This window comes from Aythya fuligula, chromosome 1, assembly GCF_009819795.1.
Source record: "Aythya fuligula isolate bAytFul2 chromosome 1, bAytFul2.pri, whole genome shotgun sequence".
Taxonomy (NCBI): Eukaryota; Metazoa; Chordata; class Aves; order Anseriformes; family Anatidae; genus Aythya; species Aythya fuligula.
In genome coordinates, this window is record NC_045559.1 from 54,173,080 (window position 1) to 54,310,100 (window position 137,021).

The 137,021-nt window shown below is 54.5% G+C and overlaps 6 protein-coding genes and 1 non-coding gene across 13 annotated transcripts; 3 read left to right on the forward strand and 4 right to left on the reverse strand.

The window, feature by feature from the left end:
* Positions 1–5,752: 5,752 nt before the first annotated feature.
* Positions 5,753–11,903, reverse strand: MIEF1 (mitochondrial elongation factor 1). Its single transcript, XM_032198789.1, has 5 exons — positions 11,498–11,903; positions 10,328–10,476; positions 10,033–10,213; positions 7,918–8,180; positions 5,753–6,857 (listed from the first exon to the last, which is right to left on the reverse strand). The coding sequence occupies exons 2-5, from the start codon at positions 10,469–10,471 to the stop codon at positions 6,051–6,053; spliced, it is 1,395 nt and encodes a 464-aa protein (XP_032054680.1). The 5' UTR covers positions 10,472–10,476; positions 11,498–11,903; the 3' UTR covers positions 5,753–6,050.
* An 11,670-nt stretch (positions 11,904–23,573) lies between these two features.
* On the reverse strand, positions 23,574–44,963 carry MGAT3 (beta-1,4-mannosyl-glycoprotein 4-beta-N-acetylglucosaminyltransferase). 4 transcript variants are annotated; one of them, XM_032202984.1, is made up of 2 exons: positions 44,922–44,963; positions 23,574–25,139 (listed from the first exon to the last, which is right to left on the reverse strand). In XM_032202984.1, exon 2 carries the CDS (start codon positions 25,136–25,138, stop codon positions 23,633–23,635), a length of 1,506 nt encoding a protein of 501 aa, XP_032058875.1. In that variant the 5' UTR covers position 25,139; positions 44,922–44,963; the 3' UTR covers positions 23,574–23,632. The 4 variants fall into 4 exon arrangements, with proteins under 4 accessions (XP_032058875.1, XP_032058859.1, XP_032058866.1 ...); XM_032202968.1 differs by lacking the exon at positions 44,922–44,963 and adding an exon at positions 41,377–41,454; XM_032202975.1 differs by lacking the exon at positions 44,922–44,963 and adding an exon at positions 36,286–36,471.
* A 10,960-nt stretch (positions 44,964–55,923) lies between these two features.
* On the reverse strand, positions 55,924–65,316 carry TAB1 (TGF-beta activated kinase 1 (MAP3K7) binding protein 1). The gene is made up of 11 exons (XM_032183374.1): positions 65,268–65,316; positions 64,682–64,818; positions 64,358–64,511; positions 63,638–63,724; positions 63,009–63,147; positions 62,396–62,509; positions 59,878–59,989; positions 59,635–59,779; positions 59,017–59,239; positions 58,547–58,703; positions 55,924–56,625 (listed from the first exon to the last, which is right to left on the reverse strand). The coding sequence occupies exons 1-11, from the start codon at positions 65,298–65,300 to the stop codon at positions 56,418–56,420; spliced, it is 1,509 nt and encodes a 502-aa protein (XP_032039265.1). The 5' UTR covers positions 65,301–65,316; the 3' UTR covers positions 55,924–56,417.
* A 4,748-nt stretch (positions 65,317–70,064) lies between these two features.
* SYNGR1 (synaptogyrin 1) lies at positions 70,065–84,380 on the reverse strand. Of its 2 annotated transcripts, none has more exons than XM_032183389.1 (4): positions 84,246–84,380; positions 76,980–77,217; positions 76,216–76,361; positions 70,065–73,828 (listed from the first exon to the last, which is right to left on the reverse strand). In XM_032183389.1, the coding sequence occupies exons 1-4, from the start codon at positions 84,342–84,344 to the stop codon at positions 73,610–73,612; spliced, it is 702 nt and encodes a 233-aa protein (XP_032039280.1). In that variant the 5' UTR covers positions 84,345–84,380; the 3' UTR covers positions 70,065–73,609. The 2 variants fall into 2 exon arrangements, with proteins under 2 accessions (XP_032039280.1, XP_032039289.1); XM_032183398.1 differs by lacking the exon at positions 70,065–73,828 and adding an exon at positions 73,855–74,517.
* Positions 84,381–87,644: 3,264 nt separating this feature from the next.
* Positions 87,645–93,530, forward strand: RPL3 (ribosomal protein L3). Its single transcript, XM_032205010.1, has 10 exons — positions 87,645–87,676; positions 88,402–88,594; positions 89,222–89,390; positions 90,244–90,379; positions 90,852–91,038; positions 91,441–91,601; positions 91,886–91,987; positions 92,467–92,562; positions 92,818–92,937; positions 93,414–93,530. Exons 1-10 carry the CDS (start codon positions 87,674–87,676, stop codon positions 93,456–93,458), a joined length of 1,212 nt encoding a protein of 403 aa, XP_032060901.1. The 5' UTR covers positions 87,645–87,673; the 3' UTR covers positions 93,459–93,530.
* LOC116485249 lies at positions 91,144–91,236 on the forward strand. The gene has a single exon (XR_004252847.1). It is a non-coding gene; the product is annotated as a small nucleolar RNA U83B (small nucleolar RNA).
* Positions 93,531–113,020: 19,490 nt separating the features above from the next.
* Positions 113,021–129,725, forward strand: PDGFB (platelet derived growth factor subunit B). Of its 3 annotated transcripts, none has more exons than XM_032208092.1 (8): positions 113,021–113,195; positions 117,702–118,600; positions 123,522–123,618; positions 125,693–125,776; positions 126,148–126,353; positions 127,738–127,879; positions 128,207–128,376; positions 129,541–129,725. In XM_032208092.1, exons 2-7 carry the CDS (start codon positions 118,511–118,513, stop codon positions 128,341–128,343), a joined length of 756 nt encoding a protein of 251 aa, XP_032063983.1. In that variant the 5' UTR covers positions 113,021–113,195; positions 117,702–118,510; the 3' UTR covers positions 128,344–128,376; positions 129,541–129,725. The 3 variants fall into 3 exon arrangements, with proteins under 3 accessions (XP_032063983.1, XP_032063984.1, XP_032063982.1); XM_032208093.1 differs by lacking the exon at positions 113,021–113,195 and adding an exon at positions 113,304–113,340; XM_032208091.1 differs by lacking the exon at positions 113,021–113,195 and having other exon boundaries at positions 117,535–118,600.
* Positions 129,726–137,021: the final 7,296 nt, after the last annotated feature.

Sequence of the window (137,021 nt, forward strand, 5' to 3'; positions counted from 1 at the left end):
CACCGGCAGCCTGAGCGTAACTCAGATGATGTTATCTAGGTAAGCGAAGGTAGTTATTACATCCAAGGCCCTAACTGCCCTCTGTGCCAAATAAATTCAAGAATTTGAAGGCAAAAATGTCTCTCTGCCATACTCCTTCTAGGAATGATTGCTTCTTGCCTTTCAAAGGAGGGAAGGAGCCTGCTAGAGCACTACGAGTTTTGAAGCAATGTCTGTCATGGGACAGGTAAAGAGCCAGCACACTCCATCATTTGCCATCTATGCCCTTCTGTCTGTCGCCTGTTACACCTCTGTCCTTTGCAACGCCGAGCAGAATGAGACAAGAAAGTCTTATAGGACCAGGATCATTAGAGTGGGACGTTTAATGGGGCAGTATATCACCGCTGCCTTGGCTTCCGTGCAACAGCAGCGATTCTACAATGAAGGATGTTGAAGCTGAGGGAACCATTGCCTTAAAAAAAAAAAGAAAAGAAAAGCAAAAACAAACCCCAGAGAACTCGAGCAAATGACTTTTTCCCATTATTTGTAGAGAGAAGGCTTTTCGTGAAGAATATGGATAGATTTTATACATACATATATATATATATTCTTCCCCCGAGAAGCTTAGCACTGAGTGTTAATAGACAGATCAAAGAGCTACTTAGCCACTGGAGCCAGGGAAATTGAACCAGGGCAGCAAACTAAAAATCAATCGTGGCTTTTAGTGTGCTCAAAGTGATTTTGTTCAGGACTGACTTCTGCGTGAGTACTTTGTAAAGCTTAAGATGATGAAAAGTTTGAGCTCCACACGCCAAACTCCGTCTCCTGCTCTCTGTAACATAACAAGAATGCTTTCTACAGACGGAATGATTTCAGATCTTCCCGTCCCTACCCTTTGGTCCGACTACCCTCTTTAGTCTTACCACTTGCAAGGTTATTCCCCAGGATCACATACTGTAAGGATATTATTAGCCTGCTCCCCGCCACATTTCTGGCTCAGTGACTTGTGAATAATGCTGTCCTTCTCGGAGCACGCTAATAAAACCTCCACACCATGCAATCCCTGATGGTGTAGAGGGCACACTCGTTAGATGAGAGCTATTTTAAGGTGGTTTTGAATCTTTAAAAATAAAAAATATATAAGGGAAAAAAAAAAAAGAAAAAGGGAGGGGGAACATTTCTCGAATCCCTCGGATCACAAAACTTGGCCTGACAAGGGCGAAGAAGAAAAAATCCAGATACCTCAAACAGTTCCCCAAGCGTCTAGACTGCAGCAGTCCTGTGAGGGCTGGAAGCCAAAGCCAGATTTCACTGGTGGGAGGGAGACTCTCCCTTCTCTTGCTTGCTCTGCATCTGTGCGTAAAGCTCCCACATCTCTAGATCCAGCCCCAGATGGAGCGAGCCATGCTGGAGCCATTCAGTCATACCTAGCGTGGGTAGTGGGCCAAGAGATCTCATCTGACTTGGAAGAGAGACTCCTCGTTTGGAAGAGGCTCCCCCCCTTTTTTTTTTTTTTCCATGAAGCTAATTCAAAAAAGCAGCAGCTGTTTGAAACTTTTTGGGAGTTTGGAATATTAAAATAAACCCTAAAAATAAAAAACACAGAAGTGATTAGGGGGGGAGATGGGCTATGAGGAGGACAGCATTCATCACGCAGTTCAACACTTGAGGTACAGTCGCCCTTTCTACCCCCACCTTAAGATTTGTTACAGAACAGGCAGGCTGGAATTTATTTTTTTTTAAATGAAGAGATTAAAAAAAAAGGTGAAATGTAAATTTGGCTACATGCATTTCCAGGACAGGACTGTGGTTATATAATGAAGCGCCCAAAACATCGTGCTTTTTCCGAAATTCCCTCTCCTGCACTGTTTGTTCCTCAGGCTAAGAACAAAAGGGAAACGGAGTCTTTGCAGCCTGGAGAACCGTTTCTGCTGCTCCTCGCAGCAGCAGCCATTTGCATACGTGAAATAATGATCATGACTCCTCTCAATTATTTCTTCTCTCCGTGAAACAACCCCCTACCTTTTGATCTTTTCTGGCTCTTCATGCCAGGACAGCTTTTATGCAAAGGTGCAAACTGCTACATCCCTTAAGCATGTGTTGCAAGCTCCAAGCTTTCCAGGGGCATTAGTGCGAGCGGTGTCATGCCTGGCACAGTTTCCACAGGGCTGCTTGTTTTAACTGTTCCCATAAGCGTCCTTACAATGTGAAATATGCTCCACCTCACCTGTGTTTCTAGAACAGAATTGATTAAAGGTAAAGAAAATACGAGGAGGCATCAGGAAAAATAATGCTAGAGATGGAGAGACTCCCTTTCTAACATAATATACCCTCCAAGCTAGTTAAATGTTAATTGCTGAGTCCTCGTTAAAACGAGTCTCACGGGATGCCGTGACTTTAGCAAGTCTTCTGAGAATTCAGGAGCTGGGATCCACCGCTTGGCGCTTTTCTTCGTGTCGAACGCTTCCCCAGAAGCAGGCACACACAACTGGGTTTTGCTGCGAGCACGCCAGACCGCGGCACAGCAGCTTCCTCAGCGCCTCGAGGCTGATGCCAGGATGAGACAAGAACTCATCTGGCGTGTAGGAACAGAGGTGCCAGGGAGCAAGGGCGGGGGCAGCCTGCGCAGGAAAGTCGGTATCAAAAGAGGTGTGGAAGCCTGTGAAGTCTGGGGAGCCGCACCAAGCGCGGGTGCCTGCCCGGGCGTGTGAGGGAAAGCTGTCAGGGAAAGGAGGGGAGGCAGAGCACCGTAATTACGCCTCGTCTTGTGACCGGTGCGAACGCTGCCGAGCGCCCCGAGCCACAGAGGGGAAGCAGCGAATCAGCGAGGGGCCCCCGAGCACCCGTGTGGTGCAGGACTGTGTCAGCAGCAAGGTGCTGCCCCTCCTCTGTGCCCAGAGCAAAGCAGAGAGGCACCGCGCTGCTCATAAACACCAGGGACAAGCGGGTTACCGTGGAAAGTCATTTTATTTCCGAATTTCACGCACTCGTGTCACAGACCATGCACTTGAGACTTTCCCCTTTGACAGATCCACAGCCTGCTGGCCTGGGAGAGACGGGGCGTCATCTCTTCACTTCACACTGCGGGTACCCACACGCTCGGAGCGAGGGCGGCGTGCCAGGAGGCAGAGAGCAGCCTCTTGGTGCCATCATTGAACACTTGAAAAGAAATCAGTCCGAGTCAAAAGGATTAGTGGTGGAGCTCGGCAGCGGCGAAAACCCACTGCCGAGCGAGTTGGTCCTCGCCCTGTGGTTACAGGGAACAAGAGGATGGTCTCGTGGAAAGCTCGTGTGAGTCAAGTTACACCAGAACACACCACAGCATTCCCAGAGCCCGGGCAGCGAGCAGGCAACGCGCGCCCTGGGCCTCTTACAATCAATTTGTCTCCGAGCTGCTCGGCCAGGAAGGTGGCCGGGAGCTGCCCTTCTCACATTCATCTTCAGGTCCTCCTGCTCCGTGCTGCAGCTGCGACAAGGCAGGAAGCCACCTCTAAGCCAGCCCTCGTGGCTCCGTGCCGACCTCCGTACTGCATTTAATACTGAAAGGTGCCAGTTCCAAAGGCTCCACAACGTCCCTGCACAAGCTGGGTGCAGCACGAGTGTGAATTTCTTGCATAGCCACCCTGCTCCTTCCCCCCTGCCTCTGCCGCCCCTCGTGCCTGCCCCTGCTCTGGCAACGCTCCTGGTTGCAGTGTCCCCGTGACCCCAGACGTCTTTGGCCTTTGCTGAGGCTGTCACAGCAGCTGTTGCCCCCTGCGGCGGCTGCCTGCAGGAAGGGAGCGTTCCCCTCCCCAGAACAACGGGCTTGTGGCTAGCTCAGAGCGGGGGAAAAACCCAAAAGGGAAGAAGTGATTCAAGTGAAATGGAGCAAAGTCTACAGAAAAGGCAAAAAGGCAGCTTCAGTCTCCATTTGATACACAAATTGAGCTCGATAGCAGCAAGAAATGGCCATAAAATATTAATTCATTAGGTTGCCAGGAAGAAGTAAAAGCGTTCGTGTAAAAAAATTGATCAACAGATATGTTTGTGGCAACTGTGCTTAAGCCAGCTCAAGACAGTGGCTTCCTCCTGCTTATTTCTCTCTTTTTTATCTACAGTTTTGATCATTCCGAACCTTGCTGCTACTCAACCCTGCATGAAGACCACAGCACTGGAGTCAGCACCAAGTGAGGGGTGAGATCACACCGAGGAAGTGAACCTAAGGGGAACTCCTGACAACCCCGAGATTTTAATATTTTCGTTGACCTTCAAGTAATTAGGAGAAAGGGGAATTTCCCCAAGTAGCCCGCGGGCCCCAAGTCTCATCTGTCTGCTTTTAGGGTAGGAAGGCTGACATCAGAAAGGCAGCGGAGTGCAGGGAAAGGAGGAGGGGGGAAAAATAGGGGAACCAGAGTGAAGAGCAATCAACAACTGACCAACAGTGACTGCTGCCAAACTTACAGAACACAAAATCATACAAACGGAATTCCTGTTAACCTTTTGTACACTACGGACTGTATATACACACACACACACGCTTTGAAGTACGCACCTGGCAGGCCAGAAGGTACCGGTACGCTGAGGATTAAATAATTTAAAACGTAACCACCTGACACGTTGGCTAAAATGGACGGATTGTCCGGGAAAGATGCTCCCCCCCTCACCTCACCAGCACTGCCTCTGGAAAGAAAATGATGGCTGAAGATTCCCCTCCGTGCTTCCACTCCTGAAACTCACCTTGAAACCTCCCTGGCAAAGGGGAGTGAGTCCTGAGAGGAATGGAAGAGGAAAGGGTACTTGCTCCCTCCAAACTTGGCCTCTCTTGGCTAGGGAGGCTGGACAGCGAGAGGAAAAAGCTGCTGAAGCAGGGGAAAAGCAGGTAAAAGCAGCTGTGTTTCTGTACCCAAGGCTGAGAGCGCCATTTGGGATGCCCACAGGGAATGAGGAAGGCGGCCTCATGCCAGCACACGGAGCAGAGCCTTTCTGGTGACAGCAGGTCGGTCCTGTCAGCTTGACTGACCCACGGAACCTGGCTGACGCGTGCTCGTTACAAAACCGTGTGAGGCACGCTGCTTCCACCTCCTAGAAACCAGAACAACCTCGGGGAAAAGAGGAGAAGAAAGCCCCTGCTCCCACCTGCCTCCCCCAGCCCTCCCCCTGAGCAGCCTCTCTTCCTTTAAGACACCTGAGGAGCAGTTTTCCCTTCCCAGCAGCAGCGCCCAGCAGGTCTGGCTGAGCAGGAACAGCAAGCCCTGCTCCTTCGGCTTCCTCGCACAGCCAGACCACAAAAGCTTCTCCCTCCCCTGCGACAGCATCAGTGAGAAGTGCCCCCACTGGTGGTTGTAGCAGCAGACTGGACAAGCCCTGGGCCTTACTCCTGCACCCAGATCACAAGGGATGAGAAGGTTTTGTAGGGCAGGAGCCACGGGCATTGCCCTCTTCCAAGGGCTCCAGCACTAAATCCTGTCAGTGTTAATCGTTATTTCAGTCAGAAACACAACACGCAGCCCTATCCGGAACATCTCATTCAGTCTGCCCTGCGTGACTGGGTCAAAGTGACCAAAAAACAAAAGAAAAGAAAAAAAAAGAGGAGGAAAGTGAGACAGCTTGGTACAGCAGAGAGAAAGAAATGTGAGGACAAAAATCAGGCTGGAGGGAAGGAAAGGACCTCAGTGCAAGTCTGCTGAAGTTGTCACTGGATTCACCAGCCCACTTCCACCTTCTTCAGACCAGAAAGGACTCGCTGCAGTAAGAACACTACAGGAGAAAGAGGTGCATAGTTAATGTGTTTGGGTTTTTTTGTTTTTGTAGATACTTGAGCATCAGAATTTATGCAGAGATCTTAGGGCTGCAGTTTCAGCCTCTTTTCCCTAGCCAATGGGTACCTGTCGGGGCAGAGACGGTGGAAATGGACCGGTAGCACCAAGAAATCCAGCGGGAGCACCAACTCCACAGCAGGAAATCATAACGAACCAAAAGGAGACAGAGAGAGAGAAAGAGAGAGAGAGAGAAGTGGAGGAGACACATTTCGCAGTCATCCAAGTCCACCTCGGCTAAACCCCTAGCAGCGTTTCCCCGGGTGAGGCCCCCCGTTACGTCTGCAGCAAGACCTCCGGCTCGGAGAGCGAGCTGTAGAGGGTGTAGCCCAATTCATCCACTTCTTCCGGGGTGAGCTCGGAAAACAAGTTCACCTTGGGGTTCAGGGCGCTGGGGAGGACGCCCGCCTCCAGGTAGCGGATCAGCCCCTTCAGCGCCTGCAGGAAGCGGTCGGCCAGCACGTCCTGCGACCAGTCGGGCTCCTCCTGGGCCAGGTGCAGGATGACGTTGGTGAGCTGGCTGGCGGTGAGGTGAGCCAGGGCCGGGTTCGACTTGCAGACCGCTTTGAAGATCTTCAGGCACAAGCAGCGGCAGCCGGAATCGCGCTGGTCCAAGGCCCGCAGGCGAGCCGTTTCGGCCGGCCGCAGGCTCAGTCGCCACAGGTTGTCGTTGCGGGCCAGCCGATGGGGTTTGGCCACCAGGGTGATGTCCCCCAGCGTCAGGGAGGGAAGGAAGTCGATAAAAAGGTGCCGCTCGGGGTCGTACTGCACTTCCAGCGTCAAATCCGCCGGGGGAGCCGCCGGACGGATGACGTAGTCCAAGAGCGTGCCGATGGCCGGCCAGTTGATGGAGCCGGCTACGACTTTCTCAAAAGTCTCCGCCACAGCTTTGGGGGAGAGGTAACCTCCCACCACGCAGCGGTCCCAGTAGCTGCTCCCACGGGGAAAGTACTCCGGGTTTTCCCGACGCACCAGGTAGAAGCCAGGAATGTTCATGATCGTGTCCTCCCCGGGGATGCACGACCACAGGTTCTGCTCCAGCATGAGAGGGACGATGAGCTGGATGTGGTCAGCTGTCACTACCTTTCACAAAAGAGAAAAGTCGGTAAGAACAAGCCTGCCCTCGCCGCACTCAGCTCCACTCACCACCTTTTAGACAGCCTTCTGCTCAAAGGAACTTGGAATAGGGATTCAGCTGCCTCTCTCTCCTCTCCGCACGGGATTCACAGCCTCCTGTTGCCAAAAGGTGTTTCTGAAGGACTGCTTCCCATCAGCAGTGCGATGAGGCCAAGGCACAACACAAGCTAACGCTTACATTGCTATTTTGAGATCTTTGAACACTTCAGGACATGCCACGGACTGCATACAGAATCATTTTGCTTCTTATCACTCAAAGGTGTGAGATGGAGCTGGCCCAGGACACAGCAACACCGTGTGATAGTTTAAAACTGGAGGCAGAGCACGAGGTTTCCAGACAAGCCTAAATTGCCACGGTTTAATTATCCCATTCTACAACCAGGTACTGCCCTCACCTGGTCTGCCACGCTGCTCAGAAAAAGGTCGTTAAAGATCCCTTTTCACTAAGGTGATTAAGACCCCAGATCTCAGTTTCACTCGGCGCTCCATGCTCCATTCCAGAGCTGTGACTCAAAGCAAAAAAGCGTGTCTCTGAATCACTCCCTGCAGCCACCGGCATCTTTCCCTCAGGGAGATATGCAGCAGGCACTGCTGCCCAATCTGGTCTGTCATGTGTTAAAAAAAGAGTAGGGGAAGACCTACGTGAATAGGCAGGAGTTCTAAGGGAGCAGCACGTCTTTGGAAGGAGACAGAAGGGACAGAGAGAAAACAGGTGGAAAAGAGCTACGAGAAACACAGGTAAAGGAAGAGAAGATGGGGAAGGAAAGGAGGAAGATAACTCGGAGAAACAAGCCAGCAAAAAGCAAATGCTTGGCAGACAAATCCAGACATCCTGGTCAGGTCTGCTCGAACAGCACTGCAGAAATCAACGCCCGGTTCTGCACCACCGAGAGCCTCATTCCAGAGGAATGCCGTGCTGAGGCAGCACCGCCAGCAGGGACGCCCAAAATGCCCCCGCCTCGCCAGCCGGCTGAATAACGCCCCGTCACGAGGCCCCAGGAATTACCTGCAGGTCGTCATACAGGCTGCCGCTGAGGTACATGTCACGCAGGGGCATGTCCGGCAGCTTGGCGCGGAGGAAGCTGCGCAGCTCGGCGCAGATGTCCACGGCTGCTTGCTTGGCCCGGGCCTGCTCCTCTGCCGGGATCGCCACCTTCCTCCGGTAATAGGCGAAGAGTTTTTCTTGCAGAGACAGGCGAAGGCGGGATTTTTTCAGCTCCGCTTGGCTCCTCTTGGCAGATGGCTTGGGCTTGGCGGGTCGGAAAAAGTCTGCAAGGCAGAAGGGAAACGTGGATTGTTTCACCGCGGTGTTTCAGCGTGACACGCAAAAAAAAAAAAGTCTTACAGTGCAGAAGCGCGGCCTCTGAGGTCTCAAAAAGCTTCCAGCAGGCATTTTGCAAGCTTTACGCGGTTATCAGTCAAAAGGGGGACGTTGAAAATCATTGAAAAAAGCTACCAGGAGAATCAGGTGGGATGAAAACAAGTTATTAGGTTTGAAATTTAGCCAGAATGAGACTAACGCTCGCATCGTGTACAACGAAGTAACGTTAATGGCTACGTGGGCAGTTCCTCAGCTCCATTTCATCAAAAATTCAGCTGCTTTTAACATGATGCCAAACCAGCAGACCAGTAGAACACCCTTGGACAGCCATCCCTACCTCATTAAGTTCTGCACATTATGATGGATTTGTACAAATTATCAACGGAACACAGTTCTAAGCAGGGTAAGAGATCTGAGACAATCACGCCATCTGGAAATAAAATAGTTGTCAGGACCTCAATCACCACGTGTCAGGATGGCAGGATGATGGATCTTGGGGCCAGCAGAGCTCCGGCAATCACAGCCCTAATGAAAACCTGCCTCAAACTTCAACTGAGCAAACAGCAGAGAGCACATTTATGCGTAGAACAGCAACACAGTGCTTTATGCTGCTGTGTGCATTATCAAGCTAACCTGCAGCATCTCCAACGCCCTCTTTTCCAGGCTGGTTTCCTACAGAAATGAGCCAGGGCTTCCTATCAAGCTTCTCTTAACATGGACCTAGAAATTCAGAAGTTATTAACAAGAATTAAGGAAGAATTACAGATCTACAAGACCCTAAGTCCTCGGAAGGCCTGTGGAACTTGGCGGCTGTGGGAGACACCCCCGGGCCAGTGGTGTTGAGGCAGCTGCCGTGCATTTGTTCAGCAACAGGCACGCGGCCACCACGCAGCACGTGCAGGATGCCTGAGCGAGCAGCGCACGGATCCGTCTCACCCAGGTTCTGCAGCTGCTGCTTCTCGTCCCACTGGGGTCTTTTGGTCCGGTTTCAGGGTTTGTGTGAAAAGCAAACAGCCAACAAACTACAAGGAACCAGATTTTATTGGCTGTTCACGAAACAACGTATTTTTCTGTCTTGAATTTTAGTTTATTTTCAAGCCAAGAACACGAAACAGTATTATCAAACATTTTATGCCTCAATCCTTTAATTCTCCAAGTGTAAATCTCCCCAAATGACCAGGGGTTGGAAAATGAAACCATCAAGCAAAAAAACAAACACCACAAACTTATATAAAAAACGCTGATTGACTCTAAATTACTTATTATCACACTCTGAAAGACAACTGCAAGTCCCTCTCTTTAGCCAGAGGAATGCTTGGTGAGCAGTACTGCTTCGTAAGCAGTCCTAAAAAGGCAAAGTGTTACAAGAATTATTAGGAAAATGATAGAAATAACATAGGGAATACGGTTATAAATTGCTAGTTATTCACCATCTGAATACTCCCCTCTTTAAAAAGAAGCAAACACACTGGAATGGTCCAAAGAAAAGCAACAAAGAGCTTCAAGGAATGGGTTTTTGTGAGGAAAGATGGCACAGGTAAGTATTCAGCTTGAAAGAGAAGATCTGAGGGACGGTAAAACTTAAATCCATGAAATCATGAGAGAAACGAGGAGTGCCAACAGATGGCTGTGGTTCCCCAGTTCCCAGACTGACTCTAATAGTTGAAGCTACCGATAGACTGTCTTAAAACATCAAAATACTGAGCTAGACATTAAATTCTCTTCTCCTGTGCTGTTTTGAATGAATAATGGGGATTTAGGGATGACTCTGCAAGGCGGGAGTGCCGCACTGCTCCGTACCTGTGTCCACGGCCGAATGGTCGGTGGGAAGGGTCTGCAGGGAGCGGCTGAGGTTGGTCTTCATGTCCTGGGTCAGCAGGCGCGAGGAGGACCCCAGCCAGTTGGGCTCTTCCCAGCTCCTCTTCCCCGACTGGCTCAAGCGCGTGGGGCTGCTGGGAGCGCTGATTGCCCGGTCGTACATCTGAAGCGACACCACCAGGCACAATTTCAGCCACTAAGGTCTGCGTTTCACCCCTTCCTAGTGCCAACACCCTGCGTGTTTTGGTTTCCCACTCCTCCTTTCCAGCACACTCACCCGTTTGACGGCCAGCGTGGCGATGCCCAGCATCGCTGCTCCCCCCACGCCCAGCACGAGGCGGGCATTGGACAGCACGAAGTCGATGGCCGTGCCGATGCCATTGTCGTCCTTCTTGCCTTTGCGCTGCCCAGCGCCTGCCATCTCACCTGGAAGACGTCAAAAAAAACGGGTCAGAACAGGAAAACCCAAAAAAACACCCACATCTGCTGGTCTTAGGGTCTTTGTAGGGAGCCAGAGGATGCGATCCCCTAACCCTGCAGCCCCTCCAGCCCTTATCTTCCCCCCAGACACACCACAACAGCAGCGTTTCATGGCTTTCAGCGCTGCTTACGACCCCAAGAGAAACAACCCAAATTTGATGTGGCCTCTCATCCTTTCAGCAGATTTAATTATGCCTTCACCTAATGCTTTTTTAAGAAAGCAACATTTACTTCAGCTTTGCAACGAAATCCTGTATATTTTGTCGAGCTCTACGACCACTTACGTATTTTCCTTTCAATTGGTGCATCCCAGCCAAACCACGGCCTTTTCACACCTGTTTATTTTCTCATTCTCTACCCAACGCTTTAACTTTGCACTCAAACGTGTTGATGTCGGGACCAGGATCTTCCCAAGAGATCGTTTTTGGACAAAGGCTGCTCCCAGATACTCCAAAGCCACCCGAGAATCAGCATCAGAAACCACAGCGCACCGCGACGGGAACAACTTCCTCACTTCCCTGACGTTTATTCCTGCCCTCAAGCCTGGCGGGGTTGATTTCCATGCAAGCTATGCATAACACGAACATTAACGCCTCCCTACGTATGCACGATGGTTTCCTTTGGTTCCTATTTAACCTCTGACCTTGATTTTTAAATCTGGAGTTTCCGCGGCTGTCTACACGTGTAAAACACGCTATGCTAGGCGGATATTCGCTGAAATTGAAGGAAGATGACAGAAAACTCTTCCAGTGTTGACTCAAGGTGGGTTTCTAAGCCAACGCTTCAGAGCCTGGGTGGTTTAAAGCCACCTTTGTGTTAGTCTAGGAGCAAGTTACAGTGGGAGAGAGGCTGTTCCTGCCTCAACGGGCGAGGAATACGATCAGTCTTCATCCCAGGGCACAAAACCAGAGGCTGGCACAAAGCTAGGTGTATTATTAATACAAAACCTAGGGCTGGAGCGGCCTACCTGTGACCTACAGCATTTGCACAGGGCACAGGAGTCCTGGCGGGACCTTCGGGGCTCCGTGAGGGCGGCGGCGGGCAGGACGCATTAACCAGCGGGGCCCAATTTGGCAATTAAAGGCCGTGAGGGGAGCAGGAGGAGCCTCGGGAGGGCCCAGGAGGCCTAGCGCAGCCCCCCCAGCCCGCTCCGCAGGAAAGCCTGCCCCTTCTCCAGCTGCCGCTCCCTGTCCTCCGGCCGCTGCAGCCCGCGGTGGCGGCGGAACTCGGCGCGGACGGCGGCCCGGTACAGATCGCGGTCGGTGTAGCGCAGCGCCCGGCCCCGCCGCAGCAGGGCCCGGTAGAGGCTGAGGACGGCCTCCCGCGACCACGCGGCCATGGGGAGGGCCTGAGGGGAGCCGCGGGGCCGGGGCGGGGGGCTCGGGGCCGGCTCCTCCCGGCGGGGGCCTCAGCGCGGCCGCGCCGCCTCCCTCCTGCCTCAGCACCGGGGGGGCGCCGGCAACATGGCGGCGGCGCCGCTTCCGGTACCATAGAGAGGGGAGGGAGCGGCCCCCCCCCGGAGATGGCGCCCCCTGGCGGCCCGGAGGCGGGAGGGGGTGGTGAGAGGGAAGGGAGCGGAGGCGCCCCCACAGCGCCGCCTGCTGGCCGGGAGGAGGAAGCGCACGCACCGCCACCCGCCGGGGCTCACAGTTTGGGCTGGGAATCTGTTTGGCAGAAGATTTATAGAATAAATCATCAAATTCAGGCTCTGTGGTTTTGTTGTTATTAAACGCCGCGGAGCGCTCTGGGTGTTTTAATTACGCAGGGCGGCAGCACCTGCCAGGCTCCTGGGGAGCTGGAGGGAGAGTCCCCAGAGCAGCACCCCTGTCTGGGTGCAAATCCCCCTTTTCCAGAGACAAATCCCCCTTTTTTGGGTGCAAATCCCCCTTTCCTGGGTGCTAATCCCACCTTTTCCATGTGCAATCCCCCCTTTTCCAGGGCAAATCCCTCTTTTCTGGGTGCAAACCCATCTTTTCTGGGTGCAAGTCCCCCTTTTCCATTTGCAAATCCCCCTTTTCCAGGGGTCAATCCCCATTTTGCGGGACTATTCCCTCTTTTTAAGGCACAAATCCCACTTTCCAGGGGCACAACCCCCCTCTTCTGGTTGCTAACCCCCATTTTCCAGGCGCAAATCCCCCTTTTCTGAGTGCAAATCTCCCTTTTCCGGGGGCAAATTCCCCTTTCCTGGGTGCAAATCCCCCTTTTCTGGGTGCAAATCCCTCTGTTCCAGACACAAATCCCCCTTTTCTGGGTGCAAATCCCCCCTTTTCAGGGGCAAATCCCCCTGTTCTGGGTGCTAATCCCCCTTTCCCATCCTTCCTTTCTCCACTCCAAACCTACTCTGGGGATTAATTCTGCCTCCTCGGCCACCTTCTCCCTGCAGCCTAGTGAAACAGAAACACGAGATGTAGCTCCATAACGCCTTGCCTCCCCTGGGGCAGAGGGGGAGAGAAAGATCAAGCTGTGTGTGACAGAGGAGAGCCGCATCACCCCGCACCATCCCGGTGACACCAGATATGACAGTGATCGAATTCGACAGGAAGAAAAGCAGAAGCCCCAGACCGCCTCGCTTCGTGCCAATCTCCCCTTGTTCATTTCCTTCCCGAGATAAACAGCCCCAAATCGCATTCGAGCTCTCTTTGCGAGCGAGTTTGCCATGCCCCTGATCAGCCCTTTCCGAGAAAGGCTTGCTTGAACTGCAGACAGTATTCCCAGAGAGGCCACACTGCTGATTTACATAACAGCATTATCATATTTTGAATGCTATTCTCCCTTCTTCTTTCTCTGCCTGCTAATATTTGATTTTTATTTTTTTTTTTCACGTTTTTATTTTATTATTATCATTTTTTTTAATCTGCATGCACTCACAGAGCCAGGGTTTGTAGGATATTCAGACCCTCTCCCCAGTTGCTAGAGACAAGCTGGAGCTTTATAAATTTTGTGTTGCAGCCTTTTCGGTCTTTTCTTCCTTGGCATGCACCAAGGCAAACCTTGGCAAATGCATGTTGTTGCCCGTTTACCACATTTGCATTTTATTTACAGTCCTTTCTGATCTCCTCAAGAGTCTATAGCTTTGAGTCATCTCTTAAAAATTTTTAGCATATTGCTCATCTTTCTTTCCAGATTAGCCGTTCCTACGCCGAGCTATCCGGGACCTCGGAGGCAGCGTCCATATTCCCTACCCTTAACCTTTTGCCAGAATGAAAACCAATCTTTGAACCCTTCCCGTCTCCTCCTTGGGTTGTTGATCCACAGAAAAGCTCTGCTTCTCGCAGCAGGGCTCGGTAGCCCCTGCACAGGTGTGCTGATAAGCCCGGTCCTTGAAACTCCAAAGTCTGGATGGAAACATCCACAGCTGCGTGCAGCAGCCCCCAGATAGGTTACAGATGGGATTGGGCTGTGTGAGGGTGAGCAGAGGGGTGAGCTTTGGTGCTCCTGATGCTCTGAGTGTCACCACACGGCCGATCCGAGCCCTGCTCCCCGATCCTTCACCCCCCTGGGCCCCATGCACCTCACGCTCCCTCAGGGCATCCTGACCCATGCCAGGGCTGTGCGTGGGACTGGCTGTGCTCAGGCCTTGTGCCAGCACACGGGGAGGATTCCCCAGGGAAGATTTCAAGCTGTGCTTCCTCTGAGAGCCACCTGCATCTGCCGTGAAGGATAAATGTGAAAGCAAAAGGGTGACCGTGGCACACGGGAGTAAGACCTCCTCCCCCCAAGGTGCCAGCTCCTTGCTTTGAGTTGCTTGGGGTATACAAAACGCTCTGGGTAAGGCCGATTTTGGGGGCTCCCCGTGCCTTCCCAACACAGGAGCTGAGGACTTGGGGCCTCCATAAGCGCCCCTCCCCATCCTGGCCCCCTTCGGTTGCGCCTGTTTTAGTGTTTTGTTCATTTTTTTTCCCCCCAGGCTGCTCGCCAGCTCCCGGGCTCCTCGCCAACAGCTGCGTGCGTGCATTGCGGACTCCTCCGGCCGCGCTGCTCAGCCTGCCTCCGGCCTCCCCAGCACTCCGGGGCTCGCCGTGCCCTCCGGCACCTCGCTGCAAGCAGCACCCACATCCCACTGAATGCTCCCCGTAACCCCATTGCATTCACCGTGCCCCTCCGGCCTGGCGAAGGGGAGAGGCAGAGCGACCCCCGGCCATCACTTTCCCTTCACCCACGCGAGCGCCTGCCCGCTGGCGAGGTGCCGGGGTTGTGAACTTGAACTCTGCCTGCAGACGGTGAAGCAACATCCCCCGCGGTGCTTCCCAACCCGGACGGCTCCTCCACTGACCCCACCGCTCACTCCCCCCTTGGCCCCATGATGTGGGTGGATTTGTGCTGCCCTGACGGGACGTGCAGGCCCCTGAATCCTCCCTCTGCCTGCAAACCCACACAGGGACTGCCCAATGTGCCCTTTCTGCCCTTCTTCTCCCCTCACGGAGCTGCGGGGAATGTGGGGTGCCCCACAGCGGGCTGGGGGCCCCTTCACCTCTGAGTCTGCATCCCTGCAATGAGGATTTACTCCCTGTGCTGCGGGCGGAGAGCAGGGAGCACACCTTCGCCGTACGCCCGGAGAACAATAATGACCTTTGTTTTCCCAGATGACTAAGTGAGCTTGTGATATATCAAAGGCAGCATGGGCTATGGGGCACAATAACCCGTGTTGTTACCTAGGTGTAAAACACAGATATCGCCCCCCAGCCTCCCCCGGGAGCCTCTTCTCATGCTTGCAACAGGTCCTGCTGCTCATGCCATGACAGTGGCACCCGTGGAGCGGCAAATAATGTCCTGGAGCGGGGCTGCAGCGTGGGTTTTTCTCCCCAGAAAGACTGCACGTGGCAACAGAAGGCTGGCCTCTTGCACGAGCCAGAAAGCAATCCCTAAATACAAGCAGGAAGATGGGTAGCAACTTGCCAAGGCCATCTGAGCTTGGGCGTAATATCCTTCATATCGGCTCGTAAAGAGGCCTTGGAACAGTTCAACGGTTCTCTCTTTTATTGTACCCCTAGTTCGTTACTTGAGCAATTGCACGCAATAACAGCATTTGTGCCAGATCAGGCCCTAAAAAAAAAAGGCAGAAAAATGGGAACCTGTTGATAAGAGAGCAGAAATAATATCTCACTCCCGCTCCTGTGGTATGCCAGGAGCGGAGGATGGCTGGGGCTGTCGCTGATAGCTTCTTTCCTCTGAACCCAGCAGCTTTGATGTTGAACAAACACACCAAGAAGGAACCAGGTGCTGAGGGAGGAGAGGCGGCCAGGACGCCGCAGTCACTTCCCAAGGGACGTTCCTGATGCGCAGCCCAGACCCAGGCTTTAGCCACAGCTTGGCAGGGCAACCGGCTGCTCCGGGGAGGAACCCCGGGGGTATGTTTTTGCCAGGAGGATGGCAGGAAAAGTTCACAGCCCAGCTGCTTCCGAAGTGGAGCTTTTCAGGTTCTCAACCTCCAGCCCCAGAGCCTGGGGAGGGGACACGCAAGCAGCCACCGAGCTGCCACTGCTCCGAGGTCTGTGCCAATGGCTCGGCTTTAACCCCCATTTTTAACAACTTAAAAATGCTGCTGGAGTATTTTTACAATTGGTCCGTGCATACCTTTGTTCTAAGCTCAGCACGACTTGTGTTCCTTCAGCCGCGTTTCCCCGCAGCTGGCTTTGCTGGGGCCTTTTTTTTTATTATTATTAATTCCCTGGCTAGTAGGATTTTTCTCCCAATTATTTTGCCATGCACCAGCTGTGTGCCGCAGCAGGTTTCCGGAGCTGTTCGGAGATCCTGCTTTTGTGAGCGCTGTAAGCTGTACAATTTTGCATTAATCTGATGGCCTTGTGGGCTTTCTGCACCAGCAGCGTCCGTGGCGATCTTGCAGCCACTGGCATTGGCCCCTAAGTGGGGTTGCACACACTGACCCCAGCCTTTCTGCACCCTTCGACCCGATGCATGCTGTGGTGAGGTCCTCCCAGCACAATTCTGGGGTTTGGGCTCGTCCAAGGGGAGCCTGGGCTGCCCTGGACTGCCACATGCGAGCACAGCCTGAGAAGGGCAATGCTGCTGTTCCACGCTGCTTCTCTCTTTCCTTTCATTTCAGGCACCTACCATATATTTTTTCCCATTAACTCCCAGGTTCTTAGATTTACTTCTGTCCCTTTTAGGGACATTTATCTGGTTTGGGTTTTGCAGTAGTTTGACGTCCAGTTCTGGGCAAGGGTTTGAGCCAAATGCTTTAAAAACACTGACAATCAAACAGAAGTGGGTGGATGTTTTCTACATTCCTTTATTTTTGCATGTGTGCCTGGTTCTTAGTAAGTGTCTGGGGAAAAAAAGATATGACTGATGATTTGTTGCTCTCTCTTTGGAAAAGGTCCAGACTGTAGAAGAGGGCTAAAGTGCCAGGAAAGAGCTTGCTGCATCGAGGCAGGCTCATAATGTTTGATTTTATGCATTCTCCGAGCAACGTAGTTTCTTTAAATTGAGATCCTGGAGAATATTATTTTATCTCTTTATTCGTCACAGCTTAGTTGCTCTTCTCAGTTTTCCTTATTTTTAGAAAGGTGAAGCGTGGCTCCCAAATTAAATTGTAACTGGAATGGATTTCAGCCAAGGGATTCATGGTTCAAGCCATAAGGCACAGGAAACATAAGCAGAAGTAAAACAATGGGTTTTTATTTTTTATTTCATTTGGCAGGGCGAGGAGTGATATGGCCTTGAAAAATTTGCGTTTTTTTTTTTACGTAACTACGATGCGTTTCAAACAACACTAAGGACAAATTTCTCTCTCTTCACTTTGCTTAAAAAAAAAAAATGTTAAAAATGTCAAGATACCCAATTTTCCTCAATTCCAAGTAAACGGCTGTGTTTGGACTTCTCAGAGATGCTTACAGTAATGGCCCAAACATTTGCTGGAAGGGGCTGATCCTTTTCCCCTTTCACTGCTGTGCTTCTCCCTGCAGATGCCTCAAAGGCGAAGCCCGTGGCAGCCTGGCCTGCAGCCCAGCTCTTCTCTTCTCCTCTCCTCTCCCCAGCACCAGCGCCTTACAGCCTTCATGTCAGCCTCTTGCTTCAGGGACCCGGAGCCCTTTCCCTGGACGGGACAGTTTTGCTCAGCTCCTTGGAGGCTGTTTTGCAGGGAGAGAGCAAAGCCCTGCAAAGCTTGCTCCCGGCTGAGGGCTGGCTGATGAGACCCGGCTGTGGCCCCAGCTCAGCTGCTAAAGCAGCGTGGCTTAGAGAAAAAAAAAAAAAAAAAAAGGGCAGACCAATAATTAAAAATTAACTGTCCCTGTTAAACAGCATATTAAGCTTTGCCCTTACACAGGGAACAAATGTATCCAAGCAACAAAAACAAACAGCCAGCAAGCCAGGCATTGGTATCCCCTTTCCAGCTCTTTCAATGATGCTGTAAGTTTATATTGAAGTCATTTTGTTTCCAAGCACCCTGGTGTTTAGAAACAGCTTGTGTGTCCCCCCGATCAGCAAACCTCTGCTGCAGGCATCGATCGGGAGCCAGCCAGACGGAGGGGCTGCCGCAGCACGCCTCCCCGCCGAGCAGCTCTGCAGGGCGCCCGCCGTAGGCGCTGGGCATCCCTGAGAATTTGGGGAGCAGCTCATTTCCAGGCAGGGTACACCAGAGCCCCTCCACGGTGCATCTTTCTCCCCGTATAACATCTGTCAGGGCACTGAAATCCTGCAGGACACACAGGGCTTGCTCGGCGTCACGTGCGCTGCACGTTCCTGGTTCGATACGGCACTTCAGGCTGCGTGTCCATAACCTGACCCCGTTTCCACGTGTCCTGAGCGATGCAGGGGGATGATTCTGTAGGAGGGTGTACAAGGCTTGCGGGGGAGCCACGTGCCCCCGTGCCCAGCCGATTGTCAGCACTGCTCCTGCAAAATGAGGGTTGTTCATGGAAGAGTTAATGCCTCGCTCACGGAGGCTCTTCCAGCTCACGCGGCAGAAACCGGTGCTTTCTGGGGAGAAAGGTCTTGATTTCTGTCAATGCCTTCCTTTAAAACCTTGTAGGAAACTGGAGGAATGTCATTTACATCGCTTCTTAAAATAATATAAATGTCAGTAGGAGATTTGGTACTGGAGGCAAGAAGAGGACAAGCGCGAACCTTTGACCAAGTCAGCCCTCATTTCTTAAACTGCCTCGCTACACAGCCGCTGGCCCAGGCTCGCAGACTTATCTTTTGAAAAACTGCAAGTTCACCGACATTTCAGGGATCGTCTATTTTTAGATTGTGCCCTATTCGAGTGCACAAATAAGGCAATCAGTAAGAACGCTATAAATTCTTCATAGGAAATTTTAATTGTCAATTTTGAGTGCCACGCTCATTTCAGGCTCTTTGCCGCAGGGAGGGGGGCAGAAGCAGCAGAAAGGCAGTGCCTGTGGACAACAAAACTCTACTTTGATGGAAAGCCTCCCAGAAAAGGGAGAAATTGAAAGCATCACACTGCCGTGGAAGAGAAAAAGATGAGGGAATGGGCTCAGTCTAAGGATTGTAAGGAAACTAACCTATAATGCTTATAACCTGTAATGTTTATTGGTGCTATTTCTGAATGGGACCAGGAATGAACCCGAAGCACAAGGCACTTAAAAACACACAAAAATGACATACTGTAGGCTGCACGTGAGCTGGTGAATGGCCCTCACCAGAGATACCGCTGAGACCAGGTGCTCAGGAGGATTCAGGGCAGGACCGGGCTTTGATAGGGAGTAATGGGAACAGCCAAAATTACATTAGGTGGGTTTAAAAATAAGCTAAAACAAGGAGGTCATGTTCTTTCACACACCGTGCAGAAAGCCAGCTGCCAGAGAAACATCTCTGCAGTGGGGAAGGTTTGGTTGGGGCGCCAGGATTTCCACAGCTGGATTTGGAAGAGAGGATGCAACAGACGGTGGTGAGGGACCATTTGTGAGCGATGCTGGCTCCCACAGCCACCAGCTCTCCCAAAAAGCACCGGGCAGACGCTGCTCCCCCCCCTCGCATCCCTGTGTGTGCTCATACTCACCCAGCCTGCAGAAGAATAGGTCTGATTTGGGCACACAAGTTGAGGAGCAAACTCTCTCGCTCCATTTTCCAGCATCCGCCCCCCCCTCCTCTGCCAGGCAATCAGAAATAAAAGCTGCCACACGCACACGCCTTGGTTTCCTTTCATACTTTGCCCTTTTTTTTTTTTTTTTTTTTTAATTTTTATTTTGTCCTCCTTTTAAGCATCCCTTTAAGGGTGAAATGAAATCCAACCATTTACAGAGAAAATGATTTCAGAATGTACATTTGATTTATCCTTACAAAAAAGTTCATTATTACTTGCTGTTTATAAATTACAGAGTGGAAAGGAGCTTTGCAGATGCTCTTTCTTTTTTAATTTTATTTTTATCTTTTTTTTTTTTTTTGGCAAGTCCATGCGTCCTTTTGCCAAAACAGGGTGTTCTGGGGCCACCACCCCAGTGGCAACACCACCAGTAGGTCCAGGTGGACCCCAGCCTCGGGGGTGCTGCTGGGCCACCTCCGGGATGACACGGCATCATCCTCCTCACAGGAAGGAAAAAAAAAAGCAACAGTGGTTTGAATTCTCGGTTTCAGAGTATTTCAGTTCCCTTTTTAAACTATTATCCGTAGTCCCCGAAGCCTTCAATGTCAGTGTATTGCATCAGAAACAGCTCTCCTTCCTTGGTGCTGGATTCGAGCCCCTCCTGAATCCCCCTTACCTCCAGCTCCCCCTCTCTTTCTGTAAAAAGAGCGAGTTTGTCCCATGCCTCAGAAATCAGAAGGGATATAAATGTGGTGGTTTTTTTGGTAGGTGGGGTAAACACAACAACGGAGGGATTCGGGATCCATTCTACCCCTCACTTCCCTCTTTTTTTTTCCACCAAGGCTTGAGGTCAGCCAGGACGAGCTTTTTCTCTCCTCTTCACCTCCAGTGACCGCTACCAGGAGCAGGAGTGACTCCAGACACGGGGCTTCACAGTGCAGAGGCGCAGCAGCCACGGAGGTTGCTGGCAGGAGCAGGGGGACAGGGACAGAGCCCTGGGGACACCAAAAAGAGGCGCTGGGGGAACCGATACCCGTTCTGCACCGACACTGCCCCCAGCCTGACTCGTGCATTACCTGGAGGCCACGAGGTCCCCTTCGTTTATCCGCCACAGAGGCGCAAAAGAACAGGCCACAGAACAGCAAACACCTCAGCAGGACACAGGGAGCAGAGAAAGCAACAGCGAGACTGGACTTGAGCACGTCTATCCTTCCTCCAGGCACAAAACCACCTGGTTTCTCCTGCCCGTCCCTCGCTGGGTACTAGATACAAGCAGCAGCTCCGAGGCAGGGATTTTTTTAGTCCTTCCCTTCTCCAACTTCAGTGCCTGGGTCAGGCGAAGCTGTGCAGAGGGCAAGCCACCACCTCGGGAAATCGCTGTGCAAAAGTCAGCTCGCCAGTCCCCATCCCTCAAGGGAAGCGACGGAGAGGACTTTTAATCCCAAGCACTTTAACTCCCCACGGGGAATAAACATGGAGTTTGCAGGAACAACAGGAACAGTAACTGGGCTGGCCTTCGATCAAGAAATGTTTAAACAATTCTTGAGAAAGAGGAAAAAAAAAAAAAAAAAAAGAATGCATCTCAGCTGTAAAGTCCCTTCCTCCCTCCACAACAGAAGCCTGTTTTAAATTTAATTTCCTAAGAATAAGGAAGTGAAGAAAGACCAGGGGGTGGACAGGGCCAGAGTCACACAGAGGAGCCTCAGCGCCGCTCTCACCCCGCTCCAGCAGGACCTTCTCCTCCCCCAGAAGGGGAACGATGGAACAAATAGTGGAGGAGAGGGGAAGGAGGGGAACAGGCAGTACTTTGGGAATAGAAGATCCAGATATCGCAGCTGTGGCCTCATCTGATGCTGCTAAGAGACAAGGGCCTTACCCCAGCGATGGAAACGAGCCTTGCGATGCACTAAAAAGTCCCCAGGGAAGTCCATATACAAAGGAAGGGCTGGTCCCGAGGGAGAGGCTGCTCCTGCTGCAGAAGATTGGGAGGTGCAGAAGATTAGACACTCGCCAGAAGTGAGAGCAGTGACATTAAACGCCAAGCAAAGGGAAAGAGGGGCCCTCGGCTCTTCTAAAGAGGCATCGTGGCACGTGAGATGGGGAAGGAACTAAGATGAACTCAGTTTGATCAGGAAAAGATGCTCATCATCTCGCTGTTCCAACCTCAGTCTTCTTAGGGAATCAAGATATTTCTGTACACGCTTTTCCCCTCTCTAGAGAAGGGAATAGGAGGGAAGATAGAGATGCAACGACAGGATTTAAGCACAAGGGATGGAACAGGCTGGCCAACAAGAAAACAGAGCCCTGATGGAGTGAATTAATGGCAATGGAAACCCTCCTGCTTCTGCACAGCTGTCCTGATGTCAGGGTCACTCGTCCTTATGACAACATTCTCCTCCTCCACACCATCCTCACTTCTTTGCTTGGAAGATGAGCCAATATTTCCACTGTACGGCTAACAGAGCACGTTCGTGTTTTTCACCCTCTTCGTACCACAGAGCAGGCTCTGGGCACCACGTCAAGCCATCTGCTAAGGAAGGGTGGTAAGGGTGGAAACGCCAGCCTGCCTGCTCAACGGGCTGAATAAATCCAACACAGCGACAGGCCAGAGCCCTCGGTGGCAAGCTCCGTGTGGACAGCGGCCCACCAGCTGCAAGTAACATCATCCTACATCCCCAGCCTGCAAGCGTGGGCTGCACATGCTCTCTGGATTACGTGATCATCCCAGAAGAGGTTTTTGGCCCCAAGGGGAGTTTTCCCATGGCCCCTTTCTCTGTGAGTTCCCTCACACCTTAAGAGCAGGCAGGTGGGTCCCATGCTTTGTGCTTCCCCACGACACCCATCGCAGACTCAGCTTTGCCCTTCCCCTCTCCTTTCCCCCATGGCAAGAAGGGATGGCCAGCACGTGTAAACAGCAGCCCTGCAACAGGCTACGGAGGCAGCTGAAGAGGCACACAGGTCTGCGTGTCGCTCTCTGCTATGCGGAGACGATGCTTTCCCTGAACCTCTCCTATGCATTCCCCAAAACGTCATCCATGCCAAGACAGATCACAGCTTATGGATCTCACCGTTTCCTGAAAACATACACACCCAAGCCCAGCCTATGCCCCCTTCCCTCCCAATACTGGTAACAAACACCCACGTGCATACCAAAACCATGCATGTTAGCACTCATGCACATAGGAAACCATGCACTTGTAAACATACACTCCCACCATCTGATTTAATCCCCCTGCAGCTTATCCCCACCCTGAAAGAAGCACACACAGCAGGGAAGATGCTTCAGCTCCTGTGGGCCAAGCCAGTGCAGCACTGAGTGGGCAGGGGTGAAAAAGGAGTTAAAAAAAAAAAAAAAAAAAAAAAAAAAGGTCAGCTTTCTCCTCTGCTTCCCATCTGCTTGCTCCAGGACTGGTAAAGCATCAGGCCAAAACACAGCCCAGGACAGATGCATTAAGTTTGTGTGAGGAGGCTGTGTACTGGGGAGAACACCTTGGAAGCGAAGCCTTTACCTCCCCCCAAGTACTTTGAATAGAGAGGTATATAAAAAAAATAAATGCATATTGAGATGCTTTTGCACATTCACTCATCCAGAAAAATGCCTGTGACACACATCTACACACGTGACCACTCACATCAGTCTGTGCCTGCTGACTCACACGCTCACTGAGTAGCCCAAACTCACATCTGTGCTTGCTCCGATCCACAACGAACGAGGATGGATGGGAACAGCTGCCCTCTCTCCCCAGCAGACCTTCCCAGCCTTCCCCATAGGAAAACCCACCAGCTGGCTGCAGAGAGATTATCCCCAGCCAGCAGGAAGGGTCCAGAAGACGCAGGGAAGTCTTTATGCTACCGCCAGGCTAGGTCCTGCACCTCTCCCCTCCTCCTGCCCAGGCCTCCCTTCAGCTGACCGAGGAATGTGTGTCCCCAGGCATTACCCCGGGAAGAAGAGAAGGGAGGGAGAGCAGAGACCATGGAGAAATGGCACACCCCACCTGGAATTGAAAAAAAAAAAAAAGAAACAGACAAAACACACCCGACTCTTTCCCTTTGTTGCAAAAGTTCTGATTTCCCACATGAGTCCCAGTGGTCTCACCCAGCCCCCTCCGCTTTTCGGTACGGGTTCTCCAACAAGTAGTGGAATCGCTGGTAGTTCTTGAGCAGATACTTGGGAGCATACATGTGCTCCTTGGGGTCAGCAGGGGGATACTCCTGCGTAGTACCATCAAACCACCCACCAGTCCGGATCAGCTCCCGGATATAATTGAGGTCTCTTTTATCCTCGTAGTCCCCCCAGCGGGGGAAGTCCCCATTCTGGGCTGACACCAGTTTGAAGTAGATCCCCTCTGGGGTGAAACACCAGGAGCAGTGCCAGCCAGCAAAGTGGAGGGGGCTGCCCAGCGACCACTGCACCAGGATGTGTCCTGTACTGTTCTCATACTGCCGAAAGCCAGGCATGGTGTAGTACTCGCGGCGCCGCAGACGGATGCCGTCAGTAGCGTAGACAGCCTGCAGCATCCCCATAGTGCAGCCTGAGACCACCTCCAAGGTGCCTGGTTGCTTCCAGAAGAAGCCGTAGAGCGACTTGCGCATGTGAAAGGCAAAGGGCTCCGTCCAGCCATCGTAGAGCTTGAGGAAGAGGACGCCGTCGCGGGCCGGGATCTCATCGGCATCGTCGATGATGAAGACATCGTCCGGGCGCAGGTTGCGGAGGCGAGAGACGCCGTCCCGGGTGAGAAAGGTGCGCAGGTAATCGTCAGCGATCCAGCCGTCCTGGCGGCCGCCGGCGGGGAAGTGGTCCAGGAAGACGTAGAGGACCTTGTGGCGGATGTAGTCGTAGGAGCCGTTGAGGAGCATCTCGCGGAACTTGAGGGGCCGCGGCTCTCCGTAGGCCGTGAAGTTCGACTCGCACACCACGAAGACGTCCACCACGTCTCCCAGCTCGTGGAAGCGGACGTCCAGCAGGTCAAACTCATGGTTGATGTTGATGGCGTTGATGACCCGCCGGGGGGTCTCCCGCGGCACCAGGCGGTCCTTGGTGGGCAGGTTGGAGTACTGGACTACGGTGGGAACGCCGCAGCTGGGGCCGTGCCAGCCCGGCAAGCACATACACTCAACCCACTTGCGCCGCTTGGTCTGGGAGCTTAGCGGCTTGCGAGCGGGTCGCCCCGAGGCCGCGCCATCCGCTCGCTCCTCCGGCCGCCCTCCCGTGGGTGGCTTCTCCAACACCTTGGTGCCTGGTTTAAAGCAGACGCCGCCGGCTTTGGTGCGGACGAAATACTCCGTCGTGTCTTCCGGCAGCACAAAGTTGGCTTTGTGCAGCTCTTCGCTGGCTCTGCTGGGAGGCAGGGGCTGCAGCAAGGGCGAGTGGGAGTACAGGGGTGTGCGGAGCAGCTCTGCACCCCCCGGCTCAGGGCTAACCTGCGGCGTGACGGGGGCATTGTTCCAGAAGAAGCTGGAGACAAGGTTGGGACTAAGTGAAGCCAGGTCCCGGGGGAAGGTGACATAGGAAAGGGCCTTCAGGAAGTGCAAGAAGGAGATGAGGCAGAGACCAGCCATGCAGAGAGTCAGAAAGAGCTTATGGCGTCTCATCTTCATCCTGTGGAAAAGCCACGAACAGGAAAGTCATGGTCAGTAGTTACCGGGGTGCAAAAAGTTTATCGTTGGTAGGAAGACAGGTTGGGGATGCCAGAAAGTCCAAATTCCGCATGCATTTTTCAAGACTTGAATCCAAAACATCTCCCCCCACCCTCTGCCAACTTCAGCGGGCCTGTTGCCTTGGCTAGGTTATGCCAAGCCAAGCCTCTTCTAGATCAGCTACAGTCTTATAATCTCATAAAGACAGGAAAGGTGCTGCTGGTGGGGTAGAGAGACAGGAAATCCAGAAAAACAAGAATTCACAATCTAGCGAACTCACCACACTTGGCTGATTTGTCCCCATCCATTGACAGAAACAAACACAGGCCTCCTCAGGCCTTGGATCACCAGGAGGTCAGGGGAAGATAAAGAGAGAGCAGAGAGCAGGGGGGATGAGAGGGAGTAGAGGGCAACGCAGTTGAAACTCAACCAGCATAGGAGAGGCAGTCTTAAGGGACTAAGATCATTAGCCAGGCTGCCAAGACCAGGAAAACACCTACGCTCCCCAGATCTCTCCAGTGTTTGCTCACAACACACACCCTAAAAAATCCTTGTTCCTAGGAAATGCTAGCTGAGTCCATATAGGGAACAGAGAGTGGAAGAAAAAAAAAAAAAAAAAGAAAAAAGATTATTGCTTTTACTCTCCTCCCCTCTTTCTCAAGTCCACTACGTCTCCAGATGTCTCCCTTTGCTTTTAATTTTCTTTGGACCAGATGGTGAGGTTTTCTGCATCTGGATCAAGGAGGCTATAAAAAAACCACCTCGCTGTCTCTGCTGGTAATGCAGTGCCATCATGATTGATCCATGTCAAGCCAGCAAGAAGCCAGTGGTGCTCAGCCCTTTGAACAACAAGAAATACAACCTTCATCCTCTCCCTCCACCACCTCCCTTCCTCCAGCCCATGCCAGGAGCATGGAGCTGCTGTCAGGCAGAAAAATGACTGAATACCACAATCCAGAAAAATGACGAAAGAAAGAAAAAAACACAACCTCAGTCAATACTTCACCACGGAGATCAAGGAAAGGCATTTGCATTCTGCTGTTTAGGGAAGGCTGGGACGAAGACAGGCAGGGGAACAAGGTGACCTAAATGCCCTACGTGAAGCAGAGGCTGCCTCTCCCCTCAAAAACACAAAACTCCCCACGTAGAGGCAGGCAGAGCTCCCTCCACACCCAAGAAACCCACCAGTTCTTCCTCAATGTGACGTGATCCTCTACAGCAGATCCCCACCACAGTCCTGCGCCCACACGTATGCCTCAGCACCTCCTTTCCCAGGCCAAAGGTCTGCACGACGTGCATGCCACTCTCCGTGCCATCGCCTATCAACCCCACGTGGCACCCAGAGGCAGACCAAGCACCTGGCCCTAAGCCAGGGCGCTCCCCTTGTCCCCTCTGGGACTCCCCACAGCCCACGTGCGTCCTGGGTGGGAATGGTGGGGAGCAGTGCCTGGCCTGCTCCTGCTGCACGCGAGGGGAGCGAGTGAAATACGGCAAGGCGCGTTTACTGATTAACCTGGGGAGAATTTAATGCTGAAGTGAAAAGCCATAAATTAGGCAGATGGCAACTGCCCAAAGGAAAACGTATCTGGGCTCCCAACCGAGGGCTCCAGCATGGACTTTGATAGAGGGGTTGTCCATATTGATGCCTTTCAGCTCAGCAGCAAGCATTTCTAGATACTTCACAGTTGCTTTTTTTTTTTTTTTGTGAGGAAAGGCCATTCACTGGCGCTGCCCCCTGTGCTTCGGCAGCGGCACGAGGACACCCATGTTAACGGGGTTGTTTCAGCGTGAAAAGGGGGACTGCAAGCCTGAAGCCAGCACAAAACTTACAGCTTCACTATTTCTTAATGTTTGTCATGGCTTCTGATAGATTTCGACACAGCACAGGGTGTGTCAAGGGTAGGATCCTGGCTTGGTGCCCCCCAGGAAGCCATCTTGTCAGGCCTGGGGCAGGAGGAGGAAATGGTGCCTCTCCTCACGGGGTCCCACTGGGCAAACCCTCACCACCTCCCGCACCCACCACAGCCCAGCTCTTGGGCGGCCACCTCTGTGGTGGCCCTGCCATGGAGGGCCTGGCTGTTCCCTTGTTCAAAGCTGTAAAGGATAGTCTTGTGCTCACTGCAGGGAATGGGGGTGAAATGAGGCTGTAGACACCCCCGAGAGAATCTAATTGTGCCCAGGGTACTTTTATTTTTAAGGCTCAGTTAATGTCTTTCTGGAGCAGTGAGATCACTCACAGAGTCAAGGTGTATCCAGCACCTCTTCCTTGCACGTCACCAGTTTTGCTGTCCTGAGGTGTGGGGAAGAAGCTGAAAAGACTAAGGGAGCAGAGGCTGCTAGGAGAAGACACCCCTTGCTGGTACACTAGTGCAGTTCTGTCCGATGGGGTGTCCTGTGCTTGCTCTGAGGCATTACCTCAAGACATCAGGTTGCTGAGGCTCAGGCAAGAAGAGCTGGCCTGCTCCCTTAAGGCAATCCCAGTGGCTGCCAGCTAGTGCTGGCTTCACTCCAGCTCCTAAGGGACACACAAATGCACGGCAGCCAGCATCCTCTGGGCTGGACCAGCACAGAGGATGAATACTGAAGGAATCACACACGGCAGGTCTCCATCTTCTTCCCAGATGGCTGCGATGCTCCGCATGCCACAGGAAATCCCAGACAGAGGTTCTAACTCCTGGCATTTAACAAACTGCTTCACTTTCTGGGATCCCGTGTGCCATGTCAACATAGCAGGATGCACGTTTTTAGGAAGTAAAGCATGTTTTCCTCACTTGACATTTGCATACATCACTATCTGTCAGGCTCAGCTCACGGCTCTGCAGCTCTTCACCCACGAGCAAAACTCAGCCCGTGCTCGGCTGCGTTGCCTCCCTGCTACTGCAGCCTGCGTCTGGGAGAGCCAGGCTGGTGTGCACAGCCCTCCCCTGCAGCTCTGCCAAAGCAAGCTGGCCCTGCAGTACCCTCTGCTGTTTTGCTGCCGACATTTCCCAGGAGGCAATTTGCACTGCTCAGTTGCCTTTGTTAGGGAGGGGGAACATGAACCCGCTTCCTATCCCCCTCCTAAAAGGAGGGAAGCAAGGAAGCTGCGTCCTCTTCAAGACCCCTTCCCTTCCCTGGGACCCACTCCATTCTCACATGCCAGGGATTCCTCTAACAGGGAGTGGAGAGAGAGCTCATCCACCCTTGGGTGGGCTGAGATGCTAAAAATCAGTCACGTATCCCTTCCCATGTCCTCTGATCAGCACTGCAGTGAAAGATGTGTCTTTGAGTGGTGGCTAATTGGAGACAAAGGCCAGCAGGGGAGGAAAATGTTATTACCCACCTTCCCCATCCAGAACATTTATATGTGGCTGAAATGAGAAAGGAGGTACCAGTCAGGGAGACATCTCAGCTTGTCATAAGAAACCCCAGCTGCTCTGTCACAAAGCAGCCATCAGTTACCAGGAACACAGAAAACAGCAAGAAGAGATTTCCCCTATGACAATTTTGAATGAGGAGAGAAAAAGAGTAAAGTTGATCTCAGGGAGAGAGATCAAGTTGCTGTCAGGTTTAAAGCTTTTTTTTTCCCCCCTGCTGGTTTTATGTTTAAGTAGAAGAAAAAGTCAGGAGGAGCATGGACAGTCAGCTCCTTTAAGACAAAGCTCTTTAGGGAACATACAATTATAAACAACTTCAGCAATGTTCAGCCTCAGCAAGAGAAGCCAAAAGCTTCTTTTTGTAAGGGACCACCCTTGATATTTCCTTGCTTGAAGAAGATATGTCTCTGCCATGCAGGGGAACGGCTTTCAAAGAAGATAGCTCAGAGTAGTGCATGAGTTATTCCCAGGCACCTGTTACAGTTTTACTTTGCCATTATATCAAGCGACCTGTTAATTTATACCATCCTGAAATCATATCCTGATTTCAAGGAGCAGGAGAGAAAGATATGCACAGCTAAGAGCTGGCAAGCCACCCATCTTAATGTTCTCTTCTGGAGGACACTGGCAAGAGGCCATGCAACAGGCCGCTGGATGCACAACACCCCAGCCTCTGGCATGCTAGGGCACAGGACTCAAGACTCTCTGGACCTCTCCTGTAGTGACAGGGGAAAAAGATGCTTATGAGGACAAGCCACAACAGAAGCTTTTAGTTCCCACTCCCCAGTACAGAAATGCCCATCTCCTCTGCCTGGAGTTATCCCTTAAGACCCAACTCAGTGTCATATTTGCCCATCACTCAGACACTTCAGCACAATGCAATGATTCAAATCAGGATCACTACCACACGGCAGAATAAAATCCAGCATGATCTCCATCCTCCGCCTCACACTGAGGGCCAAACTGTCTCTCTGCTCTAGCTACAGACAAACATAAACAGATACTTCACTTTTTTTTTTATGACAGGTCTACCTTCCATTCATGGGGTGCAGGGATCAAATCATACATCAAGGTCACAGTATCTCAAAACACACCAGAATCTCTAATTACTTTTGATCTGCAAACACCCACAAAAGTAAGAAAAATATTTAAACTACTATTTGTTTACAAATTAAATGTAATTAGCTCAAGGACAGCAGAACTTGACTGTGCTTAAGGATAAGAAGAGAAAGTTATCCTACAAAGCTGAACAGCAGGGAAAGTGGAGAGAAGCAGGATGTACCAGAACATCGGTAGTGCTCAGCATTTCTCTCACGTGAAGGATTTTCAGAGACTGTGGGCTATGAGGATGTTACCAAGAAGTTCTGGGAGGGTCACAGTACAAGGTGGTTAGAACACAGGCAGGTCCGCATCCACTTCCATCCAAATTTCAGGAAGGTTCAGGAAGGGAACGTATTATTTTTTCTACCACCTTCATTAAGAGTTACTGCCTGCAGCACCAATGCAAAACAGCAATACTTCATGCTATGCATTTCCTTTGCAGCTTTGAGGCAATCGACCACAAGGTGCCACTGACTCACTGCCAGCACAATCAGCTGGAGCAAGACATCCAGTACAATTACCCTTCAAGTAAGGTCAGGCAAAGGGAGAACCAGGCTCTGTCTTAAGCATCTTCTCTCCCTTTCAACAAGGAGGCAAGGGGAGACATAAGGTGACTGCTCTCAACCAGGTATGGCCATAGCATCTAGTTGGCTTCCAGAGATGCCATCTGCTCACCAACAGGTGTCATCAAGCCAGGAAGAAAGCTGGATGAAGAAATAAACAACTAAAGGGTGAATCTACACAAGGCCATGCACAACTGGCCAGAGCACAACTGAGAAACCAAAGCATTGCCTTCCCCTTCCCACTGAAGGGGGACACATGGCATACATCATGTCAACTCCAAGCACCAGGTTTGTGTCCAAAGCCTAGCAATGCCTCAGCTGACCAGCATCATCTGTGCTCAAAGAGGAAAAAAAGGTGTCTCCTTTCCTATGCACTTCTGTAGGAAACTGAAAGGCTACAAGCCAAAAGCTATGGTCTGCTAAATACTGAAACTAAGACGGATGCAGTGGAGATGCCTCAGCTTTTTTGCCTTTTATTTACTTATTTAAAGTACCATGGCCGCCCACCTCTTCACCTCCTAGAGGCATGATACCTTTGGATTCCACACCTTCCAGGAGCTTTCAGTGTTTTGACCGTTCTCAAAAAGTCCGCTGAAGAGCTGGCCAAGACACTACGACTTTGTTATCTTAGATGCCACATCCCCAACCACAGCAAGATAGGTACACGGCTCTTAACCTTCAGTATAGAGATGGGACCTGGCAATGAAGTGATCTTTGTTGATGGTGTTCTGTCTCAAGACTGATCTTCCAGAAGTCACCAGAATAAACCAACATCTGAACACCTTCAGAGTCCATTATAAATCCCTCCACTTGAACAGATTGTTCTTACTGTAACTACCATAATACTAATAGCAGCATAATTATAGAATTCTCCAGCCCCCGGTTTAAAAGAAGATCTGCTCAGAGAAGACTAGAAAACTCTACTGAAATCCAAGAAGGGCCTATGAGACACAATTTAATTTTATCCAAGTACTTGGACATCACAAGGGTATAGCACTGCATGCTAAAGGAAACTTCAAGCTGGATTTCTAACTCCACTGGAATCTAACAAATATTCTTCTTAGTGTCCTTCAGCTGTACCAGGCTCCCTTGTAACTAATCTTCTCTCCCCATCCAAGGCCAGTCCCACCATAGTAATTCCCATGGTTCGAGATGCCTTGGTACATCCAGATCCTTCAGATGCTCTCAGAAGCCACAATCTTAATTCCTTAGCACCACTAGGCTAAGGACTATCCACTAAAGGAAAAATAGCGCTTCTACCCTCTTCTCTCCTTCACTTACACCTGATATCCTGGAAGGACTCTTCCTCAGCCCTGCTTACTGCCTCCTCAAAATACCCAGTTCCCTGAAGAGCACTGCAATGGCTCTGGAGATTGCATCACCTCTGGGTCCCAAGACTGATGTCCTGAGACCCAAAGGGTGATCTGAGGGGTTGCTCACTGCACTCTGTATGTACACACAAACCCTCCAAAGGTGGGAAACCCAGCCAGACACAGCACTGCTGCTTCAAGTGTGCAGTGGTTATAGCAATGCAAAGCAGAGCTTGCTGGTTCTGTTGCTTTTTGACTTGTCTTAGAAGGAAGGAATGCTCCATCATGAGACAAGGAATCCAAAAGGAAACTGGGATGAGACTACACAAATGCAGCTTATGTCCTCAAACAGGCCACAGGATTAATCAAAGAACTATACAAGAACTCCCAGCTAGTTTCAGTGTCTTGCAGAGCGGGGCAGGACACAAACATTTCATCAGAGGATAAAGGAAAATCATGCTTTCACAGACCAAGTGATGCATGTGGAAACACAGGCCGTGGCTTCATAGGTTCTCTTCCCTCACTCACCACCATCACAGCTCACTACCATTCCGATGTCAGTACAATCATGTCAAAGTTTGCACTGTAAGCCCAAATCAGCAGCCAATCTCAGTTAAAAGTAAATAAATTTCGAGAAGTGCCTAGGGATGGGAACAAGCAGTTGACCAGCAGAAACTTCCTAAATGCTTTCAGCAGTTCACTTCTCACCAAAACTCTCATAGTCACATCCTCATATACTTACATCCTCAGATGCTTAGAGAATTGGGACAATTTTTAAGCATGGTTCATCTAACCAAGCCTCCACTGAGGCTCCCATTCAACTGCCGTGAGCTTGATAACTTCTCCTGGCAGCATCAGGAAAGAAGAACATCTCAAAGAGGGATCTGGAAGAAGCAGCAGACAACTGCTTTCAAAGCAGACCCTGGCAGGCAGTCCACATATGTCAAGCAAGTGGGATACAAGTCAAGAATCCTGAGAACAGCACCAAAATGAGCAGCCAAGATTAAACTCGGAGCTGAGGATGAGGGCACACAGCAGACGGGCACCAGACCATGCAAGCGAGCAAAGAAAAGCAGGAGAGCTCCCGGGGACTGGGTGACAGCCCGAGGAACTGGGAGGTGCAGGTTGAGCAGACAAAAGCAGGGCGATTTTGATCTCCTGCAGGCTGGAGAGAGGCAGCTAAGGAAGGAATGAAGCAAGAAGCACTTGATGCCACAGCGACGGGCAAAGCACACAGACCCAGACAGAAACCACGTTGCCTCCAGCTATTTTGGAATGGGTGGCAGTTGTTTGTGCATCCCCGGGATAAAAGCTCTCCAAGTTCGGTCGAGGAGGGGAATAATTAAACCCCAGAAAGACAATAAATAAAGAGAGGCCATGAAGCAGCAGCGAGATCCTGGCGGCCACAGCGAAGAGCTGGCCCTCCATCCCCGCCCTCTTTCCTCCCCCATCCATCACCAACCACTTGGGGTTTGGCAGTGCGCTCATTTTCCCACAGTAGCCCATCTATTACTGTTTGGAAGAGCATTCCCAGACTCCTCCTTCCCCTCCTCCCCTTCTTTCAGGCCACAGGGGTCCTGCTTGGCAGCCCCCGGGTCCCCCTCTTCTCTGAATGCCTGGTGACCAGCCAACCCCATGCAAAAAGCATTAACCCCTCTTCACCGGGAACAGCCAGAGAAACCTGGCTCCATGCTGAGAGGTTTCCCTAAGGTGTCTCTCTCTCCCCTTCCCACCCCTGATCCCCCCCCTTTCTTTCCCCTTTCATTTTATTTCACAAAACCCAGCCCCAGCCCTGGGAGCATTGCATCTTCCCGAGAACGTTACACCCACCCCTGGGAATTTTTCTTGGACCAAGAACAGACCCTTATTTATTTGTCTCTTCTGCCTTTGTTCTTCATTTCCTCTTTCAAGACTTAGGCAAGACCTCGACACAGTGCCGCCTGGATCCCCCGCTGCCGCTTCACTTGGTTATTATTTTCGGAAGGAAAGCGCCGATAGGCGGGGAGCTCTTCAACGCCTTCCCCCAAGGCAGAAGCGAACCAACCCAGGCACCCACCTCTGGAGCAGGCAGAGGGCACGGGGCTCCACAGAGCACCCCGGGCTCCGGTTGTGCAGACACAGCCCCCTGCTCGTGTAATCCTCCTGATTGCAGCATCGCAGCCCCTCGGATTAAACCCACGCGAATCAAATCTCCGGTAGCGGCTCTGTGTCGGTAGCAGGCATATGGCACCACGAAAAGGGGCAGTTTCCCAGAATGAAATCAAAAGCCTCCTAATGCACTTAGCTCGGGGTCACATAAATCTCTCTTCTGCCTCCCGCAGATGGCTGGATCTCGTTTACAGGCACTGCAGCAGGCCTGGGTCTCAACAATATGTTTACTTCTTCTGTGCAAACATCCCCTTTCACTAGGCAAAGCACTACCCTGATCTCCAGATTAAGCTGAGCGTCCAGGACTGAGCACAGGTCACCCTGGGCATCACACAGACCTCGATACCGCTTCTCTTCCCACTCTTCCCTAACATCACCTTACTTCTCGGGGAAAGACTAGGAGGAATTTTTGCATTTAGCCAGCTGCCAGCTTCCCCGACAGGAGGCAAAGCCATGTAACGAAAGAAAGGGGTTTGTTGCAGGCCACGGTCAGGTAGGAGAGCACAGCTTGGCTGAGGGACCTCTGGTGATTACATGTCCAGCTTCTCCCAAATGTAGAAGCCACAAACCGACAGCATGTGGACAAAAACAGGGAAGCCAAGCATTTCTGCTCAACGGAAGGACAGAGCGTGCGGTTTACTGCCACCACCTCTTGATTACAGGCCAAGTTCCTTTCCCTTTCCCTCCCCTTTCAGGTCTTCAATAACACAAACATTTATCTTGAACTCTGCTTCTGACAAAATCAGCTGCCCGGCCAGGCCAGAAGTGAAGGAGAAGAGGAAGGCACTAAAAGCTAGCGTATAAACCCCCGTGAGAGTCAGTGGTGAAGAAAGGACACGCAATGCAGAGCAGCCCACAGCCGTGTCCCAGGCACCAGGACCACCTAAGCAGGAGCAGGATTATCCCATCTGCACAGCACAGCAACCTGCCACCACAAGGCAGAGGGCCAACGGGGATGAAGCGCATGCAGTACGTGTAGCAATTCATCTTCGTGATGCTCCTCCACTGCAAGAGCCTGTAAAAAAAAGAAAAAAGGCCACCCCAATCCCCCTCTGCCCTCAACTGGTTGCTCTTTGGGGTTTAGTAACTGAGAAATGATGGGAATTTCAGCTGGGCTGTTTGTACAGGCTGCTGCTCGATCACCTTGTCTTTCAAGTCCACGGGTCCTGATGTTCTCTTGTAAAATCCGATGTGCCGTGTCATGCCAAAGCTTAAAAAAAAAAAAAAAAAACACTTTGGCAGGACAACACGGGCCTTCAAAAACTAAAAGCTCTCGAGCCTCTGAATATTTCAGAGAGCAGTGCTGATGATCCCTGCCCTAGATCCATGGCACAGCCCTGTTATTGAGTCAGGGACCAAATCAAGGACCAAATCCACTAGATTCGCCGTCTCCAGCTTGACATCACCTCCTTGCTGCAGAGGCAGCACTCTGAACTCAGGAAGCCCAAGCCACAGAGATGCTCAGCAGAACCCCACACCTGAAGGGCACAGAAACCAAAACTGCATTTTTTTTTTTCTGTTGTTTTCAGCAGAAACATCTACAAGGCGGTTCAGCTGCACAAAGGCAGGCAAACACGGGCAGAAAGGAAACCCACAGCACTTCCTCATCGCAAAGTGTGCGAACCTGGATGCCTGACAAACTCCCCTTCCCTGCCCCCCCCCAGCGCTCACGGGAAGCAAGAAGGCTCTGTTCCAGAGCCCAACTGCACTATAAATAATTCAAGAGACTACTAAATTATGCAGAAGCAATCCCGTCGTCCCCCCTGGCCAGGCTGAACGCAGGTGTGGTCAACCCTTGCTCCAAAAGTTGCTGCTGCACAGGGATTTCAAGGCCACCGAGGCTCCGTGCCAGCAGCACATCTACCAGAACGCGACGGCCGCTCGCTTAAGGCCAGGCCTGCGCCAAACAGCACGACAGGAGGTATCTGGGGACACTGCACCGAGGGGGAAAACAGCAATTCCTTTGAGCCACCTCTTCTCCAGAGACCTCGCACGGCGCCGGGGGAAAAGCAGCAGCTCGTGGCCCCTCCAGGGCAGGCTGCGCGGTGCCACTTGCTTGCACGTAAGGCAGAGAGGAGAGAGGGGCTGCCGTGGCAGGTGAAAAGGGAACCGAACATGCTCCGGAGGCAGCAAGGAGGAAACAGTTTTGCTAGCACAAATAACGCACGGGGAAGGCTGAGCTGAAAGATGGAATCCCCTCCCCGCTCATCTGCCCCGCTCTTTTTGCCTGAGGGAGACGCTGCCTCCCTAAAAAAAAAAAAAAAAAATTGGGGCTGCTGAGGTTTCCCCTCAGCAGTGGGGTCATTGATAACCGCGTGCTGGTCACCGCTCTCCTGATTTACCCCACGCAGCCAGCCCCATGAGCTCAGGACCCCTTGGTACGCAGCACCATCCACCTCCAGCCCCTCCGCGGGCGAGCCCTTCCAAAGCCCCTACCTCTTCCAGCTCCCGCAGGCTCCGAGATGCATCCGTGCCCAACACGCTCGGTCTGCACGGGCCTCTGTCCTCCTCCTTCTCCCTGGCGCCCAGCTAGAAGCCTTCCTTCTGGCAGAGGAGGAACTGAAAGCGCTGCCATAGCCCTCTCTTCAGCCTCAGCACAACCCGCTTAAAATCTCAGGGCTCCGGCTTACCTTCCCCTTCTCTCTTAAAGGGCTCAGCATCTAGGAGACAGAGACTCCCTTCCCTGCCTGTTTGCCACGCTGTCGCGCTTGCTCTCAGCGCGGTTCCAGTATCTGAATGTCGAAACAGGGGATCCTAACGCAGATAAAGTCAGCGCGGCAGATACCTGCGCTTAGATCACAGGTTTCACAGTTGCCCAAGACGTTATGCGGTGGGTTTCATTTGCATCAGGTCTCTCAACGTGCTTCCAACCCGCTTGCTGAGGCTTTGCTAGCATGCAAAACACACACAAGGCAACACCCCAGGACAAATACGAGCCCAAATCCTCACAGGGATGACAAAGTCTGATTACGCTCACTGACCCTGGCCCAATCCGCAAGGATTTGCACACCAAGGAAAAATGGCAGGGTGCTGGGATTGTAGATTAGGCAGCAGATCAAGGAGGCGATAGCTGTGATGAGGACAGCAGGGTGCAAACAGCGACTACAAGCTAGCAATAACCCCTCAGGACCCGCACCCAGCCCACGGGTATCTCTCAGGATTTCTGAGATGGCCGGCAGCAAAGCGAGGACAAGAAGTGCCACACTTGGGTCATCACTGTCATGCTCAGCCCCTGCCTGTGCTGCTCTGGGCACGTCCCAGCCTTGCTCCTTGCCTCAGTTTCCCTGGTTGGGAAACGGGAGCGATGCTTTTCTACCTCCAGCTAACGGGCTTGCTTAATTAAGAGAAGCTTAACAGGTTGCTTCGAGGCTCTTGGAAGGAAACCTTTTTAAATAAAAGGCAATGCACCGGCTCATCAGCAAGAGGAGCTGCCCCCACTGCCTCTCCCCCTCTCTGCAGGGTCACATCCACCTCTCCCACTGCTTGCAGATGTTGCTTTAGAGACTTCTGGCAGAGCTCAGTTTGCTCAGACACCACAGCCAGGGAGGATTTTTTGCAAAAAGCCTATTTAGACAGTGGCCCGGGCACTCCCTTAGCTGGGGAAACAGGAAATGTTAACCGAGCTCATCAAGCTGCCTATTCAACTGCAGGGGGGTGTTATCTTGGTATGAAAGGCTGAGGCCCCCACAGCAAGCAGCTCAGGTGACTGTTGCTATCCTCAAGCCGAGAATAATCACTTCCTAAATCACGGCTCAAGAACAAGCCCTTGTTTTTTTGTAAGGCAGCCAGATCCCTTCGTGCTTTTTCTTCCTGCAGCCCGCCTGGTGAGAGCTCAGAGCTGCACTCCCTTTCACCGGTCAGCTCTACACCAGGCAAGTTTCTGAGCACAAAAATATATCCACCCCGATCCAGGCATTTGGAGGTACCTGTTGTGCTCAGGGGCAGCTTGGGGAAAGTAAAGGGCTTGCACTGCAGGGAGGACAAAGATCAGAAAAGGAAGGTGAAGAAATTGCGCTTCTGTCTTCCTGAGGGCTGCAGCCAGAGTCCATTTCAGAGGGATACAGGCATGGGGTGCTCTTGCTGCATGTCAGAGCGGCAGTGTAGGCTGCTACTAGCACTGCTCCTGCAGCACGCTTCCCAAACTGTCCAAGCACCCCAAAACCTGACCCAGAACCGCCCACAACCCAGGCTCAGGCTCCTCACGGCCAGCCTGCAGCACTGACCTGACAGCACGGCCCACACGTGCGCTGCAGATGTGCCACCATCTCCCCAGGAGCATCCAGGGTGGAAACACTCGGCATTTCTAGGATGCACCCCGCGTCCCCCTGCACTGCACTGTGCACACCTTCCCCTTTCATTCCCCGCTGTTAAGGTTTGGTGGAGTACCACAAGATGCCATCCTGTCATCAGGATAAATGCAGCATGGCCTGGCTTTGTCGCATGACTGACGGGTGACAGTGGGGAAAAGCAGGTGGTGCCAACCAGCCACACACTCTTACCTCTCCAGTCAGGGCTGAGAACTCAAACCAGCCCTTCCGAGCACCTCACATTGACCTAACGATGTGAAGAGGCCTCTTGTGCCAGCCAGTGCCCCCCCGCCGCCCCCTCTGCCGGAGTTATTGTCAGCTGTACCAGCCTTCGTTAGCACCACCTCCTCCGGCTACGTCCCACTGATTGGGTCACGGATTCCAACAATGTACAAAGGGCTCATTTTAGAGCAAGTAACCCCACCTAAAACCTAAGCAGCCTTTAGAAATGAAGGCTGGCCCGGCTCGCCCCATCCATCCATCACCAAATTCCCGTGCTTCCTTCCTCCACATTTACAATCCAGTGCACGAGGGGGGAAAAAAAATAATAAATAAAATCAATTTTTTGATAGCAGGTGCACCTTAAAGATGCTGCTCTTTAAACAGGAGGAGGCTCAGACACAACACACTGAAAACTCAGCTATCAACCCCGCCAGGAGAGAGAGCTTATCTCTGATCGCTGACAGGACAAAGCAAGGGAGGGAACTTGTCTGAGCTAAGGTGTCCTTCATGCACTGAACATGCACAATAACACCCAAACCTGCTGTCCCGACCAACTCCCAACTCCTGCACCCAGTGGCTGCTTATACATGCCAAATTTATTGCAGCCATAAACCCTATGAAAGGGCGAGCGCTCTCCTGTAAGCGCACCCGGCAGGGCTCGTGTGCGTTCCCGCATGCACCTAGCGAACACCCACCCAAGCCCGTCACGCAAGCGGCCCTCGAAGACATGCAATAGGCATGTGACAGCCATCTGGCAGGCCACGAAGTCCCTGCCGTATGTAACCACTTGTGCGTGGGAACGGGAGGGGAAGGATAAACACCAGGAGCACGGGAAGCGCGCACGCACACAAACTTCACACGGACGCTCCCCAAGAGAGCTCGCCAGCGACAGCGGCCGCTGCAACAGCGCAGCAGCCCCCAGACCAGCTATTCCCATCCCCTGTTGGGCACGAGTGCTCTCGATAGATGATCGCAGTCGTGGCCATCTCCTGAAGTGCAAATACACCCACTATTTTCCACCTTCTCTCCTTCACCACCTCACTGAGACGATCCTTGCGTGCCACACAGCCAGCTCATTCTTTCCCCAACCTTACCGACATTTGAGGGGAAGGACAGAGGGACACCGTGGCTCAGCCCCCAAACCCCATCTGGTTCAAGCTCCTCACGCTCTGGGCACCTCAGAGCCAAGGTGTGCAGGCAGGTGAGGCAGCAGCTGGGCAACTGCACTTGGAGCGAGGCAAGAAAGCGCACCTGCAGCAAATCCAAACCCCTCCCCTCTCCTAAGGATATAATTGCTGTATCCAAAGCATTAATAAACAAGCCATGCAGGTACAACTGAGAGTCCTCACGGGGAGGGAATGTTATACCTCGCAGTGGATTGCTTACCACTGCTGCAAAATCACCTGAGGGCGTAGAAGGGCCATAAATCTAGGAGGGACTTTGATGACAACACGGTGGCGGACTCCCAGCTTCGCTCCTGTTGGGCAGCTCGCGATGGCTTTCGTTCAAAGCCTGCTTTATATCGCTATAGGCTCCCCAGGAATAGCTCACGGGACTGCTTCTCACTCGGATGATGTTCCCAGCACTACTACTGAGGCTGAAAATACAGCGCAGGTGCTATGGCTGTGCTCAGGGAGCTTTGGAAACCAGAGGTGTGCTGGAGGGTGGGAAGCCCCTTGGTTTTCCATCCCCTCCAGGACAGCTCTTTGCAGTCCAAGGGTCAAGCAACGGTAGGTCCTGTGTGATTTCAGCTCTTCTTGGAGGAGCTGGCAGCAACCAGGACTTGGAAGTGGCTAACGAGTCACGGGCTCCAGCTGGACTTGAACACCACTTCTGAGGGTGGGACCTACAGGTCAGGGTAGCTGCTCTTTCAGCAGGGGGCCCCGAAAAGTGCCCGCTGACTCACATCCTGCTGGGATGGGACAAGCAGGAACAAGAGTAGGTGGGAATTTGAAATTCAGTTTGCACAGGGCTGGGGGGGGTTCCTGGTGACTCAAGTCGTACTTGTTAGCAGCCGTGCCACGGAGTGTTTTCACGGGCTTGAACTTCCCACTCACGGGGAGGGATTTGGCGTTAACTGGAGGGCCATTCTCTGGGAGGGGAGGTGCTCGGCACCCACACCGAGCTGCCTGTGCGGGCTTCTCTCGTGGCCCGAGCACTGTCCTGGTGTGGAGCAGAAGCGCAAGACCCCAGCTTCGATGCTGCGAAGGAGCAGGGCTCCCCGGCGAAGCTCATGGAAACACAGCCTGTGGAAACCCCCGGAGGAAAACCCCAGGATGAGGCACGGAGAGGTGCCTCTCTCCATCCCGCTCCCTCCCTCACGGAGCTGTCTGAGCAAGTCCCGAGCCGCAGCAGCTGCCGTGTTTCCCATCACCCTTGTCACGCTCGCCCAGGGAGCGAAACTCTCGCAAGGACGGAGCTGCGCCAGCCCGTGCCACTCCAGCGGGGACACGCAGCTCTTCCCAGCCCACAAATAATCCAACCCGAGGAATTGGGTGCCTGCATCCTTTCGCAGCCAGCTCTCATCCTGGGGGGCTCGCAGTGGGTCTGGGGCAGAGACGGAGCGGGGGGGGGAGATGTGGAGATGGAGCAGGGCCGCTGGATGCTGCCCGCACGCTGCATTTGTCTGGGTGTTTTCCCTCCCACGCACGCACTCCTGTTACTCCTCGCTTGCTGCAGGCTTGGCACAAAGCCCCAGCCTGTGTGTGTGACCCCCCCCAAGCCAAGCAGGCCGGGCCTGGGCTGCGGGTGCCCCGGCCGGAGGCTGCCTCCATCCCCGGCAGCTGCGGGCAGGGCAGGGGGGGGGGGGGGCCCGGCGGCATCGCCTCCCTCCTCCCCACCGCCGCCGCTGCTCCCTAGCGGGGGATGCTGGGATTATGGGGAGGGAGGGGATAAAAAAAAAAAAAAAAAAAAAAGCAAAAATAAATAAATAAAAAACACGCGATCGTATAAATAAATAAGGAGAAGGAAAAGCGGCGCGGGGGGGGGGGGGGGGGGGGGAAGCTCGGCGCTGCCCGCAGGGGATGACGCCGCAGCCCCAACTCGCAGGTGGCGGCTGCGGGGAAAGCTGGGGGGGGGGTCCCGCAGCCCCGGGGGCAACTTCAGCGGGGAGGGTGCTCGCCCCCCGACCCCCTTCTCTCCTTTTTTTCCCCTTCCCTCCCTCCCTCATCCCCCAGCCCCTCGCTCACTCACCCCCGGCCGGCGCAGCGGCGGTGCCCGCCGGGCCCCCGGCGGGGCGAGGCTGCCGCTCGCCCCCGGCCCCTCCGCCGCCCCCCGGCATGGCTCGGAGCCCCCCGCCGCCGCCTTCCTCCTCCTCCTCCTCGGAGGGAACGGAGCGGAGCGGCCCGGCACCACCTCCTCCTCCTTCTCCTCCTCCCCTCCGACCGTGGGGAACGGCTGGGGCCGGGGATGCCGAGCCGAGCCGGGCTGCAGCAGCCCCTTTTGTGCCGCCCTCCCCGCCTGTCTCCTCCCCCGGCGCGCCCGACCGCCCCCCCCGGGCTGCCACCGCCCCCCGCTCCCCTCCCCCGGGGCAGCGGCCACGCCGCCCCCCACCTCCTTCCCCGCACAAAGGAGACCCCCAGGGGGGGCTTTCACCCCCGGGGGGGCTTCCCCGACCCGCACCGAGATGTGGGGCAGCCCCTCAGGCCGGTCCCCCCCCCCCCCGTGCCCAAGCCGGCGGTGCGGCAGCATCCCTCCCGGTGCGAGCGGAGGGCAGGAGCGCTCCTCGTTGTTGTTGTTTTTATTATTTTTCTCATTCTTATTTATTCTTTTCATTTTTAATGCAGGAGGCAAGGAGAAGTGGGGATGTGCGAGCTGCTGCTTTGCCCGGCGACGTGCAGGAAGTTTGCAGCGGTGCCAGAAATAGAGCCTGCGCCTGCACCCGAACCGCAAAAAAAAAAAAAGGCAAAAAAAAATAAAAGAAAAAAAAGCTGCCTTGTCTTAATTCAACTTTTTTTTTTTTTTTTCTCTGCCTTCTTCCTCGTCGGGCCGATCCGTGGTGGAAAGGGAAACAAAGGCAAGGAGAACCAAAACAAACCCGGCCGGGCGAGACGGCTGCGAAGCCGCCGAAAGGCGAGCGTGGGACCTCGCCCCTTGCGACCGGGAGCTAACGAAAGGGCAAAAGGAAGCAGCGCCAGAGAACACCCTTCCTCGCGAGTTGCTGGAAATTTAGAAAAACAGAGCCTCAAAAACAAAGCGGCGGTGCCAACGCCTCTCCAACCTGCCGGTTATCAGATGGGCGAGCTGGGCTGCCTGGTGGCTGGAAGCGGCTCCCGGTGGATCCCGATGGGGATCTGCAAGAGATTTCTGAGGAAGAAGAGGCCCCACGGCCCCATCTTCTGCCTGTCCTCACCATCTTCCCCAGCCAGCACCGAGAAGTGGCCATCCTAATTTTAAGGCCAAGGTTGAGATGGTCTCGGAGCTGGCACAAAGAGATTGCAGAAGCGAAGGGGATTTTCCCCTCCCCAATCTCAGCTGGAAGGAGGGCTGCAGGCACCCGGAGGTGACCTGGCTTCAAAAGTGCCTCAGGAGCATTGCAGAAGTACTGGGGGACAGGAGTGAGGACAGAGGGGGAAGACAATGGTACAACAAGTGAAGTTCTCGCCATATGAGAGCGATAATTTGGGGGCAGAACACCAATGCCAGTCCTTGAGGACCCTGAAAGGCTCCACCTCCATGATGTTGATGGGAAGACACCTCTAAGACAACAACATCCCCATCTCTGGGACTGGGATGAGGTCTCTCATCATTGGGAGGATGCTCTCCAGGACAGCAGAAAGCTGGGCTTGGAGGGAGCCCTCAGCTCCCGCAGCCCCAGGGGAATTTGGCAGCCACGATTCCATTTGCATCGGGTCCATGACAGCATTTTTGGGGGGGAGGGCTGGCAAGTGATGGTGTTAGCCTTGCTTGCGTGGGTGATTTCAGCTCGGGGAGCACAAATCCCGTTAGGGATGGGCAGCAATCTCCGATTCCTCTCCCCCAGCCAGCAAACGCCCATCACAGAGGGGGAGGTTGACACTGATGGGAAGAAAGCATTGCAATTTCGGACCTCCTTTGTTATCCCTTGCTTCAGGTATTATTCCCTGAGCAGTTTGAAGACAGCCACTACTTTTTCCATGTTAAACAGAAAGAAAGCTAAAGGGTTAACCCAGCCACTGCAAATATTCAGGAACATCAGACCACAAATGGGAGCCAGAATAGCATCCCTGCGCAGAGAGGCAGCTGCAATACCACAGCTCCCCTGTCCTGTGACAAACAGTGTTTGCCACACCGAGCACTCCTCACTGCACAGCCAGGTCCCTCCGCCTCCCCGGGGCATCTGCACCTCCCTTACATGGATTTGTGGCAGTGGGGATTTTATCCACGCCTTTCAACCTTGGTGTGGGGAAAGACAAGGGTTTGCTACTCTTACCCTGGACCAGAGTGAGGCAGAAGTGGTGCAGCGTGGGCTGAAACACCACCACCAGCGGCATCTTTCCAAACCCACGTGGGTCTGGGGTTGTGGACCCAGACTGCAGAAGTCATATTTTTTATTTTATTTATTTATTTTTTTATTTTAATGATCTTAGGTGCTTTGATGGCAGCAGCAGACCGAGGCTGTAGCTTAGATGTAGCATCCAAGTGCCTCAACATTTTTAATTTATGTAGCCATCGTACCATCTCCAAAAGGTAAAAACCCCAAACCTTTGGCTCTGTTTTACATAAAAGGAACTGAGGATTAGAAAAATTATATGATTTGCTGGAGGCCAATCGGAGAGTCTGTGGTAGGGGAGAAATTTGACTGTGGGTCTTGAATTAGCAACCTAACCATTGCTGCCTCTGTAGTGTTTTCTCTCTGCTTTGCATACTTCAGACTGAGACATGCTGGACAAGCTCCCTCGGGATGAGGAGTCATTTTTAGCCCGATTTCGTACAGAAACGAAGCTCTCACGATCACGTTGTCTATCTGCCTGTCTATCAGCCGCCCACAATACGGTTTGAATCCACCGGCCAAGTCCAACCAAACCTGGCAGCGAGGAGGATCTCTCAGCAGAGCGACTCGGATGAGCTCTCCAGCAAGCGGGAAGAGGGCGAGAACGCAGAGCGTGCCCTGTGCGCTCGCCTCCTGCCCCTCCCCTGCTAGGGAGAGAGGGATCGAGCTCTGGGCACAATGTTTGGGGCCGGGAAGGGAGCTGAGCTCTCTGCAGGGACATCCCGGGGGTGCAGCGAGCCCAACCACGAAGGTGGCAGAAACCTCTCGCCCCACACTCGCAGAGCAACTTCTGCTCTTCGCGCTCCCTAAGCCCCGGCGGCTGCTCCTTGGGGAAGAAGCCGATTACCATACTGCAATGAGTTAACCTTAAATGGTCTAAAATCCAAACCTCTGCATGCAAATGAATTCCGATGGGTTAAGCGAGATAAAACACCGCCCAGCCACAGCTGAGCCCCAGCCCAGCTCGTTCGCTACCCGAGAAACTCGTGTGCTCGCGACTGAAGGCAGCGCACGCTCCTCGGCGATGCAGTCAGCCCCGCAAATATTTGTGCCTCCCCCAGCCCCATGCTCCAGCCTGGCCAGGTGCAAGGCTTTGAAGGCAAAGCCTTTTCATCTGTGTTTTCAGATTTCCGTGGGCCTGTTTTCTTTCAATGCTAAAGGTGGGAGGCGTGGGCGAGCCCCTCCGGGCAGGGTGTCGGGTGGGCGCTGGGCTTTAATCCCACAACCCCGCTGCTAAAACCCCGCAGGGTCTACCCCTAGGACGTACCAGCTAGAGGCAGGAGGACAGGCACTTCTCCATCACTTCTCGGGACGCCTGGTGCCCATCCGAGGGGCTGCTCCTTGCTGGTACAGGCGTGGGTGACTCCGCGTGTCCCTTTGCGAAGGGGAACTAACCATAAATGTTTCCGTCTCCGCCGCCGTTATGCGATCTTTTTCCACCATGTGGCCATTGCTGATAAGTGGTTCGTGGGCTCCCTGCGTGCAAGGACTTTGACATTTGGTTAACTCCCTCACACTGAGCTACAGAGCCCGGGTAATGGCCGCAGAGCCCAACTTTCGCTGATGCCCTTTCCGCAGAAAATCACCCGAAGGTCATCTCGGTTTCTCCCTTCGGGATGCCAGCCCTTTTAATGCCCTTTCGAGCCCGCCTCCACAAACAAAGTCCCCCTTTGAGCCAAGCACTCCTGAAATCTGATGCCCTTGTTCGTTTTGCGCTGCTGGTGGCAGGGAGGAAAACAAGAAAGTGACATTTCTGGCGTTGGTCACCAAGCCAGCAGGGTAAGACAAGGATATTTATCTCTTCCTTGAGTGCTCGGAGGCCTCAGATCTAAAGAAATTACAGTTGCTGGCAATCACCATTCCTAGCAATCAGGCTACAGCAGAGGCGAGGGGAAGATGAGCAAACACCCTGATAGAAATAGTTGGGGACCAACGCTAATAACAGGATCCGCCCAGAAATGATGCCTTGTGTGCAGCAGAAACAACAACAACAAAAATGCCATTAAACTTGCGCTGCTGTTAAGTAACATAAAACTTTACCAGATAAGGACTGTTTGCTCTCTCTTAGGGGTTTCTGGCAGCCCTGCTCCCTGGATTACTTCCTGAAATGCATTTGGCTTTGTTTGTTTGTTTGTTTCGTTTTTCTTTTTCAGCTGACAATCTTAACGGCAAGGCGATTTCCAGCATGGGCCCGCACCACTGGGTCACATCGGGCAGCACAAATAACCCCATCCGTGGCGAGAGCCCCTTATCACAACATAAAAGGGGAAAACCCAAGTGCGTGTGCGTGTCCTCTGCTTCCACGTTGTCTTCTCGCTGGGATTTGCCCCATCTCCTTCTGTCTGAGCTGGGCGAGAAGCACCTCCTTCCCCATCCAGCCTGGTGGCAGCTGCATGCTTGGGGACACCGAGATGCAGCTCAGAGCCCCCGTGCTGGCGTGGGAGGGAAGGAGAAGGACAACTGGGCTCTTCTGGGGCCATCCAAGAGCTGCTGATGCCGGCCAGATCCACCACCCATAGAGGAGGAGAAGCCCCAGGGTCTGGTGCCCACCTTGGAGCTGCAGCACGGCCTCCCCGGGAAGGTGTGAGGCACAGGTTCCCGGGGCAGATCTCAGACGTGGGCCCACCACGGGGCAGATCTCACACATGGGCCCACCACGGGGCCGTTCAGCTGCAAACCCAACGCCAGCAGCATGCTCGGGCGGCTCTCGGAGGGTTGCAGCAAGAGGGTGAGAAACCGCTGAAGGGAGAAATGTCAGGAAGCTCGCGGTGGCCTCGGCGAGGCACCAGGAGGTTTAACTCTTTGGTGGGCTTCAAATGCTCACCAGCACCGCCAAAGCTCAGCTGTCGAGGCCAGCCCTGTGTGGGCAGCGGGGCAGGAGGGGGGATTTTCAGCCCGATGAGTTAAAATGCTGCCGAGCGGATGCACTTCCACTGGGATAGGATCAATTTCCTCAGCCCCTGTGACTGATACAAGCATGTCCAGCTGAGGAATTGCAAAGAAAACAGGCTTGAAATGAATTTCATTGCAGCCGGCACCAGCTGCGTGCGTTGATAAGGCCTCTGATAACACTGCAGAGGGGAGTTATCGATGTCGGGCAGGGTTTTCTCATAGCTACGGTACCAGAGAGTGCTTCCAGTGCCCAAAAACCATTCCTTGAAACAGCAACCAGCCGTGGCAGCCTGGGACTGGGACAGTGTGCTGGCGAGCTGCTTGCCATCTTATTTTATTGCTCTTTTCTGAAGTGCCCGTGAGATGCGGAGGCTTATCAGAGCACCCCAGAGATAACACTTCAGACAGTGACAGGCACTTGTGGGATCACCGCCAGCAGCACAGCCACGGGTTGGGTTTCCTGGGGATGTGTCTGGGGCAGGCAGGAGAGCCATCGGCATTCAGCCTCTTCTTTGGCAAAATTTGGCTACCTTAGCTTAACCGTGGTGCTCGCTCCAGCTGCACTGGCTGGACTGCCCAGGCTCGGTTCATCCAGGCTCATTAATCTAATGAAGCTATTAAACCCTGCTCAGAGTGACAGCTTATTGCAGGGCCAATGCAGCTACGCTGCGGTGAGCTGCTCGCCCTGCCCAGCGCCTGGGCACGCTCCTGGGGGGCTGCAGCTTGCCGGGGAGCTGCGCTGTGCACAGAGCCCTCGCCAAGATTTACCCATCTTTGGAGCTGGGAAGGATTCCCAGAAACATGAAATTAGGAAAACACCCTGCAAGCAAACAGAGAGGTGGAAAGGAAATGACACCTAAAGGTCTGATCGCATCTTATCCGCCTGCAGCTGAGCAGATTTAAAAGGTAACCCGGCCCAGCTACCTGTCGCCACCACGCTCCCCGCCAGCAGCTTCAGCCTCCTCCTGAGCACTTCCAAAATACCTGGCTCAGCGCCGTGCACATCCTCTCCATCCATCACCTGTTCTGCTCATGGGAGCTGGCTTAACTTTGGCTGTTTCCTTTGCCCAGCTCGTGCTGCCTGCAAGAGTCCTGCGGGTCAGGGGAGCGGGAGGATGCGCTGATGTTGTGCTGGCAGCAGATCGCATCCTGTGGGGTCAATTAGCCTTGCAAAAAAGGCTTCAGCGGGTATGTGTGCCCCAAAATGCAAGGCAAAGGAGCAAAAAGGAGATGAGGCCTTCCTGGAGGTGCACGAGGAGGGCATGGAGGGAACATTGTCCCGATCGGTGCCAGAGCAGAAGAGGGGTCGGTGTTGTCTCCGGATGCGGCACAGCAAAACTTTAGCTCCAAGCCATTCCTATTTGTCTTTGCTCCTTGCATGTTGTGAATAGCTATTAGCTCAGGCTCAATGGGCTCCACGCAGGTCTTGGAGCCAGATGATTCAAGCTGGGATTTGTTCCACATCTTGGTTTTCGCGTGTTTTCTTTAGCTGCATTTTAATGGTGGGGTTTTCCTTTTTGTTTGGTGAGCTGTACAACGTGGGTACCGTTCCTTGCAGCCATAAATATCCCAAATAAATGCTGCTCTCTGCTTAGGCGAGGGCAAAGAGGAAGTGCCCTACAACATAACAGGTTAGGTTTTTGTCACAGCTCTTCGCCTGGAAAGTCATTGGGAATGTGTCCATGCAAAATGCCGGGTGCTAGTCTGGAAAACAGCATACAATGTCAGCAGAGCCCCAGAGAGAGGAGCGTAACACAGTTAAACAAAGCTGGGCTTGGGTTTAGATCACCTTCATTTCCACCTCGAGCCAACAAACCTCTACTCTGAACGCAGCTAAGCTCAAGCCCAGCTTGGGAAGGGAAACAAAATTATTGCTTCCATAGCTGCCTGAATTTCTGCAGGTTGGTCCCAACAGGCTGCAGTAACCCCCGGGCTGCTCTCTACATCCTGAGCCGCAGGAGGCCAGGAAGAGGCTGGCGGCTGAAAACGAGGTGGTCTGGTTGTATGCAGACCCACCAAACCTCGTGCAATCGATCGCTGCTTCCTGCTGCTCCGTGCCCCATGTGCTCGACAGCTTTGTGCTGCAGTGCTCGCGTTTGGTCGTGGAGCAGGAGTGGGGCTGGGGGGGACCTCCAAGGGGGTAATTGGAGGAGAACCTTAAAAACAGCCCCGTAGGGCTTTCAGGAGGGACAGCTTTGACCCACCACTCCTGGCTGCTGCTACCTCTCCCCCCCCAGATTTATTTGGGGCAGGTGGCTGCGGGCAGCCCCATAGCACGGGCACCCCGAGGAGGGGCTGTGCGCCCGCAGCCTGCAATGCCCACGTCATCCCGCTGGATCTGGTGGATAGCTGCAGGCTGCAAATTTGAGCAGTGTCCCCATGCCAATTTAAATAAATAAGTGGCTCTGCATGCTTTGCCTGGCATCTCATTCAGCCGCTCAAGCATCAAATACCTCCGGGATTCTTTGGGTCTTAATTTGCAGAGCTATTTCCCTTCTGAGCGCTCCTTTATTTTCCTTTTTTGCTTATTTAAACCTGTTTTTCCTGTGGTGAACGAGCTTTGTGGGTGAAAGGAGGCAGGGATAGTGGCAGGGCTTCCCTCCAGGTTTAAGAGGGACCGGCGGACTGTAGGAAAAAAATGTCTTTGCTGGCTGCTGCTTCCACAGCCGTGGCTGCTGGAGACAAATGCGGGTTCGAAATACCACAGATGCCTCAAGGACAGAACAAGCTCAGGCCTGATGGAGTTGCCTTTAACGCCAACGAGAGCAGGGAAGGAGGGCGAGTGGGGGACATGCAGCCCCCCTGCCCTGCCCTTCCTGCTTCTCAGGGTGCTTCAGGCCATGGGGTCTGCAAAGAAACCCCTGGAGTGGCCACCAAGGTGCCTCAGAGGCCGCAAGACTCAAACACAAATGGAAACGGAGCTGGTGTTATTTTCTTTTTGTTTAAAGCCAAAGATGAGAATACTGAGGGATCTGATTCATGGTATTTGAACACCTGGGAGTGATACACAGCAGAGCCTTCTCAGAGGCACGAGATCTTTGCTGCACATAATCTAAAACAAATGTTGCCCCAGCCAATCTCTAATCAAGGCCTTACCAAGCGCTGAATAAATATAGAGGCTTAACTAAATTAGCCAGATCCGTGGTGGTGGTGGATTTATGGCCCCTCATTCCACCCACATACCCCTTACGCAGACCTTCCTCGCTTCCCTCCAGGTGCCTGCTTAACGCGGTTGCCCGGCGCGGTGTTTCGCAGGTATTTGATAATAAGCCCCGATGCTTTGGGGCAGGACATGTGCACGGGCTCAGGCTCCTGCAAGCTTGTCGCAGTCAACCTGCAAAATAGCCGAGAGCATTTCTTCAAGCATGGTTCCCTTTTTCTCATGCTAGCGCCCGTTGTGGTTTTGCACTGCGCTTTTGTGTGCAGCAGCTCCGCTCCTGCAAGGCTGCAGCCGCCTTTGTGCGGGTGCAGGAGGGACGAGGCGAGCAGAGGCGCCGCGCCAGCCTCCCTCCCGAGGGTGCTTCACCGTGGTCAATGTTTTGCACGTCAGCCAGACCGTAAATAAACGCTTTGGCCTCGTGCTTTAGATGTGCCTGGTAAATGCAGCGTGAGCTTTGCTGCGTCCCTTCAGCTCCTCCGTATTCCTGCCAGCCCTGCCTACAGGCAGCAGCAGCGGTGGGAAGAGAGCACGGCCACCTCAGTGAAGAGATGGACTTGGGCATGGCGAGATCAGGGGCCAGGCTGTTTGGACAGCCCAGCTCAGCAGGGATTTCTCAACAGAGGCTGTTAAATGTGGGGTGTCATAGCAAACCCTCTGTTTTTCATGCCCATTACATTTTCCTAACGTTTTTTGGGTTGTCCCCACCACATCCACATGGTATATCTGGCTTTTGTGCTAAATCCTGCCCACATCCATGTCCTTTTTGATGGGGTTTAATGACCAAATCTTCTAAGGAGGCTGTGGTGACCACGGTGTGGCTCAGAGCAGCACAGGGACTTCACCAGCCCCAGCAGCGAGGCAGCCCACAGCGGCTCCCTTTGCCATCCCCCTTTGAACTCATCAGTGAGGATGCCAAGGCTCAACTAGATATTTAGTTCCCTGACACTTACTTAGGCCCCCGTGCCCTAAATAGCACTCAGCAGTCATTTATCATTGCAGGCTGGGTTCTCCAGGCAGCGTGCTTTTGCGTGCTAGTATTTATAGCCGAGCCAATTTTAATTATTTTTTTTTCAGAAATACCAAAATAGTAATGCTCTCTGCTGAAATACCCTATCCAAGCTGCCACGCTCTGTGGTTCAATAAACACGGGCCACCTCACGAACGAAATTTGTCACAACATCTTCTCTTCTCATCCCCTGGATCTGCTCTATCTGCGGCTGCTCTTCTGGAAGGCCTTTGCGGAGCCAGGCACCGTCCCCTCCTGACGGAGAAATTGCTCTAATTAGAGGCAAGCAAAGCAGTGACCCCCAGCGAAGGGCGCCTGGGGATGCTAAAAATTCAGCTAAATCCCTGATATTGCATCTTGCCCGGTCAGGGTGCCGTGTCTGCCCAGCTTTCTCCATGCCCACCTCAGGCTGTGGCTCACGGGGGCGAGCTGCAGCAGGGGCGCCGCCACCTCCCTCGCATGCCGAGCGGGTGCAGCGGCAGCCAAAAGCTGCCTTATTAGGTCCTAATTACCTCCCTGCGATCTGAAATTCTTAAATTTGCCACTAAAGTCAGATAGGAGTAAAAAACGTCACACTTTTGCAGCTCGGATATTTGCAGCCATGAATAATACACTCGCACACTCATTTACTAATGGATACACTTCTCTTCTAATTTCTTTTCCCCTCCAGACATTTGCAGAAGCTCTTTTCATTCCCATCACACCTTTAGCTAGCAGTAAGCCATTCTGTTTTGTTGCTCTTATCTCTTCCCTGAAAGCTTTTATTGACTGCCTGTTGTTTTTTTCTCTTCACCTTTTCCATTTCCCATACAGTCTATTTTTTTATTTTTTTCTTTCAAGTCTTCAGATCTGCAAGAAGTCCCTTGTGAAGTTATTTTGGAGATTTCTCTCTGCAGCAGCTGAGAGCTAATGACGGGAGCAAGGAGGAAAAGCAGAGCTGGCTCCAGAATCTGGTGGGACTGGGAGGGGGTGCCAATAAATTCGCCTTGGCGGTGACAAATGTGCCAGTTTTCTGCCATTTCTCTGAGCACACCCTGAGCCAGAACAGGACTCGGGCACTGAGGAGGACAGGAGAAGGCCACAGGTGAGAGCAGCACCGACCTGCTTTGCTTCCACTGCCAGTTGGCTGGAGCAAGGGACTTTCCGAAGCGCTGATGCACAAAACCACCAACAGCTCAGCTTTGATCCCTCTGCTTTGAAAGAAGCCCTGAACTTGCCAAAGCGACCAGCTCCCACCAGAGGTCGGAGGCAGCTGCCTTTCCCTGATTTCTCTCCTGTGCTGCATGTTAGGAAGTGCTCGGCCACCTCTAGGAACCTGGCTTTGGATGGCTGGGCTGGTGGTGGCTTTTGGGAGCCAACCACAGCGCCCATCCGAGATGTTTGGGTGCCTGTTTGCCACCCGAACACCACAATAACCCCACAATAACCAGCAGGGCTTCTTGCAGCAGTGCTTTCCCGGCTCCCAAATGGAGATGTGTGGGGGTGGCAGCCCCACTCCCAACTCACACCAGTCAAACCCAGCACGTCCCAAAGGTGTTTGGTGACCCGTGTCAAATCGTGGCAATCAAAGCAGCTGCTTCTTGCTCCTCAGAAAGGAGCTGGTGTCACTCCCCACCACCCCTTGGCTTTTGCAAGGCTCAAAAAAACCTCTTTGCCCAGCTCAAGCAAAACCAGCAGAAGAAACATAGGGTTTCTAGGTCATGCTGTTCTTGGGAGATGAGGCAGAAAGCAGGTTAGGAGGCTCTCCAAACACCTCGCAGAGAGGAGGACAGGCCCGAGCATCATGGCCCAGAAGTCCAAGCCCTCTCCTACGCCTCTCAGAAGCACCTTGCCCAAGCTGCCTCCTGCTGTGGCCAGGTCCCCTCACGCAGGGCTCCTGCTGCTGGCAGCCCAGCCAGCCTGCGGTTAAACTGATGCTCGATTTGGGGGAAGCAGAGAGGGAGAAATTCGCCTCCGAGCAAGAAGCCGCAGTGCTGCATCTGCCCTCCCCACCCTGGCTCTCCGAAGCCTTCCCAGCCTTTTGCTTTCCATGCTCCGCTGGCGTCTAATCCTGCGTGCAGGAGCCCTCGCGCTTCCTGTGCTCGTTCCTCCCGGGCATCTGTTTTCTCTTCCATCCTGCCTGCCCGTTCGGCAGCCTGCACTCGGTTCCTCTAATCCCTCCATCTTCACTCGTTGTTCTCAGCTCCACATAATAAATATTAACAGCTTACACGTACCTTGGGGTTCTTATGCAAGGACTCCAAATAGCTTTACGGTTCGGGTGCACATGGGGATCACTTTATTCACGAGCAACATACAGCCACCGATGAGACAGCAGTTGTTTAGCAACCTACAGCAACAACACACAATAGTTAAGACGGGAAGTGAAGATAAATATCGCATCCATTTGAAACTCCAGGAGGGGATTGGAGTTGGCAGAATATAAGTGCTCGCGTTGAGTTTTAGCCAGAATACTCCGAATAGCATTCCTACGCTTACAGAGTGAACTAGAGGATTTAAAATACCTAACCCATCCCCGGTGGTTTATTTACAACTCTCGTTAACAGCGCTGACATTTCAGAGATGCTCTTAACTGGAGCGAGGTGAGTTCCTCAAGTAATGAACTGCACGGAATTACTCCAAAGCCCTTCCTCAGAATTTCTATGGAAGGAGCAATCAGATTATTATGTACAATCAATAGCTATCTATTAGCTCGGGAATTAAATTTATATATTTCAGGCAGTTTCTCCCTTCAGCTACAACTATCTCTATCCCACAACAACAGAAAGCCAATGACTACATGGTTTCTTTTCAGCTGTGCCACAAGCTTTTCTACTCTTTCCTGACACTCAAACATTGAATGGGGTGAAAGGAAAAAGGGGAGGGGGCAGCGAACCACTTTCCTTCCTCCCCAGAGCATGGCAGTCAAGGGGCAGGGGCTCTGAGCAAGGACCCTGCATCCTCACGTGGAAGCAAGGAGGGATGGAAAATTGCGGATGGGAAAGGTGCAGGTGGGAGCTACCCCATCACCTATGCCAGTGCATCCACCTGGAAAGGTGGTGACAGAATTTTGGGGATGAGCAAGCTAAAAGGAGGCTTTTGGGGATGGCTTTCGTGATGGAGGCATTGCTTTGGCTCCAGAGCAGCACGAGCCCCAGCCCCCTACCAAAACCATGACCTCCTCTTTCTGGAGGTCTGCAGAAAGCTCCTTGTGCCACGTAGCTGCTCTGGCTTTGTCCCTTTCTGCCCAGGATTTGATATTTCTAGGGGTTTTGAATTTCACCACCCTGCAGAAAGGCCCCTGCTCTTGTTTCTCCAGATCGCTCTGGTCCTGTCCCCTTCCACCCACCGCTTCACTTTACAGGCACAGGGGAGAGTGGGTTTTTCCACTGCTGTTCCAGCCTGCGTCTTCTCAAAGCTCCCTAGGGACAATATTAAACACTGACATGTGCTTATGAGCCTCTTTCCCCCATACACATTAATTCTTTGACCTGGACTCCTAAGCACACGTAGCATGCACAGAAAAGTGATTTTTCTCCTCTTTTTTTAATTTTTTTTCCAGTGGCTGTACAGACCCAGCTTAGTGTGATCCACCCGCTCCTACCCACTTCATTTTTTCGTACTTAGTAAACTAGCAATTATGTCAAAGGAAAAGTTTGTTTTGTGTGATCTGCTTTATATAAGCGTGTTTGGCAATTCTTGAACTTTGTCTGCAGCATCCGCGTGCTGGAATATTTCCCACTCGAAGTGTTCTTGGTATAAGTTAGCAAATAGCATAGATAAATGGGATGGGGGAATAAGCAAGAAAGACTTGTTTATACAGCTATCGAAATCCGTGCCAGGTCAGAGCACACAGAGGAGGATGAAACCTCTTCAACTCCATTTTAGTGCACGGCAGGATTGCACCATCCTCCTAAACAGACGTGCAACAGTCTGGAGGAAAGGACAAGGAGCCCAGGTCAAACAACATTTTGGAGAGGTCCTTAAAAAAGAGCAGGATTTCGCTGTTCCTGGCTGGGTAAGAGATGCCTTCCCCTGCAGGGAGGATGCAGGGACAAGGCACCAAACCTCGCACAGCTCTGCTGCCTCGTGCCCCGCACACTCAGCCTTCCTGGGAATCGAGCAGGGCAGAGAAACGAGGGCATTGCAGGCAGCCAAGAGCCCGGCCCTGTTCACGGGAAGCCCCGCGGGGCAAAGCAATGTCAGCAGGGCCTGGGAGGGCGAGGGGAGAGCCACCCACGGGCACGCGAGGGATTCCTTCCCAAGAAGCGAGCGCTGCTCCCCGCTCTGATCCTGCCCACATATTTCTCAGCAAACTCAGGTCTTGCCTCGGGGCGCTCGGTATTATTTGATTTATCGGAAGGGATAAATCTCCCTCCGCCCCTTTCAATGCTGGCCTCTGCTGCTGCATGCCCTGCTCCCTCCCCACTCCCCTCCTTCCTTAGGTGACCAGCCTGACACAACAATAAATCGGGGCAGGAACCCAAGTTTTGTCCTTTCACCCCTAACCCCTGGCCGTCGTCTCGCTTTGCCCAGAGCCTTATCGCAGCTCCCCGGGGAGCCACCAGGCACCGCGGTCACCCTGGAGGCCTCCCCGTGCTGCTTGCGAGCTGCAGGGTTTGGGGAAGGCTGCAGCAGGAGGCTGCAGCAGGCAGGGAAGAGGCACGCTTGCCGCCTGCTGTCAGAAGCCTGAACTGAAAGGGGAAGAGCACTGCGATGCCGAAACCTCTGCCAGCTCCTCCAGGCCTCCCCTGACTTGATGCGGAGCAAGCAGCTCAGCAGAAGACCTCCTCTCCTCGCTGCCCACCTCTGCTGCGACACGAGGATGAACTCATCTGCAAGGCAGCCACATCGTGACGTAGCTACAGCTTTCGGGTCACTCAGCACGAAGCTTGCTTTGGGACAGGAGCAGAAGCTGCTGAAGAAAAACACATCAAACTCTCCTCCTGCCCGCTCCAACCTCGTGGAAGTCCATTAAGGGCAGAGATGTGCATTTTGTCTACCCAAACCACTAATTTATATTTTAACTCCAGCACCGACGCTCTGCAAGGATGCATGGGACGAAGTCCTTACGCTTCAAAGTCATCTGCACGGGCTCAGGCCACTTTCATGGCAGAAGCTCGCTCGCTGCAAGCTGCAACCCCGTGGGCTGGAGGAATAGAGGGTTTCACCGGGAAGAGCTGTCACACCCACACGCGGGTGATGTAAGGAAGAGAGCAAGCCACACGGGTGCCGAGGAGTGTAGCTATAAGTTATTTATTCTGCAAAATAGAGGTATCTTCTATGGAGTTGAACACTGGAATCACAGCATTATGAATCGAGTTGTGGAAACATTATGACAGCACGCACACACGCAGGCACACGCCCGTACACCTACACACGCGCACACGCAGCCTTCGTACAGGCCCCTACTCTTGCATTATCCAGAAGGGAGCCCTCTCTGCAACTTTATTTGTAAAAAAAAAAAAAAACCTGCAGCGAGGGTTGCATTCAAGACCCTATCTCTTATTCACAGGGCTTCCAAGGGACAGAGGTCGGCTGGGACGAGGTGCAGGGCGCAGGCAAGTCGTGTGTCGAGAGTGCAGCACATGCTGCCCGGCGTGTCCCGGGCAGGAGTTAACTCTGGGCAGCACCCAGCTCTCAGCTGCAGCGCTCTCATCCCTGCCTCAGCCTCTGCTCACGCAGCCGAGCGCCGGGTGGTGGGAGGGAGGAGGCACGTTTTCCCGTTAGGACACCGTCAGCGCTCCCTGCTCGCCATGGTCCATGTTCCAAAGGCGGTAAAACTCTGCAAAGTCCACGTAGGGCTCCACGCGCCCGTCCTCATCGGGCTGGAGCGAGTGCGTGGGGCGGGAGCGGAAGAGCCCCCCATCCGAGCTGGAGCTGCTGCTCTGCGTGTGGGTGTTGGTAGACTGGAGAGTCACAGTGGGGCTTTGGCTGTGGGGAGAGAGAACACAGGCATCCTTATTTTGCCCCACATCTGCAATTTTGCACACAAAAGGCACCAGAACAAGTGTTGGTTCTCCACAGATTAAGCTGTCCTGTGCAAACAGGTGAAAGAAGTTGCAGTCCTCCTACTCTGTCACAGTACTGGGTATGCTGAGAAGTGTGTGGAACTGGTGAATGCCACAGAAACCTGCCTCACCTCTAGCTGGACAACCTTAAGTACAACCGGAAAAGGGAGAAGGAAAAGGGAGAAGGAAAAGGGAGAAGGAAAAGGGAGAAGGAAAAGGGAGAAGGAAAAGGGAGAAGGAAAAGGGAGAAGGAAAAAGGGAGAAGGAAAAGGGAGAAGGAAAAGGGAGAAGGAAAAGGGAGAAGGAAAAGGGAGAAGGAAAAGGGAGAAGGAAAAGGGAGAAGGAAAAGGGAGAAGGAAAAGGGAGAAGGAAAAGGGAGAAGGAAAAGGGAGAAGGAAAAGGGAGAAGGAAAAGGGAGAAGGAAAAGGGAGAAGGAAAAGGGAGAAGGAAAAGGGAGAAGGAAAAGGAGAAGGAAAGGGAGAAGAAAAGGGAGAAGGAAAAGGGAGAAGGAAAAGGGAGAAGGAAAAGGAGAAGGAAAGGGAGAAGAAAGGGAGAAGAAAAGGGAGAAGGAAAAGGGAGAAGGAAAGGGAGAAGGAAAAGGGAGAAGGAAAAGGGAGAAGGAAAAGGGAGAAGGAAAAGGGAGAAGGAAAAGGGAGAGGAAAAGGAGAAGGAAAAGGGAGAAGGAAAAGGGAGAAGGAAAAGGGAGAGAAGGAGAAAAGGGAGAAGGAAAAGGGAGAAGGAAAAGGGAGAAGGAAAAGGGAGAAGGAAAAGGGAGAAGGAAAAGGGAGAAGGAAAAGGGAGAAGGAAAGGGAGAAGGAAAGGGAGAAGGAAAAGGGAGAAGGAAAAGGGAGAAGGAAAGGAGAAGGAAAAGGGAGAAGGAAAAGGGAGAAGGAAAAGGGAGAAGGAAAAGGGAGAAGGAAAAGGGAGAAGGAAAAGGGAGAAGGAAAAGGGAGAAGGAAAAGGGAGAAGGAAAAGGGAGAAGGAAAAGGGAGAAGGAAAAGGGAGAAGGAAAAGGGAGAAGGAAAAGGGAGAAGGAAAAGGGAGAAGGAAAAGGGAGAAGGAAAAGGGAGAAGGAAAAGGGAGAAGGAAAAGGGAGAAGGAAAAGGGAGAAGGAAAAGGGAGAAGGAAAAGGGAGAAGGAAAAGGGAGAAGGAAAAGGGAGAAGGAAAAGGGAGAAGGAAAAGGGAGAAGGAAAAGGGAGAAGGAAAAGGGAGAAGGAAAGGGAGAAGGAAAAGGGAGAAGGAAAAGGGAGAAGGAAAAGGGAGAAGGAAAAGGGAGAAGGAAAAGGGAGAAGGAAAAGGGAGAAGGAAAAGGGAGAAGGAAAAGGGAGAAGGAAAAGGGAGAAGGAAAAGGGAGAAGGAAAAGGGAGAAGGAAAAGGGAGAAGGAAAAGGGAGAAGGAAAAGGGAGAAGGAAAAGGGAGAAGGAAAAGGGAAGCATGCACTCTGCTGGCCTCCTCATACCCATACAAATCAAGCTTTACAGGAGGAGTCTGGCAGCAGCAAAGCTATTCTTGCACGACCTGTGTTACAGCAGAGCAGCCCTGGTGTGTCAGCCTCATTGTTTTTGGAGCTACCCGAACACAATAAGCATTGAGCTTCTTCACTTTTCTGTTTGTACACACTCCACCCTGTGCCAAAAGGCTGAACTCAAACTGGAGCCACGAGTACGATCCTGCAAAGCAGATCCAAACAGAATCCAGGTCTAACCTTTATCCTTTTTTCTACCCTGGCCTCCACCTGCAAGGAAGCCAGCTTGTGCAGCACCACCTCTCCTGCACCCCTGCCCTTCCTTATTAAAAACGAAGGGCACCCATTCTCCCTCCACGCACAGCGCAGGATATTTACTTGGTGAGGGTGGGGGTGGCTTCATCCAGAGTGGAGCTGCTGTGGGCACCGTTGACCATCTGGCCTTGGGAAGGCATGACAAGGGACAGCGTGACGCTTGTCTTGCTTGTGCTTTGGGAGCTGGAATACGGCACGGAGACTGGGTAGACACGGCCTCCTGAGAAGGGAGAAAAGAGAATTATAAACGCAGGTGAGACATCAGTGACTAAGGGTGCACAGAGTTAAAAAAAAAAAAAAAAAAAAAAAAAAAGAAAGGTCAAAGGAAAGGCCAAAAATCCAAGGGAAGAATTTATATCAAACCGCCTTTCTGAGATGCTAAGATGCAGATTGTTACAGACTCCAGGCCTCAGAAGCCAATAATCCCTTTAACAGACAAATCCTTCTACACTGAGCACCTCCTCTCCCAACGCCAGATCAATCAAGAGGACTGATCTTCCACCCTCTATTGTTCCCTTCCCTCCGCAGCATACCTTGTGTTGGTGTTAGCGTGGGCTGGCTCATCTCACCCAAGGGGTACCCGAAGTTCCTGACGAGCAGGGTCATGTCCTCGTGCCGGGGACAGAACTTGGACCGCTCCCCGCCGCTGGCAAAGGTGTCGCAGTGGATCCTCTTGACGCGGTCCACCACTGCTTGGGCCACAGCATCCAGCGACGTCTGCTTGGCAAACTCTGTGGCTATCATGGCTGCAATTTCCTGAGCAGAGAAAGGTGAAAAAAAAAAAAAAAAAAAAAAAAAAAAGCAGAAGGATGTTTAGGAGATGCTGGAGGAAACCTTATCCAGCCAAGTGATTGAAGAGTTTTCATGGCAACTTATCCAGCTATGGTCCTTGCCAGTCTCACTTGCTGATGTGTGCCTAGAATCATCCCACTCCCTCTAAAGGGCTCCTCCTAAAGGGGCAGGAAGCTGCCTGGAAGAACTGGCTCGGCAAAGCAGCTCTCCCATCATTACGGGCTGGAATGGGGATGCACAGGCACCCAGCCCGGGCAGCACTCACCGCACAGATGCGGAGGATGGCCTGTGTGAAAGCAGTTGACCCCCCTGCAGTAAATCAACAGCTGAGGGAACGTTTCCTGTGAGGGCACACTCACCTGGTTGGCCTGCCCAGGCCCGTGAGCTGCCTCCAGAGCTTTGTAGAGCCCCTCAGACATAAGCACCAAGAAGCCAGTCACCCCATCCAGCGAGTGCCCTCCGTGGATTTCAGGCTCTGCTATGATGGGCTTAGATTTAGCAGCACTGCAAAGAGACAGTGTCTTTAACAATCGCTCTTGCCACAGTAGGTAAAAATGGAGGGTCATGAAGGGACTAAAACCACAAAGGGAGTTTTTTCTGACCTGAGCAGTTCAATATCAGTGTAGCCATATTTGACTTTGTAATCTCCAATGCGCCGAGTGCTTTCCTGCCCGCGAATCGTTCCCACTTGTTTTATTTTCCCTGCATCCAAACCTGCCAGATTAAAAAAAAAAATAAAAAATACAAAGTTTGGGAAACTTGCAGGACTCCCCGTGGTCACACTGTCAGGAAGGAGAAAAGGAAGATCCACAGCTAAAGAGAATGGTAAGATGAAGCAAGGTGCCAAATGATACTTCTTCCCTACAGGAAGGAGAGGAAGAGCAGGTTGCTCTGTTCCACAGGACACCTTCTCATTAGCTGTAATCTGGGAACGAGAGAGGAGAGAAATGCACACAGCCCAGCCCTCACACTAAAAGCAGTGGCTGGCAGTGAGACAAAGCCCACGGCCTGGTCCGAAGCCACCAGCAGCAGCTGGCCTGAGCGCACAGGCATTTGCTGAAACGGCCGTGGAACATCTGCGCCTGTCAGCTCTGGCCTGCACGAGGGGAGGAGGAAAGCAGGAAGGGGGAAAACATATGCAAAGGATTCTTTTTTTTTCTTCCACCCTGTTATTGCTCCCTGTTCCTAAATTCCGTCTGACAAATTCACTAATACGCTAACGTGGAGGAGAAACGGAGAACTGTCTGCAAAAAGGACTCAGTTTGGTCAAGTGCTCAGATTGGCGGTAGCTACTCCTAAAACAAGGATAATCTGTAAATATGTACTTAATTTAAATAAGTTTAAGGGGATCTACCTCTGCTTTGTTGTGTAACTCATGTCTGTTGGGGACTATGAAGGAATCGTATCTCAAAGAAAGTCCTAACAGGCACCGTCTGGGGACAGCTGCTATGTGAGGCAGGACTCAGAGCAGACGAGCCACTTACCTGGTCTGTCCTGGCAATTCCCCCTTCCTGGTTATACCTGGAGCTAACAGGCAGAAAATGTTATTTTGAGATTTATATCTAGGGATGACTGTCCTCAGTACAAGGTGAAGGCAAGGGTCCAACTGAAACCCTCCCTCTGAGTCAAACCGAGCCTCACCGCGCAGATGGCTCCACACCTACCCCAGCAGTAAGACACAACTCTGCCATCTGCTGCAGACCCAAGCTGACTCATCAGCATGGCCTGGCTCATTTGCCAGCTCCTGGCAGGGGGATACGAGCTATCGACAGACACAAACACGGGGAAGCTCCAAGCACGCCGGAGGGGTTGTGTCCAAATCACAGCGACTCTCCCGGAGCACTGAGCGAGCTGCAGTGTGCTGGGTGAAGAGCCACACAGGCATAAGGCCTCTCTCTTTCCCCAGGACAGGTGCAACACAGGCACCATCACGATAAAAAGTTTGGGGGACAGAATTTATCCCTGTGCTTCAGCTTAGCCCCACAACAGTCACCACTGGGCCCCCAAAAGCCTGTGTACATTGACTTTTTCTACAAGCTCTCCCTTCTGTTGGGATTGCCAGTTGGAGAGCCACTGCTGCGCCAGATTAAGGTCAGTGTACCCAGCAGATTCCTGTTCCACTGTGGACTGCAGCTAAACTCCCTAGAGCATTTCTGGCAGTAGAAAGGCAGCCGAAGGCTCTCTTTCCCTAGATTCCTGTATTCAGTCCTTTGTTTCACAGCACATGCCACTACTGCAGGAGTATGAGTAAGGCAAAAAAAAAATAAAGAGAAATGGAGTGAAACAAGAGCTATCAGCAAAAACCTACCGCACTGACAGCCTCACCAGATAAGAATATAGCTACCAGGTGAGCCTAATGAAGAATGCCAAGTTAGATCTACCTAAGCAAAGGCACAGAGCAAAAGTAGCTCAACAAGAAGAGTCTGGTGCTAACAGTCACACAAGTGGTCTGGGCTAGTTCTAGACAAAGAAAGAAAACACGCCAAAGATTGTAAAGGAAAAGGGAAATTGCCCGAAGCAAGATGTCAGTATTAGACAGAGTTCAATAGTTAGCTGATGTGAGAGCAGTAAATGTCAGTGTTTGGTCTGACTCTGTCTGAAGTCTATCTGCTTTTTTTTGCAGTAGCAGCTTGTACAAAGGCAGATTGGAACACACCATCCTGAGGGTGTGGCATCGCGCAGAACCTAACCAGCAGAACTGTGGTTTGCCTCCAGAGGGTCAGTCACCTCGTGTCCATCCTGCTTCTGCCCTCTGGCTGTGTGCTTCTGCTCCTGCCTTCCTTATCGACTCTAGTAATCGCACAGCTGGAGGGCAAATCAATGTCAGTTTGGCAGCCAGACATGAAACTAAGTCTCAAAATGAACAAAGAGGGGGAAAAAAAAAAAAAGAAAAAAGATAGTTTTCTGTAGGTTCAGCAAGCTGAACTTACTCACACTGTAGCCTCACTGTGGCTAGACATGCAGAAAAAGGCACTGAACTGGTAATTTGAAACCACAGCCCACAGGGAGCTTCTTTTTGTGGTCTGTTATTGTTTCCAGTGGCTTGAGTCATTCCCGGTGCCCCAGATAAACTGAGGCACGAGATGTTCTCAGATAAGGAGATGAAAATCAAGCACTCACCCAGCTGGGAGAAGCGAAAGAGCTCATCCTCGTTCTCTGTCGTATGGTCCACGTTGAGCTGAGTCACCTGCAGCCCATCCACCGTGGACTTACACAACAGTGCCCGGTTGGTACCTGCAGCGGGAGTAGCGAGATGAGGCACCAGATAGCTCTGCGTTAAGAGGGAGAACATATCCAAACGGGAAAGGAAAAGGAGAGGGGAATAAGGACAGAAAAGAAGAGAAAAGCTCATGTACTCTCTCTTCATGATCTTCTAAAAGTAGCCTTGCCCGCAGCATGCTAGGCCTGTTGGGCAGCTCTTCTTTTAGGCCCGAGCCAGCACCTCACGATCAAGCTCTCCACTCCTCAGTGAACCTGCACTACTGCCTCTCAACCCATTTTTCCCCATTTTTCTTTGGATACACGCATTGCATCTGTCATTATCTGCAGAGATGATCACCCAGACTGATTTCAATCGGGCCTACAAGTAGCAAGCATATTGCTCGTTGGCCACAGACCAAAGAAACTGCCCCCCACGTTCTGATTTCTTTCGCTTCCTAGAGCTGCAGCCATCCTCAGAAACGCCTCGACTGAGATGCTAAGCACAAATGCTGAAACACAAAGAACAACTCACCAACGTTGGCGATATAGAGCTTATTGTTGAGAACAACAGCCACGATCGCCATGGCTCCTCCAGAGATCTCCTGCTCTACAACCTTCAATCTCTCCACAATCTTCTGGTACTGAGGAGGCAGCTGGTGGTGAGGAACACCCTGGAACCCAAGATTATGGGGGAGGCTTAAACACACAGTCCACAACACTGGAACTATGTAAGACACACAATTATTTGCTCAATCCTAACATCCTGTGGGTCTGATAAGGTTCTGGAAACGACAATCCAGTTCACCTGAAGACCAGAATTCATGTCTGCCCAGGTGCCATGCAAATTGGAGGCCTTGCCTCTCACCCACATCATGTCTGTGTCCCTGGAAGAGCCACACCTTGTGGGCTGAACACCTTCCCACAATATGTTTAGTTCTTTACTAAGAAACCCAATGATGAGTTTACGTAGTACCAGTAAGAACATTGGGAACTGTGGGATGCGGACCAAGACACTTGTTGCACTTCCCACAAGCTCCCAGAAGAGAACTACAGGGATGCAATTTTCAATTACAGCTGCCCTCGGACCAGACTGACTAATGTCCCATCCAACAGTCTGGAAAGTAGAACCTCCAGAAATTTTCATTCTTAAGGCCACGTTACCTCTGGTAGCTGGGACTGCAGGCTGGCCTTCTCTGCCAAAGCATCATCGATGGACTCCAGGAAGCTTCTTTCTACCACATCAAAAGCCTGAAAAAGGCCATAAGAGAAACTGAGCACTTGTCCAGCACCTGCAGACCTCTGAGCCTACCCATCCTCACCTCTCTAAGGCCAGTTCATAAAAGTGGCTGATCGCTGTACGTACAGACATTCAAGATCACAGCATCATAATAAAATGCAATTATTTTAGTGCAGCTACTTAACAGCTTGTAAAAACAATCTGTTACTACTCAAAACAGGAGACAAAAACACGCAAATTACAATCGCAGCAATGTCAGAGACCTATCTGATTTTGTATGTTGATTGTAAAAACTTATCTATCACTCAAGAAAGTGCGCTCACAAATCCATCTCCCCATGCATTAACTTCTCCTTTTCACTCGTTGTCATCTCTTTCACAGGCTGACTTGTTCCTACATGTCCAGTGAAGACTGGCTGCAGCTTCCTGGAGAGCTGTCAGCAGTGTGCTGACAGCACTGGGGGACAGATGGGTATGAGGTGGGAGTGAAACAAAGCACTACAGCTGCTCACAGGATGAGTACAATCACAAGCATTGGCAGATGTTTCCAAGCCCCTCAGAAACCAGATGCTGCTCCCCTGGTGGCAAAAAGAGGAGGTGGGTAGTGTGAGGAGCAGGAGCTGTTCCCAGCCAAAGCTGCTTTACCTGCAGCAGAACTCGACGCACGTCAGCATCGCTGTGATCTGCGTGAAGCTGGCCCAGCAGCAGCTCGGCAGAGAGCCTCTGACCCACAAAGTTGGTGACTCGGTTGCCATCGTAGCCATTGAAGACACCGTAGAGGTAGCAGTTGTTCTCACTCCTATCAGAGACAAGAGCAAAAAGGTTAGAGATGGCTGTGGTACAAAGACACACGTGAGGAGTATCTACAGGAACCTCCTGTGTTCTCCACGTTCTCTGTGAGGAGCTGAACACCACGTTTACCTGCCCTTGCGTCTGCAGGGCTCTGTGACCGAGGCACAACCCACTCACCTGAATTTTAACCAGTTATCCTCCAAGGGGTGACCCTCCGTCCCTTTGCCGTCTGCGCTGTAGGAGCGGTTTGGGGCTGAGCCCACCCCGGAGAGATGGCAGGACGGCAAGTCGTCTGTCCAGCTGGGCTGCTGCTCCTGGGGGGGCAGGAAGACGAAAAAAGAGACCCCGTAAACCCCAAGCAGGCTGAAGGTGGGTTACGAGACCACCCCCACCCCCTTGCTACACAGAAACCCGAACCGAGAGCCGCAGCCGGGTCCTGCCCTGCACGGGGACCCCCGCGGCTGGCAGCGCTCCCCCGGGACAGGGGGACCCCTCAGGCAGGGCTACCAACACCAGCCGCCCCCCGAGCCCCCCGGGCTGGTCAGGAAGCCGAGCTGCCAGCCCAGCAGGGCCTCCCCCAGCCGGCACCGGGGGCAGCGCGGCGGGCGGGGGGCTCGCACCTCCCCGCCGCCACCGCCACCCTCCCGGCCCTCCGGGCTTCCCCCCTGAGGAGCTGAGGGGCCGGGAGGGCAGGAGGAGCGGGTCTGCCCTCGCACACACCTGGGGGAGTGCGGGAGCAGGGAGGGGGGAAGGCGCCACTCACACTCTGCAGCAGGCTCCTCCTCTGCGCCGCCATCTTGCAGCAGCGGCCTCCTCCTTCCCCCCCGCCCTTCCCCTCGCCGGGCCTCCGCCTAGTGGCGGGGGGAGGGCGCTGAGGGGAGGCCGCCGTGCGCGGGTCTCCGGGCAGGGGGAGGTGGTTGGGCAGGCTGTGGTGGAGTTTTGTCACCCCACGCGGTAAATAATGGTTCCTGGTGGTGGAAGGGAGCCTGCTGTGCTCCGGGTTGTGCCCGCTGCTTCGTGTTCTGGTAGTTGGCAGTGCTGAACAGAGCCCGCTCTGTCATCTCTGCGCCTTCTGGTCGTCAAAAAGCTGGCCCCAAAGTGCCAGGAGCAGGCAGCACATCGCTCTGTTGGCGTGGAGTGACTGCTGGGGTCTGATCTTCAGAAAAACACCTGGGGAGCCATTGGTAGGGGCAACTGCCATGGGACTGGCTGCCCTCAGCTCTCATGCTCAGCCCTGCCAGCCTGCGTGCCCACAAGACGTGCAAAAACAACTTCTTTTATTCACCCTTTAGAACCTATCTTTGTGTTTTTGAGGCTGAGGTGAACTCTGCCAGGAGGGGCAGTTCCCACTTAACCAGCTCTCCTGGAGTGGGAGGAGGTCACAGGAATCAAAGGACGATGCGTATGGGGTGTTTGTCTTCCAAGTGGTTGATGAGTGAAATTCCCATTGCTAGAACTCTACAGCCTGTAAGAGCTACCATCCTGGCAGAGGCATTTGTATGGTTTATACGATTTTATAAGGAAGAGACGTTTGTATTATTTTTGCCCAGGGAAGTGGTGGAGTCATAGTCCCTTGCGGTGTCCAAGAAGGGCCTGGACAAGGTGCTATGAGATACGATTTAGTAGGGTAGTGGGTAGTGTTAGTAATAGGACGGTTGGACTAGATGACCTTGTAGGTCCTTTCCAACCTTATGATTCTATGATTACAAGTCAGTGGAAGAGCCCTCCAGGTGTGTGACTGGCGTGACCTGAAGTGTGTGATGACAGGTAGACAGGCTACAGCGCCAGGGTGCTGGGCACAGAGCACATTTCTCTGGGTGAACCCAGGCTGAAGGGGCTCCAGCACGAGAGACTTGCAGTTGCAGTCATGTACAGCACAGTTGTGGTGAGGGCATGAGTGTTAAGTAGTCTTGACTTCCAGCAGTCACTTGATACTCTTTTAATGACATCTTTGTGGCAAATATATTAGATTCAGATGCACTTCAGAAATAATTGCCAGTTAATTAACCTCATTCTATGGAATGATGGGTTTTGCTGCAGGGGATCCTGCCAGAGGATTCCAGCTCCCTTTCCTGTAAATCCTTTGTCTATTGTTTTGTTACATCTCTTTCTTCCAAATATACAAAGATTTCAGATCCTTTCTCTTCCCTTCAGGCTGAAAAGACTCACAGATATTCAGCCATTCAAGCAGACTTAGGTACGGAGGCAGAATTACTTTTTAAAGGCTATATTCGTGAAAGATAGAAGAAAATGCTAAATTTAGAGTCTCAGTCTACACACAAATTTTCACATGTTTAGCTTTATGCATAAGCTTGGTTTCACCAATGTCATTTGAAGTATTCCTGTGAGTAAAGCTGTGAGTGGGTACAAATAATTTTAGTAATGGAGCTCGAGTCTGCATTAAAATTAAAAGTAGGATGGATGGATTTAGTACTAATGAAGATCTGTTTTCTTACCAGGACCAAGAATTCCCGGTGCTGCAGAAATCTGCCTAGAACAGCATTGTGTGTGCTGCTGAAAAGCAACAGGCAAGTTTATCTGCTTTAAAACACGATGTCACTTTTTCAGCATTGCAGCAAAAGCTTATGCTTATTTAATGACATTCAAGGTTGCAGTCCTGCACCTTGATGAGCACAGGCAGACCCTGTCCTTGCACAGAACACCACTGAAATCAGCAAGGCTTTGGACGTGCTCGGAGACTGCCAGCGTGTATTGCATTGCAGGACTGGGGGTTTTAGGAGTCATTTGTATCTTATGTCTGCGAGTCTTTCTGAGACTAGCAAGAGTGGAGTCTGCGTGTGTCTGTGATAGGGCAGAATATGATTTCAATGAGTAAAACAACTCTCCTAAAGGTGTGAGATAGAAAAGCTGCCGTTTTCCGTGTTTGTACAATGACTAGTCACCTCTTTGTAGTTGTATGCCCTGTTCCTAGTTTAAATGTATGACTTCAGCTCTCATAGTCACTGATCCCTGTCATTCCATTTTTTTATTCTTTTTTTTTTTTTTTTTTCCTCATTTGGGCTGGAAAACTGACCTGGTGCAAAACATTTTCTGTTGGTGAAAGTACTTGTGCCAGCTTCAGGATATTCCTGTGGCTCTGTCACTGAGCTTCTGCCCTAAGATTGAGCAAGGCACTTAACTACTTAGTCTGCAAAAAGTGAATAGTTTGATTTGCCAAGCAAGGCTGCTTACAATGCTAAATGCATGTTTGTCCATCCTTTTGCAATCTTCCAAAAGGAAAGTGCTACTGAAGCTCATTTCCTGCTTTATGAATACCTGCTTGCAGAGACCAGCATCTTTAAGCAGTACGTGCTAGATGGAATACTGCACCAACAGAGCTTCTGTTGCTGTATTGATAGAGCTTATTTGTTCTTTGTTTTATTTATGCTCCCTACCTTCAGTAAATCCTCCCAGAATTTCAGCTATATACCATGCTGTATTCTCATACAGCAAAAATCTCCACAGGAATGCAGGATATCAGTCACTGAACTCATCCATGCACCAGTAAATGAATTGTCTGATTCAATGACTACCAAATCTTCAGCTCCCTCTCCATGTTAAACTCCTGTATTCCTCATTCCTCTCTCCCTCTCTCTTTTTGTATTTATTGCTTCTCGTTATTCTCTGGTCCCAGTGCCAGGTTTTATATACACGGTATTTCTGGTGCCAAGCGGTACTACTGCCTTCCTGTTTTTGCAAATGTTTTCTCTGCAGAAAAAGGAGAAGCACGGTCACTCTGCTGGGCTGGAGGATAAAAGATGAAGAATGTTATTGAACACCCTGCCCCGAGGAGCAGGGAGCACAGGGCAGCCCCAGCATGGTGCTGCAGTAGACATTCAGACATCCTACACAATGGGAGGCAATTACAGGATCGCCAGCAGAAACCCTCACATCAGTTATTTTTTCTCTACTGATCGCAAGCGAGATACATTTAGGGAGATTTTTTTTTTTTTTCTGCCTTGTTTTGCTAATAATGGAGGCTGGGGCTGGAGAGGAAAGTCATGATTTTTGGCAAGGCTTGCAGCAGGTGATGTGGAAGAAAAGAAGGGTCTGTGACAGAGCCAGATTGCTACACTTGCTCAGCACCTACCATGGGCAGAAAAGGATGGTGGAGGGGGGTGGCATTGCAAGCTCCACCCTGAGCTCACCCCACCTACCTCTACCAACTGCAGCCCGATGCTTCCCACGGGCACAGATGCCCTAATGCTCCTGCCTCATTTGTAGGCTGCTATTTCCAGGCAGGCTGAAAAGGCCAAGAAATAGAGATAGAGCAACAGAGAGAACGAGCATGATGAAAGGAAGGAGAGCTGGAGACAGAGAGGAGGTAGCAATTCCTTCCCCTAGCACCTGCCAGAGAGCTGGAAAGCTACTGCGAGGAGAAAGGGAGATGGAGAGGGAATGTTTATCCCCCCCAAGAGAATGAGACAAATATCACTGCAAGAGAGATTTTGTACAGAGCTGTAGACCAGCTGGAGTTTTGAGGGAGGGAAATGAGGTTGTTTCATTTGTGCTGAGGCATATGATTTTTCTGACTTCTATGATGTGCTAAATAAAGCCTCATCTCCCAGAGTTCTGGGATTATGTGAACTTTTAAAAAAAAACTTTATAGTAGAATTGTGTTTGTAGATGTCATGCCTGCAGGGAGAAGCTTCAAAACGTGACTCATAAGAGCTTGAAATACCAGAAAGCAATTAAACAGATTTCAGATGATTAGAAGAAACAAACAAACTCATAATGCTGAAGTCTTACTCATTGTAAATGCTTGTTTTTGACAATTTGGTCTCAGCAGTTCTTAACTCCTCCCGTTGCTAAGACATCTCTAAAACACTTCCACCCCAAAAGCTAGGGCTGTAGGAAGATCTTTTTCCAAAGAAAGGTTAATCAAGGGACAGGTGGGTACATCAACGCTTTTGGGTGTACTCTTATGTGAAGCTACAGTGTGTGTGTGCTCAGCTGTACCCAAGAAGGGAGCCAGTCTGGAGGACAGGGTACAGCCAGTTTACCATCGTGTGTCTCTGCGTGCTGTCCTCAAGCTGCACAATAGCAGGCACGTTACATACTGTGGTACTCGAGTGATGAGAAGGAAGCTTTATCTAAATATTATCACAGGGTAGCATTTTGAATTTTATTTTTATCACAGAGCGAGTTGAAATGAGATCCTTTTTTTAAGGCTGGGCTATCTCTTACTGAAACCCAGTCTTGAGAGCTCTTGTTTCCCAGTATTTATGTTTTGAAAATGTGTACTATGCTGGGCACCCAAGCAATGGTCACACACAGATGAATACAAGTAAAGACACATCAAAATAATAAAAAGATCTGCTTCCCTTGGTGTGAAAACATTGGTGTTCATACTATATTTTTGCATGTCCTCCATACACACCTTCTACCCCTTTCAGAATAAGTCTCCTGTTCTAATGTGGTACTTCAAGCTCCTGCTCGTCTTTTCCTGCTGAGTAGGTAAGAGACACTTGATGGGTGTGATTTGAAACAGGCCAAGCAAAACAAGCAACTGTTGGAAAAGCCCTCCCTCCACAAAGAAAACGCAGACCAATTTTTCACATAGTTTGGTTATTTTGAATGTCGTAACTTTATTGAGACACCAGTAGTTACCACCTTCACTTTGTTAACCACAAATATATAGGACATTGTAAACACAGGTGCCGAGGTGGCGGGGGTCGCTGTAGTGGGGTTTGAGGACGGACGGGGGAGCGGGGAGGAGGGGTGAAGGGACACTTGGGCTTAGACAAGACCACTCAGGGGATCCTGTATGCAGCAGGCCATCCGCGAGTCATCGTATATACGTATATATGTATAGCTTTATATTATACATCCTTTGAAATATATATATATAATATATATACTATACACAGGCAGTAATGTGTCAGGGGAAGGGGCAGGGCAGCCCAGGTGGTGTTACGGGTGCCACGGGGAGTTGTTTGGATGGATGGTTTGGACTCACTGCGCGAGGTGGCCTCGCTGGGCTCCTTGCCTTGCACCCGCTCTGGGGACCAGAGCCGAGCTTCCTGTGGAGGCCATCCCACTATGCTGCCTTCCTGGGGCCTCCCAAGTGCTCGCGAGGCTGTGGGGACACAAATGCCCTCCTCCCCTGAGGGAACTGCCAGGAATAACGCGGAGGGGAAGGGGGTGCAATGAGGTGATGAACTGGGTGCTGGGGACAGGGGAAAACGGGGCATGGGGACGTGTCCAGAGGTTGAAGCCACAGGTAGAGGTGGGGCAAAGGTTCCTCATTCCTTTGCCCTTCACAGCCCCTGCTTTCATGGAAGTCCCTTACTTGGAGGCTTTGTAAGATAAGAAGACATCAATGGGCCGTTGCGCCCAGCAGGGGATCCATAATCCTCTGTAATCCAGACAAATGGCATGGCGGGAAGAAAGCCTTCTTATCATTTTGCTTATGTAGCCTTCCCTCTGATCTCCTAATCCCCAGAGTGGGACTGATCTCACCAAAGTTGAGGAGCTAAAAGGGACATGTTCCAGCCAGCTGCCCGGGCCTTGCCTATGATCACCAGAAACAGGAAGCACCTTATCAGGAGCGCCTGAGATAAGATAAACAACCCCTTGGGTAGGGCCATCTCCAGGGATGGCCATATGCCACTGGAAGTTGCATTTTGAGGGGGAGGCTTGTCCCACCTCAAACCCACTGGAGGCCATCAGATGGTTACGAGGGAGGCGAGCCAAAGACGATAAAGGAAAGCTTTCTCGTGAGTCACCCCCGCATGATGTTTAGCCATCTATGTAGCTCTGATGAGGGTAGAGCCATGCTACACCCTAAAACAGGTCCCCAGGTAGACCGCCCCGATGTATGGCCTGTACCTCATGCACCTGGTCCCTCGCCCCCTCCCCGACGAGATGGGGCAGGTAATGGGCAATTCCTCCCAGAACGGACAACGTATTTTTATGCCAAGGGTTGATTATTTATAGCCGCCGCCTCCTCTCCCCTTTGGCTTCCCCCAAACACCCAAAATGAAAGCATGAAGGGTGACACGGATGAGTCTGGGTGAGTACAACGAGTTTTTCTCCTCCTCCACCTCGTTATTCTCTCATTCCACTCCCCCCTTAGGAGAGATGGACTGGAGGGAGCTCCCCCCCCACAGCCACAGTCATAACGAATCTCTCTCAATAAAGTAACCCCCTCCCAAGCCTAAATATTAGGCTGATCCCACAGAAAATAAAAGAAGCCCGAGGGGCTTCCCTCTGAAAAATACCCCTCCTATGTACAGTATTGCTTTCGCTCGCAGCCACGGAGCACAGGACGTTTGCCCAGGCCCTCCTTGCATGTCTACAGGGTTCGTTGGTTCCCCTTTCATCAGCAACCACCAGCAAGGGAGGGCAAGCCATGGGGATAGCAGCCAGCAGCACAGGTCTGCAAGTGACAGGCTTGCCTCTCACCCCTGCGGAGGTCTAGCAGCTCCTGAAAGCTGCTAGGAGCAGGTAGAAACCGTGCCCCCTTCCCTCTTGGGGTCTGCAACTCAACATTGTCTCCCCCTTCTCTACCGCTGTGGGGCAGCCGGAGAGTAGTGCTAGGAGGACTGGTGATGTGGGTGAAGGAAGGCTCAGCGTCCTCCAGATGAGATGTTTGCACAACCACAGGCCGTACCCGCGTCCCATCCTCTTGGCTCCAAGGGATGCTACAGGGAATGGGCCAAACGCTCAGGTGAAGCACCTGCGGATGCTAGAGCTGCTCCTGATCTCTGCTACGTGGGTCAACGTTGCATGGACCACGGTGGCTGCTCAGGGGATAGAGCTCCTCAGGACATACCCCACTGCTTGTGCTCTGAGAGGGCTGTGCAGAAAATTGCCCGTCTGGCTATTGCTCGGTTATTTCCCTTTAGGCACAGACATTAATTTTATCCCGGAATTAGCAGCCTGCTTCCGGAGCTGTGTCTTGACTTGAAGCAAAATCATGAGGAGTGTGGAGTACTGTCCTTACGAGCTCTATCCGAGAGGCACTACTGCCACCTAGGTGAGGCTTTAAAGACTTACCAGATGCTGCAGAAGGAGCACGAAGGTATAATAAATGCAAAATACAGCAGGACCAGCCTTCAGAGAGCCCGGTCTGGCACAAACCAACTTTGCAAGGACGGAGGAAGTTCTCCCCTTGCTGTGCTGACCGCCCCATCCGAATGGGAGACGAAGCCCACCTACGGACCCTCACTGCTCGGCGGCCCCCCAGTGTGACAGCAGCCACGTTTCTTTCTAGGGGTCCTGCTCCATTCCCATGTGCTCGAGGTGGTGCCATGCTACCAGAGGAAGGGAGGAGGCTGCAGCAGCACCCGAGGAGTGAAACTGGCTTCCTTCTCCTCCTCCTGCCCAGGTGAAACAGCAAACAGATGAGGGGAAACACACCTCCACCTTAACCCAAAGGGAAGGAGCAGCTCTCACGGCACTGCCCCTCTGCTCTGCTCTCTCAACCCTTGCTTTCATCTACAGCAAAATCTACAAAAAGCTGCATTTTTTTTTTTTGATTGTACCTGCAAATATTCCTCTTGCCCTTCCCGTTTTCTCTCTTTGCGCTCCCTCCCCTCTCCCGCTCCCCCCCAAAACCCTCTGAAAATAAAGCATTTCCCCACTCATGTGGAAGGGCACCCTCGCCCCTCCATGCAGCCCCCCCCTCCACCCTCGCACGCCTGCATGCCAGCTCTCAGCCTGCCCCCCTTCCACCCTCCCCTCCCTGAGCCAACAGGCCCTCGGGCCCAATTCGGACGCTCCCGCATCTCCTGCAGCATGGAGCAGCATCGCCTCGCCTAGGAACACCTCCTCCCTTCCACCCCCAGCATCCTTCCCCCCTGCCCCACTGAAGGAGGGAGAGGAGCGAAGGGGGGGGACCTCCCTCGGTGACAGATTTTGGGACATGTTGGTGCTGGCCGGTAGTTCCGGGGGGAGGAGAGGGAAGAGGCGATGGGGAACCCTTTTTCTTTGTTAAAAAAAAAAATACAATAAATAAAAACAGATGACCCAGAAGGCTGGAGCATAGCTGAGAGCCACCTCTTGTGCCGCTACGCACGTGTCTGGTTTGTGCCTCGGCTTGCTGCCGGCAGTGGGAAAGGGGGCAGAAGGGAAAGGGGCCGGGGAAGGGGCATCGGCGGCTCAGTAGTTCTGCGTTTGGTACCCCTGTGTCTCGGTGTCGAAAGCATCTGCCGGAGGAGGCTGCTGGTACGTCCCCACCGCGTCCGTAGCATCCTCCTCGTTCGTGTAGGGAGCGTAAGGCATGCCGGAGTCCTGGCTGGGGTCCATGTAGTCCTGGGAGAAGAGGGCCGAGTCGGCGCCCAGCCGGAAGCGCTGATACGCCAGGAACGCCTGGCCCACCTTCAAGGGGGGACGGGGAGAGACGGGAAGCAGAGAGGGGACGGGAGAAAGAGAGAGGGGAACGTACCGAGAGAGAGAAACAAACAAAAGGAGGGTTAGTAGTGGTTACGGGTTAGTGCGCGACGCCTGTCCAGGTTCAGGCTGCCCTGCGTAAGGCACCAGCTCCGTGGCAAGGAGAAGAGGGACAAGCTGCAACGGGGTGGCCAGCAGGGAGCCTGGGCACGGGGTTCAGCATCGCAGACCCCAACAGGCACGTCTCGTCTTCCCAGAGCATCCCCGACAGCGTTGAGCGGTTTGGCAGGTCACAAACTGCCCCACGGGGAAGAGTTTGGGGAATGAGGGCTGGGAGGAATGGAGAAGATACAGTGGTGGGGGCAGAAGGCATCTCCTGGCTGAAATATTAGGTCTGAGCAGTCATCAAAAGAAAGGCACAAGTGTTACACAGCATTAGTTCGGGTGAGGGAGAGAAGGGGCAGAGGAGGAACACGCGAACAAACGCCCGTGGTCAGAGCGTTGGAGCCGACTGCTTGACAGCCTCCTTCATCTGCACCCCTTGTCCCTGCCCCCAGGCTCGCCACCAGCGAGGGGCACTATGGCAGCAAGGACGGGGAGTTGGGGAACAGCGTGTTGTATTCCTCCTGAAAAGTAATGTCCCTGAGTCGCCGGAAACCCAGAAAGGTGAGGAAGCCCTGTGAGGAGAGAGAGAGGTGTGGGGAGGAGAATCAGTAAGAAAGAACAAACCAGAGCATTTGACTGAAATTAAGAAAAAAAAAATAAAAAACAAAAAACACATTGTGCTGGAGCTCAAGGGACACCGCTGCTTGCCCTTGGCAGCACTCGAGCAAGGGGCTTGGCTTGTGGGGGGGTCACGGTGCTGCCCCTGGTCCCCGCTGCCATTTTGGCTGGTGCTCAGCGTTTGGCAGCCCCCCTCCCTCTGACAGCTTCGTTGCCTTTCGGCACCCTTCCTACCTGCCCTTGCCCAACACAGGAGATAAAGCTACAAGGACTCGGTGCTTTCAGAGATGGGATGAGAATTGCAGGGGGGATTTATACTGAACAGGGAACAAGGGATTGCTGGGAAAGGGAAGTCTAAAAAGCCTGCAGTCATCTTCTGAAAAAGCCATTCCTGAGTGGAGCTGCAGTCATGGGTGCAGCCTGCTTCCCCAGAGCTGGGAGCGATGTGGCCGCAGCCTCTTGTGGCCACCAAGCATTTTCATGTGATGGGATAAAGAAGGGAGAGCACTGAACCCCTGTTCTGGAGCTCCCTTCTCTGCTTAGCATCGATGACCTGAAAGGGCTGTTAAAATCCTTTCATGTGCGGGGAAATGATGCCCAGGGAGGCTGGCTTGCACAAGGTCATCCTGGAGGTTTGTCAAGGACACTCTTGACTGGAGTCTATGTGAGGTCTCCTTCCACATATGTTCTGGTGTCCTTGCTTCCCAGGTGTATTGGGTTTACGTGGCAAGGGTTTGGTAGCGGGGGGCTTCAGGGGTGGCTTCTGTGAGCAGAGCCCAGCAGCTGCCCCATGTCAGGGCAGAGACAGCTTTAGGCGGCTCCAGAAAGTACCCACTGCTGGACAGAGCCAAACTAGAGAGAGACGCTGGTTGGGCCTCTGGGAGAGCAGATTTAAGGAAGGGGGAAACAAATCTGCTGTGAGACAGCAGCTGGGAGAGAGGAGTGAGAAATGTGGGAGACCCATCCCTGCAGCCCCCAAGGTCATGCAGCAGGAGGGCAGGAGGTGCTCCAGGCAGGCAGCAGCAGTTCCCCTGCGGCCTGTGGAGAGGCCCCTGGTGGAGCAGGCTGTCCCCCTGCAGCCCATGGGTCCCCCATGGAGCAGATCTCCACGCTGCAGCCCCCCCATGGGTGGAGGAGCCCCCGGTGGAGCAGGTGGATGTGGCCTGGAGGAGGCTGCGGCCCATGGAGAGCCCCCACAGGAGCAGGGGTCTGGGGGGAGCTGCTGCCTGTGGGGGACCCGTGCTGGAGCAGTTTGCTCCTGGGGGATGGATGGATGGACCCCGTGGTACTAGTTCTCTCTGCTCTAACCTACTAGCAATAGGTAATAAATTATATTAATTTTCCCATGCTGAGTCTGTCTTGCCCACGACAGCTCTTGGTGAGTGATCTCCCTGTCCTTATCTCAACCCACGAGGCGTTTACTGTCATATTTTCTGCCCCTGTTCTTTTTGGGACGGGGAGTGATAGAGCAGCATGGCAGAGCCATCAGAGTGGAACCACCACACCAGGTTTCCCTTTCAGCAACCTCTCCTCCTGCTCTTCCTTCTCCAAAGCCATGTTTACTGGGATCCCAGAGCCACCCACCTCCCATTCCCCACAGCCTAACACGCTGCAGAGGACGCCTGATCCGATGTCACGGCTTCTCTACTCACCCAGGTGAAGATGGAGAAGAAGGAGAACGTGATGGCTGCTCGGGCTGCATCCCCTCCCTCGTTCATCGGGTTGTCCTCTTCTTTGGAAGCTTGCCACTGGTTGGTCAGAAAGCAGAAGCCAACGAACCACAGGAATGCCCAAAAGGCTGGGATGGGCCACCAGCAGCACGCCAAAGGGGAAGGGGAGAGAGATCAAGAAGGCACGTAAGGGCAAATCACAAACACATCGCGTTTCTCTGGAAACTGCAACCCGACGAGACCCGCCAGTGCACTGCAGGCTGGGCCAAATTCTGCCTGTGCAGGCTTTCTAAGCTCAGTGAGTAGGTTCACGGACAGCTAAACCATCAAGGTGACGATAGGTGCCTGCAGAAGGTACCTCAGGAGAGTCAGCGGGAGGAGGTTTTGTTTGCTTGTGCTTGGATTGATCACGGGACCTGCATTTGGCTCTCAGTACAAGAGCAATCACCACAGCTTCACGCCCCTGTCCTGCAAGGACGAGTGAAGAGCAGCTCCTTCCAAGGGAGCCGCAGCAGGAGCAGCCAGCCCGCAGGCGCACAACTGGCCTCTGCTTAGCTCAGCAGCGATAAAAGCCCTTATCCTGAGGAAAGCTGCTGAGATATCCTCAATATCCTACATCCCCTGGGGACAGGGGATGGGAAAGGGGCTCGGTAGCAGGGAGCTGGGCGTCCAGGTTGGCACCCGGTGGGGAGAAGAGCAGAGGCAGCGGCCAGCACTGAAGAGCAGCGCTGTGCCAGGAAGCTCACCCGAGACACCGATGTCGGAGAGCACTGCCTTCTTGCGGTCCTTGACGCTGCTGATCTGCGGGAAGTAGGCATCCAGAGCCAGGTAGAGAAGGCAGCTGAGGAAGGCGAGGACGCCCACGGTGATGCCATAGTTGCAGGCGTTGCGGTTGCGGTTGAAAATGCAGTGCTCCTGCGAGTCGTCCACGCGGTTCACGTAGCCTTCATTGACGATGGAGCCAAACACCACGATGGAGAACACCTAGAGGGGGAAAGAGGTGGGAGGCACATCAGGGCAAGCCCCCTCTGGACCTGCTCCTGCAAGCGTGGCCGCTCTCCACCAGCATCACTCCTGTCCCACAGCCTCGCCTGGACTGTGGCCCCGGGGAGTTGTATTTTATTTCAGAGGATTAGCTTAAAATAGGGCACTTCTGGATGCTTTTTTTTTTTTTTTATCCATTTGATCCAAACAGATGTAAAGCAGCCTCAGCCCGGAGGAAGGGCGGCTTCCCGTGGACACATGGGGAGGTGACGTGGAGTGTGAATTCGGATAAGGCTTTGGCGCGGGCGCCTGCATGCAAGAGCTACCAGCAGCAGCAATCTGCTTACTTTGCACTTTTCCTCCTACCCACTCCTTTCCCTTCTAGGAAGTCATTGTTTCCACCACGCATTTGTTCTCCAGTTTTATCCATGAAGGTACCAAGCTCTTTTCCCCATTCGCCCTCCCACAGCCCCAGCTCCTCCTGCTGACCTGCTGGGCTCCCACTCTCCCCACCCCTTTGCACATCTTCTGCCCCTCTGCTTGGGCTTTTTTTACTTCTTTTTAAGAGCATTTTATCACCTCTTACAGCCATTTAGAAGATCTAACAGGATGGGTAGCTTCCCTCCTTCTCCTCTCTTCCCAGCTCACCACATCTCTTGCTCCCCTGCCCATTTACTGCCGGGATCAGCTTTTGCAAGATTTCTGCCTCTTGCACTCGCCGTCACCGCGGCTAACGCCAAAATCTGATCACAGCTGCAGGAGAAGGGCACCCATCAGCACTCCCTACCTGCCGTGTGTTATTTTAAACCAGGCAGAATTAAGGATGAGGCCAGGTAGGAAGGCCCTAATCCGCAGCTGCCAGTTTAATCTTCGCTCACCGACTTAGCTTTTGTCACCTGCCGCAGGGCCAGCCCTCTCTGACACGGCAGGCTCACCGCGGCAGAGAGGTATTTACGGCAGCCCCACTCCTTCATCTCAACCAAACAGCAGCCGCAGGAGGAGGAGAGGAAGATGAAGGTGGCACTTGCAGGTTTTTCTTTGCAGGGCATCTCAAGACCCTTAGAGGATGCCCCAGTCCCACAGTCCAGAGCTCTGCTGTTTGACCAAGAGCATCAAGAGCAACCCTGACAGCCCTCAACGGTGTCCACGTTTCAGCTGCCAAGCTCTAACACGTATCTACTAACACCAGTATAATTTTTTCACTCAAAAGCTCATAATTTGGTCCCGCGTGTGTGGCTGATGTCGAGCGTGTTTTTGACACACCGCTGCAACCCAACAAAGCTGGGAGGTAGTGCCCCTAAGCATCGGGGCTGTATGGGTTCTCTGAAAGTCAGAAAGAGATTTCCAAGACAGGAGATTAAACAGCTGGTTTCTCCTCTTCTTCCTCCTCCTTGAAAATCAAAATTGATCACACTTTGCTCAAATTGACCATGAAAAACACAAGCCAATAAAAACCTCTTAAGCCCAAAGCAAAGGTCTGGTCCTCGAGATTTCAGCCTGAGTGGTTTAGAAAGGCAGCAAGTCGCAGAGAGTTACACATGGGGTCTTTCAGCAGGAGGTCTCCCGCAGTTAATGGCAGGCTGGGCTGTTCGTGCTGTATTCCTCCGACCTACCAGAGGGCCAAGAGACTGCTCGAAGTGAAGTCCAGGTGCTGCCAGGGCTGACACTGCCACCTGAAACACCCTCCTGATACTGAGGTTACAAAGCGAGTGCAGAGCTTCACTTGGAAGACGAGAAATAGCCTCAAAAGAGGCTTAGCCTGCTGTTCATTTTTGTTTCAGGGCTCAATAATGGTAAAGTGTCGACTCCCTGAGTCAGGTCAAGCCTTGCAACACCCTGTATTGAGTCTCTCCTTGCTCATTTTGGGATGAGTGAACTTCTGCAACAGCCTCTCCCCAGAGACGCCTCTGGTTACTCTGTTCCTACCATGATACACGTCCTCTCTGGGCTCTTATCTCCTGGTTTGCCGCTGACCTAGAAGGGCTCTCACCGAGCACAAGCAGCAGAATAATTCCTTTTCGCCTCTGTCCCTTCAGACCTGCCTGCATCAGCACTTCCTAAAGGAACAGTTGAGTGCACAACACCAGAGGGATATCCCCACCCCCCGAAATTTCCCAGCAGGAGGCTGAATTGCTGAATATTTAACCCACAGCAGCTACGTCTTGGCATAGGTGGTGGGCAGAAGCCTGCTGACCTAGCGCGGCACCTGGGAACGCCGCGGCCCCATTTCGCACAACGAGTCCCCAGTGCACAAAGCTTTGTGTACAGAGAGTAAGAAAATGCCCCAAAATACACCTACAGCTGGGAAGTGACGTGCAGGAGGCCGGTGCAAAGCCCTGCACCCCGATATCCCCCACAGCAGCACAGCGCTCTTGTTGGGGACCTCTCCCCTGCTCCTTCCCTGCGCGTGGTCGTGACAACCAGGCAGGCGTTTTGCTTTTGGAGTGGCCTCATTTCTTCGGCGAGGCTGTTGAAGAAACTCGACGGGGCTTAAAGTAACCGGATTTTTAGGTTGGGCAGGTTTCCTTAGGCCTCCGGGAGCAACACCAGCCGGGCAGGTGTAACATCTCTTTGGAGGTGCCCGTTCGTGGCACACAAGCAGTAATGTATTCAGCTGCTGACTAGAAAAAGGGACAGAAAAAAAGCACTTAGAGGGGATCTGGGCAAGCTGCCTGCTGCTGGGACCCTGTTTTCACTGCTCCTTTGACAGCACATCATCACGGGCTGCTGCAGGCATTTCCCTAGGCTTGTTTTAACCGAGGCACCTGGAGAAGCCCAGAGCAGGGCCCTTTGCAGAGCTGACACAGCCAGAGGAACTCGCTGAAAGACACCGAAAAAAAATAATGAACTTAATGCTAGGGCACTGCGGGACGAGGCGGGGGGAGGCTGAGAGTTTTCCTGCCCCGCTTTCCCAGGGGCTGTTACAGGGGTGTGAAGGCTTACAATGTGCCGAGTGGACAGAAAGCCACATCCCCCCCATGAAAGACCTCTTTTTTCTGGCCCCAGAAATCTGCTCCGGCCAGGCACAAACTCCTGAGCATCATGTGAGGTCCCCAGCGCGCTGCCCATCCCCAGCCCCGGGCATCATGTGATGGGCCTCCGGGTGCTGTGCTAGGATTTTCCTGCACCTCCTCCCAGGAATTTGCCATAACTCCTTCCCTAAAATCCCCACCAGGGCCTTTTATCAGGGATGAGGCTGCTTTGGCTTGCGGCAGTGCCCTCCGGCCACGGGCTCTGCTGCCCTGCCTGCTTCCTCTCCCCCTCCCCAGCCCCCCGGTTTATTCCATTAGGGAAAGGAAACGGTTTGGGGATGTAATATGGCTTGCAGGACTTCAAATCAAATCCATCTCGGGCAGAAGGAGGCAATAACCTCTCCTGTGCCTGATCTGGCAGCAACCAGGAATAAATCTATTTAAAAATGCGAGGACGAGGGAGATATCAAATGCCGGCCTGGCAGAGATGAGGGGGTTTTCATTTGCGTTCAGCCGCGGTTTCTGGAAAGCTTTGGAGAGCCCTGCACAGCCACGGATTGTTATTATCATCATCATCATCGTTAAATCTCCGTGTGTTTAGCTCATTTTGAAGAAAACACACAGCTTTTGGTACGCGTGGGACCAGCAGCTTGGAAGCAGAAGGCCTCTGTTTGTCCCCCGCTGCTGGCACTGCACGCACAGCAGTGTCCTGACGAGCCCTGACCCTGGGGCTTCCCCCCTGTGTTGGCAGGGGGGACACAGCCCTAAATTCCCCCAAAATGGGTGACATTAACCCCCAGCCCCTTTCCCTGGCCGCCAGCCACATGGCACCAGCTTCCCCGGGGCTGAGCTGGAGCAGGTGATGCGGGGAGGGGGAGAGGCTCCACATCCCTAATTCCTGCATCCTTAATTCCTGCCCTGGGATCCCCAGCAGGCTCTCCTCCCCAGCCAGCTCTTTTTCACGCCCGGCTTGGCAGCAATTAACCCTTCTGCTGCACACGTTTGGGAGCCCTTGGGCCATACCCTGCCTTCTCCACGCTGCCACCCAGGTCCTCCCGTGCTTTCCAGACTGCCCCCACATCACCAAGTGGCTGCTGAGCGAAGTGCCCCCAAATCGCGCCTTTGTCCACCAGGAAGAGTTCCCTTTTATTCAGAGCAATTTATTTTTTTTTTTTTGCTCGTATTTCAGCATTGCCTTCTGTCCCTCTGTGCCGCTTCTCAGATTTTTATCTGCAGATGCCATTTACGGGTGATTTGTCCCTGCTCCAAGGTCTTTCCTGGAAATGTCAGGCTGGGCACAGCACAACCTGCTGCGCCCAGCCCCAAAGCACACCAGGGCTGTGCGCATCCACTGCCTGTCCTCTCCCACCAGCACCGACCCCAAAAAGCCCCAGTGGAGCTTAAAAAGGGGTCCCACGCGAAGGGGACCTCGTGAGGAGCCATGCCTGGAGCTTGGCTCAGAGCAGAGGCCGCTTTCCTTTTATCGCTTGCCAACACCACGCAGCCACTGACCAAAAAGCACATGAAGGAGAGGAGGCAGAGGGCACGAGCTGCTGCGGACCCTCAAAGCCGGGAATTTCAGTGGCAGGGACAGCCCCAGGCCCTCCGAAGCACCAAAGCACTGCCTGGATCAGGCTGCAAGCCCCGTGGGCACGAGCCAGCTTTGCTGCCCGCTGGTAAAATGCCATACACACTTGGGTGTCGGGACTGTCTTCTAAAACACGGCGTGGCCCCAGCACAAGGTCATTGCCTCGGGAAGAAACCGTAAAGATATTCTGCTCTTAATGAAACCTCGTCACGTGCAGCCGGCCAAAAGGAGTCTCCGGCTAGCCACGGCGAGGCGAAAGGCACGTGAGATGTGAGGAGGCATCAAAGTGTTTCCATCAGGTCCTGGGGTGGGAAGGGAAGGCTCCTGGGACAGCACAGCGAGGACGAGCCCTTCGTCGACAGAAGGGTTCAGCTCGCAGGGCCCGGCAATACGCGGGCTAAGTGCGGATGCGCTCGCCGCCTGTAAATGCACCCGGGGGAGAGGAGCAGGGAGGGAGCAGCACCATTTAAACCGAAGGGCATAAGAGCATGGAAAGAAATGGGTAAAAAAAACAAACAGCCGTGAATAGATTTGCCCTGATGGCCCTGAGCATCTCAGCATCTGAAATCTCTCCCAGAGGGAGTGAGAAGGGCGAAACAACCACGAACCATTATTTTTTTTGAGCAAAGTTCAGCTGATTTATGGAAGGGGCCAAAAGGGCCCCTTGTGACAGCCTGAGACGGGACTTCAACACCCATCAGGATCTTTCTGGGACTCAAGTTTTGGGGAAAAAAAAATAATCATGACTAAATATTTGAGGGCAGCCTCCCCTGGCTGTGGGGAGGGAGAGGTGCTCAGCAGGAGAGACCAGATAAAACCAGTGAAAAAGCACAGGGAGGAACCTGTTGTTGGGGAGAAAAAAGGTGAATGCCGGGTCCCTTGCTGACCTGCAGCAGTTCCAGCTCCTACATCAGGACACGAGTTCCCACAGGTCCATCCCACAGCACCTGGGGTAAAGCCCAGCCTGTCCTCTGTCAAGGTCAGACCCTCAGAGATGGGGAAACACCGTGGGGTGGCAGGGACAGGCTGGTCCCCGGGACGTGCTCCTTGCTGGGGGGACCTGGGGAGCACGGGGCTGAGCTCAGAGGGTGACCCGACAGCACCTGAGACACTCTGGAGCAGAGCAGATGCCCCCCCCCAAAAAAAATAAAAAATCCTTATTTCCTGCTCTCTCTCTGCCTCACCTTTGGGAAGCCAGAACCCTGCAGTGCTCGAATGAAGTCACAGAGGAGGGGAATAAAAAAAAAAAAAAAAAAGAAGAAAGGAAAAAGAAGAAGGCAGAGAGGGAGAAAGAGGAAATTCTGTCCCAGAGATTAGAGGCAGGCGAGCCTTTGTAGGTCACCCCGCGTCCATCACCCTCGCTCTGCCCGCTCGGGGAAGGGGGTCACGCGTCCCCCTGTAAACAAGCCCGGACAGACAGACGGACGGATGGACAGATGGACAGGCCACCCCCGAAACGTTAATCCCATCCCCAGCCATCTAGCAGCTCTCCAGCCACCCTCGAGTCACGACCCCCGCGGACGGACGGACGGACGGACGGACGGCACCCCCCGCGGCCACCTTCCCTTCAATCCCCCGTTCCCCCCGCGCCGCTCGCTGCATTTTATTTTATTTTATTTTATTTTCCCATTTCAGGCGGCTCGCGCCTCCCCCTCCGGTGCGCATGTGTCCCCCGGCTCCCTCTCCCTGCCCTCTCCCTCCTCTGCTCCCAGCCCAGACCTCAATCTCTCCCGCGCCGGCTGCCCGCCGCAGCTCGCTCCCTTAATCCCAATGACCTTCTTGCGGGGACGCGCTGGCGTAGGGCGGGATGGGGGGCAAACATTGCAGGGAAAAGAGTCTGGGGTGGGTTGAAAGCAAGACAGGGAAGCGCAGAGCCCCCCCAGCAGCTCGCCCAGGCACCGCCAAGCCCCGCACACCCTGCGGCATCACCCCAGGGGTGAAACCCCAAAGCTCTCCCCGCTATATCTGGGATGTACGGAGGGCTGCATGCACGCACCTATGCGATATATGCGCGTGGATGTGTTATATAGGGAAATACGGCCACGGGAGATAGCCAAGCACGCATAGCCCTGGATGTGTGCGCACGGGGAGGTGTGCGGGGAGGCGCAGCGGTGCGTACCCCCATAGGTGCACGCAGCGGATAGCTAATGGGTATATTACAGCACTACATATAGAACCGTCCTAGTGGGAATAATGGTATATATTACGCAATGTACAGCACAGGCAGCGATTTAGGAGATCTAGCATATGGGAAGGGTATGGTATATAGAGAGAATAAGGGTGTATGTATATATATAACCTATATATATGTATATATATAGGTGTGCATGTGCAGGGGGGGGCGAGGACCGTGCCGCCTGCCAGCCCTGCAGCCGGGGGGGGGGGGGGGGGTCTCCCCCGAGCCCGTCCCGTTCCCAACCCGTTCCTCCCAGCCCCGTCCCCATCCCCGGTCCCCATCCCGGGCTCACCCAGGAGAGGAGCCGCAGCAGGGTGTGCGGCTGCCGGAGGAAGGCCTGCGGGTCGAAGGCGCCGCCGGCTTTCCCCGCTCCGAAGGCGCCCCCGTCCATGGCGGGGCCGTGCCGAGCCGCGCCGAGCCGCGCCGAGCCGGGCAGCGCCGCGCCTGCCAGCCCCGCGCCCGCGGGCACGAGCCGGGCGCGCTCACGCCGCCGCCGCGGGGGCGCGCCGCGCGGGAGCGCTCCCCCTTCCCTCCCCTCCTCCCCCTCCATCTATTTCTTTTTTTTTTTTTTTTTGTATTTTTCTTTATTATTATGTTTTTTCAGGTCTAGCCGTGGGAGGTGGTGCAGGGCGCGTGGGTGAGGCTGCGCAGCATCCTGTCTTGTGGCTGCCTGGTGTTGAGGCCAGCCTGGGCACGGCCGAAGCCCAGCTTTGCCCCACACCACCAGGCAAACCACGGGATGTCTCCGGCTCCTTGTTGCTAAAAAACTGAGCTCAAAGGCTGACGAAGCAACAAAACCAGCAGGTTGCAGACCGGTTCCGTGGGGAACGTGCTCAGCTCGCTCCGGCACCTCTTCGTCCTGCCCAAGCTTGAATTTGTTTTATTGGCAGTCTGTGACCCAGCCCTACAACGCCAGAGCCGGGTGTAGGAGCTAGAGGCAAGCCTAGGGGAGATAAATGAGCAATTAAAGCCCGGCCTTTGGTTGCCCAATAGCAATAGCTGTGAGCAGCTATTGCTCCTTCTCGTGGGGCAGGTTGGGGACAGACAGGGGATGGACAGTCCCACTTCACATCCCACTTCACATATTTGGGAAGACGAGCTGCATGGCCAGACCCTCAGCCCTCCTGCCCCACATTCAGGCAGGCAATGAAATATCCTCCTCACAAAGCATCCGTAAGGGGCCTCCAAACAGAGCATCCCTTTTTTTTTTCACACTAGATGCATAAGTTGCCTTCCTGTCCTGAACACCTTAGCTCTCAGCTACACCTGCACAGCTGGCAGCAGGATTTGGCTCTGTTGGAAGGTGTTTGCTTCAACTATTTCATTAATGTTTGCAGTAACTTGATACAATCATAACATGCAGCCCTTCCGCCACACTGATCAACCGATCCCAGCGGTGGGAATTCGGATGGCTTCGTGTGCTGTAGGGAGGAGGTGTCCGGCCCTGGGGACACCGCCAGCACAGGGTTTTGCCCTGATGTCCCCACAGTGCCAGGGGCCTCCTGGATGCTCCCAGCTGTGCTGGTTTATCGTCCACCTGGCTAGGTGTCCTGCATCTCTTAAATATGTAAAAAGTGTGAAAACCACAAACAAACTGGCTTTTATTACTTTAATTAGTGACTGGTTCCTGCTGTCTGTGTATCCCTCAGGATTAAAAAAGGAAACTCCATTGGATGCCAGGGCTCTGCTTGCTGACACCGAGGGAAAGCGCTACAGCCCCACAGCAGGGCTCAGAGACGCTTCAGGGCATGTCTCAGCTGGAGTCGCGTGTCAAATCAGTTATCCTGCAATGGCACTCACGCAATTTCAGGTCTAGAGAAGTCTGAGAGAGTTTCTGTGGTCTGGTCCTATCCAATTTCCTTGTGCCAAAGGAAGGAGAGTGAATAATTTATCTGCCGTCCTTCAGCTCCCCCCCTGTTCAGGTTTCATCTCTGCTTCGCCCCTGTGCTAAAGAGATGCTTCTGTGCAAGCTCCTGCGTAAGCAAGCCACGGACATGAGCAGATCCAGCATCACCCCATGACAGAGCTTGTCTTCGTGGTGCTTATTGGTATGCCAAGAGCAGTTGTACGTGGAGCAAGAGAAATAACACGTGAATAGCATAACTGACAAGATCTCCGACAGGTTCCACAATAAGTCTTATTTTTGGTTCCCTTGTCACAGCATAACTTTATCACTTACATTGTTGTTATTGTTTATTATTAATTCAGCAGTAACCCAGAGGGGCCCTAATTGAATTTGGAGCTGTGTTGTACCAAGCACCGTGGAAAGAGACAGTGGGACACAGTCCCTGAAGAACACGCAATCCGCTTGAGAACATGTCCCTGCAAGAAATAATTCATTTGATGTCTTTTGATGTTTTGAGATATGCATATAAGCAAAACAGATGCCAATGTTAGCAGTAAAACCTATTTTAGCTTATTAATTTTTAAATAGTGTGTTTTCATTTCTTTGTTGTTACTGTGTTTTTTCACGTTGTCTAATATCTTTTTTAAAGTGAAGATTTGTCAAGCGTGTTTTGAGTCATTACAGTTCCCTATGACTATGGAGCTTTTTAATAAAAACAGCTACATATTATGTCAGGATTTTCTGCTGAGGCATGCATTCGCTCACAGCTTTGAGTAAGAATATTGTGGGTTTTTTTGTAGAAAGAAAAAAAAAAGAGAAGGTTGACTGCAGTGCTACACACTCTCTAGCACTATGTACATCTGAAAGATGACACTGGGATATTGTATTGGACAACATAATAAATGACACAGCCAAAGAATTATTTAAGAAGTTGCATGTGTTTTATTATGTACCCCCCATTAATTTTGTTTTCTTAAGACTAAAGGATAACATTGCCTGTTATTACTTGTAAGTGTACTTACAAGTTTCGCTTACACTTTCAAGAAAGGTATTAAATAGGTAATATTTTCCTGGTTCCATCTCAGAAGCTTCGTTCTAGGAAAGATTTAATTTCTTCAATGCACTTTTTCATATCTAAGGCCTTCAGTATTGGCTGCCCAGCATATTCAGCGCATGGCACTGCAGAAGACAACCGAATGCATCCTAAACTAATTCACAAAATTCAGCCAATTCAGATTTCTGATCTGGCTAGCCAAACTTGACGATGTTGTGACAACTGTGGGCAGCTTTCTGTAAGCAGATCCGAGCCCGCCTCTGCCTTGGTCCTTCCACTCTAGTTTAGGTTGGCGGACAACTTAAAGAACAGGAATGTAGTGAGGCACCCACTGATACCTCCCTTGTCTTTTCCTTCAGCTATAAGCACGTTTTGGTGTTGGCTATAGTGATGTTTTTTTTAATTTTGTTTGGCTTTTTTGAAAAAATCTTTATTGTATGACAAGGGGAAGATGCTGAGTGCGCTTGAGGAGACTGCAAACAGCGCTGCTCCCACTGCCTCAGGTTTTTATACCACCTGTGGCTGCCACCCTCAATGCCAGGCGAGGAGCAGAGGACTCACGACAGCGCTGTCCCCACTCCAAACCCTGCGGGGACGGGTGACCGAGCTCAGATGTCCCCTCAGAGGGGCGACATAACGAAGCCCCCATCCCCATCCCCATCCCCCTATGCTACCATGCCCAAAATGGCCGCCGGCCCCTCCCCCGCCGCCATTTTGCTCCCGCACTCGCGAGAGCCCGGCCCCATGGCGGGGGGCGGGCCGCCTACAAGTAGGGCTGGCGCGGGGCGGCCCGGCCCTTCCGGCGCGGCGCGGGGACAAGATGGTGGGTGCCGATGGCGGCCCGCAGCGGCCTGCCCGCACCATCCGCCGCCCATCGCCGCCATCCCGGCCCCGGCAGCCTCCCGGCCGCCATCCCGCTGCGCCTCTGCTCCTCATCGAGGCGGCGCCGGGCTCATTTTGGGGCCGGGGGGCGGCGAGGGGCGCTGAGGGGGGAAATGGTTTGGGATGGCTCCAGACCCGCTCTGCTTAGCGCGGCTTCTGTGGGGATTCCTTCTGAAAGGGCCTCCTCCATTGCTGCTTGTCGCGCTGCTTTTAACGAGGGGATTCTGCTTGAACTGAGGTGGGAGGGGGGCTGCGTGTTACCCACGGGGAATTATTTAGTCTTTGCGGGGCTTTTATTGAAATATTGTAAGGTTATTTGTGCTTCTTTATCCCTAGATTTATAGGGTGTACTGAAATCCTTGTGGTGCCCTGTGACCACGTTGCAGCACGTGTGTCTCCGTAACAAGTTGGTGGTTTCTTAAAACGAGCCTGAAACAGGACATTGAGGAAACTAGGAAAAACGTAGTTAAGGAATAAGAACTATATTCTAATATTATAATGGATTTCAGAAGCCAAGTAGTTGATACTGAGAAGAATTTTAAGAATGTAAAAAGTCTTTCACTATATATAGTTTTCACTAAAGATAAGAGCTGGCAGCTGGCCCTCAGATGGGGTTAAGTGAATCCCTGAAGCAGGCATTAAATATTTATTCTCTTTTTTTTCCAGTCTCACCGCAAGTTCTCAGCTCCCAGGCATGGGTCTCTGGGCTTCCTGCCCCGCAAGCGCAGTAGCAGGCACAGGGGCAAGGTGAAGAGCTTCCCCAAAGATGACCCCAGCAAGCCTGTGCACCTCACTGCCTTCCTGGGGTACAAAGCTGGGATGACCCACATTGTCCGTGAAGTTGACAGACCTGGATCCAGTACGTATTGATGTTCCTCTCGTGGAGGAAGATGTTTTCTTACAAATGCTGAAAGATGGACTTTTAGGTCATAGGTAGCTGTGGATTTTAGTTCTAGATAGACTTCCGTCAATTCAAAGCATTTCTTGAGTGGGTGGGCGGGCTATAAAGCACCCCAAAATCCTCCTGTTACCATATACAGCATGAATGATGTCCCAGCAGCAAGACTTTGAGAGTGGAAGTCGTATAAATGGTCCTCTTGACATGTGCAGTGACTTGCACAGGAGCATGATGTCTTGCTTTATCTGTACTCAGAATACGTGTGATGACCTCTTCTGTATGGGTAGACATGAGTAAATCTCCTTTGGTGTTCCCTTGCTGATTGTCAAGTCCTGATTCAGTTCTGTTACTGGCTGCTGTCCATTTTGCTTCTCAGGCTTTGTCTGCAGCCCGCTGAGCCTGCCTCTAGTTTTTTCGAGGCTCTAAATTACCACTTTCAGCAGGTCGTTTTGCCATGCATCATCTTTGCCTTTGTGAAAAGAATTTGAGGCATGTAACCTTTCACCTGAAGGATTTGAGAGCGAGGAGGAGCAGAAGGTGCTTAACAGCTGATGCTGGTTTTGATGTGTTGTATTTGTCTTCTTCCAGAGGTGAACAAGAAGGAGGTGGTTGAGGCAGTCACTATAGTAGAGACTCCTCCCATGGTCATCGTAGGCGTCGTGGGCTACGTGGAGACCCCCCGTGGTCTCCGCAGCTTCAAGACCATCTTTGCGGAGCACATCAGCGATGAGTGTAAGCGGCGCTTCTACAAGAACTGGTAAGAGAGCAGGACTTTTGCCTCACAACTTAACTTTTTTTTTTTTTTTTTTTAATCTGGGTTGGAAGTTACTTTAGTGCAGCTTTTCTGCAGTTAAAGTTTGGCCTCCATGACCTGGCCTAAAAGCATGCCACGCTAGAGCAGTGTTTCTGGGAAGATGACAGCTTAGTGTTCGTGTCATTCTTGGGGTGACAGCGTTGGCTTCTGCCTGAGCTCTCCCCAGCAGGCTACATGTGATGATAACTTCGACGGGCGGACATAAGGAAATCGCCTCTGGCGCTTGTTGATGAGTGTCGAGTCCTGACTGTGGCCTTGTTTGCTCAGGAAAGGGGAAGATGAGTGTTAGTTCTGATTGCTGTTCCAGGCACTGTTGTTGTGGTCCAAACATGCGCGTTTGCCTGAGCACGGCTCCAGCGTGTCTCGAGCCTGCAGCCTGTTTATGAGCTTGGCAGGCCGAGAAGACGTCAGAGCAGCGCAATAATTCTCGCGGGTGTTGCAGTGACGACCTGTCAGGCGTAGCTCAGGCTTCCAAGGGTGTTGTGCAGCTGATAGCATCTGACACAATGGCTTTAAAGATCTGTTACTCTGTTAATTGTTCAACATCTCTCTACAGTCTTTTGTCTTCTGTACTGTGAATATTAATGTGCTTTGGGATTCATGGCAGCTCCGCTCAGCGTTGGCAATCTTGCCTCTGCCTGATGAGCTCCAGGCTCCGCTTGCCAGTGGAAAAGATTCCTTAGAAGCTGGCAATGAGCCCAAAGCGGCGAAGGTGGCAGCTCCTTCCGCTCATCCCCCCTCCGGGGGGGATCGATGAAGGGCTTAGCCAAACCTTGTCTCTGCTCTGCTCCTGAAGGCACAAGTCCAAGAAGAAGGCCTTCACCAAGTACTGCAAGAAATGGCAAGATGAGGAGGGCAAAAAGCAGTTGGAGAAAGATTTCAATAGCATGAAGAAATACTGCCAGGTTATTAGAGTCATGGCTCACACTCAGGTAAGTGTCTGCAGGACTCAGGTACACAGTAGAAAAAAGGGAGGTTGCAAGCACAAGGCTTGCTTCACTTCAGTAGGGAGACTTCTGCCCACCTGGCAGTCTGGTGATGACTTGAGCACGTGAAAAGTGCCAGTAGTCCTCATTCTGCACACAGTGTGTGCTCACAGTGTGGGTGAGTAGCCTTGAGGGCAGCTGTGGGCCACTGCAGGAGGCAGCAATAGCGTGTCCCTAGCTGTCAGTGCTCTGCCAGGCCTTTTTGGGGGTGTAATTCCATCTTTGAGTTGGCTATAAGTGATGTAAAGTGTCTAGCTAGGACTCGACTATTAAATACAATTAACTTCCAGTGCCTAGACAAAAAGGGTACGTTCAGTTCCAAAAAAAAAAAAAGATAAGGCCAGGATTAGAAAGATCCTGGATAATTGATACAAGGTTTGTCTTGAAGAGGAACTAAATTTCATCCTTTCTGTCCTAGATGCGCCTGCTTCCCTTGAGGCAGAAGAAGTCTCACCTGATGGAGATCCAGGTGAACGGTGGCACCGTTGCTGAGAAAGTGGACTGGGCCCGGGAGAAGCTGGAGCAGCAGGTGCCTGTGTCAACTGTCTTTGGCCAGGATGAGATGATTGATGTCATCGGAGTCACCAAGGGCAAGGGGTACAAAGGTAACCACATGGAGGTTTTTTGTCATCAGGGTTCGATTGTTAATGAAATCCTGGCCTTTAGTTGCCACAAATGCGTGGCCCCAGAGCTGAGGAGGTGCTGCTGTCACAGTTCGGTGATGAGACCATGGAATAAGCGCTGGGCACAGCGCCTGACATCCGTGAGGAGTCATTCCATGCTGCCTTCCTTCTGAGAACACAATCCGGGGACAGCCGGGGAGGGCTGTGGGGAGCTGTGTGTGGGTTTGTCAAGCCAAGCAGGTAGTTCCTTGGGTGCTGGGTCTGGGTGTCCCTTCTGTTGCCCAGGGACAGCAGCTCAAAAGGTGCCTCAAGCTCCAGTTGAACGTTTTAACAGCATCCCAGCTTGAGAAGGGTTAGCAACGCTGTTCTGGTTTCCTCTTTCAGGTGTCACCAGCCGCTGGCACACCAAGAAGCTGCCCCGCAAGACTCACAGGGGGCTGCGCAAGGTGGCCTGTATCGGTGCGTGGCATCCTGCTCGCGTGGCCTTCTCCGTGGCCCGTGCTGGTCAGAAGGGCTATCACCATCGAACTGAAATCAATAAGAAGGTAAGGTGTGTGTGCCTCCGAGCTGCTGGGAAGGAACAGGAGCTGGCCAGGCTCACTTACTGCAGGAGTGGGAATAAATGGAGAGTTGTGCTTTGGTGGCTTAGCTCTGTTGGCTTGAATGCCATTTTGAGGGCTGTAACCGTAGCCATATACAATAGATAGCCATAAAATCCTTGTATGGCCACGTTATCAAGTGCAACAGACACTCTTCTCCATCCCAAACTAGAACTGTTTGCGTTCTGACTGATGCCTGACCCTTGTTCCTACTGTCCTTGTCGTTTTAGATCTACAAGATCGGTCAGGGTTACCAAATCAAGGATGGAAAGCTGATCAAAAACAATGCATCGACTGACTATGACTTGTCTGACAAGAGCATCAACCCTCTGGTGAGTCCTCGCAGCTGTGTGGAGAGAGTGGCAGTTTTGGGAGGCAAATGGGCGTGGTATGAGATATGAAATGATTCAATGAAGAGTTCTTGAGGAAAAAAGCTGCTGTGGGAGGTGGTGCTGCTGCTGAGTCATTCTTGGTACTGACTTGTGCAACTTGTGCTTACTGCATCTAGTATTTGGCAGCAATCTAGAGGGATGTTACAAACCTAGGAACGATGCTCATGTAAATAAGGAATCATTTAGCCAGGGAAGCAGTCTCTGCTGTTTCGTCAGCCTCTTGGTGTTGCTGCTGCTCTCAGCAGAAGTCACACAGCAGAGAGAAACTCGGCTCAGTGAAAGGTAACAGAAGAAATGGGGACTTGAGTAAATGTAGGAATGGCCAAGACGCAGAAGCAGCACAGAAAATTGGGCAGTAAGCAAGCTGGGGATCATGATCTTGCCTCTTAGCGAGCACTGACTGTCCTTTCCCTGCTCAGGGAGGCTTCGTCCACTACGGTGAGGTGACCAACGACTTCATCATGCTGAAGGGCTGTGTCGTTGGGACCAAGAAGAGGGTCCTAACCCTGCGCAAGGTGAGTCGTGCAGACGCCTGTCAGGTGGGCTGGAACAGCTTGGAGCAGCTGCGCTGCCCCTGAGCCAGGTGTCTGGGCTGTGGGGATTCGTGTAGCCAGCCAGAAAGACTGTTTGTGAACATGTGCTTATTATTAGCAAATGTGCCTTGTGCCTAGCAGCTGAAGTGTGAGTTTGGAGTGACTTGAGGTGTTACCCATGGGGGTGATGAGCAGAAAGGGTGCTGCTGCTGTGCTCACCTGCCATCTCTCTCGTAGTCCCTGCTTGTGCAGACCAAGCGTCGGGCCCTGGAGAAGATTGACCTGAAGTTCATTGACACAACCTCCAAATTCGGTCATGGCCGCTTCCAGACAGCCGAGGAAAAGAAGTCTTTCATGGTAAGGACACTTCTGAAATCTGGCACATTTCGGTGTTGCACTTTACACTATTTTTTTTGGTTAATGGCAGTTTATAGCTCAGCCTTTGGGCTGCCCCAAGGCCGAGCTGTGCTGTGCTCTATTTGTCACTTGGGAAGGCAAATCTGCAGTCCTTGTGTCCTTTCTGTGTCACTTGTGTCCTCTCTGTGTCATCCCGTACTCTCTGGATGCAGAGGAGCTTCCCCGCTAGGTGGCACCAACAATTCTCCACTAAAATTGAAGTCTTAATTCGGCGCAGCCCCGGCTGTGCCAAGTTCAGCTTTCCACTGAAGCTGTGGGGTTGGGATTTGGGATTTGGAACAGATGGTGTCATTGAAGACTTATTTGTAGCAAGAGGAGAGAAATTAAGTAAAAATTGCAGCATTGTAATTGGGATGTGATGTGGTCATCAGTGTGCAATAGACTGCTGTTAACATAATTTATTCTCTCTCCTCCAGGGACCACTCAAGAAAGATCGCATTGCAAAAGAGGAGGCAGCTTAATGCGTGGAACCGTCTCATGCTCTGCAGCCTGCGTGCTCTCAGACCAAAAAATAAAGATTTTAAAGAATTTCACTTTGTCACTGGGTTTATATATAGCCGCGTCAAGTCTGGTACTCTGCCTGCAGGCCTTATGCATGGGATCAGCCAAAACGAAGGATCAAATCTCATTTGTCAACACCCAAATACTAACAGGGTTCCTACAATGACAACTTTGTTCCCTACACTTCTCAGAGAGCAAAGGTGTTGGGGCAGAGCAAGGCGTTTATACGCGGCTGTGTGAAATAGTATTTGCATTTACTGAGGCATTTCATCTGCCCCAAATCCCCCTGAATCTTCCCTGTCCCTGCAGGTGTGGGTTCACTGCCTGGTGGTAGGGAACGGGCTTGCTGGTGAGCAGGGTGACATTTTCATCCTGACACCGAGCATTTCAATGCAACGTGAGGAGGGAGAGCTGCGGGGGCTGCTGGTGTCGCATTACCGCCTGGCTGAAAATCCTCCCCCTGTGCTGAGCAGGCCGTCTGGCTGCTGCTCCCAGCCGAGTGTCCCGGTGCAGGACAGGACCGGAGCTGAGCAGCATGAGTCCTGCATTTATGGGAGCCGTGGTGTTATACCAAGAAAGGCAGCGCAGTCCCAAGCGCTCGGGTGCCTCCAGCCACAATAGTGAGATCACCCGTGCCGCGGGCCATACCCTGACTGGAGGCTCATGTAAATTTAGATAACTGCGCTGGTGTTGCCTTTGCTGCCCATAATTGGAGAGGAGGCAGCGATTAAGGCGAGAACCCCGCCGATTTACGTGCCAAATGAGTTGACACGCGGGGCTGCTCCCAGACGAGCCCGGCGTGACGCTATTTGCTCTGATCGGATCGAGCGAGCAGATGCGGGAAAATGCTTTTTTGGGGGTGATGTGTAAGAACCTTGTAAGAGTTAAAAGGTGGCCAGAAGGAGGGAAAACATTTACCTTGTTGCCCTAGAAACCAGACTCCATGACTGCAGGATCTGGCTGGCTCCCTGTCAGCCTCATTTAACACATGAACCTGTTGGCTGGTCGCAGCCAACTGTAACAAGAGAGGTCTCGACCACCATTTATCTTTACTTTTTTTCCCTCAAATTGGCAGGTATGTAGAGCAGAGCCCTAAATTAACATTCCCCAATGCAGGAAAAGCAGAATTCCCAACCTTTAGCCATCTCGAGGCACTGGCTTTGGGGGCTGGAGGTTTTCCTGCTGCTTTGATCCCACCAGTTGGGCGTCAGTGGGAACTGGGATTATCGGACCGAGCGGTGAGGTGTCGGGGATGAAAACCCATGACGAGTGATCCCACCCTGCCAGAAAATCTTTCAAACCTCCTCGTTTTACCAAACGGCACCTTGTGGTGCAATCTCCAGCGCCGGCTGGAGGGCTGGTGAATTTATTTCCAAGCAGTAATGGCAGCGGGGGGGATTTTTAGTCGAATCAGCGCCTAATTAAAAAGGAAGCGATCCTGAAGAAGTGCTCTTGGTGTTGGAGGTGCTCGGTGCCCATCGGAGCTGTTTCAGCTGGGGACCTAGTGCCAGGTTTTTATGGGTTTGCTCCTGAAGGGGTAGTTTTTTGCTGATGGGGGGTGGGAGGAACCCTAAAAATACTTTTTTTTCTTTAATCTTTTCTCCTCCTCAAAACCTAGGGGTAAGAGGACACCAGTGTCAGGAGGTGGCGCTCCTCCCTCTGTGGATGGTGGCGGCAGAAGGTGCGCAGGACACTTGTCCCCAAGGCCTGTGGGGCCAGCCTGGAGAAAATCCCGGCTCGGCTGAAGGTTTGGGCACCCAGGGCTCCTTGAAATATTCTGATAATACCTGGGGAGCTGAGCGTTGGGCTTTGGGGTGAAGCCACCCAGATCCATGGGGTGGGAGAAGCCGTGGGAGGCCGAGCTGGAGCTGGGGGGACATATGGGTCTGGCCGCCGGCCCTGTTGACCTGAGCCTTCCTTCTGCAGAGCCTCCATCCACCCAGGCGGCTGGGGAAGGGTCCCACAGCCCGGTGGTGCTGGGAGCAGACCCCTTTTCCCACCAGACATGGCCCTGACCCCACTTTTTGGCTCAAGCAGCGTTGTGGGAACTCTCCCCGTCCCAGCTGGGGCCGGCCGTCACCCCCGGCACCTGGGAACCCCGGCCCCAAACCCGGCGCTCCCCAGCTGCAGGGGCTGGGACTGGCCCCCCGGGGGGCTCGGGGGCTGCTTTCACAGCCTTCCCCCAGCACATCTGGCTCCGGAGCTGCCTCTTCCCAGCTCCTTCCCTTGCCAGAGATGAAACAGAGGCGCAGCTGCGACGCTCGAGCGGAGACATGAGAGAGAAAGCGCGCGAGGCTGCCCGGGAGGGAAAGGCGAAGAGTTCAAGTCGGGGGGCTTGGCTCTTGCAATTAGCTTCACAAGCGGCCCAGCTGACACCGCCGCCTCGCGCCCCGGCCCCTCGCCTTTGATCTGAGTGACGGGCGGCGAGCTTCAAGCCCGCCTGACATGGAAGAGGAGCTTATGAAGGCGCCCCGGGGGGACGCGCGGCCGGGTGCTCGCAGCGCGTGCCGAACCCAGGAGGTCTCCCCGCGCACTCCGGGCAGGTTGGAGGCTGCTGCTTCCCCCGTGCCGGTGCTGCAGGAGCAGCTCGCCGGCCCTTTTCAAGCTTTCGTTTGATTTGCGGGACCCCTGAGCGGTTTCCTGCGGTCCTGGCTTCGGCACCGCTCGCCGGGGCAGCGCGAGGCTTGCGGGAGGCCACGTGGCTTTTGGGAAGCCCTTTGTTGTTCTCCCCCTCCGAACCAGCGTGGTGCTGGGGAATCGTGGGGTTTTGTGGCAGGCGCTGGGCAAAGTGGGGAGGGCTAAATTTATCTCCTGCCACCTCCCGACTTCCCCAAAAGGTGGGTGCAGGGCTGGGCTGGGGTCCCCAGGGACCTCCATTTGGGAGGCAGGGCTCCTGCCCAGCTCTACGGGGAGAAATCCCCCCAAAATGTTGCTGCTGCTGCTGGTGATCGCAGGACACGTCCGCCGTGCTCATCGCTCTTATCTTACCACCATAGCCATGGTCTGGACTGGACCCAAAGCCCGCTTTGTCCCCTTGGGACTCGGCCAGCAGCCGGGGCCCTGGGATGCTGGTGGCGGGAGGTGTTTATAATCTTTGTTTAGTTACAGAGAGCCTGGACGCCCACTCCGCTTCCCTACACACAATGGGATCAAACGGCTCCGGGATGTTTCCTCACTCCCTGTGGATGAAATCCCTGCATCTGCTGCTCTGCTGCACCCCCTGCTCCCCGCTGGCTTTGCTGGGTGCAGGGGCAGCAGTCCCACAGCCCAGGGCTCCTCCGATTTCCACGTCATTTCCCAGCTTCCCAGCTCCATCAGCCAGGACCTGCTTTCAAAGGCTGCAGGGGATTTCTTGTTGCTGCTCTCGCTGCCCCAAAACGCGGGGTTTCCTCATTTCCCACCCGCCCACACCTCTGTTTTTCGGGACCCGTGGGTGAGGGGAAGTGGGATTGCTCATGGGGAAGAAATCGAGTGTCACCACCGGCCCCCGGGGCAGAAGGGAGAACATGAGCAGGCATCGCCCTGCCCTTGTTTTGGGGAGGCTGGAAGTCTTCCAGCCCTGCCCCACGCCTCCCTCCTCTCCATGGGCCTGCTGCAGAGCAGGGTAAGGGGACGGAGGGTCCCTGGGGAGGGTCTCTGCCCCGGTGCTGCCGTCTCCCAAGCAATTCCCTCTCCCCTCTCCCAGCAGGAGCCTTCCCCAGGTGTCCCCGGTGCCGGGGGCCGCGGCTCCTTTTCATGTCCCCCGCCCAGCCTCGGCTGTCAGCAGAGCCTGCGAGCTCCGGGGCGAGCGATGGGTGTTAGGTTCGGGGCAGCCAGGAGGGGATTTTGGAGGGGAGGGTGCCTTGGTGACATGCCGTGGGGAGTAGGGCGTTTTGCCCCATGCCAGCTTTGATGGTGATGGGAATAACAAAAATACAAAGAGCTTTGGCCAAGGAGCCTCTCTCCATGAGGGCAGCCGTCCCTCTTCTTCCCCTGCCCTTCCACGAAGGGTTAAATCTCCCTGCTCACAGCAGCCCTTTCCCCCTCCCTCCTGGCCCCGGGGCTAATGTTTAACCCAGCCTATTGCTAATTAAATATCGATGACCTCAGGCGGGTTTTGTTATCGTCTCCGAACACCTGATGCATGTGTCACCAGCAAGAGCTTGGCTTGTCTCAAGTTCACTGCCAAGCCTTGAACTCCCGACGGCTTCTCCCTGCCCGCCCCCGCTGCCAGCATCCCAGCACCAAACCCCATGAGATGGGGGACCCCATCCCCGCGTCCCCCCGCTGGCACCGCCAGGGTGATGGGGTTGGCCCCTCGCAGGCTGCTCCCCGGTGAGGCAGAGAAAAAAAAAAGGGGGAAAAAGGGTGCAAGGGGAGTTTTTGGGGACTGCACACCCCGCTGTCTCCACTCGCCCCCGTAGGCAGCTTCTGTGCCTTGCTGCTGGAGGACAGCTCAGCCCTCCCAAAAGCCCTGGGGCTTGTTTTCTGATGGCTGACATCATCTTCACACTCCAAGGTATAAATAGCCAACCTGAAAAACAAAGGAAACTCCCCACGAAGACCATGTAAGGCAGAGGCACGGTTGCGCCTTTTATTTGTTAGCTCACCGTTGCTATTTCCTGCCTCTGTTGGTCAGAGACCTCCTCCGTTGGCCAAAAGTCAGCTTTTTTTTTCCTCCCTTGCCATGAATTCACGGCTCGGCGGCACCACCAGCCAGCGGGCCCCATCCCAAGGTTGCTCCAAGGTGCTGAGCACCTGCTGGGCACCCCAGGGTGGGGACCAGCACCCGCTGGAGCAGGGCAGGGTGGCGTTGAGGTCTTCCATCTCCAGGGTTGTGTTGGGTGCCCTGTGGTGGGGACAGTGGGGCTGGGAGCTCCTCCAGACCCACAGCTAGACCCAGGTGGGGATTTTGAGCCACAGGGTGAAGCTTCCCCCAAATTTTAGATCTCCACCTGCAAGGTCCCTTTGCCTCGTCACCGTGAGCAGGGTGTGGGGATGGACGGACCCACTGCTGGGCATGGGGTCACCCCACATTTCCCCTTTCTGGCTGCTCGTTCCCTGCCCTAAATCCCCACCACGCAAGCGGCTCCGGGGCTGTCCGGGATGGGTGAGCCAGCAGCTGGCGTTCGCCCCATCCAGCGCTGTCTCCTCGGCCATTGTTATCGGGGCAATTCTCAAGCAGCTCGGATCCTGTTTTTGTGCTGATGCTGCCCGGCTCTCCAGGAGAGAGAAACACAGGAAACGGCCGCGGCGGAAGCAGAATCATCTCCTGGAGAGAGCAAGGAGCGCCTGACGCCGCCGAGGGAACAAAGAGGGGGATTCAGAGGGGCTCATGGAGCCCACGGCTCCCCTCTGTCGCCCTTTGCACCAGGATGGGCTCAAGGACACCCAGCGGGGTGAAATGCTGCCCTTGTGGATGGCACGGCCGCCCTGTGGTTAAATAAACCGGGATTTCTCCGGAGGCCCTCACCAGGATCTCGGGCAGCGCGCCACGTCGGCGTGGGCGCGGGTCTCGCCGCCGCCTCGGAGCTTGGCCCCTCCACCCCGAAATGCCCCCGCCTGCACAACGGGCCCTCTGTCCCCCGTGCACAAAAGGAAACTTTGAGCGAAAAGGCCAGCGGGATCGTGCGAGGCGCTGCCTTGGAGCGTCACGAGCCAACCCCGGCCCGTCCCCGGCGGGTCCCAGCGCCCTCGCACGCTGCCTCTCCTGCAGGTGCTGCCCAGCAGTGCCGCATCCCGAGGGATCCTTGAGGAAAACCATCCTCAATGGGATGTCTGTCCCCGTGGCTCTGCTGTGGGGTGTCCCAGCAGAGAGAGCACCATGGATTGCAGAGCTGTGAGGGTACCCTATAGGGTGGCACTGCTGGGGGAAGCTCACAGCACCTCTACCCCACTGCCTCCAGCAAGGGCCAGGAGCCTGGAGGCTTCTGCAGGGAGCGCTGCTGTTCCCAGGGCCGGCCTTCCTTCCTGCGTGGCTTTTGTGGTTGCAGCACGAGTGCCGAAATGTCATCGTCCCCTTATCTACACCGTATCCTGGCCCTTTCGGTACCCACTCAGCCTCCAGAAATAGCCCCTGCAGAGGGAAAGGAAACATCCCTAAAATAGCGCTGCCATTCAACCCCACACCTGGTCGAGTGCCCATCTTGGCTCTGCGAGGGGGTGGCAGTGCTGTTTCCCTGGGTTCCCCCACCCCAAAATAGCACCACCACCTCGGAGGCGAGCAGGTGCTGCCCTGCCTGTGCCCACAGCAGCTCGGGAAGCCCCAGGACACCCCAGGACACCCTCACTGATCACCCCACGCGTGGGTCCCACACTGCTGGGGCCAGGTGAGCCTCCCCGGGGGGATGCTGCTGGTGATGCAGGAGGAGCGATCTGTCCCGCTGCTTCTCCCGAAAAGGAGCCCTGGCGAGGAGGAGGAAGCCGGGAGGAAGGAAGGCCTTGTTTGTCTGTTCCCAGAGCGCCACAGGAACTGCTATATGAGGCATTACCTGACCTCACTTACAACTCCGGATGCTCTCCATCCCCCCTCGCCCCCAGCTCCAGCACCCCTGTGCCGTGGCTGCCCCTCTTGTGAGCTGCCCCGCCACCTGCAGCTGCTTTCCACCCAGCTGCAAGTCCTCCTCTGGCTCCTTAAACTCCAAATTGACCTGCACCTGCCCTCCTTCCTGGAAGAACCACATTCAGTCCCCATGTGTGGATGCAGGAGCGTCTGATGGCCCAGGCCACCCGTGGCGATGCGGTGGTCAACACACCGTGGGCTTCCAGTTGTGGGGAGGGTGCTGAAGCTGTGGGGTGGTTGTGGGATGCTCCGGGGGCTTGTCATGAACCCAGCTTGGAAATTTGAAGAAGGAATTTGGGGGTCTGCCCCTACCACTGCCACACATTAGCTTCAGCAAGACGTTCAGCCCCTACACATCTCGGCCTGCTCCCTGCCTCGGACACGGCTGAACGTGTCCATGAAGGACAAACGGGCCAGACCATGACACAAAGATTCGGTGCTCTTTGTAGGCCACGGCTTCCTCTGACGCCCTTCAGGAGGGCTGAGCAGAGATGTTTATACAGAACACAAAGGGTTTGAGGATGTGAGCTGGATGCTGCGGGACGGGGCCCAGCGTGAGATGAACGCGCGGGAAGCTGGATGCTCTCACAGAACTGCAGCTCCTGGGGCACAACCTGCCTGCTCCGGGAAGGACCCGTCCAACTGGGGGCTGAACCCATTCCCTACAACCTCCTGGCACCCCACCAGCCCCCGGTTAAATTAGGGGCCGGGAGCCCTCCAGGCTGGGGGAGGAGGAGGAGGGAGGTGCACGAGGCAAAGCAGCAAACACAGCACCCTCGCTTGAGGAGGCTGATTTCAGGGTTGGGAAGGCTCTTCCGAAATAACAGGTCATTTCCAGGCTTAGGAAATGAAGCAAGTAGCCCACTGGCCCAGGAGGAACCGTGGGGAGGTCTTGCATCTCTGAAATCAACAACAGGCTGAGGTCACCACTCAACCCGGAGGACAGGAACTCGGGGAGAGGAAGAGGGGACCGGATGCTCAGCCAAAATACCTGGAGGAGTGATGTTAAGGATATCCCCTCTCCTCCAGAGCCAAGACGTGACAGTACCTCCCTGGGGCTCCACGGGGAGCGGTGGCGAGGGGGCGGCTCGCAGCAGCAGGTGCTCCTAGGAGGGGCTGCCCCACGCCTCTGCCCACCTCCTCCTCTCCTCCGAGCCTTCCTCCGCCCGTACTGCTTGTTTCCCACCGCCTCCCTGCTTCATTTTGAAAGGAGAACCAGTGGTGGAGAGCTTCCAGGCCCACGCAAAGAGGATACACGTGGTGCAGGACCCAGCGGGGAGCAGAGCAGGGTAGAGAGGAAAGAGCTGTAAAATACTCAATGAAACCATGTGAGCTTCTCAGTGATGATTACCCGAAAAGGGAAGGTGAGGGGGCACAGCAGAACCAGAGGAGAGCTGCACAGCTTCCCTGGTTCCTGGGAAAGAAAGCCAGCATCTGCCAGGAGGGAGAGGAACACCAATGGAAGAGTGATTTAATTAAATAATCTATCTAATTAAGATAGGTGACAGGCTGGAGGCCAGGTGCCGTGGCAAAAGAAGGCCCAGCTCGCTCAGGCCGTGCTCAGCCCCACTGGCTGCGTCACCCTTCCCCTCTCCCCTCCCCCTTTTTCCCCTTGAAGAAATTTAGAAGAGATTTTTTTTTTTTTTTTTTTTTGTAATTGGCATTGTCTGTTTGATCCCTAGTTCCTCGCCAGGCAAAACAAGGCATGCATCTTGCTGGAGACAGGATAGAGGACTCTTGGAGTTAATCGTTTTCTCCATTGTCTTCCAAATGTATGCCGAGATGTGGCTGGGGGGGACCCATTGTGCCGTCTTCCTGCTTGTTTTTCCAGCGGTCTCCAGTGAATAAAAGCAATGCGAGGCTCGTAATACACTTTCCATGACCTCTAATCTCGCTGCACCATCTATTTCAATGGCTAGGTTGCATACAGTATTCATTAACAGCGGTTCCACCTCCACCTCCACCTCCTTCTCCAAAACTCAGCTGCTTGCCCTAGCTCCCCATGCCTGGAGCGCCACCTCCTCTGCAGTCGTCCTCCTCTTCCTCACCTTCCTCTCCCTGCTTTCTGCCCTCTGAGTGCTCTCTGTCCCCTTTTCCCCGGAGCATTTGGGCTCTGGAGGTGTTGGTACCAGGCCGTGGTGGCCCTGGCAGTGGGTGCAATGCCACAGCGGGTACGCTTGCCGAGGACCACCCTACCTCCTCATCCCACCATGATGATATTGGTGATATTGGGGTGATATTGGGGTGATATTGGGGTGCTAGGGGCCGTGGCAGCACCACGGGGGGAGCCAAGGGCTGGAGGCAGCTTCAGAGCAGACAAAGCCCGCGGGTTTGCCTTCCCGCCTGGCTATGAGCTCACCCCGCCGCCGCGTGGGCTTGATGAGCTTCCCAGATGCCGAGGCACACAATGAGGCAGGGAAACCCTTGTTATTCGGCAGCTATTCCTCACGCCCCGCTGGGAACCTTCGCCTTCCCCACTGCCTTCCTGCCACGCCGGATGCCCTCAGGTGTCCCTGGGCTAGGACGGCCACCTGGGCTTCGAGCCTGAGTCACCTTCTCTTCCCCCAGCCCTGCCTTTGGCAAGGAGGGATGACAAACAGCAGGAATGAATCAGAGCAGGGGATGGCCGAGGCACCGGGACCACCTCCAGGTGTCCTGGCACGTGCATCCCAGCCTCAGCCCCGCAGGGGACTGGGGGGCTGGGCACCGCTTATCGCCACGCGGCGCAAGTTTCAGGGGACGAGATGTCTGGGTCACCCCACTGGAAGCTGTGACCACAAATCCCTTCCTAAAAGGACTGAATTTGGTCTTTCCCAGCTCTAAAAGGCCATTTCCAAAGCAAAAATCCCATTCCAAAAAGTCAATCTCATTGAGTTTTGTGCTCACACGCTGCTCCAGCCATGGATAAAACACCAGCTCCATGCTTTACTCTCCTTGTTCCGTCTTCTCCTTGTTTTCCTTCTCCTTGGCTCCATCACACCAAGAAATCATGGGAAAATCTGGATTTTTGTGCCCACCTTGAAGAGCCTGCACATCATTTCTGATGCGGGCAAGTGGACGCCAGCAGAACTGGGGAGCTGTGTGGCTGGGGCACCACCGCAGCCCCTGTCTCCAGCCAAAATAACGCTCCTGTTCATCAGCCACATCTGCTGGGGAGGCAACCCGCAAGCCCTGTCACGCTCCGGGATTCCCGAGCTCAGCCTCTCCGGGGAAAACTGGCACCAGGCTGAGCCCCGCTGGGTCCGGCTGCTTGCACCTCCTCTGTCTCCTTCCCGTGGTCGAGGAGCTGGCCCAGGCGGTGTGCTTGTCCCTCACTGCCTCACGTCGCTCGGTCAGTCCCTGGGGACATCACAGCCATGGAAAGATGGGCTCCAAGCTGTGCTGGGGTCCTCCAGTGAGCCACGGCCACCACCGGTGTCGGTCCTGCTGCTCTCCCGTGTCCCTCACCTTGACTAGGGCCCGTCACTGTTATGGGATGGGGTCTGACAGCCTCACAGTGCCCTGACAGCGGGCTGGGAGGGGGATCGACTTCATTACCACATCTCCAGCCCAGGCCAGAGACAGCTCCCTCCCCAACAGGCCCATGGTGAAACGCTACCCAAATATTCTTCCATCGTTATCAGCCTTGGCCGTACCACCCCTAATCTCGTTCCTTTTCCGAGCTGCTCCTTGGGTTACGGCTCCTGGTGATGACCGGCAGGGCACCACAAGCGGGGACAGGAGGACACGGGGACAAGGGACAGCCTTGGGGACAAGGAGAGGGGGCTGTGGCCAGGGTGCTCCCCTCACAGAGCCCACAGCAGACGGGGGGGCTGCTAGGGGTGGGCATGGGGTGACTGGGGCTGCCCCTTCTCGCGCAGGCCTCCAGGTAAGCCACCTGCCTGAGCCTGGCCTTATCTCCGACAGAAAGCAAACAGAAAGGGGAAAGTGAGAAGGAATTCCTCCTCTGAGAGGGCTCTTATCGCCTTTCCGCTTCCCGAGCCCCGGAGAGATACGGCGGGCTCAATGCTCCCTTGTTCCCCGGGGAGCCTCTCCTCCCCTGTCGTGAGGGGATGCGATGGGGGTCCTGGCCCCACTGCACTCCCGTCACCCCCCAGCACGCCCTCCACATCACACCTACGTACATCAGCCCTCACCCAGGCACCCACAGCACCCTCCTCGATTTGGGGAGCCCCCCAGGACCACGGCCTCGAGTCATTCCCATCAGGTACAAGCAGTGCATGGTGGCCTTGGCCCTGTGACGGTGACAGAGCTCACCGCAACCTCGAGCAGCGTCACGTAACCGAGGCCCAGAAGGAGCAAACCAGCGGCCAACACCACCGTGAAGATTTCCAGGCCCCTTCCACCCCACCCCTGTAAGAGGAGCGCTTGGGAAGGGTTTTAACGCAGCGCAGCAGCTGCCAGAAACGGCACAGCTATTGATCATTGGGTTACAGAGCGGCGGAGGAAAAATCGTTTCAAGGCGAGGAGCGAACAGATGGCCAGCCCGAGCGGGGAGGAAACGCTTTTGTCGCAGCACTGACAAGCAGCTCGACTCCGTGCTGCTGCAGGAGCCGCGTTGGGTTTGGCAGGGAAGGCAGGGAGCCTGCAAGGCTTGGTGGTGCCACGTTTGTTCAGAATTTTTTATCCATCCTGGCGCTGTTCGGCTTGGTGCGGGGATGCGATCGCCACTCGCTCATCCATGGCTCGGTGTGGTTGCCCAAATATTGGCGTGCGGTTCCCTTACAGGTGCGGTGGTGTAATCTGCCCGGCCTCCAGCTGCTGCTCCAGAAGGGTGTTGGTCTCCAGTAAGTCCCGTGGCCGTCCTGCTAGCACCCTTCGTGTGTCTCACATACTCTCAGGCAACACAAATGGCTCTAGGAATCTCTCAGGATGCCAGCCTGGATACTTTTATTGAAGAAAATCTTTAATTTTGCTGCTTGGGCCTTTTCTGACGGCGTTTTTAGGTAGCACAGACAAACCTCTGAAGAAGTGGTCATAAGGAAATGAATATAAAAGGGTCTGCCCCGCATGGGGATGGGGGACAGAAACCAAAGGCGAGGGAGGTGCAAATATCTCCATCCTCTCGTCTCGTGTTGGAGGTTGTGGGTGCAAGACAGCGGCTCCTCTCCGAAGGTCCCGGGGACTTAGAAATGCCCGTGGCCAACCTGCAGATTTCGAACAAAACCGAGCAGAAATCCTAACTGGAGAAACCTAGGAGAGGAGGGATACACTCAGTCCGTTCTCGGAGAGGCCTCCTGTCAGTACCACTGCAGCCGGGTGCCTGGGAAAGTCCCCTTCTTTTTTCGTTGCAGACGAGCCTGTGCCAACGTAAAGAAGCCTGGCAGAAAGCAAGGGCAGGTTCCAGCAGGTTCAGCCGAGGGAAGCTGGGCTCTGGAGGCTTGAGGAGCTCGGTGCAAGCAGCACAGCCCAGCCCACTCCCCTGGGGTCTCCTGCTGGCAGCGTGTGGTGTCCGACCTCTTTTTCCAGGCAGCTGGGAAAAGCAGCTCTGCCTCCTCCCCGCTGGGACCTCGGCTTGCAGAAGGAGAGCAGGGAGAAGGTTGGGATGCGACAGTTTGGGAAGAAGGATCCCAAAATCTCCCCGAGACCTGCAGACATACCCGGGGGCACAGCGAGGTTCCACGGGGTCTGGGGCAAAACCAAGGTCTGTGATCTTTCCAAAATGAGGATGGCTCATAGCGTAACGAGCCGGGGCTCTCAGCAGGTACCCGGGGGCAAACTGCTCTCACTTTTCTTCCTCCCCTGCTGCCCTGCCCACCCTCCAGCTCATCCTGGGCACGTTAAACGAATTGCAATTAAACGCATCTCTAATTTATCTCCATTCTTTCCTCCCTCAAGAATGATTGTCCCAGGGTGATCTCTCCGATAATGAGCAGGGAACCGCTTTTGAAAATTAAAAAAAAACACACACAACTTGTTACAGAAACCCCAAAACCAAACGCCCCGAGAGCAACAGAGGCTGAAAACCCGGCTGGATGCAAACGTGCAGAGATTAGCAGCTGTTCCAATGCAAGATGATCACCCAGCGGCGTATGCTTCCAGAGCAGAGCCTGAAGCCCTACAGAACTATGAATAGATTAGGAAAAAATGCTGTCAATTGCTCTCCTTTGTGAGCGGTTCCCTGGCCCTACTGGCAGGCTGGAGCTGGTGGAGGCAGACGCCCACCCTGGGCTGGTAAGGGGCCGCGTTAGAGAAACCGGCCCAGACATCTGAGGGTGCAATCAGAGGGATATTTATTGCTGAAATTCCACCACGTTTTCCAGAGAGAGGGGACGAGGGAGCCCCGCGAGCGCTGCGCTGAAGACGGGGAGAAAAGCAAGGCAGGGCCGGTTATGGGAAAAGCAGATTGCCTGGGGAAGCCTTCAGCTTTCTGCTGCTAGACATTCCCCACCGAGGCTCTGGGTGCAGAAACCGGCTGATTTCTCCCCACGATCTGCACCGAGCCACCCCAGAGCTCCTCCGAGCCCCGAGCCCCATCCGTCCCCGCGGCCACCTCTGCCCCCGCGTCCCTTCCCAGCTGCTCCCGCACGCTCGCTGCCGGCTGCCCGGCTGCCCTTTTCCCTGGGACAATGCCTGCCATTGAGGGCAGGCTGGTGGTGACACGGAGCTGCAGGCACAGCGGGTCCCCTGGCTGGGGAAAAGGGCTTCAGCCACCGGCGCAGCGCCGCGCACGGCGGCCCCGTGCATCGCCCTGGTGGCTCCGCGTTTAGTCCCACTGCGAGGTGCCCAGCACCGACAGCTGAAGCCCAGAGCACGACCTCAGGAGCTCGCAGTGATGGTAAACGCCGTCCCACATGCCCATGCACCACGGACAAAATCGTCTCAAATATTTTTCGGAGAGATGAGTTGCTTGGTGCGGCGCTGTGTGGCTTAGCGCAGCCACAACAGGGCCTTCCTCCTTCTTTTTAGGACACCTCTCCCCTGCAGAGTCTTCCGAACGTGAAATTAGAGGACAGGAACCGATTTATCAGCCAAACCCTGCTACCAGCCCTCTCCGCGGGGCTGGGGATATCTGCTTCCCCACGCCTGCCATAGGCTAACAATCCCTCCCTGTCTCACCAGGGAAAGTAAATGGGTCAGCGCACACGCAGGAGCGGCGAGATGGAAATGGATATTTGAGGGCTGCGATGACGATGAATATTACTATTGTTGTGATTTTTCGCTGCTTACAGACGGGGCTAAAGGATCTGTTCTGTACAACTTGTGCTCCCTTCCCTCCCCCCCCTCCCCATCCCGGCCCCTTCCTGCTTGCCTGCATTTTTTTGCTGAAGCACCAGTTCAAGCCTGGCATTTCTGCCCGGCACTATCTCCAGGCAAAATCTCAGGTCTCTGCGACTTGGAGAGTGCATCGCTGCCTCCCCGAGCGGAGCTGGAAGAGGGCCAGGGAATATCCCGGTGCCACCAGCTCCTGATGAAGCCCGTGCAGAGCGAGGCCAGCATCACTATGGATCCAGGAGCCTGTTACGAGGGAAGAGGCAGCCGGCTCCTCCAGCTTGGCTATAACAAGCAGGGGGAAGGACTCTTCTACCCCAAGACAAATGGAGCTGCAGCCACTCAATTCGAAAGCAGCACCAGGGAAATCAACCCCGGGCTGCCCCCTCCCCGTGGGACACCCTTGCCAGGTTCCCACACGTGTCCTTGGGAGCGTGCCTCCCTCGGAGCTGATAGCAGATACCTGGCAGTTGTTTTGCCTGCTGGGATGGTTTCCCAGCAGAGGGAGGAAAAAGGGGGCTAGCTCAGGGTTTCATTAACTTAAGAATTGATTGCAACGTGGCCTATATAGGAACTGTGTCAGGGAATTGGCTGGGGAGGGGGCAGAAGGCAGTGGGTGAGGGCAGCGCTCCTGCTGCTTCCCAAACCTCCAGAAACGCAGGGTTTGCGTGGCTTTCACACCCAGCCCTGGGCTGGGGGAAAGAGGGCTCCTCAGGCTCAGCCTGGAGCTCGGAAAAGGCTCCCTCCTGCCAGAAGCACGGCTGATCCCACAGCCACATGTGTGGGATGTGCAGGAGGACCTCCGAGCCATCCGTTCCCGCTCAAGAAATGGTGTGGCAACAACCTCCCCCTGCACGTTTGTGTGGCCGCCTGGAGGTGGACGCATGGAGCATCCCTCGAGGGGATGCTTGAGGACAGGGGGGCATGGGGTGGGCGCTTTTGGGGTCACTTTCCACCGGTCTGAGCTTCTGCTGCCAGCAGAAGGGACGGTGCCTCCGTCCTGGCCGTGCCTGCCCCAGCTCCCTAAGCAGGCAGGAGCGGGACGGCAAGCTGGAGCTGATCCGGCTGAAAACGATCCCAGCAGTAGGAACAAAGCAAGGAAAAAGAAAACCCAAGCAGAGCGAACGCACAGCTGGAGGCAGAGGGGTGCCGGCGCGATCGCCGCCTTCTCCAGGAGCTTTTTTCCGAGCGGCTTGCGCCAAATCTGAAGCCACACCCTCGGTCACAGACAGAGATGTAAAACCGTCTGCTCCTGAGCCCTGCCGCAGCGCCGGCGCACCCCCCTCCTCCCCCAAAAAAATCCAGTTTGGCTGTTCTGGGCAGCTGGAGCAAGAGGATGGGAGAGGATCCCTGCTCAGGGCTTGCTGGCAGACGTCGGGCGCAGCCCCGGGAACGCGGGAGAGCTGCAGAGGTGGAAGGAGGGACGTGGGGAGGAAGGAAGGAGCCATTGTCACCGCAGGGGGCTTGGTGTGGCCGGCGTTCCTGAAATTCCCGCTGCCCGTGGGGGCTCCCCTGGCAAAGGGGAAGGAGAAGGGGAGGCCAGCCAGGTTGAGCAGAGGGGTTGCGCTGTTCCTGGGGCTGTTTTCTTGAGATAAGTCTGAGCTAATCGCCGGCCCGCCGGAGCAGCGGCAGGAGCCGGCCTTTACGTCCGACTTGACCTTCTATTGTGGCTCCAGACGGCGACCGAGTGGGTCCCAAATTTGGAGGCAGGAAAAAAGAGACAGATAGCTCTGAGACACGGCGAAGGGACCAAAATCCGGGTGTTGAGAGTCCCCAGGTGGCTGTTTTAGAGGGGAAGAGGAGCTCTGGTTGCACCTTGGAGCACGAACCCCTCCCCAAACTCTGGGGCAGGGGGCATGAGGAACCAGCCCCTGTTGCCCATGGAAATGTCTTGGCAGGTTAGGGGGAAAAAAGGATCCATCTTCCATCACTTCTGGACCTTGGAGACCAGAAAGTGCTTGAAAACCCCACTGTGATGGTCCCCTGGCAGAGCTGGCAGCCCCACGTGGGTCAGGAGGGTTGTCCCATGAGGGGGACACTTGGCCAACACGTGGGGCAGATGCAGCCTTTGGACACAAAAGATAAAGGTCTGCAGGCTGGGCTGGGCATCAAGTCCAGAGAAAACCTGAGAGAGCTGATGTTTTCCCAAAACCCAATGGTTTTTAGCAGCAAAAACAAATAAGATCCTTGGATAAAAGCTGGATCCAAGGGCTTTTGCTGCGTGAGGGTATATCTGTGCCCCGCTCTCCTCCTTTATCTGGCTTTTTCCATTCTCTGAGGTACCTCGACCCTCCCTCTGCCCAAGATAACGGAGAGGCAGCCGAAATGGCATTTTAAACTCTTGGCTCCCTCCACCAACAATTGGACAAAGCAAAGAGGCAGGATGGGAGAAACTGGCACTCTGGAAACTTGTGTTTGATGGAGAGGGGTCACACCCCCTTCAATAGAGATTGGAGTCGGGGGTCATTTTACATCTGCCTTTAATGAAGAATGGTGGGAAGGGAAATTTAGCTCCGATGAGCTAATTAAATATATATATAATTTCCACTGTGTTACCAAGAAGAAAAAAAAAAGAAGAAGAATTAAAAAAAAAAAAAAAAGGCTTGGAGCAGCTGCTAGGTCATTGTTTGTGAATTTAAAAATAAAAGTTTCTTGGCATAGGTCGCCGAGATGGAGGCAGTGTCTTGCGCTGTCATTCCAGAAAGGGAGAGTGAGCGAGAGGAAGAAGAGGCCAGGCGAGGATAGCTCAGCCCGGCTACGTGTTGCTCAGGTGTGTCTTGGCTTTCGAGCCTCTTTTCCCTCTGGCTGGGTTAGGTAATCCACATCCTGCCCAGATGGTGAGCCTCACCAGGGACAGATTTATGGGCCCCACGCCCTGAAGAGCTGGGAATCTCCTGCCAGCGGGTGGCAAACGGCTGGCAGCACCCCGAGGGCACCAGCGGGGCTCAGTGGCCCCGACCGGGCTCTCCCGGGACCCCCAACCCTCTGCCCAGGGACCCAGGGGCTCCAGGTAAGCTCAGGTGCCAGCTGCTGGCCTGAGCCATGCTGTAGGTGTATCTCTGCCCGGTTCTGCTCCCTGCTGTCCCAGTTTCCTCACTGGTTGTCCCGGATGGCCCCCAGCCTGAAGCTGCCAGGTGGTTTTACCCCCAGGATGCACCTTGGACCTCTGCTGCATCTCCTGATGGACCTGGGCCTGCCCCACCACCAACCAGCAGCAGTCAGGGCAGTCCCTGAGGACTCATCCTCTGAGCCCAGACCTCTGTACAGTGTGAGAGCACATCCCAGTGATTGTCAGGACCCCGGGTGCATTACCAGGCCCTGTCTGTCCCAACCACCCCCACCTGGGACCTGCACCCCCCTGGGTGCACCTCCTGGCTTGGGACCACCCCAGCTCCTGGCTTGTCGTCTCCTACACGGCCACAAGCCAGCCCGTGGCAGGAGGCCTCATCTCCCGCAGCCTCCAGGCTGATTTTTCCCTCCCCGCCCTGCCGCAGCCATTAGCCTGATGCTTTCTGGCGGCGGCTGCACGTAGGACGAGAGACCTGAACTTTTCCATTCCCCTCTGCCCTGGTGGGTCCAGCCCCACGGTGATGCTCTCCCCACTAACGTGGTGGTGGCCGTTCCCATCCCCATGAACACCTCGTGCTGCTCTTCCTTCCCCCCCCCCCCCGCCCTGCGCCTGGTGTGCGATGTCCTTGGCAAGCGCGAGCATCACTTCAAAGAGCCTGCCCCTATATTCTTGGCAAAAGGGAAATAATCATAATAAAAGAAGAAAAAAAAATAATAAAAAAAAAGGCTCCTGACTCCCCCCTCTGCCAGATTCCGCAGCCAGGGAAAGGGAGCGAAGCGTGGGAGAGCCTGGCTGGCTTCAAAGCCCTGCTCCACCTGCCTGCCTGCTCCATCGCCCAGCCGGGAGATGCTGCACCAGGCGGCAGGAGGGCTGCAGGACTTTCCCATGGCATCCCCCAGCCCCTCGGCCCCCGTCCCGCTGTGGGAGAGGACCTCTGCACCTCCAGACACCACGCCGACGTGCTGGCGAGCCCCAGCTGGCTGCTGGTGTCCCTCCCTCGCTGCTGGCCCACGCTCCCCTTTCCCTGGCACCGCTCGGGGTTGTCCGTACTCACAGCCCGTTTTTTGTTTCTTTTTTTTCCCCTCCCTGGGAGCAGGACAGAAAGGCTTCCCGCATGTGCACTTAAGGCAAGCCTGTTCATCAAGTGCTGTTGGCTCCCTCCTCATCGTGCTGATGGGAAGGCCTTTTTTGTTGAAAGAGGAAAACAGATGAATAGATTCCCCTGACACCCAGCCTTATCAGGCATGAACCCAAGGGAGTCCCTTGTTTAAACATTGGGAGTGCATTGCTGGAGAACACCCCCCCCTCCCTCCCCTCCTGGCTTTTTTTTTTTTTTTTTTTTTTTTTTTTTTTTGGTTGGGTTGGGTGGTTTTTATTCTGCCTCTATTTGCTCTTTCTGAGCTGCTTTCTTCTGTGCCAGACCCACTCAGGGGATGCAGGAGGACGGTGAGGGTCCTACAAGCCCAAACACCAGGGCTGGATCAGCCCTCTGCAAGGGGAGAGCTTGGGGCTGAGGGTGGGAGCAGGCGGAGAGGCTGGGATGGAGCATGGGGACATCGGGGCCAGGACAGGAGGACACCGAAGTGGGAAGAAAAGTTTGCTCTCTCCTGACCTTAGGTCTCCCTCCTCTCCATGCATATCTAAGCCTTTGAGGCTAAAAAAGACCTGCTCCCTCCCTCCTTCCCCTACAGAAATAGAGGGTAGAGTCAAACTTGGAATTCCCCTCTGTCTCATCGCTGGAGAGACAGGGTCTCGCTGGTGATCTCACCCCGCCAGAAACCTTTCTGTGCACAGGGCTAGCGAGCACTGGAGAGAGAGGCCGGGAAGGAGGAGGGGAGTCATGGCAGGAAACCAAGAACACATCAGACACTCTAAATTTAGATCTTTTTATTCAGCTCGGACAATATTCCTTGATTTCTCATTGTTCGGCAGAGGGCAGAGGGCAGGGGATCTATTGAAAGGCTTTGTCCTGAGAGATGCCACTTTGTCTGGGCATACGGGGGCGGCGGAGCTGCACACAGGGCCGGGCAGGGGCATGTGTCCCACTGCTCCAGCCGGGGCGATGCTGGGGCATCTGCACAGCCCCATTACCCTCAGCACAAAGTCTGGGGCCCCCCCATGTCCCTCGTCACCTGCCCCATCCAGCCCCAGTGACCGGTCCCGGTGCCAGCGGGGTATCAGGCGCAGGGCGTGTAGGATAAATACACACCCGCTCTATACGTCTCGCTGCCTTTCCGGCACTGCAGCTCAAAGTCTATTTTTAAACTCCCTCCTTTATTACACACGCCAGCAGATAGCGACGGCCTGCCCGCCCCCATATCGCGGGTGCCGCTCTCCCTGCACGTCCCGGCGAGCACCCAGCACGGGGACGGGGCGCGGGGTGGGCAGTGGGCACCCACCCGCTCCTCTCCCCATCACCGGTGGGGTGTCCAGCCGTGCCCGTGCCCCTGTAAAGCAGAAACCACAAAGGGGTTTCATCCCAGTGTGTCAACGGGATCTCAGCCATGCTCTGAGCCTGGGGTTTACGGGAGGTAAAGGAGCTGAGGGCGCAGAATCGCCAAATCCACCTGCAGCCAGTGCGGGCACCTCCAACCCACTGCAGACCTCACGGGGCTCTCCATCCCCGCCCCGCGTTGCGCAGCGCTCGGGCACATTTCACTCTGCCCCACGAGCACCGTTAGCAGGTGAGGGGTGGGGGGGGAAGAGCCACTGGCTTTTGGTTTTCAAGCCCTCGTCTTCGTTTTACATCATGAGTCATGTTACGTTCTGAGCTGAGTAACTGCTGGGGCTATTTTTACTCCAGCTCGGCAAGCTTCCTTCTCGCTGCCACCGCCGCCGCTCGCCGCGGACCCAGGGGCAAAGGATGGGGACACGGTGAGTGGTGGGGGCTGCGGGGCTTGGGGTGGCGCGGGTGGGGAGGGGGCATGCCGCCCAGCTCCCTGAAACGGAGACGAAAATAGCCTCTGCCTCGTCAGAAATGACAGCTGACCCGCGATGCGCAGCGCACTCGCACACACACGTACGTTTGTATTTATTATCCTGTGAGAGAGGGGAAGGGGGGAGGGAGAGAAATTCCTTTCAGGTGCTATTCACCAGTCTGGAAAAATAAAGAAGGAAAGCAGAACATTTTTTCCTTTCATCAAAACAGGAAAGAGAGGGGGAATGGGGTGGGGAGCAGATCCATAGACATAATGGATGGTTGCCAGAGTAAGGAAATTGTTCCCTTCTACCCTAAACTTGGGGGAGGGGGGAGATATAGCTGGTGGTGCGAGCAGGGAAGGCTGCATCCCCTCCTCCCCACTGTATGCCTACGGGAAAGAGCTGGGAAATCAGCCCCCCTGGCTTTGCCTTCCCTCTTTGAATCCTGCTGGACCTGCAGACCCACAGGGATGGTAGTGCCTTTGCCTCCTCCTTCAGCCCAGGGCGCAGGGCAGCAGCTGCAGCCGGCACGAGCCCTCTCCCCTTTCCAGGCTCCGTGCTCTGCCCGATGGATGGATGTGTCTGCATGCTCATCCCCCTTCGTTTCTGTCATGTTTCTGCTGGGAAAGGGCGAGATGGTCGGCAAGGTGAGGGGCAGGGGGAGTTTCACCGCCACGGTGGAGAAGGAGAGGCACTGGAGGAAGCCTGGCAAGTGCCATCAGATGCCTGCTCGCCTGGTGACACCTTCCCCTGGGGTCAGGTTCTCTGTGAGAGCTTTACTCATCCTTGGAAAGCACTTTCCCTGCCAGTGCCAGGGGCGAGGAGGTGAATGATGCAAGCCCTCGATGCCCCGAGGCCCTGCCTTTCTCCAGCCCCAGATATAAACAGCAGGCCGCCCGCCTGTCTCTGTCTCCTTCCTTCGCTCCTCTTCCCCCTTCCTCCTGCCTTCCTCCCTGACTAAACTCAGCCCTCAGGAAGCCGAGGCAGCTCCCATGGCAGCCCCGGGGCCGTATGGAGCAGCTGCCCCCATCCTGATGGCCACTTTGGGGATAAACCTGAAGGAACCAGCCCCCGCGGTGCAAACCCAACGCACCTCCCGGGGCCACCAGGCGTAGAGCTTACTCTAGGTGCTCGTCACGGCTGCCCCCCTCCATTGACGGCTGCGGCAGCCCCAAGGAGGAGGTGTGGGGATTGCTCATCCTTCCCCTGAACCCGCAGCAGGCGCAACACCTAGGCTAGGTACGGCGAGTGGGCGGGCTGACTACACGCCGGCTGTCAACACCTCCTAATTTCTTTCCATTGATTGTTTTTCAAAGCGGAGGACTCATCACGGAGAGGCTGAGGCAACTCAGCTGTTCAGACTGAGTCTTGCTTTCCATTGTAAGCCCTGTTTTTCTTCCTACTCTTTCACAAGTCTGAAAAAAAAAAAAAAAGAAAAAAGAAAAAAAAAAGATATTGCCCCTCACGTCATGCTCCTGCGGATGGTGGCGAGTAGACCATTTTTAACACCAGCGTGAGATGAGGGCATGGCAGCCTTGCAGCAAGGAGCTGTGTGCCATCCTAGGACACGTGCTGCCCTCCTCCCTCGTGACAAGAAAATAGCCAAAGGGATGAGCTGTTCACAGGTTAGGGAGCTGCCGCGGCGGTGAAAGTGTTTTAATAAGAAACCCTGCTGCGGGCCCTTACAAAATCCCTGTTTTCATTGTGGTTTGCCTGAGGGGCCTTTGCCAGCTACCCCAGTTACATCTGGGCCTTGTCAATTTGCGATGCTCTGAGGGGATGTTTTTACGGTCCGGCCACTCCGTGTAGCCTTGAAACATCTTCCCACCATAACACCATGGCACCGGGCTTCAAACCCTTGTCCTGTGATATCTGTGACAACGATGACCTCCACCAGTGGGCCTGCAGGCCTCCACCCCACAGGCCACGTGAGGAGACGATGGAGTCATCCCCGTTAGATTTAGGGGCTCACAGGGTAGATCACAAACTAATTTCACACAAGCAAGAGACTAAGAGGAACACCCAGCCCAGGACGTGGTGGTTTGGAGTGTGTTGGGTTCAACACCAATGATCTCAGCGGTGTGAGGTTGGCACGGTCTGAATTTCAGTACCTCACTGGAGAAAAATCTGTCCCTATCTTAAAAGCAGAAGGAGCGAGGCAAAGTGGCTGAAGCCCGAGCGGCTCGCATATCGCCTTGCTCTATTTCCAGGCGGGGTCATAGGTAGATGATTAGTCAAATTCCAAACATCCTCTTCCTTGCCGTCTGGAGATTCGACGGGGATTAGCTTTTTGTTTCTGATGTCGAGCTTCTAAAAACTGCCCAGCATCATCCACATGAAAATAAATAACTCTATTTCTATCCCAGCTCGCACGTAACGTAGCCGGATATTAAAAAAAAAAAAAAGCACGTAGCCCCCCCCCAAAAAAAAGCAGGCCCTGCAGCAGCTCCTGTTCCTACCAAGCAAGAAAATTAGCAGCACTCCTCCCTGCTAGCGTGCTGCTGCATCCTTCTCTCCGCTGGTGCTAGATGTCCCTGCGGAGGAGCCTGCTCAGCCCTCCCACACGCAGGCTGTTCTGCCCTGGCAAGGCAGCCACTGAGGCATGGGGGACCCCCTGCACAGCCCGGATGAGGTGGTGGGGAGGCAGCTCAGCCTCCCTTTGCCCCTTATGGACTTTAATGGGGTCAGGGAGGTGCTGGTTTTGCCAACCCAAATCACCAGCATTCCCCCCGCAGCCCACTGAGGAGCTATGGTGCTCCTTGGGTTGGTGTCACCTGCAGCGAGGTGAGATGGACCCAGACCTTTCTAAAACCCTGTTTTTGGGGCCTTCTGCAGATTTCTGAGGAGCTTCAACCCCCAAGTAGATGTTAGGGCAGTATCTCCACCCCACTGGGGGGGCAGAGAGATGGCTGGCGGGCCAAGATGGAGAATGAGGGGAATTCTAAGAGTGTCTGGAGGAATTTGGGGTGGGACTGGGCTAGTGCAGCTGGAGCATCTGAGGTGAAGTCCTTGCTAAGGTGTCAGGCGACGGAAAAGGGAGCAGAGGTATGCATTGCATTTCCACTTCCTCCCACTTGAGCTTCAGAACTGGGACCGTGCCACTGCAGGCTCGGTTTGAGGGACTCCCAGGACACTCCTTATCTCCCCACTCACCCACCTCAGATAGCCCCGGCTTCAAGAGCTGGGGAAATCTGGTAGCTGTTCCTCATCCCTGGACACCTTGCAAGGTGCACAGGTGAGCACGGGCGCGAGACCGTGTGTTTCGGAGAGGGTTGGCTGCATGAGGCTCGCAGGCACCCAGAGAGTCTCAGAGAGCATGTGTGATGCTGCGAGATGAGGCCACCGCCGTGCCGGTGGGTGTACGCATGTGAGAGAGGAAGGGAGAGGGGGAGAGTGAAGGAGAAACACATGGACGCCCAGGGATGTGTGAATGAGACAAAATCCGCACGCAGCCGAGCACGCGAGCGGCTCGAGCAGAAGCCTGCGCGTAGCGCGGAGGAAGCAGGGGAAGATGCTTGGGATTCAGAGCCATCGCCTGCTGAGTGCCTGCGGTGCATGACAGTGCAGGAATGTGTCGGTGGAGACCAGGCTGCACAAAGGCGGTGCAGAAAAGCCCTCCTGGCCGTGCCCGCAGCAAGTGTGCGGCTCCACACCGGGAGATCGCCCATACGTACATGAGAGGGCGTGCGTACGTGTGTTTTTGCAATAGGATATGACTCTTTCTTGAACTCACCTGTTAGCAGCCTTCCCCTCCCCCCCCTCCCTCCCCGAGCAAATATCTGCTTGCTTAATTTCCCTTCAGCTGTTTATTACATTGCGGAGATAATCACACAGAAAAACACCTCCCGGTGCCACGTGCAACACCAGATTGCCTTGTAGCAACGTTTAAATTTCTCCGGCTTTTTTTTTTTTTCCTTTTTTTTTTTTTTTTTTCTCCCCTCTTTCTGCACACAAAGAGACGCAAGCTATTAAAGCCGTATCTCTCCCCGGAGCAAGTGTTGCGAGGGAAGGACGCGAGGCGAGCTGAGGAACAGGGGCTCCTGGCTGCAATAGCGAGAACCCGGGGCGAGAAAAAAAAAAAAACAAACTCCCGTGCTGGGAACTCCTCTCTTATCTCTGGCTGAGGAGGAAGGAATTTCTGTCCCCGTTCCTCACGCGATATCCAAGCCACTTTACAAGGAGCAGTATAGCGTTAGCCATTTTTAATTAATTAATCATTCAAATTAGCACACTTTTATTTTGTCAGCGAGGAGCTGCTGCTCCCTCGCTAGATTTTTCGCCTTGATACCCGGCCAAGAGGAGGATGGCAAGTTATGCTCCACCCATCTCTCCTTTATAAAAGCAGCAGCCCCGAGTGCCAGTTTAGTCTCTCTTCCAGCTCGCAGGCTAAAATACAGCTCCAGCGGCTCGCTCTGCTCCCGTTGCATTTCACCTTGTCGGTTTTCTCCTCTCTTGCTGCAGCAGGGTGCGGGAGGCGGCTGGGCTCTGAGGCTTGTCAAGGCACACGGGCGCAGTCTGGAGCAAAAGAAAAAGAAAAAAAAACACCAACAAAACAACAAAAAACCACCAAACCCAGGCGTTTGCTCTCACCTGTCTCCAAAACCAAAGCAAAACCTCGCGGCCAAGCCTGCTGCCGGCGTCGCAGAACAGGAGGCACCAAAGCCAGCGCTTAACCTAAGGGGAAGAAATCCAGCTTACAACTTTTCTCGGAGGAAACGAGAAGGCGCGAGGAAGAAAAAGAGAATTTGAAGAGAGAAAAAAAAAATAGAGACACCGAGGAAGATTTGATTTTTTTTTCTGGATTTGGCACCAAACTTTGGAAGAGTTGATTATTCTTGTTGTTGTTGTTACTCCGTGCGTATTTTTATTTTTTTCCCCCCTCTAAGAACACTGAGGCGTCGCTGCCCGTCCGCAGAAGCTTTTCTCCTCGGCCACGCATGCATTTGTGCAAGGAAGAAGAAGGAGAGGGGAAATAACATGCGGGCCACCTGGTAGAGGAGCAGCCACCGAGGCACCGCCGGCGGCACGGGGGGACGCGGACCCTCGGATGCCCGTCACCCGCCGGGACCGCGGCTCGTCCCCAGCCACCTTATGAGATAGCAAAGCGGCCCAGGAGCCACCCAGACCCTCCTCAGCCCCCTTCGCCCCTCTTCGCCCAGCTCCTGCAGCTCCGAGGGGCGATGGGGACGCGCGGAGCTTGAGGCCGGGTCGCCGCGGGGGGCTGGCTGTCAGCTCGCAGCTCTTCCCTGCCTTGCCGGGGCTCTCCGTCCATGTGCCCGCAGCCGGCGGGGCCTGAAGCCGGGATGAATTTCGGCGTGCTCTTGGCCTTCGTCCTCTCCCTGCCCCTGGCCAGCCTGGAGGTGAGTTGGCTCCATGCAGGTGCCCAAGGGGGGCTCGGGGCGAGCGGCGGAGCGGGGCCGGGGCGGGGCGAGGCGAGGCGGGGCCGCCTCATGGCGGGCAGCCCCCGGCCCTCCGCCTCCCCTCAGAGGGGCTCGGAGGGGCTGCCCCGACCCCTTTAGGGTGTCCTCTTGGGTTAGGGGGGAGGCTGGGAGCCGCGGTTGTTCCCCCAAATTGGTCGGCTGTGAGGGAAGGGGGTGGCGCTGCACCGGGGGTGAGGGGTGGGGAAGGGGGTGCTGTGAGGGGTGTAGCCGAGGGGGTGAGAAAAAAGGGAAAATAAAAGGGGTGCGGGGAGATTCTGGCTCAGGGATGGGTGCTGCACGCCATCGTGCCCCGCTGTCCCTGCCACACACGCTGCTGGGGGTGTAGGTGGGCACCGTGAAGGACAGACAGCAGTCCCCCACCTGGAGGGTGCAGCCACCTCTCCTCCCGCAGCCCGTTTTCCAGCCTTTCCCCTCCCAGAAGCGCAAACAGGGGAAAAAAAGAGCCGCAGGACCCCAAATCCTGCAGCCGGGATCCGCCATCCGATCGCAGGCAGAATTTAAGCAGGGTGTGAAGCCCCCTCGCAGCTCGCCACAGCGCTCAGGTCCCCACCGCAGCCCTACCCGAGGCGACGGAGCCGTGTGGCTCGGCTGCTGTTAGGGTCAGGAAACCTCCTCCCACCAAAACTTTCCTCCCTTTTGCATCGCGTCTGCCCCTTCCTTCCCCATTTTGGGGGAAGGCGGCGGGCGCGAAGCCTGGCATCTCCTCCTCACGGGCCTGCCTCGCCCTCACCCCCAGCCGCAAAGGGAAGCAGTTGGAGCCGCGGGCTGCCCGGTGGTTGGGTTGGTTTGGGGCAGAGGAGGGCATTTCCTCCCCGGGTGGCTTCTCCTGTGCTGCACCAAGCATCAGCTCTGGTTGGAAGATGGGGGGAGATGCCTCTGATCCCAGGGCGCTGCTGCAGTGGGCTGTAACCGCGTTAAAATGCCAGGCAGCCTGGTAGGGTTAGAGTTTGGGGGTTCTGGCTCCAGCCATGAGGTTTCTTGGGGGGAAGAGCAATATTCATCGTTTCACTGGGGAACCGAGAAGGTTTCCAGTCAAGCTGCTGCCTACAGCCAGTCCCCTCATCCAAGGGTGGCATGTCACCTCAGCACCAGGGGTACAGCATGCCCCTGATGGCGCTGCTGAACAGCAGGCATCCTCCAAAGGGGCTCTGCAGCCCTTCTAAAGGCGTGAAGGTCCCGGAGGAGGCTCGGCAGGAGCAGCAGCTCGCCCCGATCCGCAGCGACCTGAGCTGGAGTCTCCCGAGTCCCTCTCCCTCCTCCATCACACCCACCTGGAGCTGGAGGGCCCTGGAGCCCGTCCAGCGGGAGGGAGCGCGCGCCTCAGCGGGAAGGTATTTGCCAGTTGGGAAGCGGGGATGCGAAGCGATTTGCATTCACCCCGCGGGCTGCAATAGTTGCCTTGCAACATTTACAGAGATGATGGGCTGAGCCAGGCGTGGCTTTGCCTGGGTGAAGCCCTGTTGGCAGCGCTTTCTGGAATTCCCGAGGAATGGGGTGCGGCCGGGCGCTCGCTCACGGCCCCGCTGTGCCCCTTCCCGGTGGGAGCCTGCGGGGCGCCTGCAAGCATCGGGTAGGGGCAAGGACAGATCTGGGAAGCCAGGACGAATGGTAACCGGAGGGATGATGCTTTTGGGTGTCGGGAAGGGAGCGAGGAGGCAAGTGGCAGCGGGAGGGAAGGACAGCGGTTCCTGCGCTTCTGCTGGCACATGGCGGGCCGCCGCCTTGTAAAGGGGAAAGGAAAAATCAGGCTGTGTTTTAGGAATGTGGGCTAGGTCAAACCTTAGGTTTGAGGCTTTGAAGGAAGCAAAATGTCAGCTGTCACCTCGCGTGGAAGGGGTTCTTGTGAGGAGGGCTCTGTCTGCATGCGTCGTCCTCCGACAGCAGCCCCCGTGCTGTGTTCAGTGGTCGGTGCTGCCTGCCAGGCACTGCAGTGTCTCCCCATCAGCTTCAGCATTAAAAAATGCTATTTATATGATTTTTTAAAATTATGTTTTTTGCCTGGCTGATCACTCAAGGCCCCACTGCCGAGATGTCCTGCTGCGGTCGGCGTGGAGATGCTCAGGAAAATCCTCTCTCTCCTGGGCAGAGGAGTGGGTAGCTGGGTGCTGCCCTGCCCTCCTGGTGCGGTCCCACGTAGGTCTGTAGGCACAGCACCCGAAAAACAAGAGGGCTGGAGGAGCCCTCACCTTGGGAGCATCCTTGGCTGCTTTCTCCACCTCACCTCTGCTGCCAGGGGAGATGCTGCAGATCCTGCAGCTCTTGCCCACGAATCGGAGCTTTCAGCTCCCCCAGTGCTCGAAACCATACATCGGCAGAAAGCTCCAGAGCTGGTGGGGCTCGTGGCGAGGCTGATTTTGGGAGAGCACGCGTGCGTGGGGACGGTGACATAGGACGGCATGGGCTCGTGGGCCTCGCACCCACAACCTGCCTGGGGCTCCGCTGCCTGCTGCAGAGACGTGCCGTGGCACCAGGAGAAGGGAGGGGACGTCCCTGTGGGTGCAGTTCGGGGGAGAGCCAGGCACTGGGGGCAGAGGGAGGGAGGGAAAAACAAACTCGCTTTCTTCTAGGAATTCAGCGGCCTCGCAGGAATACGAGGCCAGGCCTTGGGGCACTTGACAGCCAGCCAGGAGTCCATTGAGACAAAAGTCTTCTTTGATCTGCCGCGCAGTTAAAAAAGAAAAAAAAAAAAAAAAAAAAAAAAAAAAAAAAGGGAGATTGTTAACCTGCATTAGACAAATAACCCCAGAAGAGCTGCTGAGCAGGAAAAGCACCAGCGGCTTGGGCTGTGCTGCCGGGGGTCCCCCCTCCTGCACCGCTCCCCCACCTTCTGACCCCATGGCACCCGCTGGAGGAGCCTGGTGGACCTCTGCTTCCCCACTGAGTGCCCCGAGCCTCCCAGCCCTGAGGCTGCTCTTCCAGAGGCCAAAGGGAGCAGGGACGAGCCGCAGCTCATGCCCGTGTAGCCGTCTCTTGGGCGCAGTTCTGCAGCGCGGGGGGGAAGGAAGGAGCTTCCCAGGCTTGCAGATGTCAGATGCAGAGCTGCGGCACAGACCCCGGGGAGGAGGACAGGCTTCTGAGCCGCGTGGGCTGCGGATACGCCGTAGCCATGCTGCTAGTATCTGCCACGGGAGAGAAATTGGCACCCGAAACGCTGCCGTGAGCAGGGAGCAGAGCTCGTTCCTGCGGGCGGTGCCCAGCAATGCAGCCCCCCGATCCCTGATTCCTCCCTGCTTCCCCCCTCCTCCCAACTCCCTGAGCAAGGTGACAGCTCCCGGCTCGTCTCCAGAGCCCCCGAGCCTCGTAACACCTGCCCACGCTCTCCCCCGGCGGGTGCCGGGGTTTAAAATAAAAAAAGTTCCATTTCCTACACGTATTAAGTGTCAGGAAGGAGCAGGGGCAGCCATGCACGGCGGCGCTGGCACGCAGATGCGCCGGGCTGACAGGTGCAAACGCCAAAACGCCTGCAGTTCGCCACCCAGCACCGGGTGCTCCCGCTTCTTCCTCACACCACGGGGGTCGTCAGGAGGCATCTTCATTTCGCAGCTCCTCAGCGGGCCCTGAACCGTGCGGGCTTCTCGCTCGCCGGGCGTTCGTCGCGGTGAGAACCCCCCGGTGCCTGAAAGCCAACGTGTGGCCACCCGCCCACTGCTTTGCCTCGCCTGGGAGCTGAAAGGAAATGCTCTGCGGGGAAGGGATGGCCGTAAGCCGGTGGGACCACACACGTGCCACCAAGTGCCCGTAAAAATAAAAAAACCCACAAGGAAAATCCCGGCGGGGTTCGGGAGCCAGCCAAGCTCTCCTCTCAGTTACAGGGCACGGCCTGGGGCTGCGCCTCCGGCGGCATCCCCCGCGCCCGGCTGAAAGAGCAGCTTTTCCGCATGAGTAGCCCTGAATGAAGAGAGCTAGGAGCTAAGCAAACACTCCGGCCAGCACTTCCCTCCGTCTCTTTCTCCAGCCTTTCGGAAGTAGGGTTTAATCAGCGCTTGCTTTCCCACACGACTCCTTTGTAGTCGCGCTAAGTGCTGCCACCGGGACCAATTCAAGGCAGGTGCCAGCGCCAGAGCCCCAAGGAGATGGATGGCGGTGCACCTGCCTGCGCAAACCCCGGCTTCGGCCCGCCCCCCGACGCGTACAAACCTTGTTCCTTCAGGTTTTTGGCACCCACACCCAGCGTCCCCCAAGCTCCCACGTGTTTTTTATTCGCCCCGCAGCCCCCAGCCCCCTTTCATCCCCTCCCGGCGGCGTTTGTGGTTTCACCGCGGGCTCGTAGCGGAGCAGCGAGCTCAGCTGCGAAGGTCAATCTTCCTCTCCACCCCCCCCCCCAGCTTGCTTTTTTTTTTTATTATTATTATTTTTAAAGAGTATGCAAATGCTGGGTATTATTGGGCCGCTGTGGTTTGAGAACACGCGCGCGCACACGCACACGCACACGCTCCTCTCACAAAGCCCGCGAGGGAGTTTCATAACAAGAGGGAAATATTGGGGAGGTTTGATCTGATAGCGCAAGGGAAGTCTGCGAAAACGCCTGTGCTGCAGGCAGCAGGAATGAGAGGCCACCTGGAGAAGCCATCCAGCACCGGGGGAGGAAGCCTTGCTGGCCGCTCGCATCACTTTCAGGGCTTCGCCGTGGAGCTCAGGCATTTACGGGCTTTTTTTTGGTCGACCAGCTGCTGCTCGGGTTTTGGGCTCCTGCTCTGGTGAGGGCACATCCTCCTCTGCTGGTTCTGTTGTGTGTCCCCCCGTGCACCTTGGGTTCCCCCCGCTCGCTCTCTGTGATGCATGGTTTGCAGATCACCCCTCTAACGCTGCTTTTTCTCCCTTTTTTCTTGTCGTCTGGCAGGGGGACCCCATACCCGAAGACATTTATGAGATCCTGGGTGGCGGCTCGGTGCGCTCCATCAGCGACCTCCAGCGCGCCCTGCGGATAGACTCCGTAGGTAAATCTCCTCTTCGCCAAACACTCCTCTTATTCCTCTTAACTCTTTGGGGGAGGTGGGGAGAAAGGGGCAGTCCGTTTTCCAGCGGCCACACTACCAGCAGACCCCACTGCAAACACAGGAGCCACTCAGGGGCCGAGACCGGCGCATTTACACCTTTAATCCCCGTGAAACCGAGGGGAGGGAGGCAAGTCGACGCCTTTTTGTGTCTCCTAACCTCAGGAGGCGAGGAAGCGCGAGGTGGACGCAGGCTGGCGGAGGAGAGGAGGGCCGAGCGGGTTGTCCCGTTGAGGGTTTAGCTCGCAGGAGAGGCCACGTGCCCGGGGAGCGAAGTCAGGCCTCGTGCCCCGAGATAAGAGCCCCGGGGGCTGCGGTGCCGCGGGGTCACTTGGCGCAGGGCGGCGAAGCGCCGAGGGGTCGGCACGTGTGGGAATTGGAGCACGCGCCACGGCGGCTGGGCCGGCCCAGGGATTTATTTATAAACGGTCTCTTCAGAGCAAATTCCTTTCTATTCTAACCCTGCTCCCGCCCGTCGTCGTCCCCCCGGCCCCCCCCCAGCCCAGCTCGCCTTCTCTCTCTCGTGTTTTGTCTGTTTGGAGCTTTGTAATCCTTGCCGAGACACTATCTACGGGGGAACAGAATTTCCTGCTTTTGTTTCCTATGCCAGTCCAACCACTGGCGCAGTCTCAAAAGCATTCCCGCTGCCTTTCAAAACGGCCCTGGAGGGGCAGGGGGGGGGGGTTGGAAAGCGAGGGGGAGGGCACCAGCTGCGTTCTGCTATTGTTTGCCTTCGAAAGAAAGAGGCGACGAGGCTCCCCAGCACCGCCACGGCCGCTCCCTGCCCTCGCCCCGCTCCCTCCTCCTCGCCCACCAGCCGCACAATGGGGCAATTTCCAAAATTAGCCCAGCCGGATTGTCCCAGGGCCGGTCCCCCCCCACCCCAAGCCTCTTCAGCGCCGACCCGGGGTGTAGAAGGACAACCTGGAGAGGGAGGGACCCGCTTTTCAATAGGAGATTTGTTTCGAGTCAACAGTTGTTGCTATTTTTTTTTTTTTCCCTCCCTCTCCTCTGGTGGCTTTAACCTTTGCGCAAAAGGCAGCCCCCACCCTCGCCTGACGGCGTGCCAGGCGCTGCAGGACGGAGGGGTGGGGGCGATGCGTGCAGCCCCTCATCTCCCACTGCCCAGGGAACAGATCCACCTCCATCAGGGCCACCAGCTGCCCTCAAGGCCGAGGAATGAAGCAGGGCTCCCTTGTCGGCTTGGAAAGCCTGGGGGTATGGCAGCAGGCTGCAGAGCTCACTGCAGGCCCCTGGTACACATCCCGCATCCTCCAGCGGCCGCTTGGGAGCTGAGAGCAACGTCCCTGCTCCCCCTGACAGCGGGGACAGGGCCGAGGAAGAGGGATGGGATGCGCTAGGTGTGGGAAGCCAGCTCCGCCGCGCATCTGATAAGCAGAGATCTTCCCCTGGCCCCAAATCCCCTGGAAGCGAGTTGCTCCCTGGCTGCTGACGTCCATTCGGCTTCCTTCAGCTGCGAAAGCCGGCCGCAGAAGGAAGGAGCTGGGGCTGGGTGGGAGCTATCTCCGCGCGCGGCCATTGTCCCCAGCTCCGGAGGGGCCGCGCGGCCGAGTGCTCCGTGGGGACCGCGGGCACTGCTCTGTTCAGCACTTCCTATGGGAAAAAGCCTCGGGGCGGGGGGGACCTGCACAGGGCCGGGCTCAGCGCTCGCTGCCTTCCTCCCCTGTTGCTCGTGGAGCTACCTTCCAGCTCCCGCGGTGCAGCAGAGGGGGAAAAGGGCCATTTCAGCCTCACTTCCAGTTCTGCTGCCCTAAAACTGACTCTGACACACAGGGGGTGAGGGCTGGGAGAGAGACCCATCACGTTCACGACAGGTTTATTCCTCTGAGCCGTGCGCTGAGCAAAGAGCAGCCCCCAAATCTCTGTGTCCCGGCACAGCCGTGGCCTTGCTGGTGGATTTCTACCTCGTGTGATATCCGGGGGGCATGGGCACAAGCGTCTGCCTTCTCCTCCTGCCTCTCCCCGCTGCTACCAGCTCGTGTCCTTCCCTTTGCAGAGGAGGACAGCTCCAGCCCGGACCTGAATGCGACTCATCCTGGTCCAAACCCCGCGTCCCTGGCTCGGGAGAGACGAAGCCTGGGTGGGTCTGGGGTGCTGCAGAGACGTGTGCGGGGGGCAGAGGTTGCTGTGCACGTGGAAGTGTGGACAGATGGGAAAAAGGGTCTGGGGCTCACGCGGGAGCTGGGTGTTAAACCCCAGCAGGGCAGGAGAGGGAGTCTGGAGCTCTGCAGGTTGCTCTGCTTTGGCTCAGCCCGCGGTGCTGAAGGGCTGTCACCTCCTGCCGCGGTGAGGAGCGTCGTGGCGAGGCTCCGGGTGGGTGGGCGACGGGGAGAGCAGGCTGCGTGTGTGTGGCAGAGCCGTGCAGGCTCTCTGCTTTTCCCACCGGAGGTGGCTGCAGCTGCTCAGCCCGTTTCATCCCCCCCCTCTCCTCTTTCTCCGGGCCCTCCGCAGACGCCCTGGCGGCGGCAGAGCCAGCTGTCCTCGCCGAGTGCAAGACGCGGGCGGTGGTCTTCGAGATCTCCCGCGCCATGGTGGACAGCACCAACGCCAACTTCGTGGTGTGGCCGCCCTGCGTGGAGGTGCAGCGCTGCTCCGGCTGCTGCAACAACCGCAACGTGCAGTGCCGCCCCACGCAGATCCGCGTCCGGCACGTCCAGGTGAGACAAAACGCCTCTCCCTCCTCCCGCAGAGCTCCCCACAAACCCCAAAATCCGTCGGGTCTCGGGTGCCGGGCTCGCACGGCTGCCTGGTCCCTGCTGCCTGCGTTGAAAAAGCTTCTCCTCTTTGCCCAGCTCCGCGGTTCCCTCCTGAGTGGGTCCAGCAGCGAGCAGGCACCTGATGGCAAACCTCCTGCTCTGCTCCTCCTGCCCGCCCCTCCGCTACTCCTGATCTTCTCACAGCTTCCTCCCAGACAGCTTGTTTAAAAATAATACTCATCCCGCGCTGATCCCCTGCCCGAGCCCTAAGAGAGACTCCCCCAGGCAGAGGTTGGCCGGGAGAGAGGTTGCGTTCACGCAGCCCTTTTCGTCAGGAAATTCCTTTCTCAGAAAAGCCGGGCTGAATGAGGGAAAAACGTGGTGGTGGGGGGGGGGAGCAGGAGTTGTTTTTGTGGAAAAAAGCGAGCGAGAGGTCAAAAGCCAGCCAGAAAAAGTGACCTGGAAATGGTTTCTTTGAGGACAGAGGTCTCCCCATTGTTTGGCTGGAAGTGTTTGTCTAGCGAGCAGCGTGTGGTCTGAAGCGTGTGGAGTGGGCTTTCAAGGAAAGATAAACAGCCCGGCCGCCGCGGTGCTGCCGAGGGATGCTGCTGGGGCAGTGGGTTTGGAGGAATCCAGCCCCGGAGGCGCAGCGGGGCCGGTATTTATAGCTCGCGGAGCACTTTCGGGGACTGTGGCGGCGTTAGATAAGGCGAACAGGGTCAGGCCCGGCCGCCGCTGGAGTGGGAGGACCCCCCTCGGCAGCGCGTGCCCTGCGGTGGGCTGCGGAGCCGGGAGCCTTCCCTCTGAGTCAGCACTGCTGGAGAGTCCGAGGGAATTTCCAGAGCGCCGCCTTCCCCCTGCAACACCCGGCTGAGGGCTTCAGCCCGGCGAGTTATTAAAGAGCTGGAGACAGATTCAGACAGGCCTGCTGAAGCGGTGTTTGCTCGCATCAAGCCCGAGCTGTTCTCCCTCTGCCCTTCCCGCGAGACCCTGCGGCAGTTCATTCTGGCGACGAACTCGGGTCCCCACCATCCTGAAGGAGGCCAGCACGCCCTGCACGCCCCCTGCTTCTGCGTGTGGGCAGCCACTCATCCCCTTCCCCAGCACCAACAAGCTAGGATCGGGGGAAACAAGCAGTCACATCCAAGCTTGCCTGCTTTAGGGCTTCTCTGTTCGTGTGTGCAAAATCAGCTCCCATACACACCACCCCCGGCCTTGAACCGTGCTCCATAAACTGCCTCCTGGCCCTTTAGGAAGGGAGCCAGCACGCACGGGTGCTGATTATTTTCACAGAGCCGGAGCCGCAGCCGCGCTCATCACTCGGCTGCGCCTCTCTTCCAAATAGGTGAACAAGATCGAGTTTGTCCAGAAGAAGCCAAAATTCAAGAAAGTCGTCGTGCCTTTGGAGGACCACGTGCAGTGCCGGTGCGAAGCGGTGTCCCGCCAGCCCCCCAGGAGCAGCCGGCCAGCGCCACGAGAGCAGAAACGTAAGGATTTGGGCACGCCGGGCGCAGAGGCAGGCGTGAGAAGAGAGGCTGGGGAAGAGGGGAGCGAGCCCTGTGCTGGCTTAAATCCTGAGGACGTTTCCCAGGGTGTCTGCCTGCCAGCAAAGGGCTGACAGCGAGGGAAAGGAAGGTGAGGGGTGAGGAGAAGGACATGCTGGGGAAAGGCAGAGGGCAGAGACTGCGGAGGGCAGAGGGCGAGAGAGAGAAAAACAGAAGATTGCAGAGCTCTTTGTTGATGGTGTGTGGGGAAAGGCATTTGGACGTGACCCGGTGTCCCCTCGCTGTACTCTCTCCCCTCTGTTTTGGCAGGCTTGTCACCGTCGTTCACCACAGCCGCCGTCTCGCAGAGGAAGCGGGTACGCCGGCCGCCGGCACAGAAGAGAAAACACAAGAAGTACAAGCATGTCAACGATAAGAAAGTGCTGAAAGAAATCCTCGTGGCATAGAAGTGCTGGCAGGGGAGAGAGAGCACAAAGCAGGTAACAGCGAGCTGCTCTCCCAGCAGGGAGAGGTGTTCCCCCGGGACAGGGCACCTCAGACACTTCCCGCAGCAGCTCGCTCACCCGGGTGTGAGAAAAGCAGGGCTGCAGGAGAGGGAAGGACACCGGGGCCCAACACGTGCACCCTATTTATGGCTTTATGGCTCTCTGCAGAGGCAGCGGGGTCACGCTGCAGCCCTGCCTTGATGTCAGGCTTCAGCCTCCCCTTTGCCTCCCTTAAAGGCAGACAGCAAGGCTGGCTTCTCTCTGCACCTAAATCCCCTCGGGATCCCTGTTATTCTTCTCTCCTGTGGAGCAGCTCCCGTTCTCCTTTCTCTATTGATTCTCCGTTGAAAGCAGAGAATTAATGTTGCTCTGGGGATCCCTTTTCCTTTTCTTTCATTAGCTGGGTTGGCAGAAAGACGGAAAAGCTGCAGTGCTTTTTGGTTCATCCCTCTCCGAGCAGGAAGCCCGCGCGCATAAGAAAGGTCATGCCAGGGGAGAGGAGAACTGGAATCTCGGGCAATAGATCTGGACTTTGTCAGGCCAGGGTCTGATTCTTCTCTCCCTGACTTGTGTAAACAGGAGGAGTTCCCTCAGCAGCAGAAGAATTTTACTGCTACAAGCAGAAGGAAAATAAGCACTGGTTCCTCATGAGAGAGGGAAAGGCGCAGAAAAGAAAGAAAGAGTAATGTGGGCACGGCACCCGGGGCTGAATTTGGAAGGAGGCAGAAAAGGAGGCTGAAAGCCCTGGCCTGTGACTGCAGCCCCAGCCCTGCCGCAGCTCATTTTGCATTCCCATCCCTCGCCTCAGGACAGGGAGATGACAGGCTTGTGCCCTGTGGCCTTGCAGGATCAGGGAACAAGGGGCACCAGTTTTGGGATTGTCATTCCCACGCTGAGCACCGCGAGGGCTCGGATCATCCCGGGATCCTCCCGGCCAGCCCACGGTTCCCAGGGTACGAGTGATGCAAACCCACGCGAATTTCAGCTCCGGCTCGAGCTGTCTGGGAGAAAAAATAGAGAAGGTCAAAAGCCCTCCCGTGCTTCTAATTTGGCACTCGAACACAAACATTTCCAGAGGAGAACAAGGGAGAGGATGGGAGCTGCAGGGGCAGAGGGTTACATACTCTAATGCCGTGCCTGTTTTTGTTTCGCTTCCAGGTTTATTTAATATATTTGCTGTATTGCCCCCATGGGGTCCTTGGAGTGATAACTTTTCCTCTTTGTCCGTCTGCCTCAACGACTGATTCAGGCGGCAAATGGTGCTTCCCTTTCCATCAGTGGACCTTCTCCCACCAAAGCCTCTCCCTCCTTTCATTTATTAGCGATATCAGTTTTTAGAAAAACAAAGAAAAAGAAAAAAAAGGACAAACACAGCATATATATATATAAATATATATATATATATGAGAAAAGAACAAAGTACAAAACTGAAACCGCGATCCCCGACAGCCACAAGACGCGACGAGGACAGGACAATGCCTTCCCTGCTCCAGGGGACGGGATGGAAAATGTGAAAAGGGAAGTGGGTCCAATTTCTTCCGAGGGGAGGAGAAAAAGAAACGGACGGAGGGAGGAAGGGGCATATTCCTCCTTCTCCTTGTGTTTCTGCCAAGGCTGGGGGGCCCGGCTGAGATCCACACTTGCACTGGACCTAGGCTTCGCCAACAGGCGGATCTCGGACTGCGAGCGGCGGCCGACGATGGAAAATGCACTAAGGACTTGTATTGCCCTACCTGGACAGATATCTATTTTTAACGTGCGTGCGTATATTTTATTTGAAAAAGAAAAACCAAAACCACTAAAACACACAGCATCTCGGGGAACAGAAAAAAAAAAAAAAAAAAAAAAAAAAAGAAAGAAAGAAAGGAAAAGCAACCACCACCACCACGAAAACAAAACCAAGAAGCCAAATGCATTCCCCCCCTCCCTTTCCCCTCCTGCTCCTGGTGCTGACTGGAAGGTGTTTGGATCGTGGGGAAGGAGCAGACGGCGGCAGACTCGTCTCCACACCCCCGGCCCCTCCTGAGGGGAGCCGTCTTTGCACATGCTGGTGGAGAACTCAACTTTCCAGGCTCGGACTCAGATCTTATTTTTTAAAATTCGCTCCGTATGTGTGCGCGTGTCTCCGTGTGTATATCTCTACATGTGTTTGCGTGTGTGTGTGTGTATTTATACATGCATATATAAATATATATATATATGTTCTTACACGGATTTCATTCCCCAGCGGCGGGGAGCTCGGAGGGGCACGTGGGCGGCCGGAAGAAAAGCTCCCAGTGTCTGCAGCGTTACTCAGAGCCTGCAAACTCTGGGATGGGATGGGACGGGACGGGCAGACTCCCCGTCTGCTCCCTCCCCGTCCCGTTGCCCTTTTCTCTCGCTCCCCACCAACCCCCCGCCGCAACTTCCTTGCAGGAGGCGAAGCGGCAGCACGACAAGGCCAGCAACAGCCAAACTTAGAAGCATGACTTAATCTCAGTGAGCTGTCCTTGCCTGCTCTGTGGTCCCGAAAGCAGAATCATGTCATTCCCCCGAGCTTTTTAACCCCTTCGCGGGCGTCCTGCGCACCGTGCCAGCGTTGCTCTCGCCCTGCGAGTGGTCCTGGCTCTCCCATCTCTTCCCTCGCATTTTCCCTCTCAGATTCCTTCTGGATTTTAAGCCTGCTTAGCTTGGAAGTCGATCCAAGCTGTGGACAGCTCCGTGTAGGTGTAGAGAAAGGAACGAGCACGGCCTTCACGGTTGGCAGCAGCGCTCTGAGGCAGAAATGAGCTTGGGGAGGAACCAAAGCACAACTGGTGGCAGAGGGAGACGGGCTCTGCTTGCAGGGACCAGCTGCACACCCCTGAGTCATCACCAGAAAGGTTACACACAGAAAGGTTGCACACAATGGGAATTTCCAGCGGCACCGCGGGAATCCCACTCTCTGATCCCGCTGGGCCCTGTGGAGTTGCACATGAAGCTGAGCTCGAGCTGGCCCACCAGCCGCTTCTCCCCATGCTCACAGCCCTATGGCAGAGCAAAAAACTGGAAGGAGCCAGGGAAAGGAGGCGAAGACACAGCCTGGGGCTGCTGCGGGTTGTCGGGGGGCTCAGCCCTCACCCCCTGCCCGCCCGCAGCACGTCTCACACCACTGCAGGCGTCTCGCACCTGCCCCGAGCCCTCAAGTCTTAAGATGCTTCCAAAATGTTTCCTTCAGTTTGTAAAGACGGCGAGGTTTTATTTTATTTTAATTTGTTCGGCTTTTTTTTTTTTTTTTAATGTAAGATTAATTTATACTCAGTATTGTATTTAAAGTTGTAAAAAAAAAAAAAAAAAAAAAAAAGGAAAGCGAACCTCTCTCTCAAGCAACATTTTCTCTTCCTTTCCCCGAACTGAATCAAGTTCGGGATTCAGCGGAGACGCAAGCAGCTCGGGATTCCCGGTGCCTCCAGTTTCATTTTCAGGACATTTAATCGGAGGTTGCGGGGAGAAGCAACCCGCTGCTGGGAAAGTCCTGCCAGCACCTGCCCGCGGCCCTCCGGCCTCCGCCAGCGCCCGGTCTGCTCCGAAATGACTCAGGCGCTGGGGATTTCTTATCGAGAGGTCCCCTTTTTTGTTAGCTGCTCCGCTCGGAGGCACGGCCAGAACTTCCCTGCGCTTTCATCCCGTCTCCGGATTCCTCCGCTTTGAAGGAGCTGGCCCGGTGTTTACACTCCCCAAAGCTGTGCAAACACTGGGCCCGGTCCCTCCTTATTCACACCGTCTAGACGACGTCGGGCCTTCCCTCCTTCGGAAAGGCTGCCGCTTTTCCCTTTCCCCCGAGCAAGGGAGGTGTTGCGCAGCTGGCAGCCGGGCTTTGGGGCTTTGGGTTGGAGGGAGAAGCCCCAGGAGAGGGGGACGTGTCCCACGGTGGCCCCGTGCGCCCGGTGGGTCCTGGGGGTGGAGGCGCTGCCCGTGCCAAGCAGGATGTGCACAGGGAGGAGAATACAAAGAATTTAAAACCATTTAGGAAAAAAAAGAAGCCCACAAAATGCTTCTCCAAGGAGTCAGGCTCCCCTGCAGCTGTTCACCGCTCGCCTTCACGCAGCCCGTGACCAAGCAGAGCCGTGTCCCCCCCCTCTGGGCTGTAATCGGCCCGTGACTTGGGAATTTCCCCTTTTAAAAGGCATCGCCAAGCAGCCTCGGCTGCTCCCAGCTTTCATCTCAGGGGTAGCGGAAAAACGAACCCTCAGGACCCCAAAAAAACAAGCAGGAGCTCCCTTCCCTTTTTGTCCCCCAGCCAGGCGGGTGCCCGTGGCTCTCCAACACCGTGAGCTGCCCGGGTTTTGGGATGAGAGCGGGTCTGGGGGGAAACCACCCCCTTGCAATCACCACCTCAGTCCAAGGAGCTGTTTGCAAGCAATTATTCAGCGACCCGAACGTTGCAGGGAGGTTTGTGGCCCAACAGGCCGTGTTGAAACACTCTCAGCGAGTTTTTTTTTTTTGCTGGGGACACCAGGCCATCACCGTCTTGCCCAGCAGCCTGGGAAACTCCCGAGTTCCCAAATCTGCTGACCTTCATCACCAGCCACTGCTGGGCAATGCAGTCGCATAAAACAGCTCAGCTCCTCCGCTCGGGGGTTTTCTGCACAGGAGAAACTGCCCCAGGAGCACAGGGGAGGAGAGGTCCCCCCGTGGCCAAAGCTGAGGTCGGGGAAGGAGCGTGGGGATGGATGAGCCCCGAGGTGGGGCTGTGAGAAGGGACCTGCGCCTTTAAAGCCTGCAGAGGTGTTATTGCGGTGGAAAAAGCGTTGCACTGTCACGATGGAAATTGTTTGTATCTGACTGATTGACCGAGGAGAGAGACAGAGAGAAATTCCTGAATCCCCCCCCCCGATGGATTCAGGAATTTTTTCCGCTAATCAAGAAGAAAAACAAAAAAGCGTGCGCTGGGAGGGGGCAGGGAGGAAAAAAGGGGGGTCTCCCTGGTGTCCCATAAACCTGGTGGCCACGGACAAAACACAGCAATCGGAGCACAGCCTGCCCTGGAAAGTCTGAGGCAGCGCTGACCAGCGCAGCGAAGGGGCAGCAAGCTTTGGCTGGCCAGGGGTGCTGCGGCACGCCGGCTTTGCCCATCCCAAATTCGTGCTCCCAGAGGATGCACAAACCCGAAAAAGGTCCACAAAGGGCAGGATCAGAGCCCGCTGCACCCAGGAGAAGGGCTGCGGGTGCGGGTTTCTCCCTGGGGAGGGATGGGGCTCGTGAGAGCAGCCAGCAGCTTCGTTAGCCGGTCCTCATCTACCTGGGGCCACCAGGGACGGGCTGCGGCGTGGCTCTGGTTGTGGGGGCTGAAACTGGAGCTGGCTCCTTGCATTGGGGTTTGGCACGGAGAAAGCTCCCCTGGCTGATGCGAGCAGCCCCATAACCAAATAAAGCATTTTCCCAGTGCAGCCGCCTCCGTTCAATGAAACAGAAAGGAGCAGCTGAACAGGATCTGCAGTTTTTCCCCGTGATACGCATTTTCCCTTTTCCACGGAGAGCCCCGCCGGCTGCGCCGCAACCTATTGTTGCCCTCGGTTATTTCCTTAGGTCTCTGCCGAGGGTCTCACAGCCTGGGGCCAGGAAGGAGCGAGCAGAAGAGCTGCCCCTGGCTTCCCACGCTGGGTGCGCGCAGAGCCAGGTGCCTCCGTCGGGTGGGAGAGGTGGCAGCACCAGCATCTGGCTGGACGCGGTGCTCGGGGTCCACACGTTTGTTGTCCCCATCCACGGGGCTGCAAATGGACCTGGGGAGCTCATGAGGAGCTGCAAAAATTGGCTCTTGGGAAGCTGAGCGAGCTCACAGCGGAGCACGAGGGCGCAACAAAGCTAAAGGAGAGCGGGCGCTGCTTTTGGGGGGACTTCTTCTTGTGTTCGCTTCCACCCCGCACCCAAAGGTCCCCCTGCTCGCCAGGAAGCCTGGTAGGGGCAAGCATTTTGCCACCTGGCTTCTGCACGCACCAGCCAAGGAAACAATTCTGCAGCTGAAAGAGGAAATCTCGGTCCCGGCTATTTCCAACCCCTATTGTTTGTCACCCAACTCGCGGCCTTCCGAGCGGAGCGGCGGGATTGCGCCACTCTGCATGTGCTTTTCAGACCCTTTAATTTTAGCATCGCAAGAAGGATTCGTGGTATCGAGAAAAGCCCAGTTCTAAGGAAAGAGGAAACCTGTGATTCTGACACTTGACTTTGCCCAAAAAAGGAAGCAGCTCATGGCAGTGACCTAACCGCTTTAGTCATTTGGCTGTAATGCTCAGGGAGCCCAGTGGGTGCCGGGGGGGTTCCCACCCCCAGGACCTGGAGCTGCAGCAGGGATGAAGCTCTCAAGCGCCTGGAGCTTCGTGCTCCTGCTCTTTGGAGCTGTGGGGAGCTCGAGTCTCGCTCCTGCCCCCTTCTGTAGGGGTCTCAGGCCGGGCTGGGCTCTGCCTGTGGGCTTCAGACCCTGCCCCAGTGTCCCCGCGGGGAGGGCATCGCTGGGACTCCCTCGAGAGCCTTCCCGCTCCTGGGGGACATCGCTGCGCCGGCCGCTTCCTCAAACGCAGAAGCACGCTCGTTTTTTGGGGTTTTTCTTTTTTGAAATCTTGCAGATATAGCACGCTTTCAATTCCTCAAAGCCTGGCTTCTGCATGTGACCAGAGGCACTGTCCCCTTCCCTCCCTGTCCCTTCCCCTTCCAGCAGCACACGCGTGCAGCTGGTGGCCAGAGCCAGGGCGTCTCCTTCTCCTTCTTTCCAGCTGCCCATGGGGCTGCGTCGTGTGGGTTTCATTGAGAAAGCCACGAAACCACGGCACGCTGCGAAAAGGGAGAGCCCGAGCACCTGGAGGAGCGAGACCCCAAGGACCTTGCTTTGGCCGGGAGGGAAAACCACCACCGTGTAGCACTGGCCCTGTTCGTTTCGTTCTGTCAATGAATGAAGGAAAAAAAAAAGAAAAAGAAAAAAACAAAAAGAAAAAAAGAAAAAAGAAAAAGGCTTTCTGTGCTGCAGGGTCCGGAATCACTGGGCTGTTGATCCAGCTCACCTCCACATGTGGCCAGGAGCAAGATGCGGGGACCCAATGAGTCCCTGCAGTCCCCACACGCGTTCCCATGCCAGGCCATGCTGGAAGAAGTTGAGCTGTGGGACGGGTGCTGCAGAAGCAGCCGAACCCATCAGCGATGCTCACACCATGGGGACACGGAGCTGGATGTCCCCAGGCTCGCCAGGGCACCAGCTTTGAGGGGACACTCGGTGCGCCCGTGGGTGCCCGCTCCCTGCCACCAGGCTGTTTTGCAGCGCTCCCATCCCCGGCCAAGGCAGGAATGCCAGGAATGCGAAATCCCGGCATAACACCCCCCCCCCGCGTCCCCGTCCCGTCGCAAGAACAGGATATTCGCCTGAGCAACATCCACTCACACACGCCTCGCTATCAGGAAAAAACACTCAGTCAGCGTCTGGAAGGGGCCGATGGGCTGCCCGGCCGCCGGGGCTTCCGTGTGGGGAGGGAGAGCGGGGCCGCGTGGGATCCTCGGCCGTGGGGGGCCGGGGGTGAGCACCGGCAGCAGCTCGGGGAATCCGAAATTTGGGGATTTGTCCTCGTGCGAGAGCCGCCTGGCTTCTTGCAAAGTGGCCCCGGGGGGCTCCTTTGGTGGGTGCCCCGAGCGGTGCCAACACATCCCGCTCCCAGCATGGGCTCCGCAAACCCATCCTGTCCCAGGTAAACAGGATCTGGCCGCGCTGCCTGACCTTGTTTACCTCCCCGAAAGAATCTGGCTGGAATTTTCTTTTTCTTGTTGTTTTTTTTTTTTTTTTCTTTCCTCAGGGCCGGTGAGTCAGCCGGCAGCAATGCGCGCAGCCTTTCCATTCTGACTCACCCCGCTGCCCGCCGCTCCCCTCTGCCCCGCGAAGCCCCCGTGCCCCCCGTGATGTAACCCAGGCCCCGGTGGCCGCGGCGTTGGCGGTGGGGCAGGAGGGAAGCGTGGCAGAGCAGAGCGCTCGGGCAGCCCCCGTGCCAAAACACAGGAAGCGCGCCGAGAAGTCACCCCGCGCATTGTCAGCTCCAAAAAAAAAAAAAAAACCAACACCAAAGCAAACAAAACAAAACAGAATAATTTAAAAAAAAAAAAAAAAAAAAAAAAAAAAAAAAAGGCCTAACCAGAACAATTGCCCAGAAGAGAAAAGAAAAAAAGCAAGAAAAAAAAAATGAAAAATCAGAGGCCAAGGGAGCTGGCCTGGCGCCAGGCCCCTTGTTTTCGTTTCCCAACACAATGCACGTTAAATAATACTTCCTTCTCGCAACACGGCCCTCCTGGGCCACTCTTGTTTGTCTCGGGGTCGGTGCGTGGGGTGATGGCCCCCGGCACCGCCAGCCTGCTCCCGTTGCTGCTGGAGAAGAGCTCCTGGTATCTCCAGGGCTGCTCCCAGCCTCTGGTGCCCGTCGGCAGGATGGGGCTGAGCCGCTCTGCGGGGTGATGTCCCCCGTGTCCCCCCAAAAACAGCCAGCCTGAGCTAAGGAGCTGTCAGTAGGAGCTAATCACAGCAGTCATACGATATACGCGGATTTATTGCCAGGTTAAATAAAACAGAATAGTAAAACGACAGGCATCACACGTGGGATGAGCCATTTCATGACATTTCTGGCCGGGCTTGCAGCCTGGGATGAGGGGAA

Excerpts from the sequence above, each read along its gene's own strand:
- TAB1 (XM_032183374.1), bottom strand. The coding sequence starts at position 65,300 with ATGGCGGCGCAGAGGAGGAGCCTGCTGCAGAGT. Across the intron at positions 63,148-63,637 it reads TGCAGTCCCAGCTACCAGAG|GGTGTTCCTCACCACCAGCT; the intron begins GTAACGTGGCCT and ends CTTGGGTTCCAG. Across the intron at positions 59,780-59,877 it reads ACTGATATTGAACTGCTCAG|TGCTGCTAAATCTAAGCCCA; the intron begins GTCAGAAAAAAC and ends GTCTCTTTGCAG.
- PDGFB (XM_032208092.1), top strand. The coding sequence starts at position 118,511 with ATGTGCCCGCAGCCGGCGGGGCCTGAAGCCGGGATGAATTTCGGCGTG. Across the intron at positions 118,601-123,521 it reads TGCCCCTGGCCAGCCTGGAG|GGGGACCCCATACCCGAAGA; the intron begins GTGAGTTGGCTC and ends GTCGTCTGGCAG. Across the intron at positions 123,619-125,692 it reads CCTGCGGATAGACTCCGTAG|AGGAGGACAGCTCCAGCCCG; the intron begins GTAAATCTCCTC and ends TTCCCTTTGCAG.
- RPL3 (XM_032205010.1), top strand. Across the intron at positions 89,391-90,243 it reads CGGCGCTTCTACAAGAACTG|GCACAAGTCCAAGAAGAAGG; the intron begins GTAAGAGAGCAG and ends CTGCTCCTGAAG. Across the intron at positions 91,602-91,885 it reads GAACTGAAATCAATAAGAAG|ATCTACAAGATCGGTCAGGG; the intron begins GTAAGGTGTGTG and ends TTGTCGTTTTAG.
- SYNGR1 (XM_032183389.1), bottom strand. The coding sequence starts at position 84,344 with ATGGACGGGGGCGCCTTCGGAGCGGGGAAAGCCGGCGGCGCCTTCGAC. Across the intron at positions 76,362-76,979 it reads CTCCGACATCGGTGTCTCGG|CCTTTTGGGCATTCCTGTGG; the intron begins GTGAGCTTCCTG and ends GGCCCATCCCAG. Across the intron at positions 73,829-76,215 it reads TCTTCTCCATCTTCACCTGG|GTGGGCCAGGCGTTCCTGGC; the intron begins GTGAGTAGAGAA and ends CCCCCCTTGAAG.
- MIEF1 (XM_032198789.1), bottom strand. The coding sequence starts at position 10,471 with ATGGCAGGCGCTGGGCAGCGCAAAGGCAAGAAGGACGACAATGGCATC. Across the intron at positions 10,214-10,327 it reads CCACGCTGGCCGTCAAACGG|ATGTACGACCGGGCAATCAG; the intron begins GTGAGTGTGCTG and ends GTGTCGCTTCAG. Across the intron at positions 6,858-7,917 it reads GCCTGTATGACGACCTGCAG|GTAGTGACAGCTGACCACAT; the intron begins GTAATTCCTGGG and ends CTTTTGTGAAAG.
- MGAT3 (XM_032202959.1), bottom strand. The coding sequence starts at position 36,123 with ATGCATCTCGGAGCCTGCGGGAGCTGGAAGAG. Across the intron at positions 25,140-36,091 it reads GCCTGCGGGAGCTGGAAGAG|GATGAAGATGAGACGCCATA; the intron begins GTAGGGGCTTTG and ends GCTTTTCCACAG.